Consider the following 138992-nt stretch of genomic DNA (forward strand, 5'->3'; position numbering starts at 1 on the left):
GTGTCATTCCGATTCCACCTCCGGCTAATTTTTTACCAAGGAAGTGACGGGTGCCAGGTGAAGCGCTAGCCCGGCACCGTGACAGCGGCTGCCTCCACACCGCGCTGTTTTTCCTTCTCCCGCAAACCACGTCACGCTGCAAATGACGTTCCCCGTTGAGCACCCATCCTCCGGGATTACCGGGCTCGTGGATTTGGGCACTCCTTCCTTCCTCTGCCCCGCGGGCAGGCGCTGGCCCGGGGCGCTCCGAGCCCGGCAGCGCGGGGCGGCCCCGGGGAGCCGGGGGTCCCGTGTGCCTCGGAGCCCTCCGCGGCCGGCGGCGGAGCTGCCGCCTGTAATTAGCGGCATTAGCGGAAGGAAAGTTGCCTGCTCTGATCTCCCGTCCCGAGGCCACAGGGTCCCGGGGAGTCTCCATCCCTCCCCAGCCCTTCCCTTCCCTTCCCTTTCCTCAATGCTCTATTGCAGGCCAGGGCGGCCAGCCCCTTCTCCCCTTCCCTCCCCGCCAGCCGGGGGAGGCTCCCGCTTGTATTTACCAGCAAATGATTAATTGTTGCTCGGCGCTGGCTGCTAATGCTGCTAATCCGGGCGGCTGCGTGTTCGGCCGCTCGCCCGGTGCCAGGCCCCGCGGGCGGAGGGGCGCAGCGCCGCGGCGGGCGGGGGCCGGGCTGCGCCCCCGCCTGTAATTACTGCCCAGACAAATCTCTGCAAACACAGGAGCGGGGAAATCTCTGCCCATATTGCAAGGGGCTCCGGCCCCCACCCGCGGAATAATTTTGAGACTCAAATCCCAGCAAAGACCTGCTACAAATTGCTGCAAATTAAGCTGATTTTGCCCCGAATGAGGGATTTTCTGCTGCAGATCAGCCCTTCCCGGAGCTGATGAGGTGGGGATTAGAGAAGGGACTGAAATCAAAGGGACAGGATGGTGCGGGAGGGGGGAGCCCGAGAGGGGAGCCCAGCAGTGAAAGTCCTGGAGCATTAACACTTATTGATTTCTACTTTGCTGACATTTTATTCTATTACCAAGTTTACGATTAGCCTAAACTAGGATCCGTGACAGCCAAGGCAGGGTGCGGAGCCCCGAGGGGTGAGGGGCACTCGCTCCTTGGGTTTGCACCCCTCCAGCCCCTCCAGCGTCTGCTCTGAGCAAATGCCACCTTCCAGGGAGGGGCTGCCCGGCTCCTGGCACTGGAAGGGTTGTGAGGTGAACTGAGTTTGCTACCCTAGGCAGGCTGCGCTCTCTTTTTGCTCACCAAGAGGATGCTGGTGATTTTGGGGAGAGGGAGCTTTCTCCAAATTCTATATTCTTATCGACCCCCCACATCTTTCATATTACACGTGATGGGGATGGTCAGCTCAACCCCTTTTCAACATCCGTCTGTCCATCTCTCCGTCCCTTCTTCTCTCCCTCTCCCTTCCCTCTGGATCCTCATTTCCATCTGTTTAAACAGCAACAGCAATGTATGTTGCAGGTATTTCAAATTGCACCATTAAAGATTTTATGTTGTGGATGTTAAAATTAAAAAGATATATGTGCAAATAGTCACTATGAATTTAATCAACTTGATTTAATACTAATAGGAAACAGCAAATGGAATTTATGACTCAAAAAGAAGCAAATTTTTTAAATAAATACAAGTACTTTGTGAAAAACAGAAAAAAAAATCCCAATCTGAAGAGTTTATTAGAGTCTAATCCCCCAACAACAACTGAAACCGGGGCTGCCCACCCAATAATCCTGGCTGCCATTAAAATATTAAAGATAAATCTAATCGTCTCTTTATCCAAAATAAGCGACTTTTATGTGGAGAGAAAATGTCTAACCCTTTGGGAAGAGAATTACTCCTAATGCATCAAATGGAATTCAGTCAGGATGGCAAAACTAGGTTTAAAAGCAAATGAGATGGTAATAGAGATAAAGGCCAGTATAACAAATTAAAAATACTCATTTACACGAATTAAAATCACTCCTAAAAGGGTTCTGAGTAAGGAGGCCACTGGATGGTCTTGGCCCTTCTTGAAATGCACGGGTTGATGCAGCCTCTCAGGACACAGGGGAAGGCAGGACGTGGTGCTGAGTATCTGTGGGGAAGAAGTTCTGTTCCTGACCCAATCTCTCTGAGGTAGCTTTTACCATATCCTGCAGTGGCCCCAAACCTGCACGTAGCAGAACTTACACCAGTCCACAGCCTCCAAACAATTGCTTCTGGCCCCAGCATTCCTTCTCCAGCTGATGTCATATCCCAGGATGTCTCTGTGGATTTCCCCATGCTCCAGGGTTTGTAACACGTTGGGGCAGCTCCCAGTGGCTCTAAGCTCATGCTGGGCAGGACAGGGTGCCCAGCCTGGGACCTGGGTGATGTCTGTCTGTGGGAAGACTCTGCTGAGGATGAAAGTCCCCAGGGAGCTCACCCAGCTAGGGCAAAATCACCTCTGGGACCTAGAAAATGAGCTTGCTTGCACACCAGGAGGAGCTGCACTTGAGTGGTGTTTGAGCACAGGACCTCGTGCAGAAGTCTGGGAGCTGTGAGTTTCCTTTCCTGCCACCTGTGCAGCTTAAAAGCAGTGGGACAAGGCAGAGAGAAAACCTGTTGGCACTGCTGCCTTCACAAGCCCTGTGCCTGGACAGACCCAGCATCCCAGACACAGTGCCCCTTCCCACAGCTTCCTGCAGATGGGAAGCAGTTTCCAGGCACAACCTGTGTTCTGGAGCTGCAGGAGGGTCAGGCCCCCGTGGCATGGGCAGCACCACAGCTGCTGATGGGTGCTGGGGGCTGCTGCAGCATCCCGCCTCCTCACACATCCCCGTGGGCACTGATGAAGTGAAGAAGGTTGTAGCTGGTTCCACTACCTGGTTGAATCACTTTGAGGTTGTCTGTGTCCTAGTTTTGGAAACACAAACCAATCTGTGGGAGCACTGGAGGCAAAATCCAAATGGAATGCATCTTCCAAAATACAGCCCAGGCCTCACTCACAGGCAAGGTGCTATTGCAATGGGTTATAGGCAAGCACGTTTGCCAGAACTGGGAAGACACTGAGTTCCCTCACAGCCAGCTTCATGAAAGACATCTGGTAAATCAGTGGAACACACCTTTACCTGCTCAGACTTCTCCTTCCGAGCATGAAATGCAAACATGGTTCCAAAGAGAGAAAGTGAAACAATGAAACTGGAAATGTCCTCACTAGCAATATGTGGCATGAGTAAAAGCAGTTCTTTATAGCATCAGAGCTTCAGGCTGCTTAGATTCCCTATCATCATTTTTGGTTCACTTTGCAGTTTTGAGACTATTGGTGCAATTTTATAGGCAAAATAATGTTTTCCTTACTTAATGATTAGGATCTGGAAAACAAGATTGCTTCCTTTGGGGAAAAAGCTACTTGTCTTCCCAAATTTGACTGTTAGACTTCGCCTTTAGTAGAAGACTTCTGTCTTCTGAATGGCAGTGGAATCAGTGCTATTCTTGGCATCTTGGCTTCTCATCTGTACAGACAGCAATTTCGGCTCACAAGGACCTTGGCAGGCCCTCTAGACCCAGCTGTAAGTAGGATCCACCATACACAAACAAATCATGTCAAATGTGTGTAAGCTGTCCTTAAACCTACCCAGTGAAGGATAGGCATCCTATCCTAATGCCTGCCCTCAAGAGGATCAGCATCCTCTCCTAACACTTCCCTGACTGTTAAAGAGTTTTTCCTACTGCCTTGCTACAGACAAAGCCATCTGCCGTAATGTTTCCTGTCTATCTGCTATGCCCAGTAGATACAGTGGACAATTTTGGAAGACCACCACTGCTGCATTCTAAAAAATGTATTTGAAGACTTGCTGGCATCTCACTTCAGCCATCTTCTCTGTAGACCAAATAAATGTATGCTTTCTAGATATCCCATTATTTTCTGTACTCCCTCACCAATCAGCCCAGATCTGTCCTGAAGCTCAGGATGCAGAACAGGCAGAGCAGAATGCAACCTGGGCCATGGACTGGCTAGAAAGCTACTTTAGATACTTTATCTTCTGTATTGTCCCCAGGACAGGTACCCACCTATGGGCAGAAACTGAATCTAATAATATTATCCTGTATATTTATTTTCCTTCAAGACTCTATACCTTGTAATAAAACTAGATCTCCCTGGGATTTCCCACCTGACACAAACACATACTTTTCTTAAAAAAAGGCAGCATATTTTATTATATGATGATGGAAAGAACATCAAGTTGATTTCCAAATTTCCTCTTTCTCACAAACCAAGAAAAGGGAACACCTAATTTAGTTAAATGAAAGTGAATCAGACAAACCCCTTTGATATAATGTGTAATTTACCTGAAGTAGTCATGTGCCAAAGCATTATTTAGAAGTGAGCAGGACATTCTCAGAAAAAAAATGATATTATAATTAAATATTATAATAAAATAGCTTATGAAGTGACCAACATTCATGGTGAATCAAGCAAATATTTGTATACATTTATGGCAGCTTCATTTAGGATGTCCAGGATATGTCAAATATCATTACTTTCCTATGCCATACTTCAGCTGACTTTAAAATCATATCTGCTGAACAGACTTTAGTCCACATGGTAAAGCCCATGTCTTGCTGCTCTGTTACTTTCTCATGAATCAACACTTGAAACTCGTTGAACAAAAATAATCTCAGTTGCTCCAGGAGAGTTAAAAGCATGTCTACATATGCGTCTAGCTTGCTATAAAAATAATTTATAGTAAGCTTCTTTAAAAAGGAGATATAAACATTTATCCACTGAATAATATTCTCTTCTGTTTTAGGAGCTGGAAAAGAGTGGCAATAAACCTCTGGTGTTGCCCCATCCAGCACTGCCCAGGGAGAGAAAGTGAACCAGATGTGATGGGACACTGACATGCAGCACCCACTCCAGACTGGCACAAAGGGTTAAATGTTTCTCCTCTGATTTCCAGGCAACTAGAAGTTACTAATATATTCAGCTAACAGAAAGCTTTGATATCCAACCCTTAACTGCTCAGCAGCCCCATGCAGAAAAGGTTTTGTTTCACGCCTTGTCCTAAGTAGAGCAGAGCCACCCAACACCTGAAGCTGAGAGGTGACAGAGGAAAGGTATCCTGAGTTTCTCTGACCTTGCCCCAGGAAACTGCAGGACAGAAGAACTGCCTGTGCAGCATGGTTGAGTCCTAGTAGCTAGATGTGGCATGAATGGAGGTGCTCAGCCAGAGAGAAAATATGAGACATATGGATGCATCTGTGTCAGGAGAGAAAGAGAGGTATAATGGAAAAAAAAAGGAAAATGTCAGAAGTGCTAAGAAAAGTGAAGTCCTAGGTCTGTTAAATGACAGTGACCAAGGTCCTGCTGTCTTCAGTAGGATGAAGATTTTATCCAGGGGTTAAGATGTCCAGCTTAAAACCAGCAGGATGATTCAGAGCAGGTGGAAGCAGAGAGGTCTGCTCAGGGCTGCAGTAACTCAGCCAGCAGCTGCTGGCTGGGAGCATTTGGCCATGGGCATGACAGGTGCAAAATCTCCTGTCATCATGTACTTTGTATCTTTGATTATTTAGAGATCAATAGACTGATGTGTAAAGAAAAAGATATGTTCAATAGGACACTTGACATCAGAAGCTTCTTATATGGGAAGGCTTTTATATAGATAGAACATCCCTGTCAGACACCATGAGCTCCATGGACTGCAAGATTTTAGGGCCTGAAGGGAACATTACAACCGTCTAGCCTGAATTTTGAGATAAAATAGGCTACAAAACCAAATAATTTCTGCATCAGACCAGTATCTTCTGGATGACTTATAGATGATCTCTTAAAAACTTTCAGCCTTGATTTGAAGACTTTATATGATAGACAGAATTTATAACATGTGTAGGCAGGTAGCTCTGACCAGTCTTCCTGTCTCAGCAGTTTTTATTAATACAGCAAGTGTCTTTTCTTGTCATATTAGTATTATCATGTCTTATATCCATCTACAGTGCAACATATGGTGGAAGGATAATGTAAAAATGTCCAATGACTGTGACTTCAAGTTTAAGAACACAGCTAAAATAAGAACATACTAAGAGATACTTTTACTCAAAGTATTTTTCCATATATAAGTTTTGAAAGGAGACAGGCAGGAGCTGCATGCACTTCCACTGCAGAGGAGACCAAAATAACTGATGCAGTGCTGGAAGAACCCAAAAGCCACTGTAGAGGAGATGGAAGGGCACGGGGATGTTAGGTCTGACCTATCTGTTTGAATCATCAGAGAATCATAGAATGTTTTGGATTGAAAGGGACCTTAAAGATCATTTAGTTCCAGCCCCCCTGCCATGAGCAGGGATGTCACCCACTAGATAAGGTTACTTCAAGCCCCATCCAGCCTGGCCTTGGATACTTCCAGGTATGGGACATCCACAACTTCTCTGTACTTCTCTGTAGTGTTCAGTGCCTCACTAACCCCAGAGTAAAGAATTTCTTCCTAGCTAAATCTCTCCTCATTCAATTAAAAACCATTTTCCCTTGTCCTCTCCCTGTCTACCCATGTAAAAAGTTGCCCTCCATCTTTTTGTGGGGCACTTCTATCCACTGAGGCCTGTCTAGACAAAGACAGCTTTGAACCCAGTGCTGACAGAGACAACAAAGAGCATGCTTCTGTAAGTAACACTTCTTTAGAGACTAAGGGGTTAACAACAAACATTGCTTCTACTGGGATTCAAGTTGTCCATGGACACAGGAGAAGGCTGAAGTAAAGCTAAGACCGAAGAAAGAACCAAGTCAGCCCAATACATGAAGGACAGATTTGCAAACATATGGGAGAGGTGGTAAAGTTCAGCCCCAAGGACAAGGCAGATGAACTGTGGAAGAAGAAAAAGGATGAGAATTCAAGGTTTCTAATGTTTCTCTCCCCAGGAAACCGAGTCGTGTAGCTGAGGAAAGCTCAAATAAAGCCAGAATTTCTTCTGGTCAAGAGAGGGTGAAAATATTGCCAGAAATTAGTTAGAGAGGGGTTGGAATACAAGTAAGGACTGATATATAAGAAACTCCAGTATATATCAGCAAAGCCCCTATGTCTATACCTTTCTAACCTGACAGTGGTCAGAGCATTAACTTTGTATGAACTACTTCTATCCCCCAGTCAGGGAGGCTAAAATGATAAAGGTGACACATGTTGTAGAGTAGACCTCATGCTGATTAACTCTGACAGGCTTGTCAAATTGGGCTCTGTCTAGCTTGAGCTAGAACATCCAAATAACCCACACCCCTGTACCTGTCCTTGGGCAGAGATGCAGAGCTGGGTCTGAAGGAAAAAGAGAGAAATTGTGGTGCACAAAAAGCTGTCAGAACATGGGCTCAAGTTGAGAAGCAGCCCCTGTGCATATCCACACCCTGTGTGAGCTCTGGGCAGTTTTTTAGGCAGATCAACGATGTGCACCTCTTCACACTGATGCTGGTACCAACAGAGGTAGTTACAACATTTCAGAGGGCTTTAGACCTGGTGGGTTTAGTTCTACAGCAGACTGCAGCTTGGGACTTTGCACATAGCCCACACAATGTCATTCTGCCTCAGAGATGTTTGGGGAGGAACCGTTTCTGGAGAAATTTGAATCAGTTTACAGAGAACTTGAGAATTAGAGAAAACATAATAAAGTTCTGAATAATTTGTTGGCAAGATGATAGCTTGAATTTTTACCCTAACAGACCCCGGCACAGCTTATGTAACTCCAGGTTGAATGCTGGGGAAGGAAATCGCACACCACACCTGGGGAGCCCCAGTGGGGTGGAAGAGAGGTCAAACCAAGAACTGGCTAATGCAGACAATACACAACCAAAGTTTGAGGTGGTAGGATTGTCTGATAAGTCTCTGATGAGGTGTACAGTCCAACCTCCCCACCCTCTAGGATCAAAGCTGGCTGCTCAAGGTCAGCTCACTGATTCAGGCAATTGTTAGGAAAGACCTGCAGGGACCTTCAGCAGGGGCTCCTCCCTCCTCTGCTTGGCAGCTGCTTTTAAACTGAGGCTCTCATTCCTGTCTGAGCTACGTGCCTGTACCTGGCCATGCACCGACTGATCTGGACCCCCACTCGAGGACTTGACTTTGTGGCCAGAACTTGGAGCTGCCTCATCCCCATCAACTTGTCTGGTGATCTGGACTCAAGGCTGAGTCTGGCTACGGCCCACAGCTGCTCCGCTAGCCTTGCTCAGGTACAGTGAGATGGGGCCAGGGCTGGGGGAAACCTGCTCCAGTGTCTCTCAACACAATTGGCTCCCAGTGTCCTGTCTGTCAGAAAGCAGCTGGCCACCCCAGTGCCCTGGCAGTCTTCATTCTCCTCTTGGAGCCATTTCCATCTCTGGAATGGAAATGGTCTCCGTGGAGACATGGGTTTCTGTAAAACAATGGCTGGGAATATTGACTACCTTGCTGCTCTAACATGAGACAGCCTCAGCAATGCTGCCATCACCGTGGAGGTGCCCTTGGTTTGCTCAGGGAAGGCATAATTTTCAGCACCTGCAGCAGCCCCAATTCTTTAGCTGGCCAAGACTCTTAAACCAGGATTTCCAAAGTATGCAGGACATGCCCTTTGGGCAGTCCAAAACACTTGTGGCCATCCTGGACAGATACCACAGATTTCAGAGGCATTCCCCTGCCCTTGTTTCACCATGCACCTGGCACTGGAGAGCCTTTTCCAGAGACCAGGAGGATGGGTTTTCCCTGGGGACAGGTTGTCCTTCAAGGGAAGACTGGAGCCATTTAGCCCGATGAACCACCCCATAGGCCTGCAAAACCTAAGGAACAGGGAGCTGCTTCTCCTCAAAGCTGAGACAGAGGATGGACTTTTCACTGATCTGGAGCTACAGTCCCAGCTCCAGTGTGGTGTTTTGCTGATTAACTGGCCCCATGAGCAGACTGCAGGAGCCACGCTGAGGACTGCTGACCGCTGTCGCAGTTCATGCTCTGGTGGAGCTCTTGCCCCAGGTTGAGTGAAACAGGGGAAGTCTTAGGCTTTCTCTTAGTTCAATGTCTTTGGCTGGGATAATGCTGGCAGGGTTGAAGTGTGTGGTATCTTGCCCACAGATGATAAAAGGCAAGTTAACAAGGAACTGTGTGGTTCAGAAACCGTGTTTATGGGCATGGGTATCTAGAGAGTCCAAGCAATTGTTTCACATCCTCTGATGGCATAAAGCAGAATGCTTCTCCAACGTGCAAAGCTTCCAGATCGGTATTTTAAAGAAGGCTGCTCAGTTTTAATTCTTAGCTTACATCCAAGGTCCCTAATTTCTCTTCTGACCTCTTACTTATCTCAGAATACAAGATGAGCAAGAAAGCCAGAGAGCCCGTGGTTTCCCTACACGTAAGCCTTGCACATCTCTCCTCCAGGGCCGGTGCCCCACGCCGTGTGTGTTTGTGAAAGCAGGGATGCCTCCATCCCTCCCTCCCTCCCTCCCTTCCTAACCCCACCTCCCCAGCACGGCTGGAGGCGAAGCGGGGCCGGGGCCTGCGGGGCCGGGCCTGCCCTTCTTTGCGCAGGGGCGGGCGGCAGCCCCAGTCCGCTGGCGGGCACCGGCCCCAGCCCGCCGAGCAGCGGCCCCGCCGCCGCCGGTGCCGGCTTTTTGGCATCCCTAATCGCGGCTGGCCCCTGTGATTGGCTGCGCGGCTCTGACCCCGCTCGGGCTCCCGGCTGGGCGGATAAAAGGGGCCTGAGCCGGGGGCTCCCAGGCATTCCCGGAGCGGGCACCAGGGACCGCTGGCCGCAGCATGACGGGCAAAGCGGGCGCGGCGCTGGCCCCCAGCCTGCCCGGCAAGCCCAAGCCCGACGGCGCGGCCGCCGCCCCCGCCGCCCCGCCACTGCCTCCGCCGCCCCCCGCGGCTGGGGTCAAGTCCAACTCTGGGCCCACCCCTCCCCGCTGCACCGGCTTCGGCATCCAGGAGATCCTGGGCTTGAACAAGGAGCCGCCGTCGCACCCTCGGGCCGCCCTGGACTCTCTGCCCGCCGGGCACCTGCTGGCGGCCCGCTCCGTACTCAGTCCCGCCGGGGTGGGCGGCGTGGGCATGGGGCTGCTGGGGGCCAGCGGCATCCCCGGCTTTTACACCCAGCCCACCTTCCTAGAGGTGCTCTCCGACCCCCAGAGCGTCCACCTGCAGCCCCTGGCCCGGGCCCCCGGGCAGCTGGACAGCAGCCAGACGGCCAGCTCAGGTAGGCACGTCCCCGGCCCCCGGGGACCCGCCGCGCCCCGCCAGCGCCGCCGCCCACACCCAGCAGCCGCCCGCAGCCGCTGTCCCGGCGGGAGGCCACCTGCTCGGCGGCGGAAGGGAGATTTCGTTTCGATCCCGAGAATGAGGAGAAGGGCGGGCGGGACCGTATTTTCCACCCGTCCGGGGCTGCGGCCGCGGTCCGATGGTGCGGCCCCGGGCGCCCGGCCTAGGGATGCGCAGAGCCCCGTCGGAGGGGCCCCCGTGACCCCGTGTCGTTGCCGGAGAATTAGGGGTCTTTGGCATCCTTTTCCTAGACGGCAGCAGCCTCCAACAACTCTGCCCGCAGGCCCCGCTCCGCGGCCGCTTCGGGTACCCCAGAGCGGCAGGCAGTAAAGCGCCGGACCTCGGCTCCGGGGACAATCCCCGGCCTCCCTCCGGCAGCGGCGCCCGTCCCGTGGCCCCCGCCCGCAGCACGGGGCCGGGCCCGAGCAGGTGGCGGGGCGCCGCGGGCAGCAGTGGGACCGGAGCTCGCATCGAAATACGGGGTCCCTGCTCCGTCCCCCGGTTGCTCCTTCGGGGCAAAGGCGGCGGCGTCCTGCCCTTAACACCCGCGGGCCGTGGCATCCCTGGGCAGCCGGGGGCCGCGGATGGGCACCAGCTCCAGCTCCCGGGGTATGTTTTTGCTGGTAGCTCCATAAACGTCAATTTCTCCCTCCCCGCTCCGGTGTTTCTGCGGCGCAGCCCGGGATCCCCGGGCTGGGGCAGGCGGTCGCGGCTCCCCGGCCGCGGACTGGGGGCTCCAGCTTTCCCGTTTTCCTACGGCTCGGTGGAGCTCGCCGGGCTCTGCGTTTTAGCAGCGGGGCAACAACAGCCTCAGCAAACGACTCCGGTGGAGAGAGGCGAGAGCTCGAGCCCGGTCCCGGCCCGGAGCCTTCCTTGGCTGGGGCGTATCGCCCCGAGCTGCCCGCAGCGGATCGGGAGCGGCGCTGGGGCCGCGCTGGAGGGAGCGCCCGGCGTCGGGCCCCGTCCGCGGCGCGATCGCAACGAAATCTTCGGCCGGAGGCTGCGGAGGGAGCGGAGCCGGCGGCTCGGGCCCTACCCGGGAGGACTCTGGCGGGGAGCGAGCCCCGGCCCACAGCCGCTGCCTGTCTTTCCGCAGATTCCGAGGATGTCTCCTCCAGCGACCGAAAAATGTCCAAATCCTCCCTAAATCAGAGCAAGAAACGAAAGAAGAGGCGGCACAGGTAAGACTGCGGCGGCCACCCCGGCCTCTTCGCCCCAGTCCCCAGGGAACCGGCCACCGGCGAGCCCCGGCGGGGACGACCCGCTCCGGCCTGGAGCAAAATATTCTTCCCGGCACCGGTCTCCGGAGCGCCCCGGCGCCCGTGCGACTTCTCCAATGGGTCCTTCCCTTTATTCTTTCTCCTCGTCCAAAATAAATCGGATATGGGGACGTACCTATAGGGAGTGGGGAATTCTATCACTGATGTAATTTTATTTAATTTTTTCTGGCTGCGGATCTAGGTATCCCGATTCGCAATCCTGAGCAGCCCATGAGCTGCGGTGGAATGCGGATCGGTGTTTGGAAGGGAAAATTATCAATTGTCAGAAATAATAAAAGCCGTTTCCAGCTCCACGTACAGCAATCTTAATACTTGCTGTCGGCAAGACAAAATTCCTATAAATAATTTAAATATTTTGTTACAAAAAATAAATATTTTGCCAATAGATTAAATAGTTGGGAATCAGAGACAGACTGCAAAGAAGCTGAAGAAGGCTGGGAAACTGTTTAAGGAAAGGAAGATCCACTTTGGGATTTGGTTTCCTACAAGCACGGTCAGGATAATAGACTTTACCTGACTTCTCCCACAGTTAAAATTGAGTTGGTTTGTTTGTGCTTTAAAAACAGAAACGAAAAATCCCGTTCTGGGCTCTGGCATTGCTGTGTCCAGAGCGCCAGGACAAAGGGAGGCCGAACACCATCCACTGAGGGTGATTTAGGAATAATTAAATCAATCCTGCCACGACGCAGGAAAGGTGGATTAAAAGACGCTCCAGTGAAAGCTTAGCAGGATGCCGGGTGGAAGGAGACCGACTATCTCAGGAGACATCCTGCTATGTGTGCAACAGGAGGGTCGGTGAGAAGAGCTCGTTTTCAAACCCGGGCCCCCTCCCAGGCAAATGTTCCCAGTTTGGGTGCTCTGGAGTAAGTACGAGCTAATTTTCTTTACATCCCAGGCAGGGCTGGATGATAATACAACTGGGACTGGTGTACAGGTCCTGATCTGGATGAGAGATAGGAAATGAAATTCAGATTTGTTTTGTTTCCAGTTCTAGACAGAAACAGACCTGCAGCATTTGGCTGTAGTTGTACATTCTGTACTAAACAGTTAAGACCTCTAATTGTACCAAGGAAAGGCTGGAAGATGACTGGCCAATAGCCTGCAAATAGCTGAAGGATAGAAGCACCAAAAGGGGCAGTGGATTGTGAATTGCAAAAGGGACTACCCGTGCATGAGCTAAAAAGGGAAAACTTCAGCTGAATGTCAGCAGAACCCTCCCGCTGGTGTGCCTGGACAGGCTTCGGCGCTCCTGTCGGAGGAAGATGGAGGGGAATGCTTGAAATCTAAACTGGATCAAAATTGGAATAATTTTTCCTGTGGTTCCAGAGAGAGAAAATATGTGATTCGGTGTATCTCTGCTGTCCCTGGAGTTCACAGATTTGTCAGAGTTGAAGAAAAACTGTTTGAAAAGAGAATGGATTTAAGAGTGAATTTAAAGAAGGGTCTGATTGCAGGCAGGTCCCTTGCATTTGCATGCAGCTTTTGTTAGTAATATTATTGATCTGATGGAATCCTTTTCATTCTGTATACCAGAGGATATTTCTGATATTTTCCGTTTGTGCTCTCTGGAACGGAAGGGCTGGATGTATTTTAGAAAAAGACTCTATTTCCTCTTTCCCTCTGGGAGATAAGTGTTTCTTAGATAGATGGTAAATTTATACATTTACTTTGCACAAGGGCTGAAATTTGTTGTTGGGTTGAGGGTTGTTTTATTTTGGTTCATTTTTTTTGGTTGAGGTTTTTTGTTTGCTTTTGCTTTTTTGTTTTGGTTTTTGTTTGGGGTATTTTGTTTGTTTGTTGGTTGGGATTTCTTTTTTTTTTTTTTTTTTGCCACTGCAGTATTGTTAGCTTTTATCAAAAATTGTGCTTTCTGTACTGGAGGAGTTGAAGGGTGGGAGTTTTAACCCTCAGGGAGTGGAAGTGGTCTGGGAGTTCTCATCCATCTGCTAGAGAAGGGTTTTCATCTGTCTCGGCTTTCCAGCTGCTGATTTTTCAATTTGGTTGTCCCAGACTGAGAACTGCCTGTGTGGAGGTGGGTTGGGCTGCTGCCTGCCCAGGGTGGTCCAGGAGGATTTCTAAAGGATAATGGGGTAATGCAGACTGGCAGGGAGCAGCTAGTGGGATATTGGAGTGGAAGCAGGCAGGGCAAAGGCAGACGAAGGGAGTGGGTCCTGACTCTCATGGGGAAGATGAAAACTGGTGATAAGTGGTGGGTTAGGGTGGAGAAAACATTTGGAGAGTTCATCCAAAGACTGAGACTCAAGGTGAAGGATTATTTGATGGAGATTGAAAGGGCTAAGGACTAGCAACTGGGAAGGGGCTCAGCACCTCTCCAGATGGGGTGCTGAGGAGAATCTGCTTCGTCTGAGTGTGATGATCCTCACAAGAGGCAGCAGAGTCCAAGATCAGCTGCCATCACTGCGGGTGCATGCTGCTGGGGAGGCACTGTCTCCAGAGGCAAGTCCCTGAAAGGGAAGGTGATTTGTAACTGTTAAAAATGCTGTCTTCTGGCATTTTCTGGTTCTCCTTTCACCCTGGCACTTGACCTTTTATGCACAGAAACACAGGAGGTGGGGAAAAGCTATGTATTAGCTGGTTATCCAGGTTTCACTGTTTTCAGTGTCCATTTCTCTGACTCTTCATCATCTTTGCTGCTTCTTGTGTTTTGATCAAAGAGTTTTACTCCCCTCAGGACAATCTTCACATCCTATCAACTGGAGGAGCTGGAAAAGGCCTTCAATGAGGCCCACTATCCTGACGTATATGCTAGAGAGATGTTGGCCATGAAAACAGAATTGCCAGAAGACAGGATACAGGTAATCATATCTCTTGGACCCCCTTATTGTGCTGCTCTCAGCCATGTTCATCCCTCTGTGGAGAAAAAGTAGTGGCATGGGAAGGCTGACATTTTTCTGAATAAACTTCCCCAGGCTTTCCACTCTCCTGTTTTTGATGGGTAGGCAGACAGATCAGATATTCTTGGCAGATTTGTATTTGGTGTGTTGTATGTCGACATGTGCTATGTGTGGTGTGTTGTACCGGTGATTTGGGGGGTGTGCAGCAGAGGGAATCCTAAATCAGAGAAGGACAACAGGCGTGCAAAAAAACGATGACAGCATTTCAAGGTTTTGGTAAAAGCAAGAAGAGAGGCTCCCAGAGACCATGTCTGGGTGGGCATTACTGAAGGGAAAGAGCTCATCTCTGGTCCTTTGGCCACAGAAGGATGCACAGGGATGGCGTGGGCAGCTAGTACAGCTGTGGGTAGGATGCAGTGTGAGAATGATGGGTGAGTCCCAGTCAGATGTTTGCACCACGTCTGCATTTTGACTGCATTTGCCTCCTCAAGCGACGTTTCCCTGAAAGTTTCTGGGGACAATATTTTTTTTTGTTAACCTGTTAAATGTTTTAAAGTTATCAGCTTTTAACATTAAGGTTTTAACTGCATGTCAATCTTGTTCTACTGTGGTGCGGTAGAACAAGGTGGTGTGGATATCTCTGCTGTGTGATGAATCCTCCAGCAGGAAGGAGCAGCTTGAGCTGCAGGGCTGGGCCAGGACCAGCCTTTGGCATGCATTTCAGCCAGAAAGCTGGAGAAGACTTAACAGCTGCTGTTTACAGTGTGGGAAGCACACTGGACAGAGTTAACATGATGTTCACAAGGGTGGGCTCCAGCAGATTCTGTTGCCTCACTTTACCCCATGGCTTGCTCCCACCAGGTTTCTACACAAGGCTCAGGATTATAATGGCCAAGCCCTGAGCAGGTGGAGTTCTGGTCTGGCTGGAAGTTAACCTGTCCAGGTTCTCCACACAGTGTCCGTGGCTGGCCTCTGTGAGTGGTGCATAGCAGTTTCCACGAGAGCTGATGTCCTGTGTGCCAGGCAGTGTTGGGAGGGTTTCCCTGGTTCCTTCTCCTGATCATCCCTAATCCAGCACCCACCAAGCTGCATCTTGAGCTTCTGCTCTTTCTTTGCTGAAGAGATAGCCCAGGAGGCTGCTCCCTTGTGGGTTTGGAAAGTAGCTCAGAGGGCACGTATCAGGATAACACTGATGCTGGAAGCTGCTGAGGTATGACCCCGTGCAGGGACAGGAAGATCCTCCAAAACAAGTGTAGCCTTTTTTTCATCTGTCCTGAGCCCTTCTCATCACCATTATTCTTGTGCTCAATCAAAAGCGACATTTTTATAAAAGCAACTCATGCTTCTTATCCCATTGACCTGGCAGGACTCCTGCTGATCTAACAGCTTGTAGATAACCTGTGTGCTAACAGGATTTCCACCAGTCTTCAGAAATAATGGCCCATCATCTGAAATCATATATGATGCATTAGGATTTTGCCCTGAGAAACAAGCCCTGATGCTTTGCCTTTAGAGAGAGTGAAATGGATGGACGGTCACTTCTCCACTTGTGATCCTGTAGGACATCAGGTCAAGAGAGGAGAGACTGCTGGGGGTTTATTGTTGCCTACAGTCACCATTTGGTGCTGGGCTGGAAAGAAGATCCTTTGATTTCCCATAAAGGACCTTTTCAAGGAAGAGGTTCATCTAGTATGTTGAATTCTCTGAATTCTCATTTCTCTGGCCAGAGCTGAAAGCATTCTCTTTGTGTGAGGTGGAGAGCTGACACAGTTTGTATGGCTTCAGCACCTGAAGCACCCTTTTAGTGCTGAATGTTTTAGCTGATTTGGAAATGAAATAGCAGGTAAAGTATCTTAGCTGTCACTGGCTTGTCTGCTCTGTCATTCTGCAGCTGGCTCATGAACAGCTGCCCACTTTTCCTGTATTTCAGCTTTTAAACCTAGGAGGGCTCCTTACTGTGACCCCTCTGTTCTTGAGAGCAGATTAGACTTGGACAGCAGAAGCACCCCAATGTATGGCTGTTCTGAGCATCAGGTGTAATTATAATGGCATGTGTATTCCAGAAAAAAGTGATTGTCAATAACAGTTTTGCTGATCATGAAAGGAGAAATAATAAGGAACAGCAGAATTTCTGTAGCATCTGTTGAGCACCTCACCAGGGTGAGCATCAGGCTCACACAGGAGTCCTGAGCACCACTGTTCTTTCCAACAGGTCAGCAACTGATTGTCCCTTACCACACATTCTATGAAATTTCCCTGTCCCTATTTTTTGTGTGTGACAAGCCATGGCAAAGTGATTACCAACTTTTGATTTGGTAATCAATATTTGATCATATTTCTTGATATTTTACCTCATATTCCTTCTTCAACTTTGGACCTGTTTGTTATGAGCCTAATTCTTTCCCCCTGGTTATAAAGTTCGCACTCTTTAAATAAATCTAAGATATTTCTTCTCCTGGCTGTCACTTTCGTTTTTCATCATTGCTTAAGCAAGTTGCAAAGATCTTTCCTTAAATCATCCTTCAAAAATCACATGCTCATCTCTTAATCATGTGGTTTTTCTTACACAAAGCCCATCCTGTCTGTCAGCCTTCCTGGAGATAAGGGACCACATGCCTACAGCTGCATGCTGGGTGTGCTCACACCAGTTCAGCTGGACTTGTGGTCCCTTGCAGAAACAGCCTTGGATTAGCACTGCTCTGCTTGCTTCCTTATTTATTTCTATCTATCTAATTTGGTCACTCCAAACTTCTTTTAGCCAGATTTTATTTTATGCTCAGGTTTTTCCCTTCAGCGTTCTGGGTTTCATATGGAATTTTGTTAACTTTGGCTAGCAAGCATAATTACAGCCCTACCAGCTCTGACAGTGGCAGGAGGTGGATGCTGCACAGGGCAGCAATCTAGGGACACTGAGTACTTTGTCAGTCTCCTGGGATTTTGAATACATATAAATATCTTAATATCCCGTGGCAAGACCTTCTGCATCAGAATGGCCTGAGTGCAGTAAATCTTGCTTTGAATCTCTTAGCATCATTTAATGCCCCTTGGAAGAGACAGCTTACAATGAATCTTTACTCCCATCTTCATAATATTTATAATTTCACATTGTTGCATTTTTTTCCCTTGCATGAGTTTCCAGCTGCCTGAGGGAGCTCTACAGTTTTGCATTTTCACTGTAGCTTGCAGCTCCTCTCAGCTTTCAGCAATGTTCTCTCCCTCTTGTAGGTCATTAATGAAAGTGTTTTCTAATATTGTTGTGAGCATCACATGTTGTGGACTTCTACAGCATTTCATGTGGTTTCCCATTGGATCCTCACCTAGGACTGATATCTACCCCTTATTTTCATTCATGGATTTATTTCTCAGGAGGTATTAGTCAAAGAGAAAGTAAATCACCTATGAAATCTGATGTGAAAGTGAAATTCAAAGAGGGCAATTGAAAGAATGATATATAGGAACTGTTTGCAGGTAGAGCCTTCAATAGAACACTACAAATAGCCATCAGAGGCCAAGAAAGTTACTGGTTTAAGAGAACATTGAATCCAGGAAAAAAATATTCAAACCCTTCGTTTAAGAAGAAGATGAAAGTGTATTTTTTTTCCAAGGCAGACACACACTGTGTGTGTCTTACTCTCACATTGAGCTGGCTGCTCCTGCAAGGAAAATGAGCATCTTCCCATTGAGCAGCATGGGAAAATAATTTTTTAAAAAGTGAGATACTATGCACAAGGCAGATCAGATGTCACTGTGGCTATTTTGCAAGATAATTGAAAAAGACCACATTAATCAATGTATTTAAAAGAATATTCATAGGAGTTGAAGTGCCAGTACTGGAATAAACCCAGACTGTTCTGTAAAATCTGAGAGAGGTAAGTAGATTCCTGTGGGGAAGTATATCCTTAATAAACATTATGAAGTATTAAAAATGTCCCGAGGCTGACAAATACTGCAAATCACTTAAATCACTGTTTCTCATAACAAATCTCTTAACTGTAATGTGTAGATTTTAGATAAGTTATCCCTATTGAATTTATTAATACATAACAGTTCCAAACTTTAAACTGAGTAGTTACAATATTAAAATTCAGTAACAGTTTGAATTGGGGATTATTGAAATGATTGTGTATGTTTGTCCTTAAAGTATGTCTCCTGCTGATCAAACAAATTGATTAATCAGTATTTCAAAAAAATAAGATCCTGACTGCTATTGTAGGGACATTAGAGTCAGTCACCTTTTAAGGGAAGTAGTCAATTAAAAAAGGTAATAAAGCTCCTAAAAATTGTCAGTTCTTGTTGTTAAAAGATTGTATGGTAATTATTGGATGACAAATTTTGGGACAAATAAAGTTGCTCACATAAGCAAAAGGAATGCCAAGAAGAGGCCAGTGCTGTGTGTGGAGTGGGGATTGTCTGTGCATCCAGCAAGCTTTGTCAGGCAGCTAAGAGGCCAATTTTTGCTAAAAACAAAACAAGGTCAACTAAATCTCTAATTGAAAAAGTATTGGTTTAGCTATCAGATTAACACATTTCAGTATCACTGTGAAGCCCTTTCAGGAGTTGAACAGCGATGGAGGAATCAGGAGGAGTAATCATTTAGAGGAAAGCAAGTACCAAGGGTATTTTGCAAGGACAGAGCCTTCAGCTTTGCAGAAAAGGTTCTCTGTTTAGAGATGAGCATAATTTGACAAGGCCTGAGGAACCTGCACTGAGTGTGAGCTCAGGAGTGAACCCACAGAGTCCCCTCAAGAAACATGATAGAAAGCATGAAGGAAAAATTAGTTTTATACAGCTTTAGCAGCCCTGGCTTCTCCCTTTCCTGCCAGCTTTTCCTGCTTGCTGCAGAGTGCTGAGGTGTAGTCTGAGTCCCACGGTGTAAGTATGGAATGCTGTGATTGCTCCATGCAGCTGGTGACCTTTCCTGAACGTGTGCCTGGAATGGCTGCCAAAGCATTACTTAGTGCTGCAGAAAGTGGTGGTGCTGGATCTCCTAAGCTTATCACTGTTACTCTAAGAAGTGAGGACCTGTCTAGTTAAAATTTTGGGTGACTCTTCCACATAGAACAGAGAAAGAACAGCATGAAGCATGCTACCAGTGGGTTCTTACTGGTATCTCAATACAGCACATTCACGGGGACCATGCAGCTGGAAGGAAATTACCAGAGTGGTTTAGGGTCGGTGGAGGTAGATTATCAAGGTGAAGCACAAGCCAAAAGTGTTGCTGTTGTGTGAGCCAACCATTTCAGAATTTATATTTTTTATTTATTTTATTTATATGTCTTAAGAGAATTTATATTTCAGAATTTATATTTTTTATTTATTTTATTTATATGTTTTAAGAGCCCTGCAAGCAGTTAATCATGAAATAGAATTGGGCAGTTAGTGCTGTCTACCTTTGCCAATAATTCGTGAGCACTGGGGGAAGCCATGACTCTGTGATAAGTGCCATAAACTTCCCCTATGCTTCTAGAAATGTAGGAAGTATACAAATGAGAGTAATAAAACTAATCAAACTTAGTGGCTTACTGAGAATTTTATTATGAGTTTTTCTCATGGCATATGGTGCATCTCTGCCTCCATGTCTTTAATTGGTATGTTAGGAGTTCATCCACTTTTCTGCCTCTTCAATAACATGCTTGTTTAGTTGATCTAAATTCATATTCATTTCCATTTTTCAATTAAGAGTTGTTTAATTTGGCCCTTTCTCTAATGGATTGTTTTCATTACCCTTTATCTATGGCCTGTTTTCAGCCCATGTGCTAGAACTTCGTTTACAAGTTAATTACCAGAGCTGCAAACAGAGGGGCTGGGTGATGGGCAAGAGCAGGGGCCCAGACAAGCCTTTCCAAAGGGAATCCTGTCTGAAAAGTCTTACACTACATGCTTTTGGACAGAGAAAGAAAATGTGGCAGGAGAGAAGAAGGAAAATGCTGGGAATGACACTTCAGTTTACTGAAGTGGGGACTCACCTGCTTGTTGCTAGACCATGAAGATTGCCTCCTTTTACCCTGCTACAGCTGGGGCTGTTAGGTGCAGTTTTAAAAGGTCTTTTTAGTGCAGAGGTGGAGGTAGAGTGTTATGAATATTTTCTTTGCCCATCTATTGCTTTATCCCTCTGTGTTCAGTCCCTGAGTTGCTTTAGCCACTGACCAATTTTCTAAATGGGACAGAAAACCAAATAAAACCAAACTTGCCTGTTCTTGCCTTCTGCTCTGTTCTTTCTGTCCCAGGTTAAGGGACTGTGGAACTGATGTGCTCCTCCACAGTATTTGGAGGGAAACAGGGCTCTTTGCAGTGACTCTGCTTGCTCTCTCCATGGTTTGGAGATGCTATCAGCAGGGATCCAACGCTTTCAAGTGTTGGGTCACACGAGTTCCATGTGAGAGGAAAGACAGGTGGGCAACAAAACATGCTGAAGCCCATTTCTGTGGAGTGCCTTGGCAAAGGCTTTCCCCATCATGCCCAAGAGAATCAGGAATGGCTCTGCAGGTACATGCCAGGCTGTGACAACTCTTCTCTGCATTCATCCCCCCATTTTCTTAAAAACAGTTGTTTAAGGCTAACATTTCTCTGAGTTAGCTTAGGCATTGCAGTTCCTCGATCACTTTAGTTCTTCTGGAAGTACTGTCCCAAATCCCTGTGCTGGGAACACTTGTATTCACTTCTTCACTTAAGGATGAACTTTCTTTTCTCTCTTCTGATATCACTGTGGTTTTTCACAGCTGATTTTTAAAAAATAATTTTTTATCCCAGCAATTTCAGTAGTTAATTCCTTTCCTGGCAGATGATGCCTGGCAGAGGAAACAGCTGATGGTTGCGTTCATGTTTTCCTTTAATGACCTTTTATTACAAAGTTTTCCTCCTTTCCTGACTTTGAATAGAGATTTTTCTAACAGTTCAATAACACAAGCGCTTTAGACACTCAGTTAATTTACTCTCCCCTTTATTTCTTAATGGATCTATTTCTCTCTGTAGTGTTTTTCTTTTACCCTGATAGATCTCAACAAGTTCTTCTGATTCTTCTCTGGAAGCACAAACCTGCTCTCCTTTTCATCCCCTTCTCTGTGGATGTTGTGTGAGCCAGGTTTTGCCCAGGCACTGTAGAGCAGTCCAATCCTCAGCAGACATGCCAAGAACCTCAGTCTCCATGTACATGAGGCTGGCAGCTCCTTCTCTGGGGCAGAAAAGAGGAACTGGACATCAAACTGTTCCTACAGTATCTTACAACTAAGATACCTTCCAGAGGGCACTTCATCAAAGGCTGTGAAAAAGCATTAGGTGCTTTTCTGTCTACCCTGGGTGTTACTGTCCTGGGAGCAGCAGCAAGAGGTGTTCAGTTTAGGACCTGCCTGGTGTGAGAAGCACACTTTACTCCCTACTTTCAGCAGGTAACTGGTAGGCTCCCAAATGTCTGAGCAAAGGCAGAGCTGGAACCCATGGCTGCCACGTTGTTACTGGAGCTTTCAGCTACAGCTTTCTCTTCAAACCTGTAGCAGGGGAATGCAGGCCAAGAATTGCTTGTATCTGGTCACCTTTCTGTGAATTATATAAATGCTCATGCCATGCATGTTGCACATTCATAAACATAGGGGTTATGTCCCTTCCGTGGTCTAGAGGTAACCTAGGGACTGACTCATGCCTGGCTGTTGTAGCTGACCCGCTACAACGTGGATAAGCAGCAGCACCTTGCCAGGCTGGGTTAGCTTGTACCTGTGTTGTTCAGGCAGGCCAGCACAGACAGGCTGCCCACCCACGCCTCTGGGAAGCTCTGCTTCACCTGCCGCTTCAGGATCCACGTGGCAAAATATTTTCTCACTGTGCTACCCTTTCATTTCTAAAGACACTGCTTGGCTCCCCCAGAGGGAGGGCTGAACTGTGAGAGTTGTTGATAAAAAAACTTCTTGGAAAGATCTAGCCATCCCAGTCCTATGAACATGCATGAATAGGTACCTGTGCCAGACAGTGCTCATAGCCAGACATGCCAGTGATGTCCATTCCAAGACAACGTGCTTTATGTCCATCACATCTTTCTGATACCTCTGGGTCCCTTCACTGCCATCCTTCCAACTCAGAGTGCCTCTGGTCCCTTCACTGCCATCCTTCCAACTCAGAGTGCCCCATGACTGTCATTACACCACCTCCCACTCTTTATTTGACTGGACCAACTTCTTCAGCTTATATGATGACCATGAGTGAGATCAAGGCTCAGTGTCTAAGTGACAGCTAAGGGAGGGTCCTGGCCAGAGCTACCTGGGACTGTGCTGGTGAGCTCAGATGTGCTGTCCTGGTGGGAGCAGCATTCCTGGACAGCCTGTGTGTCACCAGTTCTGCAGGTCACACCATCAGCTGGGCTCTGCCCGAGCTGGTGGTGTTTGCTACAGGCATCAGCAGCACAGCAGCAACCAGTGCCTGCAGCACCAGTTTTCTGCAGCTGGAAGATGTCATGTGAAAAACCCTCAGCTGTGAACCAAAGGAGGTTCAGGGTACACAGAGCTGAGGAACAAATAGAGCCAGGAGCAGACATGTGTTAGGAGTAGAGAGCTGAAGGCCCACCCAAGCTGGTGCATGGAAACTGATTACATCTTACAGCATTTTATAAAATTTCATGTTTGTATAGATATCTTGCAGCTAATGCTTTCATGCTTCAAGGGTGCAGTGCATTAGTGAGCATGTGCTGCACCCCCTGGGGACTTTGCAGACTGTCCCCATGCATGCAGGGGCGGGCTTGAGTCTTATCTCAGGGAACAGTGGGCACCAGTAGTACTGCAGACTCCATCTCTTGCTGGTCCACAGCTTCTGGTGCCTATGTTCTTTTTTGGAGAAGGTCAGAGAGCACCTTTGCCCTTTGCTCAATGTCTACTGATGAAGGGCAGGGCACCATGGAGATGATGCTGGCATACAGGGGGCAGGTCCAGAGTGCTCCACAGCCTCAGAGGAATGCTGGCATCCCATGCTCTGATTTCAGGGCCCATTGAAAGGCATTGTGAAGGGGATGTGACAGTTATCCTCTGACTGTCCTGACTCACCCCCTCTAGCATGAAAGTGATAATGCAGTGTGTCCTTGCATGATTACGGAGTGCATTACAGACAGATGTTCTGTGCTAAGGTTTCCTCTGTGCTAGAGGACCTGCAGAGCAGTGTTAGTCGGGGAAAAGAAGGCAAAATGAAATAATTCAGGCAGGATAGCAGCTTGGTTAATGGAGTCAGGTACCGTGATCACCTAAAGGATGGATGTGCACTATCACTATTTGTGACAATGACAAATGTCTCCCTGGGTTTGTGTGGATTAGGATGATGACTGCACTCTTGTCAGCCTTCCAGTGACTATCATGCATCTATGGCCCTGATATTTTTCTTGTTTTTCACTCAGCATGTTAAGAAAAGAGGAATGTGGGTGCTGATCTGCCAGGTCCCAGCATATGGGAGCCAATACTGCAGTGCCAGCTAAGCTTCTGGCCAGTTGGAATCACAGTGTGGCCGTGGTGCAGTTAGTGCCTCAGAGATACATTTGCTGTGCAGATGTGATGCACAGACTGAGTGTGTGCTGAACCACTGATCTCACTATTCTGACCCTGCACATCGTGTGCACACTTGTTTTTCTTTGGGGAAGATGGGATCCCTGCAGCAAATGAAGCTCTTTGCTTTTGAAAGGTTACAAGAAGTAACCTTGTAACAAGAAGGTTACAAGAAGAAAAAAAAAATTGTTGCCACATGAGGTCAGGTGAAAACCCCAGATTTACCAAAGGAGCACAGTTTAAGACATGTTTCCTGGTCAAGTGGGATTTTATAGCTTTTGGTTGCATAAGTCAGATAAATTGCAACAAACAGTTATTCTTGGCCCATGTAGTGCTTTCAAGAGCAGGATTCAGAGACAGGCCTAGCCTGTGGGACTGATGGCATGGTAATATCGTGTACATTTTTGCTGTGTGCCAATTAAGCCCATATTCAAATGGGCGCTCTGTTACGCTTTTAGCTTAGAGGAGACCCAAGCTTGGATGATCATCATGGCTTCACTCAAGAAGGATGAGTGCTGTCTCACAGCTCAGCTTGTATCTCTGGTTGGACCTATTAGCCAAATGGGTCAGACACAACTCCAGCAGTTATCAGGAAGGGCTCTTGCTATGCTGTGTACAGGAATTGCTCTTTCTAAAGTGAGTTCAGCAAGCTCTTTCCCAGTGTTTAGCAAGAAGAGGAATGATGAGTCCTGCGATCAGCCATGCAGCCCATGTGCAACCTTTACTGCTCTCATTTAACTTCATAACCACTTTACACCAGCCATAGAAAGTGATGTCACCATAAACAGTACCAATAACTTTGATGTTACATTTGAAAAGACAGCAATAAACTGTTTCCAGGCTTACACAAGTGGTGCAGTCTCCACCAGTAGTCAGGAAGTTTTTCTGTAGTGATTGCTAAAAGGGAGGGGTTTGAGGAAGCCCCAGGGCACAGTCAGACCTCATGGTCTCATAGCAGTCCCTTATACAGCCCCAGTGATCATGGGTGTGGTGGGGACATGCTCCAAGCAAGATATGAGGCCATCCTTTTCAGTGTTCACTTCTTCAGATTGAACCCAGCCAGGGCCACAGGTCCTGTCTGATATGAGGATGAAGACATCACTGTTTTTTCAGAAGAGGTTTTAAGTTTGACCACTGCCATTGTTAAGTCTTGGGCTGGAGAGGGAGGAGGTAGGAAGGGAGAGGTGTATTTGTCAGGAGGAACTGGGTACTGAGATGGCAACAGGGCCCTGGACACAGAGGGCAGCTGCAGGTGTTGTCTGCTCTGCAGCTCGACCTCCCAGAGTGCTTCAAGTGTGGAAGTGACAGACAAAGAACCTACACACCTGCCTGGCCATGTGCTGGGGAGATGGCCTCAGCGTGGCTCTGGGGGTCTTGCCATTTTGCCCCTTGCTTTAGGTGCTGCTTGGCCAACAGCTGTGTGCAGCTGCTCCCTGCAGCCTGGCAGAGGGCTGGAGTGTCGGTGTGTCCGTGTCGGTGTGTCCGTGTCGGTGTGTCAGTGTCGGTGTGTCAGTGTCGGTGTGTCAGTGTCGGTGTGTCCATGTCGGTGTGTCCGTGTCGGTGTGTCCGCAGGTGTGTCCGTGTCGGTGTGTCCATGTCGGTGTATCCGTGTCAGTGTGTCCGCAGGTGTGTCCGTGTCAGTGTGTCCGCAGGTGTGTCAGTGTCGGTGTGTCCGTGTCGGTGTGTCCGTGTCGGTGTGTCCGTGTCGGTGTGTCCGCATCGGTGTGTCCGTGTCGGTGTGTCCGTGTCGGTGTGTCCGTGTCGGTGTGTCCGCAGGTGTGGATGTGTCGGTGTGTCCGCAGGTGTGTCCGTGTCGGTGTGTCCGCAGGTGTGGATGTGTCGGTGTGTCCGTGTCGGTGTGTCTGTGTCGGTGTGTCCGTGTCGGTGTGTCCGTGTCGGTGTGTCCGCAGGTGTGGATGTGTCGGTGTGTCCGTGTCGGTGTGTCTGTGTCGGTGTGTCCGCAGGTGTGTCCGTGTCGGTGTGTCCGTGTCGGTGTGTCCGCAGGTGTGTCCGTGTCGGTGTGTCCATGTCGGTGTGTCCGCAGGTGTGTCCGTGTCGGTGTGTCCGTGTCGGTGTGTCCATGTCGGTGTGTCTGCAGGTGTGGATGTGTCGGTGTGTCCGTGTCGGTGTGTCCGTGTCGGTGTGTCCATGTCGGTGTGTCCGTGTCGGTGTGTCCGTGTCGGTGTGTCCGCAGGTGTGGACGTGCATCTGTCTGTGGCCATCTAGTGGACACTCAGCTTGTGCTGCTCTGGGCTGGGACTGGCCTGCGCTCCACAAACCTCGCTCCTTGAAATGCCCCTGTTGGAACACCAAAGGCAGGATGAGAGATTTGTTGAAGCAAAATTTCACCATTACCAAGCTTGGAATTTTTCTTTATTAATGAGGAATTATTGGGCAGGAAAAAAATATATATTTTTAATATTAGTAAGAAAAATTTCCAATATCAATTCTCCTGTCTTTGTGTCCTAGCTTGGAAAGTAGTTGCCAGGAAAATGTGTGTTACCTATGGAAACTTTTAGGTTGAAACAAAACAGAAACAATACACAGGAACACCACAGATGTTTTAAAAGATCCCTTTACTAATTCAGATTTCTGAATTATGGCCAACCTCAGGGAGATTTCTCTCTTTAGCAAACAATGTTTCAGGAACTGATTAGGTAAACAAACTAATATGATGAATGTGGGTAACAAGGATGTGTCAAATCTCACATCCCCTTGCAAAATGAGAGATTTCTCCTCCTACAATTTGCTCTTCTGCATCATCAATAATCTGAAGTATCAGTTGTCATTTGTGATTCAGAGGCAGAAGTTGTCGAGATTATCCCTGCCTGTCTTGACTCCAGAACTCCCACTGCAGAACTCCCACTCCAAAACCTTTGCAACTCTGTAGTCAAGTATGGAGTGCCTGAACTTCTATTGCTTTTTTGGCAGTGGGCAATGGAGGTGAGAATTAGGTGATGATTAAGTTAGAAATATTCTCATTTATAAGGCTTTGTAGTACTGCATGACAAACCTGCCCACTTTTTTCCATTGTCCATTTTTGTAGGATAGGCTTCCCAGGTTTCACAAAGGAGGTTTGTGTGAAAATAAAGAGATGTGAAACTTCTTGGGGTGTAACATATTGGTTCAAAAGACACCTCTGCACATAACATCGTGACAGGTTTGCACAAACACGTGACATGCTTCAATCTACAATTAATCAGAAGTTTTCACCACTGCCCATGAGGTGTGGAAGCAGAAACACATTCTTTTCACCATGCTTTGGGCTGTGCAACAGAGAACCAGATGAAAACAAGTGAGAAGGAAGTGCACAGCACAGAGCAATGTAAGTAAAGCATTTCACAAAGCTGAGCAATCCATGGGGTGGGAAGGAGCAAGAGGAAATGTGCACAAACCTAGACATTGTTAGAAGCAGACCAAATCTCACAGAGTCAGAGGAAGCTGTAGAGTAGATATCTCCAACAAGGACAATAAGCAGCCAAAGAATTCAAAAACCACAAGAGATGTGTAAGGTGAGTAAAGTGTAAGGGTGAAACCCTCTCCCAGAAAAGTGGGGTGCCAATAATAAATAACTGCATATTTGGATGTTGTGATTGATGTACCAATTCAGCTGAAAATACCTCTGAATTACTAAAATCATCGTGTAATTCAGCTCAGAATCAAGGCATGTGAAAATTTTGGTAACACATCAATAAATTTGAAGAAATTGCTGAGATCTCATAAATGAAAGTCCCACTGATGGAGCCATCTGAATGAGGGCAAAACCATGAAAACAGGACACAGGGGACAATCCTGCTGATCTGAAATGGCATGAGGGCTGCCAGTGCCATGCTGGAGCTCTTCACCCAGTGTTCCTCAGAATGAGCTTGTGACAGAGGTGCTTGACTGGGATCTGATCCCAACAATACTCAGTATTGAGCACCATTGGTTTCACTTAATTTCATGCCTCAGATGAAGATATGGTTGCTGGTATTAAAGCAAGATGGTCAGTCTTCCTGATTTCTGTCCTGCTAAACATTCTGGGATTTCAAACTTTTATTTTTCCTAATCAAAACCAAGGAGAAATTCCCACCAAATGACAAAAATTTGTTTTGGAAATCTCAGAATGATCTTACTGAGATGTTGATGCAATTTTGATTTTCTCATTTGGCTTTAAAGCATAGGTTTTGCATGTCTTAGGCGGCTGAGATTAAAATACAGCATTCAGAAGAAAGCTATAGATAATTTTGATTATACTTCCACTGGCTGGACACAGTTTTTTCTGTGTGATTGAATCAGCATTTTTTGATTGAAGATTTTCTACCAGCTCTAGTCAAAATTGGACTGCCAGCTGGCAAAGCTTCTGCTGCCTCCAGTATTTGCACAACACTGCCATGAAAAAGGGGATGCTCCAGGGTAGCAGGTTTAGTGGCAGTGGGTAGTGCTGGGGCAGGCTGAGACCCGGCCAGGGCAAATGAAGAGGAGCATGAGGCATGTGGGAATATGATAGGGGTATCAAGGCAGGAGGGAAGAGGAAGGGTAAGTGGTAAAAGCATCAGTAAAGAGGCACCTGCAGCTCTGCACCTTGCACTCTGGGAATGGGAGGAGTGCATGACCTGGAGTGAGACCCTCTGCCAGCATCCTGCTGACTGCACAGCCAAGCAAACCCATCTTGCACACAGGTGTGGAGGAGAGGGCGAAGAGAGGAAGATCTGCATTCCTGAGGGTCTTTGCTTAGACCCTGGAGGATTTGCAACCATCTGCGGTCCAGGGGTTACAGATTGGCAGTATGAAAGTGTAAATCAGATTGTTTATCATGCAGAGGAGGTGGCATGTAGTGAAGCAGCCTACTTCCTTTGCCTGGTAAAATCCTCTCTGACATGCACAGAGTGTCTTCTGCTGGGAGAAGCTGGGATCACAGCCAGTGGGACCACCACCCCACCCATTCCACAGAGCTGTGTGGGGGAGCAGGCTGACTGGGCTCCTGGGAATGGCCAAGGGTGGCTGTCATCAGTGCTAGCAAGCCACCCACCTGCCTACCCTGCAGCTCTGTCCCTGCCACGAGTGCTGGGCAGTTCTCCTCTGCAAAGGTAGAAGAGGTGGTATTGCCTTGCCACCTGAGACCGGGACATCACTCTGTGGCATCAGTCTGATGGTCCCCACAGCAGAGCTGGGTCTGGCACAGACCCCCAGAGCTCCCCCACAGCTACGAGTAGTGGGGACAAGAGAGGGTTAAGCTGTCAGCTCTGTAATGTTAAACAGGTGTCAAAGGCACCTCCATATATCTGCAGATTGAAATCAAATTCTTTGCAGTATAAAAAGATAAATTACCCAGGCGATTCCCGCCTCATCCCACTCATCAGGCCAGCGCCAGACGGCAAGCAATTTTTTTTTTTAATGTGCTAACGACCTAATCAAGCAATCAAGTCGGAGAAGATTGCGGAGTGACCCCGAGCATCCATCTGCCAGCGAGACCCCGACATTCATTTCCATTCTGCCGTGTACTTTCCGGGAAAGGGAGGGAAAAAAATAGAAAAGAAAAAAAATCCTAAACAAATTAACACCCAATTTTCTGTGAGTCTAATTAGTTAAATGAGGAGGTGTTTGGGGTGTCCACGGGGAGGGAGGGACTGCCTCTCGGAGAGGGGCCTGGTAACTCCATGGCATTAATTAGCGCAGGTCAATGGTGTGGTTCCCTGGGGACCAGCTGCTTTAATTTCCCGTGATATTTCAGTGCCTGAGGCCTATCGATTCAAACTGAAATTAACTTATTTTTCAATCAGGCCTGGGCTGCCCCTGGGGCTGACTCTTCCTTTGCCTCCTTCTGAATAGACCTCAAGCAATTTTTCATCTAAAGCTGATGCCTCTGCTCGTGGGGGGGGAAGGGAGGGGAGCCGGGGAGGGAGGAGGGTGAGGGAGACAAGAGGAATGGAAATCGGAGAGAGAGCACTAATAGATTTCTGCGAGTATCACCCCCTCCCTGCCACTGCTGCCCGCCTCTCTGCTCACTGCCCCCCAGGTCACAGCTCAGAGATTATTCTGCCAATTTTCTGAGAAGATGAGGGGTTTTTCAAACTGGGAATTCAGGCCAAAGCGCACAGAGCAGCTTCCCCCTTCTTTTGAGCAGCCAACCCCATCCCAGCCCTCTCTGCAGGCACCGCTGCCTGCAGCCCTGTACTGCTGCTCAGACAGACAGTAAATAATAAAACAAAATCCCAGGCACGAGAGCCAAAAGCCACTAGAAAAAAAGACGTTGCAATGGCAAATTAATTACATCATGTGGAGAGGGATGGGACCTGCTTTCACACTTGTCCCTCACCACTCCTTCAAGGGAGGGAGGGAGATACCCAATGTCTGTTGCATGAGGGAAGAGGTTGTGTTGCCTTTGGAATAAACATGCTTTCATCATGCTGCAGAAGTACATGCATGTTCCCATGTGGGAAGGGGTCTGGCACGCCTTCTCCATGCACAGAAAGGATGTCCCTCCTTGTCGCCTGCTCCAGGTTTGGTTCCAGAACCGCCGGGCCAAATGGCGGAAGAGGGAGAAGTGCTGGGGCAGGAGCAGTGTGATGGCTGAGTACGGGCTCTACGGTGCCATGGTGCGTCACTCCATCCCGCTGCCTGAATCCATCCTCAAGTCTGCCAAGGATGGCATCATGGAGTCCTGTGCCCCTTGGCTCCTGGGTAAGAGACCAGCCAACTTCATGGGGGATGGCAAATGGGTAGAGACAGAGGGATGGAAGGAAGAAATCAGAGTTGTGTTGAAAACAGGTGAAGGGCAGCAGGTCCCCCCATCCTGCCAGACTTGATGCCTCCATCTGCCAATGCCCCTTGTCAATAGGGTTTGACCACTAATCCCAAATTCCTGCTGCACCTTGGATCATGACCTTCAGGCTGGGACACAAATTTTCCCACATGCTCAGGCTGGTGCTAACCTTCACTTCCCATGGCTCAAGCATCCTTCCTGCCCAGCTCTGGAGTAGGTGCTCCAATCCTTGCCCAAGGCAGGAGGTCATCCCAGTCTCACTCCTCCAGCCCTGTGATGCTGGGTGGGGTGCTAGGACTCCCAAATGCTCTGGGTTTGTCCAAGTTTCCCTTGGTTTTATGGGGGAAAGAAACATGGAGGTAGCAGCTACCCTGTCACACTCCTGCTCTTTGCTTCCCTCTTTCTGACCTTCCAGGCTGGATCTGCCCCAAAAGTAGTGTCTGGCATCTTGACAATGGGCTCTCCTGTCCTTCTGTCTGTGTGAAATGGAGAGAGGCAGAAAGGTGGTTGTGATTTGATACAGAAATAGAAATATCCCTCCTAATGAGGGATCTCCCTCCCCAGTCTCAGTGAAGCTCAGGCAACTATGCTGCTGTCTGAGACCCTCATGTCCATGCAGGAACAAGTTAGCTTCAGGTTCACAGAGAGAAATGAAGGGGAGAGTAATTATAGACCTTTGGGACCAGCCACCATCCACAGATGCTGGGCTGCCCCAGAAGGCAGCTGCCTTGCCTGGGCTGCCCTCGCACGGGGGCCAGAGCGAGTGGCTCACCGTGACTGCTGTGTGAAGCAAGGGTTTCTGCTTTTCCTTAATTCTGGCCTCTCTTTATCTTTGCTGTTTTCAGTTCAAGATGGCTTTCCCATGCCCAGGCGCTTTTCTAAACCCGAATACCAACAATTCTTTTTAGGGATGCACAAAAAGTCTCTGGAGGCAGCGGCTGAGGCGGGGAGGAAGACAGAGGTGGAGCGCCAGGCCCTGCCCAAGCTTGACAAAGGTGACAAAGAAGAAAGGGGTCCTGATCCCAAAACCACCATTTCCCAGGAGGAACTGAGAGAAAACAGCATTGCTGCCCTCAGGGCCAAAGCTCAGGAGCACAGCACCAAAGTCCTGGGGACCATTGCCGGGGACACCCCAGCCCCAGGCAGGAAGCCGGAGACAGGGGAGGAGGCAGCAGTGGCAGAGGATGAGAGACAGACGGAGAAGTTGAACTCATCGCAGAAGGAGGAGAAGTTGATCTAGGGGGAAGAGAGGTGGCAGAAGCCAGCCCCGACAGACACTGTGTCCTCTGGGGGCCATGTTCCCCCTTGGACTGCCAGGTGTCCCCGGCCACCCCTGCCAGGGACAGGGGCCCTGGTCTCTGTGTTTGGGGCTGCCTGGCAGGGATGCCCACTGCCTGCTCCCCTAAAGCATACCCCTGCCCCTCGCTCCTCCACCCCACCAGGCCTTCCTCACCCCCCCCCCCCCCCTTCCTTTTGGGGGACCGGGAAATGTCACCTCATCACTGCCACCAATGACACTAAGGCTCTGGTCCCTTCAGCCTCACAACTAGCTCTGGGGCTTTTTCCTTCTGCTGCAGCCCCAAACCCCATTTGCCAACCTAAAGCAAGCCTGTTCCCTGCTGCCATGCCTCTCCTTGGTACACATCTCTGCCCAGTGCTGCCCAGGCCCCTTCCCCTTGCGCCCTGTCCCACCGTGCCCCAGGCAGACATGCCACGTTCTGCTGGCCATCACCTCTGCCTCTGTCCCAGGCTGCAGCAGGACAAGCCCATGGCAGTGCTTGCACAAAACGATGACCATCCGTCTAGGGTGGTTTGCACCTTCCACCCATCTCTCCCTGCCCAGCACTGAGGTCTGCTGGGAAGGGACTGCAGCTTAAGAGCAGTTATATTTTGCCTCTCTTTGGCAGGGAGAGGCAGGTTTGGCCCACAAGCATGATACCCTGGTCCCACCTGGCACCCTGAGCTGACCCCAGCCCATTTCACTGGCTCCTGCAGGGCTGGGCACTTGGGTCTGGACTCTGCCCTAAACACCAAAACCCTACACCCCTGCAGAGGGGATGAATGGTGAATTTATTTATTGAATACATTATTCCAGGTGAGACAACAACATCCACCTAATGTATTTATTGAATTAAATTTGTCCAGCTCACCCTCTGAGTGTTAAAGGGAATGACAGCCATGCACATCCACCCTGACACACCCTGTAACATGTACATACATCCCATAGGAGCACATGCAGACCCACACAGCCAAACTCACTCCATGGTACCATCACCTTCCCATCCCAGTAAAGCACTATTCTCCCTCCAAAAGCTGTAGGACAGTGACTTCCAGGTGACCCTTTCTGTCCTGCTTTCAGCTGTGAGCACCCTATTCCCAGAGCTACTGTTTTTCTTCCATCAAAGGGTTAAGCCCAGTCATCCAACCCCTGTTTGTCTTTGTCGTCCCCCCCCATCGTTTGACGTGTTAGATGATAGCCCATGGAGTGTAAATAATGTATATACAGTGAGAAAATAATTCAGTATTGAGGTGTTTGAGATATGGAGCTGTAACAACTTCTAGTCATCCAGCATCTGTGATTTATGTGCCATTTTCTGTAAAGATATGAAGAAGAATAAAACTAAACAGGAATACTGTGTATGACTCTAGTCACCAATGTTCAAGGAGGGCAAGTTCAGCCAAAGCTGAGAGGGAGTTGGATGTCACACTGTAGCCAGAGAGAGGTAAGAGATCCAAAGTGGCCCAGAGGTCTGCACTTTCCTCCCCACCGAGGCATGGAGGAGATGGGGCTTGGGACTCCCTCTGCAGCGAAATACAAAACAGAAAGCGGTGTGCTTGTACTTGGAGCAGAAGTTACAGCATACAACTGTATGAGAAGAAGTGAGAACAAGTCACTTCAGCACCCAGAGCAGCCCGGTGCTTTGAGTCAACCCATAGCACACATGCCCTGGTGTTAAGAGTTGGACAGACCTCCAGGCAGGCTCAGCCTCTGCCAGGAACAGAGCAGGCTGCAGGGCCCCACTGGCCTGAGGAGCTGAGGCAGCAGCCAGACACTGCAAGTATGGGAGTCTGCAGATCTGCAACCAGGGCAGCTGGTTGACACATAAGGGCACCCATGGGATTTCCAGCAAGGTGAGCTCCAATTCCAGAGCAATGGAAACCTATTCTGGGTTACCAGGTGTAGTGGGTTTAGTGCTGGCTAAATGCCAGTGTACCCACTAGAATTATTTACACATTTCCTGCTGTGAGATATGGATTAGGAGGAGGGCAAAACAGGCTCAAAACTTTCAAGGGTATAGAAAAAAATTTATTAACAGAATTAAAAGAAAAATAATAAGAAAATCAGAATAAACCTTCAAAACACTTCTCCTCCCCCCACGCCTTCTTTCCTTTCCCACTGACAACATAAAGAGACAAAACTTGGGACTTTCAGTCAGTTTACCACCGCTAAAATAGTCTTCAGTTCTCTTAGGGAGAGGAGTCGCTCTTGTCATGCCATGGAGACTTCTCCACAAAAAACAGTTTTCTTGTGGTTTTTCATTTCCATGAATAGCAGCCGCCTGAAAATCTGTAATTGTAAAGTCCTTCCCATCTCTTGCAGCTTTTCCACAGCTGTGTTCGTGGGCCATGTCAACTTACGGGGTACTATTTTAAGGATGAGCGGTTCTAGCATAAAAGCAAAAGTTCTTTTCGTCTGTCTCTGGGAACAGAGATTTTCTTCTTTCTTTTCCTGGGGCAAGGTTTCTCATTTCGCTCTGTTCAAGATTCTCATTGGATCACAGCTGCTGCGACATCTGCTTACTTCAACACTGATGCCTCTGCTCACGGCTGTGGTTAGAATGCTACATCCCCCCAGTGCATTCCATGAATTACAGGGAAAAACCAAAGTCTGATATATTTGATATATCTTCACCATAGCCTTACAAAATAATTTCAGCCCAAGACTAAGGCATCTTCTCAATTCCCTCTCATCTAGAATTTGACTCTTCACTGACCTCAGCATCCCATGTTGTTTTCTCTACATGTCTTCACCCTTTCCTTTCGCTGATTCAGGAGAGAATTGGTGTTCATTTGTTCTCAAGCTTTATGAACTGAAACAGTTTTACAGAGTTCTGCAGTGCTAAAAGGCTGCTCTCATCCAGGCTGTGCATGGGGGGAATCGCTTGCTGTGCCTCTTGCTGCTACTCATGGGGCCTCTGCTGACACCGTGCGAGCTGTGCCGGCTCCACTCAGCATTTTTCTTCATGTCGAGTGCTGGAAACAAGAAAAGCTGCTGCTGTTTTTGTCCTTCTGACCGCAGCATGGCTGGCTAAAAGTGGCTAAACAAACAAAGTTCATTGCGAGCCACGTGCATGCTCCTGGCCCAGAATGGTGGTGGCCACTCCCAGCCCTGGCCACTCCTGGCCTCAAGGTCGCCCCAAGCACCAACTGCAGGGCCACTCCCAGCCCTGGCCACTCCTGGCCTCAAGGTCGCCCCAAGCACCAACTGCAGGGCCACTCCCGGCACTAGCCCTGGCCACATGGTCGCTCCTGGTGTTGGGATGGCCTCCAAGCAGCACCACCAGCAAAAAAAGGACTGGCGGGCTCCATTGGGAAGGGGCCTCAGCCCCACTGGGATGGAGTCTGGCAAGCTTCCCAGAAAGGGTCCAGCGCCACAGCCCGGACCGGCCTGGCCCAATCTGGCCATGCAGAGCCGGGCCGGCCACAGAGCTGTTCAAAGGCCGGAAGCCAGGCTGGCTTTTCCCGGGCTTTGTTCGCTTTTAACGGCTCTTTTCCACGGACGCGGGTTCAGCTCTTTTTAAGTGGCTTAACCGGGTGTCAATCTTCGAAACTAGCCAGCTGATTGGCCCTTTACACTAGCCAGCTGATTGGCCCTTTAAACTAGCCAGCTGATTGGCTCTGCCGGGTCCCCACAGGGCTGCAGCCCGGGGCCTCCCCCTAACTGAAAACCAGACTGTTAAACCAGCACAGCAGGTATAGAGTTACCTGCCCCGCTAAGAGGACCTGGAATAGTCTGGTGGGAAAAACTAGTGTCTTCCAGGGACAGGGAATATGCTGAGGCAGAGCAGGTGTGCGTAGGAAATAAGAGACTTGTGGAACAATGTGGAACAATGAGGCTGTGGAACAATGAGCCTGGCATTGTGGAGGGGCTGTAAGCCCAAAGGACTGTGCTTCCCCAGGGGGACAGTGCCCCTGTATGTTCCCACCAAGCTCGGGGCAGCTTTGACACAAAACAGGTGTGTGGTCTGGGATGAGTGTACCTGATAGGAAATAGTGCCTGTCTCCCACACTGGTGTCCAGCCTGTTTACCAAACGTACCAGCTCCATAGATTTTGAGTGGTGTTGCACTTTGAAGAGAAAAGGGAAATCTCCTAACCCTGTCATCCTTACTGTTGATTCTTTAGGTGTGCCTGGGTGATTCTTTAGGTGTACCCTACTTGCAGGAAGAGCCTTTTTCTGCTCTTCTCCTGTGCCACCTAGGAAGAGAAGGGAATTTGGTCTATGACATTAAGGAATCCCCCAAATTCTGCCTTAAAAAACCTACTCATATAGGCCCTGATGGAAAGGAAGGCATAAAAGTCTGCTGTTTGGAGGCAGGGAGGCAGCTGAGCTCTGCTGCAGTGGGTGGTGGGAGGTCTCAGCGTGAGGAGATGGGCTGCAGTGCTTCATGCCAAACCACCCCCAGCTGCTCCACCATGGCCTCTCTGAGTGCTCCCAGCCCAGCTGGTGGTACAGCCAGTCTGTAGTGCTCGGGAGGAGGCAGAGAGCCCAGCCCAACCTGCCAGAGGGGACAGCTCTGGCAGCCACCCAGCAGTAAGGTAGGATGGGATGCAATATTCTCCTGCAGCTGTCTACCATGTGAGAAAAACCTTCCCTGGCCCACCACAGCCTAGTGGCTCTGCCAGCAATAGGCATTAATTCTGGGAAGGGATAGTCCTGTCACTCATGACTAGCACAGCCATCGTCCTAAGATTTACAGGGACCTGCCCCAAGGTGCCTTTGTGGCCAGCAGAGAACTGTGGGATGCAATGAGAGTGCTGTGGCAAGGGTGGGGATGGTGATAAGTAGACAGAGGTGTGAGGGAGGCAAGTGGGGATGAAACAGAGGGGTCTGGGGATGGAGTGCAGCCCTAGGAAAGAACAAGCATGCTGTTGGAGCCTGGCCCAGGCACCTTGGCCCCTGAGGAGAGCCCAGGCACACGTTTAGCCTGGCTCCTGTTCAAGAACTGCTGTCAGGACTCAGATTAGCATGAAGGTTATTTTCAGTCAAATATTTCTACAGCCCACCCCTTTCCCCTCCCTTACAGTGATTGAATTTCTTTTTTCCCATAGTGCTCTAGAAGAGAGGAGGAGAGGAACAAGGCACGGCAGAGAGGGTGCCTGGGCTCCCTGTGTGAGAGAGCTACTTTGTGTCCAGTCAGCCCAGGACAACGTAGCCCCACCTTCCACAGGGGCCTGAGTCTTGCCTGGGCCAGGTGTCCCAAGCAGCTGTGAGGGCTGCAGGCATCCATCTCCTCAGTGAGAGGCAGGTACCCTGCAGTGATGGCCAGGCTGCTGGCCAGGACCTGCTGCTTCAAAGCTCTTTCTCAGGCTCCCAGATGCCCCTCTGGGTTGGTGGCTGCCAGACCCTGGAGCCACGGGACTCTCACTGCTTACATGCCTGAAGCTGTCGCCTTCCCCAGACCCAAGGACCACCAACATTTGTACAAGGTGTCAGTGGAGCAGAGTGACATCTTCTGGGGAACACTAGGAAGGAGCCGGCTCACCTGGATCACCCCCTTCCACTCTGTCCAGGACTGTGACTTGTGCCAGGGCAGAGTCTCCTGGTTCCTGGGTGGGAAGCTGAATGTGACAGGTAAGCAGGAGATGGACGTGGGATTGTACCAAGTGCCTGCAGGTGCTTCTGTGTGTGTGACTTCAGCCCTGGGAATGTATTAGAAGAGCACAGAGTTAAAGGTCTGGAGAGAGGGGGATCCCCAATAGGTTCAGTTGGTCCTGCAGTAGCTGTAGTGTAAGGTTGTAGCTGGCCCTAAGAAAGCAACTGGGTTTCATTGGAGAGGTTGCAGCTGGATTGGTGTGTGCTGGGGGCTGGGTTGCTCTCCCTCAACCTCTGTGGATCCCACAGCAGTGCAGCACCCTGTCCTGCAAGACCATAGGCAGTAACACTGAACTCTGTGCATTCAGCAGGCAGGGTTGTTCTAGGTCGTTCCTGCTCAGTGAAAGCAAGATGTATCTTTAGAAAGCAAAATACAGGAGAAATGAACCATACTGTCTCTGCTGTAGTGGGAGGCTCTTCTGTGGACTGTGGCAATTGCCTTGGGGGGCTATCAGGGAAAGACACAGAGGCTGGTGACACTGTGTCCTGCTCACAGTGCTGTTGGTCCCTGTCCCATTCAAAATATGAGACAGAGCTCTGAGAAAATCGGATCTTACATAATCTATTTGAGAAAGAGAGCAAGAGTTATTTTCCTTTGTGATTTGCCATCTTACTCTTTCTCCTTTTATATGCATTTCTTTCTCTCCTGGAAAATTACAAATGGTCAGTAGAAAAAAGTTGGTATGCAAACTGGGGCTGCTGCATCATCCCATGACTTTAGCAGGTTTAAGGAAAACAGAGAGTGGAACAAAGCTTCTGAGGAAACTGCAGCTGCCAGCAATGTGGGAAACTTTACATGGAAGAACTGCAGCCAAAGCCTCAGCTTACAATGTCCCTGGAAAGCCAGGGGCTGTGCTCTGTTTATTTACCCTGGCTCTTTTCCATCTTGGACAAATGCACTCTACAGCCTTCCAGTGCAGAGCTTCACTTTGCCCTACATTTGTTATTTAGGAGCACCACCACTAAAAAACTGCCCTAGTTCACCCCAGAGGCAGCTGCAAGGCAGTGCTGGGTGGAGTGATGGCTTAGTTAATGTTTGCCAGCACTCTGAGGGCACTAAGGATGTGACCTCCAAAGGGACTTCAGGTGTTTTCTGCTCTGGACTGTGTGAGGTCACAGTTCAGGAGGAAGCCGATAGTGGGGATTGGCAGGTATTGGAGTGGCGAGGAGCATAACAGACTTGCAGTGGTGCTTGTGATCTCCTGGCTGGTATCCACAAAGGTTGCCCAAGGTTAATGCTGAGAAGACTCACACACAGCCCTGACTTTGACCTGAAAATGGGACTGCCAGTGCTGGCTTTACGAGAGGTAAGAGATACTGAGAGTTGCTCTGTCCATGATCCTGGGTTTTCCTTTCCAGTGAATTGTCTGGACCGTCACGTCCATGTAGCCCCAGACAAAGTGGCCTTAATCTGGGAGAAGGATGAACCTGGAGAGGAGGTACGGGTGACATACAGGTCAGTAATTACCTCTCAGCATATGAGAGGCATATTGTAGCATGCACGAACACTGCACAGGGCCGATCTGCTGTTGTCTGTCATGTGAGGGAATGCAGCATCCCTTCACAAAGATCCAGAGTATGGTAGCTGTTGGCTTGCTTGTGCTAATCTGAAACTTCACCCTAGTCCCTGATTAAATCTTCTGGGCCCTGAGGAGTCTCTGCTCAGCTGGGGAGGTAGATGTAAGTCCCTTGGGGCAGCACGGAAATGCTTGTAGACACACAGGAAAGTCACACATGTGCCTTCCCAGTCAAGTTCCTGTTATTGAAATTTCTGGATAAGTGATCTGTGAGCAAGGCAAATTCACAGCTACAAATGTGTTGAGAAATCTCACGCTCGTCCTCATGTCAGCAGTGCTGCTGGATTTGGCTCTCTGGGGGGCTGCCTGTCCAGCCCTGCTAGGTTGGTCTGGGGCCCCCACCTTCCAGCTTAAATTGCCTGCTTTCTGAGTCACTGCCACAGAATTCACTTAAATCCCTCTGCATGCCAAACAAGTCCCTCCGTCCTCTTTAAATTCAGGCCTCACATGACAAACATGACCAGCGACCCCTGCTAATCCCCATGCATGGAGAGCCCTTCCATGAAATGACTCATAGCCAAGCTACGTTTCTGGAAGGGACACTTCTTGGGAGAGGCATCTTTCTGCTCACTGCTTACCTACAGTTTGTTCTTGTTTGACCTCAGCTTCAGCAAAGCATGGGACTCTGTTTTGTGGAAAGATATCTAACTTCTCACATGTAGCCTCCAGCTGTGCAGGGTAGTGTGTCATACTGGTTGTACAGGTCGGTAGGAAACATGCAGACTGTCATTGAGAAAGTCAGCTGAGGTGTTGTGGGTTTGGTGAGCCAGAGGAATTGCCAGTGGCTGTTGTTGCACAGAAATCATTCTAATGTATGTCTTTTCCAGAAATAGTGGTCAGAAATGTTAGAGACTGTCTTTTTTTCTTCCCACTGATTTTTACAGCTCTCCCATGGTCTTCCAGAGTGAGGAGGGTTAGGGTATGTAGGCATATAAACTGTGTCCTTATGACTCTGAGGCCCCCCATCTTTATGCACGCAGGTAAGATCTGCAAGAGTCTCTAACTGTGTCATTGCTTCTTTGGGCAGGGAACTGCTGGAGCTAACGTGCCGCCTGGGAAATACCTTGAAACGGCAAGGGGTGAAGCAGGGTGACAGGGTGACAATCTACATGCCCCCGTGCCCACTGGCAGTGGCTAGCATGCTGGCCTGTGCCCGCATCGGGGCCGTGCACGCTGTGGTGTTTGCTGGCTTCAGTGCAGATTCTCTTGCTGACAGGATCCGGAATGGTAAGAGGCAGTGGGTAACAGCGACGTATTTCCCTTGGGGGACAGTGCTGAGCTTATTGGTTCAGCAGCTCAGGGGGGATCAGAGTTATGTCGATGGCAAAGGTTTTCTGAGTGAGACTCCCTGGGCTCTCTGAGGGTATCCTGACATTAAGTATAGTCATGGAGCAGGTACTAGCAACCCAATAAATTGCATGAGCTCACTAATGGGATGAACAGGTTTTCTCTTTCATCCATAGGACTGAAGGACTGGGATACAATGTCTCCTGTAGGGGGATGCAACACAGGCAGAAATAGATGGGAAACCAAGATGCAAAGCTGCTGTTTTTGCTAAATGAAGGACATGAGAACTAAGGGCTGGGGGAGAGAGAGAGAGAGGGAGAGGTGAAAGGTCATGGTAGAGCCAAATTGCTCTGTGACTGGTGGAGAGGGGCAGAGTTGCTTATGTCCTCTGTCTTCTGCAGCCCAATCAGAGACGGTGATTACAGTGAACCAGGGGCTAAGAGGTGGCAAGATTATTGAGCTAAAGAAGACAGTGGACCAGGCTGTGAAGCAGTGCCCTGGAGTGAAACGGGTTCTGGTTTCCATGAGGACCACCAGCAAGGTTCCCATGACAGCTCTAGATGTGCCCCTGGAGGAGGTGAGAGGCTGCCCAACAACTTTTCCCTGGGAAAAGTTCTTGTTCTTGATGCAGAGATGCTGGGTGGAGAGGGGATCTTGTATGGCCATGGCAGTTTTGCTGGCATTGACAGAATCTGGGGACATTGTCCCACAGCAGCAGTGGCAGCCAGAGCTGCACACAAGTTCAGGACAGTTCCAGTAGCCACTAGGATGGGCAACTGGTGTGTCTTCCCATATTACCAGCCCTGTACTGTCAGGGGCAGGCAGTGCAAGCCAGAGCACATAGCAGGGTGGACAGGGGCCTAGAAAAACATGAGACATGGGCTGCTACTTTGTGAATCCAGCCTTGGATTGCCACCACACTGTCACACATGGGTCTGCTGGCGGCTGTCATGTGCCTGTTATCCATAGCACACAGGGTGGCTAGGCTGCCAGCATGGAGTACAACTTCTGAACAGGTGAGCCCCTGCTGTGCACTTCTTCTGGAGGATGAGGGGAGCAGGGTGGCACAGGTGCTCAGAGGGGAGGGAGACTTGGGAGAGAGCTGCACAAGCAGTTGTGGGGACAACACAGGGGAGGCTGTGAGACCCTGAGAGAACTGCTGTGCTCTTTCCTGCAGGAGATGATGAAGGAGGAAGCATGCTGTGAGCCTGCTGTCATGGACAGTGAAGACATGTTGTTTCTCCTCTACACATCAGGCAGTACTGGCAAACCCAAGGGCTTGGTTCATTCCCAAGCTGGCTACTTGCTGTTTGCTGCTCTCACACACAAGGTAATGGATCCCAGCCACAAAGTGCTCATGAGCCAGCAGTTCATAGGCAGAGCAGGGAAGACACGTGCTTCTTGTTGCATTATGAGTATTATGCTTTACCCAGTGCAAAGCCTCTGGGAAGCCCTCCAAGCCCCAGCAGACCACATCTAGCTACAGGTAGGGCTCCATAGCAGGGTCTCCCAAATGCATACTGCTCTGAGCTACCTTCTTGTCCTGCACTAGACACAACCATTGGATAGGATGCTCAGCCTTGCAAGAGTAATTTTATATTACTGGCTTAGGAGGAAAAAGCCAATTGGTTCCTAGAAACTGTGGCTTTTCCTAAGTGTAACTACCCCAGCTCAGGTGGGAGATGAAAGGCAGTGCTTCTGGGAGGAACACATCTGACAATATCTGTAAAAGCTGGTGAGTGCTTTTATGACAAAAGGTCTATATCTGAGGAGTGTGGGTCATCTTTGGGAAGGGGAAAGCGTTTAACCATGACACATGCCCAAAGCAAACTTAGAACTTGATAAATGGACATTGAGCTCAGCACAGAGATGCCTCTGGCTGTAGGAGTGGTTGGAAGCAGCATTCCTATAACATAGTATGAGGTTCCATGTAAGAGGGGAGTTCTTACCTGAACAGTCCCTTATCTTTGGATCTGGCTCTTCCTGAGCATGACTGCAGTTCCAATAGTGCCTCAGACCACACACCCAGCTCAGGGCTGGCTGGGTCTTCTCTGTTAGCCATGAGTGCTGAAGGCCATACCTCCTGGGGTGTGTGCCAGAGGTGCGCAAGCCCTCGGCTTTCCTGTGAACTAAGCTGTGCCCAGTGTGATGGGTGACCCTCTCAAGACCATCAGAGTAGGTTTGCAAGAGCCAGGGCTGTCATTCCAGAATGGCAGTGCAGGGAGTGAGCAGCATGTGGCCATGTTAGTTCCCAGAAGCACCGAAAGCCTGGACACAGGGCTGACACACTCAGATCCCTCAGTTGGATGGGACAGACTGCTGCTGCCATAACTCACTGCTCCACTAAAAAGAGACAGAAGAACCAGAAGAAGCTTCCATTATGGCACCTCAGAACACTTGTGGCTGGATCACATCACAGAGTGTGATGAAAGTCAGCAGGGAGCTGCAGGAAGAAATGAGCAGGTCTGAAACCACAGAAATCAGAGGAGGCAATGAGAAGTGATAGGCTAGTGGGAGAGTGGCCCCTAGAAGCTTTCCTAGCACTGAGTAAATGAAATGAAGAGTGCTTTAGGAAGCTGGTTGTGTTGCTGCCAATATGACAGCACTCAACTCTGCCCTGCACAGGGTAGTCATCGTTCCTTCATGTTCCAGCCTTGCAGCCAAAGGTCTCACAAGGAATAAATGGGGCAGTGGGAAGAAGTTGTTTTGCTTTCTGCCTGCAGAAAAGTGCCTACAGCATTGCACTCACCCAGCTGAGATGGACAGATTCCAGCTCTTGTGGGCAGGCTGGGGTTGCTCTGGGCCAAGGCATCACATGGTCCCTCTGCTTCCTGCCTCACTGTTCCTGTGCTGGGCCCCTTGCTGAGGGGTTCTGAGTATTTACTGTCCATCTGGAGTCCAGCAGTGCCTACAGGGGGCTTATGGAGTCCTCTGCCACTTTGCCCTTGCCTACAACTCCTCTCCTTCCACATGGTTATATAAGTACAGAGGCATCTTACTTACCCAGAAGGTTCTGTTGTGATGCTACAGGATACTTGGACCAGCTTTGTCTAGATACCAGCAAAAGGAAAGAAAGGCTGTATCTCTCTCCATTAGAAAAGAGAAAATTTGGATGTAGGTTTGTTTTATGTGTCTGTCTCCTGCATCTTCACAGTTTTGGGGTTTTTTTAACATTAATTTGATTATTTTTTCTGATTTTTTTTTTAAAAACTCTTTGCAGGAAGGTGTCCCTGCAGGAGTGGTAGGAAGACGGAACACAGTAACATTAGGGCTGACAGAGAGTACACTGCTTCCTGTTGTGCCTCCTGCCAGGAGTGCAGGACCAGGTGAAATCCCTCACTGTCTCTCTTTTCTTTTTCAGTACGTGTTTGACTACCAGGACAGGGACATCTTTGGCTGTGTAGCAGACATCGGCTGGATCACGGGACACACCTATGTGGTCTACGGCCCCCTCTGCAATGGTGGTACCACTGTCCTTTTTGAGAGCACTCCTGTCTATCCTAACCCAGGTGAGTGAGGTGACTCATGGGAACTGGGACATTCCACAGCACCCTGAGGTCCACAGCAGGCACAGCAGGAGCTGGTAGCTTGATGCCAGCACATGAGCAGCAAAGGCTCTGTTGCCTCAGCAGTAGTCCATGGGCTGTGCCCAGTAGAGAGCTCTAAGGGGAAGAGTATTTTCCTCTGCGTAGGAAGCCACTGCTGCTTCTCCAGGGGTGGAGCTGTTAATCCCTCTCCCTCCCTCCAGAAGGAACAGTAGCAGAACTGTGAAGAAAAAGGGACTGCTGCTCTGAACTGCTTTCATCCTTCCCACCACACAATTAACTTGGCTGAGGGTCCCGACAGTGCTGGAGAGCCTTTGCTCTCACCTCTTCTTTCTCTGCCTTGGCATTGGGCTGGGAGGACCTGTATGGATGTTTACTGGCCCTGTTTCCACTCCAGGCCGCTACTGGGAAACAGTAGAGAGGTTAAGAATTAACCAGTTCTATGGCGCACCCACTGCTATCCGCCTGCTCCTGAGATACGGCGATGAATGGGTGAAGAAGTATGATCGCTCTTCTCTTAAACTGCTTGGCTCAGGCAAGTGCAGCAACATGGGCAGGGGCAGCAAATCTTTGGACATCTTGTTGTGCCTCTTCCCACAAAGGCCAAGAGTAGCAGCACATGAGAACCCCAGACTGCATTATTTCAACTCTGCTCTCTTGTCTTTCCCCTTGCAGTGGGGGAACCCATTAACAAGGAGGCGTGGGAATGGTACTTCCGTGTGGTCGGTGAGACACGATGCCCAGTAGTGGACACTTGGTGGCAAACTGGTGAGATACATATGATTCCTTGTTCCAGCTTCTGCTCTCCCAGGCTTTAGGAGTGACCTGCTGCTTTGCTGGCCAAGTGACAGCGGTTGTTGCTGACAGTCTTGAATGAGTAAGGCTGTAAGGGCCCATGAGCACCCAAACATAAAAGAGAAAAATGGCCTTTAAAGCTAACCCAGGTAAACATAGAGATTTAAGGGTACATCTCAACAGATCCCTGCTGAACTAAATGAGCACAACCATCCTTCTGTAAAGTTCCTTCCCCAGCTCTCCGGCAAAGCCAGCCCCTGCCTGTGCAGTGTGTAGTAAGGGACAGGGCAAAGACTCTTGGCCAAGCAGTGCTACTTGGCATTCGTCTTGTTCCTGACTTTGATGAGCATTAGTTTTTCTTCAGAAACAGGAGGCATCTGTATCTCACCCCGTCCTTCTAATCCTGGAGCTGAAATCCTTCCAGGCATGGCTATGAGACCCTTTTTTGGGATCAGCCCCTCCCTCTTGGATGACAAGGTATGTTTATAACCTGCAGTCCAGATGCTGGCTCAGTCCCCTTTCCCTCAGGTGTTTGCAGTGTGTACTTGCCAATGGGAGTGGAAGTCTGTAAGCATGTCTTTCCTGCTCATCTCTGCTAGACAGCAACCTCCTTACTGGAAAGGGACAAACAGGGAAGTTGTTCTTCCAGCTAGTGCAGAAGTTGAATTGTTGTCTAGCTTGCACTGTCCTGACAAGAGAGGCTGTGTTTGTGCTCCCTGGCACATCTTTCCAGGAAGGACAGGGCTGGGCAGGGACAGCCAGTTTTCCTGGAGAGGCCTTTGCATCCCACAATGGGAAGCAGTTTGTTGCAGATGTATGCTGGGAGAGACTAAGCCTGTCCTGTCGAAGTCAGAGATGGTTACTAAAATGTAACTGTCTTACAGGGAAATGTTCTTCTGGAAAATGATGTTTCTGGAGCTCTTTGCATCTCACAAGCCTGGCCCGGTATGGCACGAACCATTTACAATGACCACAAGAGATTTCTGGAAACTTACCTGACTCCTTATCCAGGTAAGGAAAACATGTGGCAGGACACTTGCACACATTTGGTTGGGTATGGTTGGGTCTGTTTGCTGGCTTCCTGTATGGAGGCAGGATTCAGGAGAGCTGGTATTGCTCCTTTGTTCTTCCAGAGACCCTCCACAGTCCTGAGGCCCTTCATCTCCCCATGTCTGATGTCACAGGACTGCCCCTCACCAACCTTCCCAGCTGAATCACATATTGTTTTAAGGCAGTGGATTTGTCCTTCTGCCCTCAGTCCCCTTGAGCACAGACCTCTTGCTGCATCTCTTGTAAACCCTGTCAGCCCCTGTAACTCACCCAGAGGCACTAAGCAAGCCCAAGAGTGTGTGTGTCTTGATGTAATGCAAAGAGGAGAAGCAGCAAGACCACAGGCACCTGCACTGGAGCAAAGTGCTCACAGCACATAGTGATGAGACAGCCACAGCATTAGGCAGTACACTGCAGAATGAGGGCAGGAGCCTGATGTGAGAACAGGTACCAGCAGAGGCTGAAGACTAACAAGGAAGGGCAGGCACATTTACCCTGAGCAGTTGAGGAAGAAGCAGAGTACATGGGCCCTGAAGCCAACAGAGAGGAGGAGGGGAAATGTGAGAGTGTGTCCACTGAACAGCTCACATGCTCCCTTCAACAAGTGACTATGGCATGGTTCTGGCTACTGCAGGATTTTACTTCACTGGGGATGGTGCATATCGTACCAGTGAGGGCTACTACCAGCTAACAGGACGGATGGACGACGTCATTAACATCAGTGGACACCGCCTGGGCACTGCCGAGGTGGAGGATGTTGTGGTAAGAGATGTGTGTGGGAGGTAAAACTAAACTGAATCCAAACTAAAGCAGTCAGGGGCAAGAGGAAAAGACCAGTGCTTGCAGACCAACGGAGGCAGGAAGGAAAACAGGCAGAGGCCATGTGAGGCCTTTCCTTATCTCCCTGCATTATTGTGGGCTGCAGCAGCCAAGTCAGGTCAGGGCAGCTCCAGGTGGCAGCCAGCCTGCCAAAAGCATGAAGTCAAACCCCTGCCCTGTTCTCTTCCAGAATCACCATGTGGCAGTGGCAGAGTCTGCTGTCATTGGCTACCCACATGAGATCAAGGGAGAAGGTAAGATGCTTTCTTTCCTGCCCCAAAACATCTCCTGGGGCTATGGCAGTGCAGTGGGAAGTAGCACTGGTAGCAGTGCTGTGTCCACAGCATACAGCATGTTAGTGGGGATTTCAGTGCAGCCATTACATGCATCACAGACCAGCTAGGCTTTGCATAAGGTGGCAGCAGCAGAGCTTCTGTGTAGCCAAAAGCATGCACAGTTTTGGCTACAGAGCATCCCCTGAAGCTACCAGCAGAGAGGGGCTCTCCTGGCACTAGGTCAGCAGGGTCTCAGGGTCTGCACCATGCTCAGTAGCCTGGTGGTCCTTCTGCCAGGAGCCTACGTGTTTGTTGTGCTGAAGAAGGACAGTGGCTACACACAGGAGACTCTTGCTGCTGAGCTCCAGGAGCTCATCTCAAAGAAGATTGCGAAGTATGCAGCTCCAGATTATGTTCAGGTAACACAAGCAAACTGGTCTAACACCCAGACTGGCAGATTAGCAGATCCCTTTCCCTCAGCCTTGACTCTGCTCCTCCCCATCACAGGTCACACACCGGCTGCCCAAGACACGCTCGGGTAAGATTATGCGTCGGGTGCTACGGAAAATTGTGGAGGACAAGGACAGCGAGCTTGGGGACCTAACCACCCTGGATGACCATGAGGCTGTGCACCAGATCATAGAGGGACACAAGCACCTTATGAGGCAGCAGAAGGGCCACTAGTTTGGCTCTGCCACCAGCTACCTCATCCTCCTTCACTGCAAAACCAGGGAAATATCCAGAAAAGCCATTAAGCAAGTGGTGGCCAGTAAGTTTTCAGATCACACTGCCGCTGCAGTCTTGGAGTGGCTTCTCCACGACACAAAAGACCCTCAAAACATGTCTCCATACCCGTGTAGACAGAAGAGAGAACATGACTCATCACAGGCAGAAAAGTAAGGGGAGACAAGCTATTTCATTCCATGAAAGCAGGGGGCAGAAAGCCCTCCTTGAGGTTCCTCGTGCCTTGCAGTAGCTGCAGAGGTAGCAGCAGGCAGGATCTCTAGCTCCAGATAGGGATACTACTCCTACCTCTGCTCTGCTCTTTAGCAATAGTCTTGTCCAGGACCACTGCCAATATACAAGCATCTCCTCCAAAGCAAACCCCAGAAAGAAAACACGCAACAGCCTGGTTAACAAATATTGACTCTTCCATAAAAACAATTTGAAAACAGGCCCCAGATTTTAATACAAAAATGTTCTTTTCACCTGTAGCCGTGTGTTATAAGGAGAGCAGAGACATGCCCCTTCCCTGTGCTAGCATCTCCTTCCCTTGTCTCCTGCTAGAAAATACAATTCTTGACAGAGCCACAAGGTACATAAATCTGTTCTGCAGAACTGTGTATCAAAGACAGAGCTCTCAGCAAGGCACAGAGGGCAGAAAAGGAGGCTGCATTCTAGTCTCATGCCATTGTATCCCAGACAACATGGAAGTTTCTCTGGGTATTGTTTCTACAAGACCCATGAGGCAGCATCTTTTCTCTGGGGACCTAGCAGCTCAGCTCCTTTCTTCTGTGAGAGCCAGGGAGGCTGGGAAAAGGATGGCAGAGTTGTGTCTACTCTTGGCAGAACCATGAGTTCAGACATACTCTGTGTCCATCAGCAAAATCCAGAACTGGTCTTACACTGTTTGACATGGCTGCTGGCTTGGCAGCTCCACATCTGCTACTTGAGAGCTCCTCCACATCTGTGCAGGTTGTGTGGCTGGCCAGACAAGGGCATGTTTTTCAGTGTCCTTCCCCAGAGGGGAGCCGCTTCATCTTCTCACATCGAGTGAGTTCCCATCTTCCCTCCCCATGAAGTTTCAAAATCCAGTTGTGGAACTGCAATTCAATAGCACAACATTGAGGGATGTCTCTACACGGGCATGATCCACGCACAGTGAGGTCCTCCAGCCTTAGTCACTCTCTGCTCATCAGAGACCCCCTCTACCTCACCACCCTGAGGGAGACATGGAGCACTGCCTCCGTGTCTCACCTTTTCCAGGCTGGGTCTGTGTCCCACGCTGATCAGTGTCATGCCCAGCTGAAGGCACATACGGTACAGTTCATGCTCCACGTCTTCTGTCAAGGCACTGGTGGCTTCATCTAACACTGAAAGAAAAGTTATGAGCCCCACAAATCCTATCCCAACCAGACATCTCCTTTAGGCAAGAGCAGCAACTCCCAAGAATGTTTCATGTATTAACTGAAGCTCACCAAGAACATTTGCAGAAGGCAAGTGAGGAGAAACCTAAGGACTCTGGTATTCCTAAGCACAGCTGGTGTCAGACAACTAGGAAAGCTGTCCTTCCCCTCAAGTACTTGAATCCATGCAGACTACACCATTCACCTCATTCCTCTCCCTCAACAGCTGCCAGTCACTGCCTCATCCCCATCAGGGAAAAGGCCAAGGCATGACCTTCTCCAGCAGACCATATGCCAGAGAGCCAGGCTGAACAGCAGCCAGTGTACTACTCTTCCAGCACAGATCCTACATGAAGCATGTAGGATGGCCTGTGGCACCTTCCTGACTATTAAGGGTAAATACTACAGATGTGAAGCAAATAAATTCAAATCATCTCTACAGCTTTTAGTTTGCAATCCACAGGTTCTTTCTGCCCAGACATCACTGAGCTGTGCAACAGGCTTCAGGGGAAAGAGAGGTACTTACATGTAGCTACCTGCTACTGAAACTGGCTCTGTTCACCCACATCCAACCTGGCCCTCATGGCAAGTCCTCCAACAGCTCAAGCCCCCAGCAGAGCCCAAGGAATTTGCCCCATTAGCTAATCACAGATGATTCTATGGTCTCTCAGGACTGATTCTCCCACTGCTCCTTGTCTTCTTCTGCCACACCAGGGCTAAACCTTCCGTATTGCCCCACAACCATACAGATGTTCGTGAGCTTCAGATATGACAGCTATTGCCACACTCCCCAACACATGCACTTCTTCACATAGCAACTGGTGAGAAGGCTGACAAAATTCTTGTGGTGCCATTGGACACAGACCATGAACATTCATCACTAGTTCCCTAAGAAGAAAATGTCTTGTATACAGCCTCCTGACTTACCACCCTCCACACAAATAATGAAATATTTTCACATTTCACAAATGAATCCTCTGTGTGCTATGCTGCTAAAATAATGGCCAAGACAGAGCATGTTCCTAGCACAAAAGGGATTTTACGAGCTATCTCTGCAGCAGCTTCTCTATACACCAAAGGCCTTGTCTTTTTTTCTCCCCTCTTTTGTAGTCAGTCACTCACCTGCGTATTTTGGCTGGAGGTAGAAGAGCCGTGCAAATGAGAGCCTCTGCATCTCCCCGGGGGATAGGATGTCATACCTGCAGTAGGGTTGAGATTCAACACCTTCCTCAAGAAAGAGAGCTCATTTGCTGAAAATCTAATGGCTTCTGATGTTGGAGACCAGCAAACAACTGTCCCTGTGTGTCCCTTGTGCCCCCTCCATGCTGGGACTGGCTCCACAACCCTGTACACAGTCAGCTGCCTGCAGAACACCACAGCTGGTGATTGTTGGCATAGATGCTTGGGGCATGAAGGCTTTGCTCCTGTATAGTCTCCACATCTCACAGAACGCAGATGGACACAGATAGCAATGTGCATCTGCTTAGGAGTGTTCCCCTCTCAGAAATCACCCAAATACACACAGACAGTGAGTTCCCTTACCAGTTCCAGTCCACCTGTTCATCCAGTCCTCCAGCCCTTGCCAGCAAATCAGTCTACAGAGAGCACAGCAGACTTGTGAACACACTCCCCAACCCTGTCAGCCTGAGCATAACCACCCACTTCTTGCCAGTCTCCCTTTCCCCACTTGAGCTGAAGTTGTACCATATCTCTCCTCCTCTTTCAGTCCCACAGACAGTTGTACCCCAGGTACAGATAATGTCCCCACATAATGTGTCCCCACACAATCATGCTGAGCTGCCACAAAAAATCATCCCTTCTTCCCTCACTGGTGGCACCAGGAAAGAAGGCAGCAGTGCTACCAGTGACTCACCAGCCCAGCCAGCTCCAGGAATTGCATAATCCTCTCATCATCTGCAGACCCTAGCAAGAAAGCCATACAGCAAAAGCAGAGTCAGTGTGTACTGAAGCAACTGCTAAATGAAGGAGTTGGTGGGGCAGGAGGGAAGAACTGGAGTATCTCCTGAGGCTCAGTGTAGTTGACCTGACCACTTAGTTATAACAGATCCTGAGCTTTAGCAGAGATAGCCCCAAAGACTGACCTTCCTTAAAAATGTTAACCATGCCTGCAAGCAGCTTATCGAGAGAGCTGGGCTCCACAAATACACCTGAGATTTCCCTCAGTTCATGGCCACAGCCAGAACACAGGGATCCAGGCTTCAACTGCCACGGCCCTACCCAACAGGTACTCTCTTGGAGCTGAGACTGCACACTACAAGTGGTAGAGTCATGGAAACAGGGTTCAGGTAAGAGCTAGGTCCTTTTGGACCCTATGTAGGAAGAGAAATACCTCAAGGGTGAGTCAGCTGTAGAGCAGAACTAACCATACAGCTCAAGCTGGTACAGTCAGCATCTAGGGAAGTTGAGTAGAAGGGCTGTGAATCTGCCATGGACTTCTCTGAAGCTGCTGGAGAGCCACAACAATAGCTGATGGCTGTAGTTACTTTACTCTCAGCAAGATTGTGACTCCCAAGTATTTGAAAGCAGCAGACAACACAGCTGGACATCTCCAAGCTACAGCACACCACATGTGGTCAGGCTTCGAAAGAGGGCAGGGGAGAGCAAGGATATCCATATATCCCATATATTCTGACCACAACAGTGTGCTAAGCCCTGGGGCATCATTTTGAAAAAGTGGAACAGTAAAAGATGAAAGTAGATGGAAAATAAGATGAAGGCAAACATGGCTTGATGAAAATCAGGCTGTACCAAACAAATCAGATGTATCCCAACAGCAACATACATCATGTCTAGCACAGCAGGAAGAGCACAGCCAGTTTGTCCTCATTATCCTAAGAGAGCAAGTTCTTATCAAGTGAGGATGCTCTATCACAAAAGGAGGGGGACACAGAATTGATCTTAACACACACTAATCTTCTAGGGAACACCAGAGCAACAAAAGCAAAATGTATGAGTGTTACTGATAGGTTTCAGCAGGGGAGAAGCTGCACTGGGTACAGGACAGTGAGGCAATACCACAGCATTGGTAAATTGCTCTAATGGATTTCCACAAACCTGAAGGTGGATAGATTTCCTTCAAGGGATAAATCACCTGTTTAACAGAGCAAAAGAAACCATGTTAGAGGGACTGGACACTGTCCATCAGAGATGCAATAGCATGACCTCAGTTACAAGGGAAGGAGCAGCCACAGGCATCCTCCCTCTTGCAGGCTTGTCTGCACCCCACAGGCTTGCAGGACATGATCATAGCAGGGAGCAGAGCTGAGGCCAGAGCAAAGACAGACCCTGGGCTCACCTGCTCACGCAGGCTTCCATCAGTGAAGAAGGGCCGCTGTGGTAGGAACACCACTCCTCGGGGGCCAAAGCAGGTTAGCATCCTGATGCTCCCTGCACAGAGACACTCATCACATCTGCAGTACCAGGCAGCAATTCCCCACTGCCCTGTGTAGTCCCATGAAGTAGCCAACAAGTCCCCACAGAAGTTGTTTGCAACACTGAGTAAAGCAATGAGAGCCAAAGGTTGTGACAGAGATGGGTGGCTGAAATCAGTGTATCAGTGACACATTCACCATCACATAGTGGCACTGGCCTCACAAACTGCCACCTTGCAAACTCAGGGTAGCCTTGGTTGAGAAAGAGAAGGCTGAGACAAGTAGCAGTCCTTACCCCGTGTGCTCTCCCAGAGTCCTCCAAGGACCCTCAGGAGAGAGGTCTTCCCTGTACCAGTGTTTCCCACAATCATCACACTGTTTCCTTGTGAGATCCTGAGGCTCAAGTCCTTGATAAGCAGCTTGCCAGAGGATGGTACTGAGAGTGTCACTCGCTCCAGAAGGAAAGCTGTGTCCCTTGGCACTGGTTCCTCCCCAGAATGGCTGCTGGGCCACCACCAAAACAAAGAATGAGAGATCCGTGGGTAAGTGACCATGCTGAGACTGGCAAAGATCAGGCACCTTAAACCTCCTGTTCCTCTTTGACAGTTGCCCTGTCCCACACGCCCTGGGAATGATAACTGACAGTGAGCACTGCCTGCTCCAACCAAGTGCATGCGACAGACTGTGACACCAAGGGCCACCTCCATTCCATGGCAACCCCACTCTGGGATGTAAGCTACAAGTCAGCCAGTTACTGAGAGGCGACTCACCCATCCAAATCCCAGCTGGTTTTGGCTTCTGAGTAGTTACCATTTTTTTTTCTGCCAAGGCTCAGCAAGGTCTCCTGCAGTTCACCAATCCTAGACACACAAGAGGTTGCATGAAAGCCAGGGACAATTCCAGCAGCCTCCTCACAATATCCAAACTTGCCCATGCTTGCACACGAGCAACTGTTTCATATTTTTGTTGTTGTTGTTGTTTTTGTTTCTGTTTTTAGCACAGAGCTGGGTGGAGTCTTGTCCTGCACTGCCCTTTCCTCCAGAGATGTGCCCACAGATAAGCTCACCTGTGTGTGTAGCCAGCTACATCAGTCACAGTGCTGGAGAGATCTATGAGCTGGCTGAAGCAGCCAATGAGGTAGATGGAAACAAAGGCATTCTGGGGAGAAATCACATGCCAGAGTAAGGGTCAGTGCTGCTGAGCTGGGGCCCTGACCCTTATTCCATGACTAAAAGGAGGCAGCCAAGGAGTCCACACATTTGGCCACATCAGCTGTCTCAGCAAGATGAATGAGGGGTGGTGAAGTCACCACATTCACACCAGAGGGGAGTGAAGATGACCACATTTGAAAGAAGCAGGGCTTCCCTGCTCAGTACAGCAGTTTTTGCCAGGTAGGCACATGTCCTGTCACCCAGGGATGGTGTTTGCAGAGTGCCTGATGGCCTGCCTAGGGCCCAGCATGCTTGTCCAAGTCACACAGCTCCATGCCACCAACCCTGCCTCAGCACCGTATATGGCTCAGAGCAGGCACCAGCCTGCAGTGCCCACTTAGCTATTTTTAGCTCTGAACTCTATCACAAGCCAATTTTGAATATCTGGTAACAAGTCAGGTCAGGAAGATGAATGCAAGCCAGCTCAGCCTCACTGGTGGCCAGGATCACCACAGGCAGTAGTCCAGGGCATAACCCAAACCCACAGCACTGCAACAGATCCCATTCCCACCTGCACTGCTGAAAACCAGAGACTTTTTGACCTCCTGGTTTTTTTTAGACATAGAAGTCTGAGTTAGGAAACACTTACGTAAATGTGTCCTTGACAGTTCTCACTCCCAAGTTAATCACATACCAGCTGGCTACAAGCTCCCATTTCCATGACACCATGGCTTGGGACAGTCTAACCTGAAGATCAGATGCTGTAGGTTATCTAGCCCCAGGGCCACCAGCCCACATGAAACCTCCATCCTCAGTGCCTGCTCACCCTCCACAGTGGGGTCACAGAGATCACCCTTAGCTCACCTTGCTGACAAGGGCACTGAGCTCTGTTGGACTCAGGTCACCGTAGACCCCAGAAAAGATGGGAATGGCAATGACCACGTAGCTGAGGATGCTGCCCAGATAATCAAAGGTGTTGATCCCAACTGGGCACAAGCACATTGAAAGAAAACAATGAGTTAAAATAGAAACCTCTGTTCCAGCCAGGCCCAAGTACTAACCCTAAGCCCAGACAGAGGAAGAGCCATGTTCTTGCCTTGGCCCTTTATGATGAACCAGAGCAGAAAAACTCATTTTTCAAGATAACGCAAGCAGCGGGGTGAAAATCCATTTGCCAAGCAAAGGGCACTTTGGGGCAGGCCCCTGAGCAGAGAATCATCATTCAGACATACAGCTCAGGGACTACTATGGGCCAAAAGCCACTTTGCCTGCTTGTAGCTATGCTTCAGGGACCTGACAGATTCACAATAAACAGGAGTGGAGGGCAAAAGGAAGCTCTGGGGTGAGATGGTTTGCCATGAAGTGTGTCTTGGGAGCACAAAACAGGCAGAAAAGACTTAAGATCCCAAATTCCCACAGACACTTCTGTTCAGGGTTCTCCCTCCATTACACTGTTCAGAAACTCACTGTGCTGCTGAGATCAGAAAGAGCTGCCTTTATAGGGGTCATTTAAAGGAAAAACCTGGACTCAGTGAAAAAGGGAAAAGGAATATTTTTGCGGGACAACTATGCTTAAGGGACAGGCTCTAATGGAAAGAAGTTTCCACAGCTCCCAACCACATGCACAGTCCCCAAAGCTCAAGCCCCTCCCTCTTTTCTTGGCATGTGAACACCTGCCCCACAAAAAGCCAGATTCTGGGTCCTCCACAACTTTGCCTCTTTATGAGGCTTTTATACAACAGGATTCCCATGAAGCACTGCAGGAGGTACCCTCTGTTCACCCTCAGGGCTTTTGCAGACCAGCAAGAGGCAGAAGAAAATAGCAACCTCCCAACTGCTCTACCAGTAGAGTTTCCCAGCGTGTGGACCACCACAATGGAGTTACCACACATCCCACTTCACCCCGCAGTCTGTCCACTCACTGTATAGCCACAGCTCCTTGCCTATCAGCTCCCTCTGGGTCTTCAGCAGGCTCTGCAGCCTCCGGTCTGTGCGCATGTGCTCCACTCGCCCAGCCCTATAAAAATAAGATTGCAACATGCCACAGACATCCTAGGACCATGGGCTTTAAAACTGAAGCTTTGAACAGGCCTGTCACCTTTACCTCCAACTAAAAACTCTTTATTTATCAGGAACTGAACAGTCAGGACTACTTTCCTGAAGGGTATCATCAAAGAACTCCACTAAAGCAAGCAGTCCTACAAATCTCTCCCAGAGCCCATGGCTGCTGCTGGAGGAGGTAAAGCAAGGCCAGACACTGTCAGTGAGGCTCTAGCCTGAAGCAATGTACACCCAAGGTCAAACAAAATTCCCAAATACAGCCTGGTTGGAAAAGAGGGATGGCACTGTTACACAGCTGGACCCAGAAAGGAGAGGGCAGAGGAGAGTCCAGGGGGCGATAATCAGCCCACATGGCCTGCATGGTCAGCAGCCTCAGCCCACCTCTTCCCATTTACCCGCTCCACAGGAATGGGACAGCCAAGTCCTGAGCAGTGCAAGCCCCGGTACGGGTACTCCAGCTCCAGAACTCCACCCTTCCCAGGGCTATCTCCATCAGGTCACACACCACACAAGTTAGTGGTGATGCTCCAGTGGCCAGGCTGAGCCTGGAGCAAGGAGACATCTCCTAAACCACAACCTTCAAGCAAGCGTGACAGCTCCTTCTGCTGCTTTGCAAGGCCTGGGCTGCCCTCAGGTGGCAAAATGCAGAGAGAGCTCCGCATCTCACTTCAGACTGCCACCTGCCATGGCACGTATTGCCCCTGACATCCAACAGAGGCTTCTACCCACTACACAAACCACACTCCCACCATGGTCTATGCACAGGGGAGTCACTAGGGCCCAAGAAAATAAGGCCAGAAGCAGCACAAAAACATCCAAAATAAGATTTTTGAGTTCTCATTTCTAAAGATTCCCAGTTCATAGAAAAATATATTTTCTTTCTCAAAAATGCACCTGGTTAGAATTCAAACCTGCCTTATCTCAGGTAACTACTGAGCTGCAATCTTTGCTTTCTATGTATTAGGAAAGGAGAAAGGCTTGGACACAAGGAGCTAAAGCTGAGAAAGGAATTGGGGACTTTTGTTCTAGAGCTATTTTTCTGTTGCAGATGAGGAGAGATTGCTGTATTGGTTTCCTCTTTTCCTCCCATTCACTTCACTTTTAAAGCAAGTTTACCAAAGGCTTAGTAACAAAAGAAGTAAAAAGGTGGCAGTGCTCTGCTTCTGTTTCTTTACTGAAGAAAGAAAGTCTCAAGAAAGTCTAGGAAGTCTCAAGAGGGCAAGATCACAAACTAAAGGAGATGAACAATCAAAAGCAGCCACTCACCACATGCTCCTCCTCTTGCAGGATTCTAGAAATGCAACCTTTTTAAAAACTCCTTTATTTTCAATTATAATGCATAACATGAAAATACCTGGTTGTGTGCAACTCAGCTAAGTTCTAGTTTCATACAAAATGAAGCTTTTCTACTAGAACACTGTACTGAACCAAGACATTCTGTTTACTGGTATAATAATTAACTTTCCATTTTCTACTTAGTAATAGAATAAAATTCAAAATTATGAATTTTGAGGGAAAGTACTGCATCTTAAATAAGGGCATGCAATTACAGTATCTTTTCCATTACAAAAAAAATTATCATCAACCAGTAAGAATCACAGTACAAAGAAATAACTCAGACTTGCCAGTGCAAACCAAGATTGATCTCGATGACTTAAATCAGTTTCATGCCCGTCAATGTAAGTTGTTATGAAATCAGTGATTTTGAATCAAACCACTGTGGGGACAGCACCACAACAATCGAAATGCCCACTCAATGCAGCATGAAGGAGCCAAATACAGATCACAGGCAGAGATGACCAGAGAGAAAAACACATGCTACAATTCCTGGAAGTGGAATTTTGCAACACAGAGGGCAAAGGCAGACTTGTGACAAGAGAGAAACAACAGCCTCCTGCCACCCCAACACAAGCTACACCAAATTCATGCCTCTTTTCCTGGTGAACCAAGCAGCAGCTCAACAGGCTTCAGTGCATCACTAAATGGTAGAGCTGCTGCTGGGCTCCTAATTGTGTGTGCTCAGCTCTGGGGTGAATGGCACTGAGCAAATTCAGAGCACCAGTACAGCATACAGAGGGCAAGGTACAGACTTACCAAAAGGAGCAAAGCAGAGGTAAGGTGGCCAGGTAGCATCTAGCACACCCACAGAAGACATACTGGCAAGCAGCAGCAGGATGGGGCCAGAAGCAACATGCAACAAGTCCTCAGCAGAAACAGATGCAATAAGACTTTGAGCAATCTTCCAGGTAAGGACCTGGCAAAACATCAGCAATGGTCTCTAAGCCAGCACCAAGTCTGTATCTGCCTCTGAGGATGTTAGAAGGGAGGTAAAGGAAAGATAGTTGTCTCCAATTGCTGTGGATTATTTATGCAGATGATGCACAGAATGCAAAGAACAGAGTGTGTTGGGGGTGACAGAGCGTCAGGGCTGTATGGTGCTGCAGTAAAAGGGATAGAAAGCTGCAGCAACAGAACTTGGGCTCCTTTGGGATATGTGAACACAAGGATGCTCTGAACTGGGACAATCCTTTTGAGGATACAAAGAAATTAACACTACTAACCTGTAGAAAGCAGCTGGTTCTGCATTGACACGAATCTGCATGTGCTTGAACCTGTACAACCAAAAAACATTGTAATTGTGCACAAATGCTCAGTGAATTACGTAGCCAAAGCCATTCCTAGAGAAAACTTATCTTGCATGTTAGAGAAGTGATCTGAGGCATCTCTTGACAGAAATACTCAACAGGCTCAGCAAGGCTCCAGAGATCAAGGCTTAACACGAGGTGCCATCATTCAGGGCCAGCTCAGTGGTGCATTTGTTTGATATCCTGCTCTCTGTGCACATCTTAGCTCTTGGGCTTACTGTTTGCTGCTAGCGCAGCATCTCCACCATACAGAATCACTGCAGGCAACTGCCCTGGGCTGGGCTCCCTGTGCCACAACAGCTTATGCTACTGTCCCTGGATGTCTTGAGCCCCAGGGAAAGCTACAAAGCCCCTACTACACACACAGCCAACCCTGCAAGTAAAGGGGAGGAGGTAAGTTACAGAGCATATGGAAAGACTGGGCTGTTTTAGGAACCCAGTGAAGGCAGTGGTGAAGCAGAAACCTGATTTCAGTTAGTAGATGCAGTTCACTGAACATTTGTCTGCACCCAAGGAAGCTCCATGTGCAGTTTTCTTCAACACATCCCTAGCAGAAGCACCAGCAATGAGCAAGCGAACAGCTTGAAGACTGAGCTGTGAGACTGAGCCAAGGGCATTGCCTGTCATGACACAAGGATGTGAATGGTTGGCAGGGGCTCAGTACACTGACTTTGAGGCACCATTGCACAGGTAACTTTCTCTGAGTGTGGGGAAAGTCACAGACAAAAGAAGTAGGTACATACACAGTACTGAATGGGGACAAAAAAGCTTTCACAGGAGCTGCCAAGGAGCAGTGAAAACACAGCTCTGCTGGGACTCACCTGAAATCTCCCTCCAGTTTTTCCTGCTGCACAAGTTTAGACACAATTGGACTCATCAGCACCTTGTTAATCATTGTCCCAATGATGAAATACCCAAAGATGCTCACCGGGCCTAGCCAGCCTGTGCTACATAGGAGAAAGAGAAGTCAGCTAATAGTCCAAGCAAAAGAACAGTCCTGCACCATTAGGCTCAAGCAATCAGAGCCCTCAACTGTCACCTCTCAGCTTTCACAGAAGTTTGGGGACCAACATTGCACATCCCAGCGTCTCCAAGGCAGAGTTATCTTTGGAGTGTAGAGACCACTCACCCATGTGTACAAGTATCCCTCTGGGGAGTTGTAACGTGGGTGGCAGGCTCCAAAAAAAGAACACAGAAAAGAGGTATGCAAGCAGGCCCAGGATACATCCTTACCTGTGAAAGCACTGGTATGTGTAGTAGGCCAGTGTGAAGGGTGAGATGACGAGCTTGCTGGCCATGGAGCTGAGCTGCCTGCAGAACCTCTCCACATCCTGGCTGATGCGCTGGTCCCTGCTCAACACAAAGAGCCATCTTTTTACAGCCCAAAAGCAAGAGCCAGTAGTAAATCCCTAACAGGGCACAAACCAGGCTGTTTCATTGCATGAACACAGGACAGGCTGCAGGTGAACAACCTTGCCCGGGAAGGACCTGCAGCTCCCTCACAGGAGACCATTTTCATGGCCCAGCAGAATCCACCCAAGAGCCTTCATGGCACCCAGGAAGAACAACTCTTGCCATTGCTTTCATGCTGTTCATTGTATTTATCCCTTGTTCCACTTTCAACAACATAGTTCAACACTTGTACTAAATGTCTCTGCATCATTGTCCCTTACTCCTCTCCTGGAACAACCCCCATACAATGAAAAACCACTGACACTCCCCCTAACCTTCAGTACTGGGCTGAGATACCATCAGAACCACCAGGGCACAGGCCAGTACTTCACCAGCTGTTGGATATTTGCAAACACTTCCATCAAAGCTTCCCTTCCACAAGAGCCAATCCCTTGGCTCTGCATGGAGTACCTCTGGTTCCTTTGCTGCAAAAAACGAAGTGCTTCCATCCACCCCAGCCCTCAAGAGCAGGAAGCAGCACACCAAGCCTTCTCACCTCACTCACTAGCAGCAGGCACTTGGGTAACAGACCCCCAAGTGCCATCTATTCCACTGCTGAGCAGGAGTTGCACTTGGGGTAACTAGGAAAGATTTCAGTATATTTACTCCTCAGCACCTCATCTGTCCAGAGCATGTGGATGAGGGCTTCAGCCTGCTGAGCTAAGCTCCAGTGGAAAGGCCATAACTTACTGCTGGAGTTCAGAATGAAGAGCAAGGATGGATTCCTGGTTAGCCTCAGTGCAGATACAACCACAAGGACATGAATCTTTTAACACTTTTGCAGTTCTGGAGCAGCAATGGATTTAATTCTGGGGCAGCTCTCATCCTGACTGACCTACAGTCATAATTTTTCCCTTTCCTCAGACTGTAATAGTCCCATAAAATTATAACTTAAATTGTGTTATTGTCTCATAGAAGCATATTGCTTTTTACAAGCTATTAAGTAACATGCAATGAAAACACAAGAAACACATGAAAGCATCAACTCAAATTCCCTGCTAGGTGCTGGCAGTGTTTGTATGCCACTCAGAACCCACTCTTCATTCCTTCAAAGTGGACAACTCCATGCATTTAACATCAGTTTGGTTTGCATAATAGGTTTCTGTTGCTCTAGTTTGTCCTCTAAGTACCTGGTGCGGAGAAAAAACTCTCATCAAGGAATTGCAAGATGAAGAGATTTTTTGCAGTGGTACCAAATCCACACTAAACAGACTGAATGCTGGAGCAGAAGCAAGGTGTAATGAAACACGCTCCACAGTAATCCCACACATTTGGTCTGAAAAGGTCAGGAGAACAGACTGACCCAGTTGTCTCCTACATTTCATTGCACAATGTGAACATGTTCCCTAGTTAAAAATAAACCTGAGCAGCATAATCGTGGTGAGGGTCTTCTGTCCTCTGCTTCCCCTCACGCCCCCAAAGAAAAAGACAGCTTCTGGCTTCAATGTGCTGCACTGCCTGGGAAGTTCTGCATGCCCTGGTGACAGACACAGGCTTTTAACCTCTCCATGCAACTGCATGCCACTGCAAAACACTATCAGAAATGAACACTCAATGACAGTGGGAGTAAACCAAACAGCAACCAGGAAGTGCATCAGCTCGATAATGATGACCTACTGTCAGACATGTAGAGCTGTTTGACCCAAGCTGAGACCTCTCTCCTTGCTTGCTACTCCCCCTTAGATTCCCAGCATGTTTTCCTGCAGCAGCCATACAAACCATCCTGCTCTGCAATGAAGGAGCAAGGACAGGCAGCCAACAGCAACAGGCAGCAGAGGTGCAGAAGCTGCTTCAGTTTCATGAAGTTTCCACTATTAGCAAGAATTAGGAGTCCCTGCAAGACAGACTATGACCCTGGGCATGGTCTCCTCTCTTGCCATCAACATGGGAAATGGCACCAATGCAGTGACTAGAGCAGAGGTGCCCACTCTAGCAGAGGAGAGCTTGGAGTCTCAAAGCAACGGTATAACAACACATTATTTGGAAAGCATTCTCCCTTGATTTCTATTTTTTCAGCTAGTATTTAATAACTTTAAATTCTGGAGGGGGAAGAATTAGGGAGATTCTACACTGAGATTAGCTCAGCTGGTTAAAGCATGGCACTAATAATACCACAGGTTCAATCCCTGTGTGGAGTACTCACTTAAAGAGTTGGACTCAATGATCCACATGGGTCCACTCCAGCTAAGAATATTTTGTGATTCTGTGACCTCTCACATGGTGTCTAACATAGGATTTTTAGCTCTTCACAGTGCACAACTCTGACAGCAGTGCCCTGTCTGCGAGGACAGGCTGCAAGGCCAAGGTCCACACACAGCTGTGAGGAAGCGCACTCGACCTTTGCTGCACAGTCCAGGTAGATCAACAGCTCTGCAGTAGGCAGGACAGTGCACAAAGCAAACTGGAGTGGGACCTCTTAGGGGTGAGGGCCGGGATCCACAAGGAGACTGAAGGCTCCTCCTCTTATATTTCAGATCACCACTGACACTTCCTTCCTAGGAACAGGAAAGGGAAATGCAACCCTCATACAGTGCAAAACAAAGCCCTTCCTGGATGTGGCTTCCATGGGTTATCAAACCACTAAAATACAGCTGGACTGTGCTCAGCTGTAGATTCTGGTGTTTGAAGTTCAAACAGAACAGGGACTCTCCTAATACACCAGCTGCATGAAGGAAAGGAGAGACACTGCTGACTCCAGCCAGGCCATTTGTAACATCACACAGTGTCAAGGACTGAGTTTGCAGACTGTGTGTTTTATAGCAGCACTAGATCCTGGTTCCAATGGGCATCCACTTGCCTTGTAACTGAAACATCCTGCCCCTAAAACCATCACAAACATTCACAAGCAGTCACAGGCATTCCCAGCAATAGGTATTGCCTCCCACCAGGGTAGAAGAGAGTGCCTAGATTTGTGCCTAGATGGAAAAAGCTCCTGGGGCTCAAGCCCCTACCCAGAGACAAAGAGAAGTCAGGAAAAGGTGTGCAGCAGCCCAGGAGAAGCCAAGCAAGATACTGAAAGAAGCTGCTGGCAGCCTACGGGTTATCGATGTCCTCACGCAGCACGTGCAGGCTGTAGTAGACCTGGCCTTGGAAGTAGCAGCTGTGGAGGTATTCAGTGAGGGATTTCCTCCAGTTCACATACATCATGTTGCAGATAAACTTGTCGAAACTTTTTAGCTGGAACAAGGGCAAAGAGATGGATGGGGAGATATAAGTGAGAACAAATGTTTTTTTCAAAATTAAATAAAAATTAGCAGGTTGTAACTAGTGATCCAGGGCATGGTCAGACTTGAACCCTTTGTGGTCAGGATCACGCCAGGAGCCATAGGCAGCTTTCCCTTCCTCTCCCAAGACATGTGAGCCTCTGGTCTTACCGTGGAGTTCACAATGATCAGAGTCACGGCAACGGCAGTCAATGTTTTGAATCTGGAGAAGTCCTTGTTCCCTAGGACCTCATAGTAGTGGCTGGGGATGACACCGACCTGGTAAATAACCAGCTGCTCTGGAGGAGAAAGGCAAGCAGGGGAAGGAATTGATGGACTGCGGTGACAAGGCAAAGTGGGGGACCACAGGGAGCAGACGTGCGGTGCAGCCCCCCATCCCCACTACCCAGGCTCACCCAGCAAGGCGACACCGAGCAGCGTCAGGAACATGAGGGTGCCCGGGGAGGGCCACCCAGGAAAGAGCACAGCCAGGAGACGCAGGAACCGCCGCAGGAACAGCCCGTCCAGCCGGGAGCCAGCCCTGCAACAGAGGGAGACGCGGGACCGGCAGTGAGCTCGGGGGTCCCCACCATACCTCCCCTCCGCCACGCCCCGGCCCAGCCTGCTCCATCCTCACCGCCCACCGGCCCCGGCGCCCCCCGCTCTGCCGCTGCCCCCCGCCATCGGCGCCCGCCGGACCGGACCGGACCGGACCTGCCGGGCTCAGCCCCGCCTCCGCGGGCGCTCCACATGAATATTCATCACCTCTCCTCGCCCTGCATCAGCCCCGCCCGGGGACGGCCGCCGCTGCCGCCGCTTCCGCGCGTGGCGTCACCACCGAGATCCCGCCCGCCAGCCCCGCCCCTGCCGCGCCGCCGAGCGCGAGCGCCCCCTGGCGGGACGGCGCCCCGGCCGCGCGCACAGCGCCCCCTGCGCGCGCTCCCCTCACAGCCCGGGCGGGCGGGCGGAAGCGGCGGCGGGCCCGGCGCGGCCCGTGCGCTCGCGTCCCTCACCTCCTCCCCGCCCGCCTGCTCACAGCGGCCGACCGTGCTGCCGGGCAGGGTCCAGGGCTGAGCCACAGGCCGCAGGGCCGGAGAACCCGGGCACTAACTCCTCTCTTGAGGAAGGAGCTGGACAGGCACGAGCTGATCCCTCTGGAGATCCCAGAGGCTGAGGGACAGTCGCCGTGGGCAGCAGGTATTGCCTCCTGTTACAGGGGAGACAAGAAAGAAGTACCAGTGCTAATTCTGCACATGCGTCTTATTTTGGGGTGGGCAGTGAAGTTTCGGGTTGCTTCCAAAGGACACACAACTTGCAGTGGCCATTGCAGGGGATTTCTCAAGCCGTGACGTTGGGATTAGGAAGCGACCTCCAGCGTGAATTATGTTTAATTATGAATAATTAAGATGGTGAATGTGAGCGTGTGCTCCCCATCCTGCTCCAGGAACGGGAACGGACCCGTGCGAAAGCCCAGGCAGAGTGAGGGACTTCAAGAAAGCAGCAATGAGCTGTGTCAGTGAATGGACCCTCTCTGGCTTCTCAGTGACCCCAGTTTTAATACAGAAACCAACAAATTATTTTTTCAGGTTTGGGCTGGAATAATAATTTCATAACCCAAAAGTCCGACTTATGAAATATTTCAGAAAAAGTAAATTTCTGGACAAGCCTTGTGATTAGAGATGAGAGATCCTGTGAGTTGTCATGCCTTCCTTACTCATGTGTCTCTTACCTACCATCCTGTTGATGCCATTTCTTCTGCAGAGCCTTTGGGCTTCTGCGCATACCCTGTGGGTCCCTCTTCCCATGTGCCTAGTAGCGTTGTTCTTCTGCCAGTTCCATGCCTCCCAGCCCTACTTCTCTTCCTTCATCCTCATCTCCTTCATCTTTGCTCTGCTGCTATCTGCTCAGTGGTCCAGATAATTCTTACTTCACACTTCACAAAATCAATGTATATGCTCCCAGGGATGAAAGAAAACACATCAGCGTGTTTCCTCAGCAAATGGCCTTGTCTCTAAGCAGTGCCCCTTTCTCCTTGCCCTCATCTCCCTTCTCTCAGGTCTTTTGGAATTCACAATGCTATCAGTCATACCTAAAGGTTAAGCTTCAGAGGGCAGAGATCAGCCCTGTGAAAAACTGACCTCACTGATGACTAACTTTTATGTTAAAAGAATCATGGGGTTTTTTTCTCAGCTGTTGCATCAGACCTGGGTGATGGTTGCTCCTAGGCAGTCACATCCTCTCATGGGGCAGCTGTGGCAATTGTGTGTGTCACCTTCAGTGGTTACCAGGCTTGAACTAAATCCTTTCCTCCACTGTTGTTTCCTCCAGTGTTGTCCACTTTATGATGAGGGGATATGCCTTCTCTTCCCTCCTCGACTGATGAAAAGGCTTTCCAGCACCAGGGGAATCAGAGGATCTAACACAGAGATGAGATGGCCACAACTGTCTATCCCAAGCCCGCCCTCCTACTTCTTCCTTCTCCCTTCCCTTTGTTCTGTCACTGGCACCCCACGACCTCCAACTGATAAAGCACACGCTGTGAGCTCCCTTTGGCGTATCAGCTTCACGATTTTTCCTGGGAACCCTCCTAAGGCAGCCAAGATCAAGAACAAAAGAGAAGTGCTTTCTCGGTGCCTCTCCATCCCCCCTCTGAGGCTGTGCCCTAGACACTCAGCTGCTGTCAGCACAGAAACATTTACATCTTTTACAGCACTCCAGCTCTACTTCTCACGTTTCTCCCCCAGCAAACACCATGGCCATTTCAGTGTGTGCCTGGGGGCAGGGCTTGGGAAAGGACTGGGGAATCACAACTTGAGTAGTTTTATGGGTCTGTTTGCACTGAAGGGCCATATCTCAGCTCCCTGACTAGCTACAGACCCAAGAGAAACCCCTTTTACATTGCTAACCTGTCACCAAAGTGTATGCCATGAATCCAGGGAAGCGAGAGCTGGGCCTGGCTGGCTGGGTCCTGGGCTCCTTGAGGCAGTGCAAGTTAATTCCTTGTGGTGTTTAACCGCAGCCCCATCTGCTCCTGCTTGCTAGGTGTGAAATATCCCATCCCCCATCCTCCCCTGCCTGCTTCATGCATTTTTGCCCTGCCCTGGACCAGTGAAGGAAGCCAGATCCTTCTGCATCCCGGGCCTCCCAGCCCCTGACTCACATCGTTCCCCACTGCCCCTCTATGTTTCTTTCTACCCTGTGGTCCCTCTCTGCCTGCTGGCCTGTAGCTGGGATGCAAGGAGAAGCCTGACAAACCCATCTTTCACTGCCTTTGTGTAGTAAATGGTCCTGGGTGTTCTCTGAAGTAAGCAGCAGCTTCTGTCATCACAGAAACACAAAACAAGAAACTGCAGCCTTGAATCTGAAGCTTGCTTTCCCTCTTTCCCAGGTCTTAATGCTGCTGGCTTTGTGTGATGTTGCGTAATGAAGCACTGCCAGAAGATTATCCCCTTCCTGGGCTTTCGAAAACTGAATCCACCATTTCCTGCCCATGTTTCCAATTTCTAGTCTCCTCATCGGTACCTGTCCTCACTGGAGCTTGCAGCTTCTTCAGTGTGGGATCACCTACAATCTTTAGCCCTGTGTCTGATCATTAATAAGGAAGGGGTTGTGAAAAATCCCATCTGAATTTCAGCTCTGTCTCTTATTAGGGTGTGAGCTAAACAGCTTATTTTTAGCTGGATCAGCAAGCTGAACTGACTTGAGTCCCTCACACTCCTGTGCCACCCCAAAGCAGAGGGTGGGAATGGGAAACTGAGGGGGAGCAAACAGCATAGGCCAGGCTCAGCATGGCTTAAACTTCCATGGAGCCGCACCATGGGCTCCTGCTGTGATATCTTAATGATTCTTCCTTTTCCTTCTCCACACTGTGTGTCTTAATTAGCCTTTCCCCCTCCTGTGGGCCAAACTGCTCTGCTTTCTTTTCAATCCTCCTTCCTTGTGCTTTGCCTCTAACAGTGTCTTTCTACTGTACACTTCAAAGGCTTTACTTGCTGCATCTCCCCCATGCTGGCATTAGCTGGTAACACCCCCAAAGCAGGCCAGGTCTGCCATGAACTCATAGTCATCAAAATAGTTTTGGGCCCTTTGGATTTGGGTAAGAAGCAGAATTTGGGAGGAGAGGTCAATGATTTTCAGCATTTCACCTATGAGAAGACTTAGTAACATAGGAAAAAAAAAGGGGTTAAAGGGACCCCTCCTCCACTCACCCTCCCTAGAGAAGAGCCAGCTGAGGGCAGACTGCTTTTATGTGCAAGTGGGAGGGAAGGAGAGTGTTAGGGTTTCAGAGGGAAATGCTTTGATCTTGACTTTGAATCTCCTTCAGTTTCCAGCTCTCCCCCACTCTTCCACCTATGGCCAGGACCACAGGATGCTTCCAGGACTCCTAGTCCTTGCTCAGTGCTATGGTACTTCACTTCCTGTTTCACATTTAATTTACTCCTGTGCACCTGGGAGCCTCACAGAAGCCTGGTGGAGCAAGAGCACAGTGCCAACACCAAGTTCAGACTTTCCCTCCCATCTCAAAGAATGGGAAGAAAAAAGGAGCCCAGTTGGACAGAAGCCAGAAGGGAAAAGAGCCCTGAGATTAGTAGAGGTGAATTAGAGATGGGACCTACTTTCAAGGCTCTGGTACACCAGGGCAGGGGGCAGGCAGACCTGGCTCTCCTGTGTGTCCTGGTGCATTAGACTGGTCAGTGCTGAACATGACCCAGAAGATGAACTGGGAAGCAGTAACCATTAGGAGAGGGACAGGGAGTGGCTCTCAGGAGACAGCACTGATGTCCCCTGGTCCCACAAAGAGTTATTTTAAGTTGGAGAGAGAACAGCAATGAGAGCCCTTAGTGTTTTCTGCAGGATGGGAAGAAGGTGGGACACTGATGGGTGCTGGACTATGGGGAACGACCCTGAGTTCTGATTCACTTCAAAGGAAGAGGACAATAGGGTGTGGGAGAGACTTAGGGGCCTCCAGTCTCTTGTCCAAAGTGGGATCTAATGTGTAGGCAAGTTCACCACTTCCCTTGGGCGGAGTCCACTCCTGGCTGGGCCTTGCCCTTAAGCTATCTTAAAGTTCAGGCCAAATACTTCTGCCGTCTGTATTGCCCTTTTTCCTCAGCTGAAGTCACTCCTTTTAACTGCTCTCCCTTGCTGAGGTTGTTGCACTTGAACATCCCTGCCTGGCAGTTCTCACTTCAGCACCACTAAATAGATTTTTCCCTCACATCATCTCTTATTTATAAGTCAATCACTCCAGATCTACTACTCCTGGCTGAAAACTTCCTATAGTTTGTTACTTTCCCTTTCAGTATGATGTGAGCAGACCTGTCTGCCAGTGTCCAGCACTGTCCCAGGCATGCACAGACTGGAGGGTGCCTCACAGGACTTCTCTGCAGAGCCCAATCATTGCTCTCTCTGAGCACCACTTTAAGGGCTTCAGCACAGACATGAGGCAGTGGGTTCAAAGATGGTTTCAGGTCTGGGATGAGAAGTACCAGATAATGTGAATGCCAAAACAGGGCTTCTGTCATTCACAGTAAACCAGTTACTACAGAAATTTCGGTGGACTTCATGTTTTCCAGGTCCCTCTTGGGCAATATCTCACCAGAACCCATTGAACTTCTCCCTAAGACTGGTGGGCATATTGCAGCTGCAGCAACTCCATTTCTGTTGCCAGTTCAGGCTGAAAGCTCTGCTCATTGCTCTTTCTTTGTGGAGCAATGCCAGGCACAGGAGAGAAAGCAGACAAGGTGGTAGACACTTAGGTCCCTCCTAAAAGCTCCCATGCTCTCATTTCCACCAGCCCATCTACAGTCCCATCTCCCCTGACTTCCCAGAGAGATTCTAATTCTGCAATGCTCTGGAGGGAGAAAGGTGGAAAAAACAGAAGCCAGGGCACCAGCAATGGCTTGAAGAGGATAGACATGTCAATTTAGCCCATATATAGATCATAAATGATTATAAAGTAGTGTGGGTCAGTCTTTTCCAGCTCCAGAAGTGGTTTTAGCAACTGGCCCACAGCCTGACCTGCCCCAAATGGCAGTTGGCTGCCCAGGTGTTTCAGCTATATCCTATCTGAATAGTCTCATCCAGTCCACCCTGGACAGCCCTGCAGTAGGTAGAGTGCTCTGACTCCCTCCGCTCCTGGAGGTCCCCTAGGTGGGACTGGGGAACTTTCCTGATAGGGTGGATGGCTGAGTGTTTAAATGTTTACCCCACGTGTGACACTGTCAAGATTGTCACATTCCAGACAGAACCCTGTCTTATTACACAAGAACTCAGTACCAGGTCCTTGAGACATCCTTTCTCCATCCTTCCAACAAGAACTCTATCTGCTGAACAAAGAGGTTGCTCTTGACCTGGGAGAAGTCTCTATGCCCAACCTTGGACCAGTAAAACCTGCCTTACAGCATGTCTGGTAACATGGTGCCCTGGAGACCCCCCACAGCTGGACATCCCAGCACCTTTTCTCTGAGCCTTGTCTGGGAGAGAATGGGCTGCAAGCAGGCAGGTTAAAATGCAACAGACAGAAAAGCTTCTGATAGCCAGAGCTAAACTGCAAAGGTCTTCATGGTTATAATGCTGAAGCATCCTGCACCAAAGTAGGAAGCACTCTGGTCCCCCACTGAACTCCTCCAAGGAACAGAAAAATGCTAACTACTTGTTTGTAAGCTGGAAGCGAGTGTGTGCAGTCATCTGCATAACAGAACTGCCCAAGCTGTCTCTTTGTGTGTTTTCCAGCTCCTATGTTAATCACTGACCCTGCTGACTCCAGCATTTACCAGTGTCTCACTGCCCTGTGAGCACCGCTTTGCATTTGCAACCGAAGAAGTTAAAAGGATGAAGGATGAGAAGGGAAGATCGGCATCTGTGGATATGAACACCAGCCTGCCAGAGGGGAAAAGAGCCAGGATTGGACAGGTTGAGAGAGTGGAGCTGGCTTTGAAAGATTGTCTGAAGGGGATAAAGCTCACCAGGGAATGGTTTAGGTGTCTCTTCCTTGCACTATAGCTTCTCTGTGTCCAGTGAGAGTGACCTCTTTGAGTCCTGAAGGCCATTGTTCAGTGTCACCTGGGCTGATGACTCCTAACTGAGGCTGGGAGGACTCTCAAGCAGCCAGTCCACAGCTTCCAGGGAGCCCTTTCCTCTGGTCAAACTCTCCTTGCCTGGCCTCCCCCTGCATTCCTGGGATCAAATGTGAGACAAGAGAAGTGGAAAAAAATGCTCTGGGATATGTGCTTCTGGGCAGTGAAGGTATGCCTTGATTTGTGTGGCAATGCTTGTCCCTGGACTACAGTGGAAAGGAAGGCAGCAAGAGAGGGAGTTGGGCACATTTACTCTTTGAAATATCTTTGTTGCTTCTTGAATTGCACAGGAATCCTATACATGGTGTCTCTGTGAGCCCTCCTGCCCTCTCATTGCCAAATGCTGCAGCAGAAATGAGTGCCACAGTGAGGTTCCCGAAGGGCAGAGGCATCTGGGGCAGGAAGCCCTTGCTGTCTTTTGCATCAGGTTACTCTGTGCCCCTCACTGGATTTTGGGCAATTGTGGCAGGTTTCAGGCTGGTCCCCAGGGATAGGCTAGGGAGAGGGAGAGGAAAGTAAATGCTACCTGCCACCAGGGCTCCACACACACAGGGGACATAAAGCACTGACGCAGTTAGCAAAGATCACAGCTCTTCCCTCTTGACCAAACTATGACCCCTGTCATTGAAATGGACCCAGGCCTCACACCCAAGACCAGACGAGCTCCTTGGATTCCTGTTTTGCAATAGTGTAGATTGGGATGAGACAGGTTCTGGAGGAAGCTCTAGAGTTCTGGACATGTGAAAAGGCCCTAGGGTGGAGGTGGTGTTGGCAACTTAGTAATGCTGGAGCGAGGTACCTGATGTGCTGGCTGTTTGCACAGCCTCACGTGATGCCCAAGAGACAGGATGAAGCCATTGTGAGAGTAGGAGTTAAGGAGGGGGACCTCGGCCCCGAGATTAGGCTGAGGAGGCAGCAGGGCAGAGATAATGGGGAGAAAGACAACTCCACTGAGGGCCCAGGCACCAGCAGGCAGATGTAAGGCTGTCCAGGAGTCTGCCTAGAGCTGAGGACAGGGAGAAGGTTTCTGTTATTTGGATGCCTCCCACAGACAAATGAGGTTTAGACGGCAGCTTTATTTGTCTTAGGAACCCAGGGTTCCCACCAGCCTCTCCTTGCTGGTGAAAGGGCAGCACTTGGGAAGGAGAAGAGGAAAGGACATCTAGCTAACAGGAGAGAAGGACCGTGGCCTCATCAGGAGCGAGCTGGGAGAAGGAAGCAGACATACAGGCTGTGCCAACCCTTGGGCTGGAGTGACACTCACCTAGGACCTGCCTGCTCCCCGTGGGACACGATGGGTGCCCCGCGCAAGCGCCCAGCTCCCACCCCGTGGCCCCAGGGGGCTGCGCCACTCGCCACGGGTCTGCAAGCCCGGGCGAGGTGTGAGGCAAGAGGATGCTTCGGGGCGCAGGGTGCCCGGGCGCTTCGGGGCGCAGCGGGACAGGGCGGCCCGAGGCGGCGGGCCCTTTAAGTGCGGCGGCGGCGGCACAATGGCCATTATCACTTTAGCTTTGGAAGTGACCCCCGGCCCGCTCCGCTTTCATCTGGGCCGGGGCCGCGGGGATGGCCCGCTTCCTGGCGGGGGAGGGGAGGGCAGGGGCCGGCGGGGAGGGGAGGGGAGGGGCGGCCCGGCCCGGGTCGGCCCGGCCCGGCGCCGCACGCGGCCGCCCGCTCCCGGGGGTCACTGCGGGGCTGGCACCGGGGCGGCCGCGGCTCCGCGCCGCTTCCTGCCGCCGCCCTTAAAGGTGCGGGGCGGCCCAGGGTGCGGGCTGGGCGTGACTTGACCCGCGGAGTCAGGTGAGTGCGGAGCCGTGCTGGGCGCCGTCGGGGCCGCGGCTCCTCGCCATCCCTTCCAAACCCGCGGGCTGTCCCGCTGTGGCGGCACTATCTCCGGCCGGGTGTCCAGTCCCGTTCTGCCCTCGGTCTCCGCTCGGCAGCTGCCCGGGCACCGGCGGCCTCTCCCCCGGCCCGGGGCTGTGTGTCCCTTTGTCTCCTGGCGAGGGGAGCGGCCGCCTGTGCTCCCACCCGGGGTGCGGGGCCGTCCCCGTCGCGGGGCAGCCGCACAGAGCCACCTCCGCCGCCTTCGGGGGAGGCGTGAGCAGCCGCGGGTGCCTGGGGCTGGGGGTGTCTGTCAGGCGCCGCTCGCACCCGAGCGCTCAGTGCCCCCGCCCGAGGGGCGGACGAAGCCGGGTTTGGCTGCAGCGCTTCGGCCTAGGTTAAGGTGGGTCTGAGGCTTTTCCTTCTCCCGGTGAGCGAAGCCCCGTTTGTGAGCTTCGGGGGACGTGTGGATGTTGGCAGATGGAGCGGGCATCCTCCTGCCTTTGCTGCTCACCCCTGGAGCTCCTCCGGTGATATTTCTAGCCTAGACAGTTCCTGGAGACTACCACTTCTGTGCTCCTGCTGTACGGTCCTGGTAGCTCAAATATTCTTCTCTCAAATGAGAGCCATTACTACTGGGGTGGCCTGAACCCGCAGCTGGGGCTGGGAAGTGAGCCACTTAACCCAGGTGGGCCGGAGTGCATGGATAACCCTGCTCCTGTGAGGTACCAGGGTCCTGGGTAGTTGGGGCTGAAGTCTCCTGGATTCCTGCTGGTGGGAGCATTTTTGGGACTGGCTGGGGGAACTTGCACTACTGGATGCCACCAGCCCATCAGTTTAGGTGAGGGAACGTGACCTGCAGCTGTTTCCTTATCTGTTACGATGCAAAAGTGGCCAGGTTAGGTAAAACCTTTATCAGCAGCGAGAAGCTCCCTTGGTTACTTCTTGGTGCTGAGGTAGTTTAGTGAACACTTGTCTGTAGTGTTCAGCATGCTTCCCTGGGGGTGTGCAGGGAAAAGTGTTCCCTTTGCATCAGGTCTTCTATGCTGAGAGCTGCTGGGTTTGATCTGGCCATGCACCAAGCACACCAACTTGTCTGGTTTCTGCTTCTGATTTAGCCAAGCGCCTCTCCACCTGCCCCAGGAGCTCTCTGCTGCTGATTCAGCTGTGGGTTTTGCCTTAAGATTGCTCTGGGCAGCAGGAGCTGACAGTGACATTGAGGCTGTAGATTTATTGCTGAAGAAAAGGATTAATGGCCATTAAGCTGTGCCTCCAGCTCTCCCTCTCTCTATCTCCCCCAGTCTATAAGGGGGTGGGAAATGCCCACTAGGACAGAAATACCAGGGTTGTTGCTGATGCTCTCTAGCCTGTGTCAAGTATATCCTCAACCTCTTCAGGGAGAAAAAAGTCTGTCTTACTTTTCTTGGCTCTTCTGGTAGGACAGTGCTCAGCAAACCTTGGCTGCTGCAAGGGGAGGTGGCTGGACCCTAAAGCATTTGGCAGACCACAGAGAGGGAGGACTTGGGCTCTGTCAGCCCTCTAAGTTGCCCTGAGCTGTGCCTTTGTTTCAGCTTCTCAAGCACATGTCACTCAACATAGGCTTAGTCAAAATTTCTATAAACTACTGTAAATTTCTACAAACTTCTAGGAAAACAACAATGTAGACCTGACCTGAAGTGACAGTTCCATACCTTATCAGACCAGGATTTTAGGACTGGTTTAATCTGCCCTGCTTCACAGCTGTGTGCATTCTCCTGTGTTTGTCTCTAGTAACTGATGCCCTACAGCTGTGGGAGCAGCTGTAAGAATGTTCTGGCCTCTGACATGCAGGAGATTGTGGAGGAGTTTGGAGCAGGGGAAGGGATGCAATTGGTGATTACCTGTGATCTGATTAAAGGCAAGGGGCAGCAGCAGCACGGAGGCTTCTTGTGATGAAGAGCCTGTATGTATCCATGTGATTCTGTGGCACCTCATGTGGTTTGGTCATGGTCAGGGGCCACAGATGTTACAGCACTAATAATCATCTCTGCAGCAAGGCTGCAAATTGTGAGAGTTCAGGCAGGACATCTGCTTTACTGCAAAGCTGCTGCTTTTCCTGCTTCCGCTGTTCCTCATGTACCCCACAGAGCTGTGAGTGCATAGTGATAACTGTGAAGTGTTGAGAGAAGGTGAGTTCTGGCTGGGCTGTGAACTGAGCAGGCTGTAAAGTGATGCTGTACGTATTAGGCAAGATATGAGAATGAAGCTTAGGAAGAAATAGAGGAGATTTGGCTTCTTGAGTGAGGTGTTGTGGTCCCCAGGAGAAAACTGGCCCAAAAGGGAGAGAGTAGGCTAGCTGGGGAGAGGCCTGAGCCTGACAGTGAAAGGATGCTGAAGAGGGCTGCACTGATGAAGCTGAAGCTAAGAGCTGTGTAGCTATCATGAAAGCTTCTGGAGTAGTGGAGAGAGAACCACATAGGAATCCAAAAGCTGGACAAAGAGGGCAGTGCAGGTTTGGCCCTTTGTATTTCATGAGTGGGTATTGGCATGCAGAAGGGGAGGTAGGACAGGACTGGGACCTGCTCAGGCAAGGAGGAGCATTCCATAAAGACTTTGAAATACCCACTCAGTGCTTGCACCCTGTCTGTACTATTGGGTTGCCTCAAAAGTTCATCTGGTAGTTCATCTAGGGGAAGCCCTCCTTTTGTGCCTTCTCCTTAGCTGGTGGTGTGTGTCGGCTGAGCAGCAAGTGACATCTAGTGTCGGCTCAAGCAGCAGTAGCCATGGCTTGGGCTGGCTCTCACTTCCATCCCAGATTCTGTGACAGTTTTTGGTGCGTGAAATGAGTGCAGCTGCAGTGCCCTGCTCTGAGGGAGAGGACACTCTCCTTTCCCCTTCTGTTGAGCTTGAACAGCTTGAGCCAGGTGCATCTATGGCCTCACTCGGGGTGGTTCTGTCACAGGTCCTTTTCTGCAGAGATGAACATTTTCCCTTTGAGGGAAACTCTTCTCTCTGGGTGCTGGTAGGGGAGTAGTAAAACAGAAATGATGGAACTACTACTGGAAGAGGTAGGTGTAGGGGTAATGCCAGACCCAAAGCCAGGTATGCAGTGGCATGAGGTGACCTGGCTTCCCACCCCATGGGTGAGGTCACTCCTTAGTTTTAGACAAGTGGAGGCTGTGTGCCACATGTGCTGCCCACAGGAGGTCACTGGTGAGCAAGCTGAGCCCATGTCTCACTCCCAGGTCTGCCTGATGAGGACCGAGGCTTCCTCCTTAGTCCTTGGAATGTGCATGGTGGCCTTTCCTCTACCTTTTTTCCCCATCCTGTCCTTTGGGCAGGAGCTGGACCTGGAGGCCAGGCCACTGCCAGTCTGGAGGGTGCACTTCATCTCCAGTGACTTCTTTCTTATTTCCATCCTTCAGGATGATCCAGAGGCACCAGCTGGTGCAGTCTGTGCTGCAGGAGCTACAAGAAGCCACCGAATGCTTTGGTTTGGAGGGCCTCACCAGTGCTGCACTGGAGGCAGAGAGGACCTTGTCATCTTTCTCCCTACCTGGCTATTGTGGGAGTCAGTTCCAAGAGGAGCTGGAGGTTGACCGGGTAGCCAGGAGCCTCTATCCTGAGGATGCCCCAAGTAACATGCTGCCTCTCGTTTGCAAAGGTGAGGGAAACCGCCTCTTTGAGGCTGCCAGTGTGCTGCTCTGGGGCAACCCCAGCCTCAGCCTGGAGCTGCAGGTGCGTACTGTGGTGGAGATGCTGCTGCACAAACAATACTACTTGAATGGCATGATTGATTCCAAAGTGATGCTGCAGGCTGCCCGCTATTCCCTCTGCACTGAGGAGACCCCAGAGATGACCAGCCTCCCCATGGCTATCCTGGAAGCCATCTTTGATGCTGATATCAAAGCTACCTGTTTTCCTGGAACCTTTGCCAACATGTGGCATGTCTATGCTCTTGCCTCAGTACTGCAGTGTAACATCTACTCCATCTATCCCATGAGCAACTTGAAGATCCGACCCTATTTTAACCGGCTTATCCGGCCCAGGAAGTGCGGCCCACGAACCTCCACGCTACACATCATGTGGTCCGGGCAGCAGCTTTCCCGGCAAGTCTTTAAAGCGCAGTACTTTGTGGCTGTGGTTGGCCTGGAGGAGCTGGAACCCACAATACCTTCACCAGAGCCTCCTGTCCAGCCCATGAAGACCCTTGAGCTGCTGAACAGTGACCCCCAGTTGACCTACTCCAACCTGCGTGACCGCTACAGCATTACCAAGAGCACCTTCTACCGCTGGAAGCGCCAGTCTCGTGAACACCGGCAGAAAGCGGCTGCCAGGTTTGCAGCTAAACATTTCCTCCAGTCCTGCTTTCAGGAGGGCAATGTAATCCCCCTCCAGCACTTCCGACAAATGTTTCCAGAAATCTCCCGATCCACGTACTATGCCTGGAAGCATGAGATGCAGAGCATGGTCAATGGTGATGCCTCTGCTCTGTCTGAGGCCCACAGGTTGCAGGAACTTCACAGGGTTGTCCCAAAAAAGGCCGATGTGAATGAGCCAGCAAATCCACAGGGGAGCTTAAAATCCTCAAGTCCTTCCCTAGATCCCATTCAAGCAGGAATCTTTATGCAAGGAGCCAAATCCTACCTGGAGAAATGCATTTCCATGAACACTCTGGTGCCTTACAGGTGCTTCAAACGCAGCTTCCCTGGCATCTCCAGGTCCACTTACTATAACTGGCGAAGAAAAGCAATCAAGGAGAACCCCAACTTCAAACACCCCCAATCACCCTTGGATAACCAGAAAACTCTAGCTATAGGAAAGCCATTCCTGCAGTTGAAGCCAAGCAGCGTGCCTGTTAGGAAGAGACGGAATGGAGACCGCTCAGTGTCCAGGAGTCTCCTGCAGCTCCATCCTTCTCTGTGCTGGAGAAAGCAGCTGCGAGATGTGGCCAGGAGGCAGGTCCAGCAATGGCAGCTGCCGTTCTGCAAGTACCGCCTGCGCTATCCATCTCTCTCCTCCACAGCCTACTGGTTTTGGAAGGGCAGTGGCCAAACCATTTGGCAGCATCGTCTGCCGTGGAGCAGCTCCAGCCTGCCATTGAACCATGTGGCTTCCCTGGCACCTCCAAAAGCAGAGCCAGGCCTCAAACCACAGTGCCATTTGGAGGCAGCCACCAAGCACATAGATAAGCCAGTGCCTGCCATGCCGTGCAACACCACCGTTTCGAGCTATGCCATGTCGGAGAGAGCCAACAGCCGGATGTTTGTGATGGATGTGATTGCCACTGCCCAATTCAAGGCACAGGCCAAGCTGTTCCTGCAGCAGCGTTTTGAGTCGAAGACCTTCCCAACCTACAAAGAGTTCAGTGCCCGCTTCCCGCTTACGGCCCGTTCCACCTATTACATGTGGAAGCGTGCTCTGCACGATGGGCTGACATTGGTGGATGCCTGAGCACCAGCTGCCAGCTTTCTTGGCCACAGCTCCTCTGCTGATGTGCCCTTTGGCTCTCTGGTGGGGTGCCCAGGTTGGGGGCCTCGCTAATTTTTGTTCTGGATTGGTTTTGTTTTGTTCCTAGTCTCTGGCGTTCTTTTTTGTGTGGTTCAATCAGATATGGGAGCATCCTCACAGTGCCTATTCCCAGAGGCTGGAGGAGTGGAAGGAAAAGGCATTGAGTATCCCAAGGGAGAGGGGCCAAGTAATTTTCCTCTCTTTGTGCTCAGAGGATGAGCAAGGGAGGTAGTACTGTGCCGTGTCATGGGATGCTGCTGGGCCTCATGAGATGGAGGATGTGAAGGTCTCTCTGTTGTGGCAGTTGCTTGAACGAGTAATGTGGATGTGCAGGATGAGCATGGAGGTGCCATAGCATCTCATCAGTGTGCAGAGCAGTACTGGCTCAGCTGTAGGTGAGGAGAGGTTTGGGGAGTGCTCAGCTTTATGTAAGAAGCTTTGGTCTGGGCTTTTTCCAGCTAAAGACAATAAAAGCTTCATTTGGGGTGAGCAAAGCTCTGGCTTTTAATACCAGTCTGTGGCTGACCTGATCTTTCCTAGATGGAGCAGAGGCTGGTAGATGAGGGTTTTTTTGTGTCCTCATTGTAATCTGTATGCTGAGCATGCTAAGCTATGAGTCAGTGTCTTTTGCAGGCTCTGGAGAAGCTGTCCCTGACCTTCCAGGTCTTGTAGCAATAACTTTTCATACAAACCATTCTCTCAGCTGGCAGCTGCCTTTTCTAGGGTCTCTCTTCCCTGATGTCTAGGAGAATGCAGAGAGACTGCAACTTGTGTTCCCAGTGTCCCTGCATCCCCTGTGCTGTGCTGCAAGCAGCATGGATGCCTATCTCTCACTTGTAAAAAACCAAAGCAATAAATACTCTTCCACTCCTAGTCCTGTGTGGTTTCTCATTCTCACTGCATGATTTCTAGGCAAGGTTTCCCCTCCATCTCTGCTTTCTAAAACTCAAATGGGCACAGAGAGCCTGTGCACACCTCAATCCCTTCTCCTGAGATGATCTTCTTCTGGTTCCTGGTGGGTAGTGTCTGCTGCTTGATGTCTCCTCTCCGGAGGCCTGGCTGGAGCTGTGCTCTCCTTGGTAAGAGCCTAAGGCTTGCCTTCCAGAACAGATGCAAGGCTGGTGATAACCCAGTGTGCAAAGCCCTGTGTGACAGCAGGGATGCAGTGACAATGTCTGAGATGTTGGTGGTGCTGCCCTGAAGTGGTGGTGGTGTACTGGGAGCTGAAACCAGCTGTTTGCACCTCTGCCCCATGAGCATATTGAGGCATAAGGCTGAGGAGGTCTCTGCCTGACTCCAAAAACCCTTGTCCCCTTAGTGTGTGAGTTTTCCTGTGGTGTCTGTCAGCATGGCTGTGCAGGACCAGACTGTAAGATGTCTAGGGCTGGCCAGTACCACTGAGGGTTGTGCTGACAACGGCAGTACCTGTTCTTGCTTCCCAGGAAGCTGTCAGAAGTCAGAGCAACCTACAGATGTGGGGGGAGAGCTTCCCAAACTGCATTTACAAGGTGGGTTCCTGAGTCAGCAGGACTGACTCTTGTCTTACTCTCAGGCCTTTGACAGGGCATTATGAGCTTTGGTGACCATGTTATGGGGAGATGCAATACACAGGTGATGTGTCTGTCCCAAATTCATCCCCCTGCTCTGTCACACCCCCTCTTCCCAAGCTTGCTGGCAAATAACTTGTTTTGCCTTTAGGTGTCTGGAACCTGTCACTGGCTGCTACAGCCCAGTCCTAACGTAGGCTGGCTTCACTCCCTGTGAGCCTCCTAGGCAGAGGGAGCCCTATGCTAGAAAGTTCTACTGAGCTTTCTTCTGCATAAACCTGTAGGAGAAAGGGGTGCTCAGGGTTCCCTTAAGGTGAGGCAGCCATGTTGAACAAGCACCTGGGGCATGTCTTGAGAAACCATTTAGCTCCTTGTCCTTGGCAATGGGAAGATTTCACCACCACCCACCCATGCCAGCATGTCCTCTGTGGTCCCAGAGGAGGGGTTCTGGGGCACTTGCTGCTTTGGGAAGGGAAGCACAGAAGGAGTAATGAGCTGCCAAGCAGTGCTGTGTGCTGCTGCAGAGAGCCCTGGGCTCTGTGTCAGGAAGTAATTGAAGTAATTAGCTGCCAGGGAGGACTCATCCATGAACTCCTCTAAGGGAGTGAGCTGGTAATTACTCCAGAAAGATTACCTATGTCTCCAAACTGCTGGAGGCTGGAGATAGCTGCTTTTAGCAGCAGTGGTTGTAGTAGCAGCTGTGGCAATGGATGGAAGACCCCCAGAATGTTCCCTGCCTTGCCTGAGCCAAGGGAAGCAGCAGGGAGGGTGGGTTTTCTGGCAGTGGGTACAAACATGGGCCCTATTTGGGTGGCTGTGAGGCTGGGGCAGATTGTGCCTGATAGCAGGGCTGGGACATCCATCAGCAGGGCACAGCATGAAGGGTGGTGGTCACTGCTGGGGGCAGTTGGGCACCAGGAGAGCCTGGGGGGTGCTTTGTGGCAGGGCCCAGTGCTCTGCAGGATGAAGGAATGGCTTCTGCTTCACATCAGACAACTCACCCTGAACTGGGAGTGCTGCATGCATCACACCTGGCTAGCTGCAGGATCAATCTCTTCTGAGTTCCCCAACCCTTTGCATGACAATTTTTAGAAGGTCTGGTGAAGAGATCTAGGTGTATTGTTTTTCCTGCCTTAGCTGGATGCCTGCATGGGGCATGGTGGGTGAAATAATATTCACGTCCCTTCCTATGCCTTGCTGGGAGCAGGCCATGCTGGATCGCTGCCAGCTGGCACCACCTAAATGGGTGGTGGTGCTTGCTCATTATTGATGTTGTTTGTGGCTGAGCAGAGCTTAAATGGGGGGGAAATTGTAGCACTTGATTTGTAAATGTCATGCTGCTCTCACACTGAGGTGGTGCTGGGAGATGCCTTTGAGGCAGGCTCTGCTGTTCCACATCACACTGCCCGGTACCAGATGGTGATTCTCTCCCTTTGCACCTGGGCAGTGGGGTTTAGCTCAGGTGTCACCTAAACTCCTTCACAGACAGGGACTTAAAAATATTGACTCCAGAAAAGATAAAAATTAAAAGGTGACTGTAAAGCAGAGGCCAAGGGGCTGCAAAGCACATGGGGACCAGCCTTTTGCTTACCTGTAATTTAGGGTTCTCCTCTGCCATGCCAATAAGGCATCTCATTTTCATCTGTGGGAGGAGTGGGGAAGGTGGGCAGTGTGGTGCAGCAGAGCCTGCCCAGGTGCTGTGGGAACAGTTGATGATGCCTAAGCAAAGCTTTGGAGCACTTTGCTGATACATGTTAGCTCAAGCATGGCTTTGCCTCCAGATTTTGCACAGGCAGCTTGGTGCAAAGAGCAATATCAACCTGGCAAAAGGGTTGCATTTCACAGGATAGCTCCTCGGCTTTGCTGGGATCATCAGAGTGGAGAAGTAGCAGCAGCAGGAAGATACAGAAGCCAGAGCCACCGTTCAAAACTGCTCACGAGCTGACAAGCATAGCAATCAATAATGTCTGTGTGGGGAGGGAAAAAAAGATGAGAAGAAAAAGAGGAAAAAAATGGATCATTTTTATCAGTCCCCTGCATAATTCCCTCCATAGGTCCAGACTACAGGCAACTAGTGCTGTCAATCCACTTCAGTTCAAACAGGATCTTTTTCCTCCTGTGCCCCAGGGATATTTGTAGGGAGCCATCTGCCTCTGTCCCAGCAGGTTACGCCAGCCACTGCCAGGTCCTGTTCCCTGTTCTTCCACCACCTGCTCTGCCTCCTTTCCATTAAAATTCATCTCATGTGCTGTGGCTGAAAATGTCTTCTGGAGTCCAGCTGTGGCCCATCACTGCCCTGCCATTATGCTTCATGAATATTTTTTTGCTGAACCAATTACCCAAACATCAGATCTGCCTTTTTCATGTTGGAGTAATGGCTCAGGCCTTTTCCTGGTTGCTGCCAGCTGAGGACCTCCCTGCCTGCTGCAGCAATTCCTGCTGGCAACACCTCATCACATTTCCCTGCATTTCCTCCCATCTCCACCACTCCTGCCTTCAAGGTAGCCCAGTTTCTCTATTCTTCTGTATTTCAAAACAAAATTTTTGTTGTACTTGAAAATATATTACTGAAAATACAATGTATATTGAAAATTTGGAAACTTTTGTCTGTATTTGAAAACAAAATTTCAGTTTCCTAATTTGTCTCATTAGCAAATGACATTAAGGTACCCCTCTTTCCTATGCCAGCTTGCTAGTGAAAATATGAAAGATCAATCCTCATATAGATCCGTAAAGATCTGGCCCTCCAGCCAAACTGATCTTTGAAAATATAAACAGCTCATTAATATCTGTCTTAGCTTTCTTGGACTAGTCCCCACCTCATAACTCTTGGTGTGGTTCCATCCCAGCAGTTTGGCCAAGTTCCAGATGTGGTGTTTCCAGCCTTTCCTCTTCTAGAAAACAAGTAAACTGATGTGTAAGGCTATTTTAGCACAGTCAACACCTGGAAAATACTGCAGTTTTGGAGAAAGTACTTAGGTATGAAAGCACTCTTGGAAGCAAACTTCCCTTTTTCTAGCCTAATACTGTCAAGAGTTTGGTGCCTATGCCTAGACTTTGATAAACTATTTTGAGGATGGCATTTCAGCAGATATTGCACTTATCTTCGCATTTCATTTCTCCTCCCCTGGCATCTTCCTTTACTGATCTCCCCATCCCTTTTCCATCACTTCAGTAACTGTAGTGCTGAGAAAGGTAGGAGAGCTGTGGCAGGATGGACACACAATCCTGCCAAACTCAGGTGCTTGGAATAAAGTCATATCTTCATGGCACTTCTTTAACTGTGTGAGTCTGGGCAGGGAGCCTGCCTGGGTGGCAGGAAGGACCCCTTGCCCAGTGGGCTGTCCCTCAGCTCTCTGTGCCAGGAGAAGGCAGCGCTCTGTCTGTGCTGATTCCTGTGAGAAACTGGGATTGATCCTGCCTGACATTTTGACTAAGCAACAAGATTCATTTAAAAATGAAGTCAGCGAATACTGAAAGGATTAAAAACTGGTTAAGCATTGTGTCTCCAAAAGTAGAGAGAGCAATTGCAGAGTGGGGGCATTTCTGCTGAGAGGCCTTCAGAGGATGGGAGCAAGTTGAGCCCAGCCCTACAGCCAGAAAAGCTCCTGAGCAGAAATGGGCAGAAGTGGAGCAGGGTGGGGGGAGAAGAGAGGCTTTCCCACCACCCATCCCGTCCCATCCATCCCATCCTCTGGCATAGCTGAAGGGGCAGCACCAGCTTCTCGGCCTGAGGGGAGATCCTGCTGATTTTGGGTGGGGAGACACAGGCCCCGTCTGGCCTAGGAATTCCTAAATTGGGTGCTTCTGACACCAGTTAGGCTTGAGTCTCCAAATCTTTGGAAGTACCATCAGTGATTTAAAGATTTAAATTGCATCTTCAAGTTACACCTACTGAAAGGCATTTGTGGTCCATCTGCAAAGGCCTTCCTTGCTTCTGGGATCTAGCCCAGACATCAACTAGAGCAAAACCAGGGTCAGCTCAGAGGAGCAGCACACCTGCAGCTGTGGTCCCCAAATGTCCCTGTGCCTGGACACCACCAGGACACAGAGTGGAACAGTGGAGAGGGGACTGAATTTGGTACAGTTCCTTAGCACCACGAGGGACACATGAGCAGTGGAGGGTGGTGCCAACACCCTCCTGTGCCACCCTCACTAACCAAGCCCTCCAGAGGCATCACAGCAAGTCCTGCTACTCACCAGTGACCAAGGAGACACCATATGCCTTGTCCTCAGCAAGGTGCTCTGTCCCCTCTTGACAGCACTTGTCATCTTGCCCCATGGGGACAGCTTGCCCCCAGCAGTGTGTTCCGGCACGTGTGGCTACCAGAGTCTGCAACAGTGAGCTGGTGCCTGCGTGTGTGGTGAGAAGAGAGGTAATGAAGCTCCTGATTTCTCAGCAGATGATGCCTGCCTGAGTGATAGCTCTTAATTGGCTTCTCTCTGCAAAAATCCTCCCTGCCTGCCCCAGGAGAGATGGCATTGCCACAGGCTGTGCTTCCCCATGCTCTCTCCACTGCAGGCTGTTTTTGGGGAGCAAAGAGGAGAAGATAAACTGGGTAAAGAGATGCACTGCTACATGAATTTTAAAGGGTTTTTTTTTGACAGAAATAAAAATTTACCCTGTCTCAGATAATTAGCTATTTCCTTACTGGATTACTGTGAAGGGAAAACACTCACTATGCCAAAGGACTCACTCTGTTTTTATTTCCCCGTGTCCCTGTTCTCACCATCCTCCAGATGAGAGATGGGGGTGAAATAAAGGTATTTCTGCTCCACCAGCATGGTTGCAATCCCACCCCACTGATGGGTGCTGGGTGATGGTGGCTTTGCCTCTGCAAGGGGCTTTGTCCACCCAGGGAGTGAGGGTGCTGGGAGTACAGCAGAAAGGACACCCCATATCCTGCTCTTGTAGTTTCCACATCACCCACCTTGGGGCTGACCCCAAGGAGGGGCAGGTTGGCTGGGGGTGTGTGGGAGGACTGGTGTCCTAGTGGATCCCATTGGCTGGGGACAGTGTCCCACAAGGGTTCTGAGTCCCCCACAAACCACACCAGTTTCTTTCCCCTTCGCCATCCTGTCACCTCATCCCTGTGGGAAGATGAGTGAGATCCAGAATGGCCCCATCCCAGCTTGCCCCATCACCACTTCCCAGCTCCTATTTGTAGCCAGTGGGACTGTTGGCATACTGCAGCACTTGCCAAGGGGCGAGCAGTGGCAGTGGAGCAGGCGACAGCTCAGATGCATTGATCGCTCAGATCTGTGCTGAGGTGTTGGTGCTTTTTTCCTCAGCAGCTTTCTTCCTGGCTGCATCCCAGAAGGAGGCCACCCTCGCCCTTGGCACAGCTCCATCCACCCTGTCCTTAGTTGCTTCTGAAGAGAAGGGTCCACAGGAAGTGCTCACCTTGATGCTTGATGCTGGGGAGGTTACAAAAGGAACTCAAGCTGGAAGACAACGTGTTTTCCACTGCTGTGAAAAGAAACCAAATCCCAATATACCTGACGGTGCTGCTCTGAGCTCCTGGCTGAGCAAGGAGCATCTCCAAGGTAGGGGAGGGATAGAGGGGATGTTCAACCAGTCCAGGGAGTGAGGCTGGCTTGGTCCTCACAGCAAGGAGGGCACCTGGTCATGGCACTTCTGGCAACTCAAAGGCCAGAGAGTGTGTGAAATGAGAGAGGGGTGGTTGTGCACAGATTTGGGGAAGGCAGCAGGAAATGGGCTTTCTGCTGACTGTGTGTGTCTGTCTCTCAGTGTCACTGGCTTAGGATGAAGGCTGGTAGTACTGGCGGGGCAGCTGAGCCAGGCCATGGGCATTTGGGGAGCAATGGGCAGGGGGGCGATGGTACAGGGTTGCTGAGGCCAGGGGATTGAAAGACCTGTGCTGAGGTGCCTGTGCTCATAGGGACAGGCACCTGCAGCCATCTGGTGGGAAACTTGGTTACAAACAGATATCTCCTAGGCATGAATGGAGAAGAGGGAGTTGTTCTGCTGTGTCACGGAACTATTCAGTACCAGAGCAGTTATTTTTTAGAAAGCTCTGGGATGCAGAGAAGGACAGCAGGTTGTCGTTATAGGACATCACTGTTTACCAACCCTCCTCCACTAAAAGGAGGCTAAATAAAGGCTATTCCTCCTTCCTCCCAAATTTCTGAGTATCTCCTGTATGATCTGGACCACTACAGAGCTCTGCTGCTGAGCTGAGGGTCCTGGTGGGAGAGAGACCCCTTCTCTGGGAGGACAGGAGGAAGGGGGTGAAGAGTCACTTCTTCCACACCCACTGGTAGAGTTTAGTTTATTTTTTTTTTTTAGCTTAATCAAATTTCTGGAGCTTGAACCTTCCCTGACTGCTGTGTCTTGTTGCCTTTTTGCTTCCTTCCCTTCTGTTTAGGCAGCTACAGCAGATGCTGTGAGTTTGTAATAAGTTATTTAGCAGTGATCATGCTCTTCCTCGGATTTCAATTACCACATGTTTCCCTTCAGGCTGTTTCCGACTAATTTCTCCATTTGCATAATGCCCCCTTAGGGATGCTCTGGCACAGCCCCTTCTCCCCAGCTTTGACAAGTTCATCAGAGATTCAGGCTATTAGCGGAAAAGACTCTAATTCTGTTGGCCCTTTAGCCTGCTCCTTCTCCATGCATCTCCAATTAAAAAAAGACAAAGAAGCAGTTTGGGGTTCAGAGGGATGGAATGGCCATGGGAAGTGGGCTGAAGACTGCTGGACCCCCCACCCTTGGAAGGCCCTGGAGGGAACCAGCTGTAAGAATTACAAATTCAGAAGCAAATGCTGTATCTTATTGTAGATTCTAGCCTGGCGGCCCAAATAATTTTGTTTGGACCAGAATCAGCAGGGACTCCCCTGCTGATTCTGGGGTACTTGAAGGGGAGAGATGAGGAGGGCTTTAGCTGGGGCAGCACTGAGCTGGGGGGTGGTAGGGCCGGTCACCCCAGCTGCAGATACACCCACAGATGTCCCCTCTCCTGAAATATTGCTCTTGCTTGGTTATTTGGAGGAATGGGTGTCCAGGATGGCTGAGCACATGCAGGAGAGGGGAATGAAAACCACCACATGGGTGCTGGGCGAGTCTGCCCCTTATTACTTTTCTCTAAGGCCACCTCATCTCTTTTGGACATGCCAGTCCTTCCCTGCAAATTCTGCCTCTCTGTTCATCATCAGAAGCAAGACCTGCTTATTTCCTCCTGATGTTTGTATTCTTCTGCCCCTCTTCAAGTAGGTTTCATGCTTCTACTACATGAAGATGCTCTGGTCTCTCTCCCTAGTTTTTGTCCAGCTACACAGGGAAAGAAAAGCCTACACCACCATCCTGCTCTCAGGGGTATTTGCCCACTGTGATCTATGCTGAAATACATCTCCCTCCAAGATACCCAGACACCAGCTAGATTATAACTTCCTTTAGGAACAGCATAAACAGTTCCAGGTTTAAGTGAGTGCAGCACTCTTGTGGAACTTGCCTCTTTGATAGCCAGCTCCACGTTATTATAAACAGAGTCTTTTCTCCTGCTTTTTTTATTAGTTCTTCCATGTTAAAAAACATAATAGGAACTTTCAGACCAGCTTCTGTACAGACCTCTGATGCGCTTCTCTTTTGTGGTTCAAGTACAATGGCAATCGCAGACATTAACATGCTTCTTTAGGATGAAATTTACATTTCAATGGCACCCAGCTGGAAGAACATGCTGCATCTCTTGCAAAGCTGGCTGCAGCCTGCCCAGAAACTCTGGGAAGGGTGTGAGAGATGCCCAGAGTCTGCCTGCAGTCTCCTGCACATGGGAAGAGGCAACAGGGGAACCAGAGAGAGGAGGGATGGTCAAAGGCAGATGCTGGAGAGCGGGGGGTGAGGCATGGCTTCTTAATGTCAGCCCTTTGGGGCAACCATTGCCTTCATACCCACCTCTGAAGCATTTAATGTGTTGCTGACAATATACAAATATGCAAAAGTAAGATGTGTGGGGGGGATACTTGGTATTTCCTTGTTACCAGAGGCTTTTGGATGGATGGAGGTTCCTCTCTCCAAGGCATCAGAAGGAGTGTGTTGAGGTCACCCTGTGTCTCAGGCTCCTTCCACATCTCTTCCGTCTCTGGATCTCATCCCCTCATAAACAGCACTCCCACCCCAGATTCTGCAGGTTTTGTCAGCCTTTTCTTTCCATCCCTCTTTGTGTGTAGGGCCCTGACCTAGTAGAAGGAATGGAATCCTTCAGGCCAGCACCTTTCCCAGGACACTTCGTAGGTAGAGATTTCCATTACAAATCTTTTGAGGGCCCAGTACTCTGAGACGGCAACCTTATGAGGGCTCTGACTTGGGATCATCATGGCAGTCACAATTAACACAGAGAAAACCTTGCTGTCTTTACCATCTTGTGCCAACAATGGGAGAGATGCTGTGCAACCACCAGCCTGCCTTCCTCCTTGTTTCTGATTTGGGATAGACCAGCAACTGGGATGTTCTCCCGTGGATCAGGGGTCTGCAGAGGGATGCAGAGAGCACGCCTCTTAGGTTTCTCCGTGCTCTGTCCTCCTACTTCACTGCAGCTGAGGGGTCAGGCTGCCCCACGGCACTGAAGTGAGAATGTTGTCCCCATCACATCACAGGAGTCTGGAGACCCCACCAGGACTCTGGCCTCCCAGAAGAAGCAGCAGTCATTGCCTGGCACCGTGTTCCCTCTTCTCCCTGTGTGTACCCTTCATGGGCCAAGCCTGGGCAAGTGACAGATCTCCCAGCTGCGGGGCTGAGAAGGGAAGCTGTAGCCCCAAATCAGGGTGGTCGCACCAGCCCAGCAGCAGCGTGTGGTTTCTCTCCTGCACATCTTCCACCAGGCAAATGTGCTCCTCCTTGTCCCATCAGCCAGGCTGGTGCTCAATTCCCTGTTGTTAGATGGTTGCACGCCACAGCCTCAGGGAGAACAGGGGTCTACTGTTTGTCTGAAAGAGGAAGAAAACCTGCACAGGACATCCATGCTGGGGCCCTGCTGTGCAAGCAGCCCTTGCAGGCACTGGTGCTCTGTGCTCCGCAGGAAAGCTCAATCCCAGAAGGGTCAGCGGCCAGGGATGGCAGTGACATGCAGGTGGCAGCTACACGTGGCCCCCCTTCGAGAGATAAGCAATCAGTGCCACCACCACCCCGATGTACACTCCTGTGCCAATGGTTATGGAGAGCGCGGCAAGGAAGAGAGCTCGGCGGGAAGCTGAACTGGCCAGATGAAAATCTCCTTTGGAGACAGCCTTGCTGGTCTGGAAGGAGAAGAAATGCTTGTTGCTCACAGCTGTACCAACCTGCCCTTTAACCAGCATGCAGTTGTTTCATTACTGGGTCAGTGCTTTTTTGTCTGGCCACTGCGCCTCAGGGAGGCTGGGGACAGACAGCAAGGTGTCTGTCAGTCTGGGAGGGCTCAGAACAGCAGTGCCACCTGCACACATTTCCCAGTGGATTTTGCCTCCAAGGGAAGCATGGGCTTCAGCTACTTCTGACAGCACCTATGTGGGCACACAGCCAGAGCTGTGAGTGGCTGCACCCTTGTAAGGCCTCAGTGCACAGGGTGACAGCTGTCTGTCAGTCTCGTACTGACCAGGTACCAGTGCACCCTACACAGAGATGTAATGAGAAGTGCCTAGGCTCGGAGCTGACTTCATGGCACAGTCTGTTGGTCCAGCTGTGCTGCCACCTGATTTTTCCTGCATGGTGTTTTCAGCTGAAGTCTATTTGCTATTGAAGGGCTGATGAAACCAGCAGTGGAGACAGAGCCTCATCACTCTGGAAAAGGATGGCAACTTCCAGCTTCTCTGAGTGCTCAGGGCATATTCCAAGCTGCTCTAGTTTTTACCTACTACTTGAGTTCAAGTTGCCAGTGGGCACCAATGCACTCAATGTGAAAAGACACCAAACAAAGATATGGTCCTTGCCTCAGTGAGTGAACAAAGGGGGTAATTATAGAAAATGGAGCTAGATTTAAATTACCCCACCTACATCATCAGGTGGAGAGTGCACTGTGCTATCTTGCACTACGTGGAAAATTGTAAAATCAACTGCTCCTTGGGGTCCTAATCAATTAATGCTTCCCTTGCCTCTCACCAGATCTGTGCCAGGCACTCATGTAATATATTTTTCCACTTCTGTTCCTATCCTCCTGATTTAACTTCTTAATGCCTCTCCCATCTATTCTTGGTACAGCAGCATCTATGCAATTGTGGAGTAAATCCCCTGGCTCTGCATGAATTATTCTGGGTCAACAGCAATGTAAGTGAACCCAGGCTCTGGGCTAAACCCTCAAGGACTCAGCAGCTCCTCTGAGCTGCTGCAGCCTGAGGGCCATTGCCTCTCCAGCCTCTGCCAGCCTGGCATTGGCTCCCACAGGTTAGCCAATATGCATCAGGAACAAGCACAGGAGAGGAGCTGTGGACAATACACTCCCCTTTGTGTCCAGCCCCAGAGCAGCCTGGCTCCTGTGGCATGAGCTGCATCAGTCTGGGTTGTGGTGTAGAACCTTCACATTACTGGAGAATGGGAGGACAGGTAGGAAAATGCCATTTTCCTGAACCTGGATGGAGGGTGAGAAGCTGGGAAAGGGGGCAAGAGGAGCCCCAGTTCCCTAAATAACTTCCAGAAAACCCAAAGGAAAAGCCTGACCTCCAGTAATCCGCACCAGAACTGGAGGGGCTCCAGTCCCATAACAACTGTGGAGACATCCAGGAGCATCCTTTGTCTCAACCCTCAGGGTTATGGCCATGGCACAGAGGTGAGCCTTAGATTCAGAAAGGTGTTGGTCACCTCCATGGGCCACTGTGGCTTTCAGGGCCCTTGCTTTAGCACTTGGCACATGCAGGCAAGCAAATGTATTCCTTACCCCTTGAGAGAAGTAGAAGGCAGCAATCCCCAGGGGCCAGAAGCAACACAGCATGGAGAAAAGGGCCAAGCCCAAGTGGTCCCGGGGGGGGAGCATCAGGAAATGATCCTCGCTTTCACTGTCGCTGGAGGAGTCGCTCTGCAAAACCAGATGGATTCAGCACATGCCCACCTCCCCGTGCCACTCTGCATCTCAGCACCTCGCCTCCCAGCTCCCACTCTCTCCTGATCCCGTCATGTTCTCATACAATTCCCACTGGCAAATTCAAGGAGTAAATTTCAAAAATATTTTAGACTCTTCAGCATGGTTTGATGAGGAACAACGTAGCTCAGCAAATTCAAGAGTGAAATGGATTCTCGGCTTCCTGCCAGAGCAAATGCTGGGGGTCTGGGATTTCCCTGCATTAGAGAGAGTCTTAAACTGAAATATTTTCAGCTTTGGCAGAACTGACTGTTTGTCAGCTTAAACAAACTTAAACAAAGTGACTTATCCCCATTAGAGACTAGTAGATCAATATCCTGCAAGACTAATTTAGGAAGTGAGGGAAAGCATTTGAAGTGGAGTGACATTGCAGGGGCAGCATGCCCTGTCCCCTTTGTGAGTCACTGCTCAGTGGCTGTGCTGAGCCCCTTGCCTTTGGGCACCGCTGGGTGCTCAGACCACCCTGCAAGTGATGTGTCTTGGTGGGGAAGGGACACAGAGGTGGGGACGTCCCTGCTGCCACCTGAGCAGGCTACATCACCAACACCGAAAGAAGCAGAGCTGTGCTGGGTCATCAGGCATCAGCTCCAGTGAGCTCGGGGATCCTCTCCCACCTCTCAAGATCCTGGATGATGTTTCCCAGCCTTGGCACCACTGCTCAAGCCATAGCAGGGAACAACACAGCAACGAGGCTGCTTTGTCAGCTCTCGTTCTTCCTGTGCAGGATTCATCCTGTCTTTATGTATATAAAGCTTTCTCTCAGCTGCTGCCATCATGCATGTGGATTTTGCTGTTATGCACGGATTGCTGTTTCTCTTGTGCCACAGCAGCAGCAGGCTACCCTTGTCAAAGCATTCCCATTTCCCAAGGGTCCTGCAGAGACCAACATCCCTTTTGCTCCCAGCAGCAGGCAGCCAGGCTGCTCTTGGGGAAGCTGACCTCCTGAGGTCAGCAGTGAGGAAAAAGGAGCAGAAATGATAGGAAGAAGAAATACTGGTTGCACAGGAAGGCTGGTGAGGCAGGAGGTGGTAGGATTTTTTGGGGAGTTCTGGGTAAAGAAGGGACAATAAATTATCAAGAATTTGAGCCATTGACCAGAAAGAATGACCAAAGGAGTTTAGTGCTATCCCACCTGTCCAAGCTCACCTCATACTCCTGGAGCTCCTCTTCCTCCACCTCATAGGAAACAGTTTGGATGCGGATGTCACTCTCTACCAGGCAGGACCCTTGTGCCTCATGCCCTTCAGGAGCTTCAGATGGAGACTCTTTGCTTTCTGTAAAAGTGGTCTCGCAGCTTTCCATCTTGCTGTCCTTGGCCTTGAGAGCAGTCTCATCCTTCACGAGGATGAAACTGGGGCCGTACAAAGCTTCGACAGCCAGCTGCAGGGAACTGGCATCCAGCAGCTGGTGAGTCCTGGCACCGCCAGTGTTTTGGAATATGTAGGAATACAGTTTCCCTTGGCAGCGATGACTGGGGTAGTCCTGGCTGTGATGCTGGTGGTAAGAATAGCTGCTGCGAAGGTGGCCATTGGATTTGGCCAAGAGTGGGTTTTGGAGCTCACGCACGCTTTCCATGCTGCCGGCAGTGGTGGTGGTGGGGAGATCCTGCAGGAGCAGAGCAGGTGGGAGGGAATAGGCTGTTATTTCAGCAAGGCAAGGGAGCAGAAAAGCCTTTCACCCATGCAACAGCCAATGTTGAGAGGCTAGTGGGAACAGAAAAATTTGGTGATATTGGAAAGAACAAGACCCCTCCCCACCTCAGCACAGCTTGAATGCTATCTCCCCAGCTGGGAGCAAGATAAGGATGCAGCCCCGCAGTAAGGTGATCTGATTCAGGCTGGATTAACATGAGGGCTTGCTGTATCTATAATGCATCTTAAGCTGGCCCTGTGCAGCCTGACAGGAAAGGACCTACTGCATCATTTCTGCTGGTTCATAATGTGTGCTGTGACAATGACTGACAGCACAGAAGTAGATAAGAGACTGACAGTCTCGAGGAGAGGTAACACTCGAGGAGCCTCCCTGACTTCCCAAAGGAGAGGGTTGCAGGGTGAATTATATCCCTCTGGACAATACGCATACACCTAACCGGCTTTCACGGGAAGTTCTCTAGGACTCATCCAAGGCTGAGCTGGGGCTGGCCCCAGTGAGCCACCAAGGGAAGCCAGGGGGCTGCTGTGAGGACATGGAGGTGGTATTTAGTGTTGGATGCTCAGCCAGCTGTGAAAAGGAAAGGAAAGATGTGGTGATTAAAGGAGAGACTCCATGGGGTTCGGTCCATTTTGAAATGATTATATTTTAAGTAAATGATCCATCACATCAAAGTGCTGTTTAAACCAGCTCCACTCCTGGGTACAGTGGCAACCAGACAGCTTTGGCTGTGGGCCACCAGCTTCAGAAAATGCTGAGTCCAAATGAAATCCTCATCTACAAATGTCAACATGGGTTTCTTCCTCAGGGAAATTCACCTCCCTCTCCCTTCCTCCATTTCAGAGTGCTGAAATCTTGTACTGCTCTCATGTTTTTTTCCCCATGAAAATTTCTCAGAGGAAATACTTCCACCCCTTTCCTTCAGAGGAGTACTTACTATTTTGGCTTCCCAACCCACCTTGGAACAAAGAAAAAGTGCAGTGAAACATCAGCATTCTCAGGAGAGAGAAACAATTACTTTGCCCTCTTCACTACCTGATCCCAGGTTTTGCCATCTCTTTAGCATTTTCCCAGCTCCCAGACCATGCCACTTCATTGCCTTGCAACCTCAAATGTTGCTGTCCTCCTTAGAGACCTCGGTCACTGACTCCTCTGCAGGATGCTGTGTAGCAGGGTCACACTTCCTCCTGCTGTAAGAATCCCTGAGGTGCACTAGGTTTTCTGACAGACAGCACATCACCTTGGCTTAAATCTCAAGAAGGAAGATAGAAATAGTGGAACTGAAGACTTTAGAGAGTGAGAAGCTGAGGTGGTCCTGTTTCCTTGGCCAAACTCTACCACATCATGCAGGTTTGGGAGCCGTGCATGGTTTTAAATGGACCTGTCCAATGGCTTTGTTTCAGGCAGTGGCCATCACATTCTGGAAATCTGCTCAGGAAAATGGAAGTGTTCAGAAGCCCTCTTGTACTGCTAAAACACTGCATTTTGGTGAATGCCCTTCACTTCTCCCTTCCCAAAACCACCCCCTGCCTTGACAGTCTCCCACTTTACTTATAAAACCAGTAATGGCTCGTGCAGCAGATGGCCATTAAGTATTTTCAAAATATTTAAGGGAGATGCATATTTGTAGCAAAGATGGTTTTATTTTCTGCATAGGCACAGAGAAGCTCAAAGCTACATCCCAGTTTTCAGGCAAGGAAACCATGATTCTCTTCTTTGCTTACCTTAACATGCAAATTAGATTTCTAATAAAACAACTTAATTTTTAACAAAACAGTAAGGACAGAGCAGTCACCGAGTGTCATTTGAGAGCAGCAGCGAAAGCAGGAGCCCAGTGCCAGAGAGAGAAAATTGACGGTTTTAGTACAGCACCCAAGCCTTATCTCAAGAAATGATTCTGGCAGCAAGCTAGGGTAGGAAGGAGTGGGATCTTGCTGAGAACTGATGAAGGGAGTCAGTTCCAAATGTGTTGAGAAACACCAGCAGACGGACTGCGGGCAGGCTGCTGGCCACTGGGCAGCAGGTGCTTCCTGTGTGGAAGTTGCTGTGCTTCTCACTTTAGGTCCTCAGCAACAGGCTGGAGAAGGAGCAGAGCCGCACAGAAAAGCCATACATTCACAGTAGCAAGCTCTGGGAAGCAGCGTGGGAGGGAGAAAGAAGGGAAAGGAGCTGGGAGGAATTGGAAACCTAAAAGGCTGATTGGGAGGTGCCAGGGAACCAGTGTGGGAAGAGTGCATCTATGCAGCTGGACTGCTGCTGGACATGGACTCTGTTGAGTCCCAAAGGATGCTAGAAAGGCTGGTGGGAGGTGTCTCACCTACCTGGGCTGTGGGGAAGATGCAGCGAGGGCTTGCAGACAGCAAACATCCTAGGGGGAACGTACCTTGGAAGAGCAACAGTGGAGAGCAAAAGAAATCATGGGAAAAAACTCCTGAAGTATGGGGAAGTCTGTGAATGAGGGCTGGGGTGAGGTTTCATCCCAGGGAACTGGGGTGAGCTCTAACCTCTCTGGTCCCTCAAACTGTCCTGGAGCTGTCCTTAGAGCAGAGCCAGGATCCTGAAGCTGCTGCACAAAGCATGGACAGGGCAGAGCTACAGCTAGAAGAATTTAGCCTGTCCTAGTCCTGTACCCTTTGGAATTATAAAAGATTTACCTGTACTAAAATCTCTTTTCCTGTCTGCCTTCCACTCTTGGGAGTTGGGACTGATGCTCTCCCTGGGAGACTGCAGGGACAAGAAGAAAAGCGCAGAAGAAAATCTCACAGTGATTCTGATAAATAAGCAAAGGAGCCACCAATTGCAGCCTTCATGCCCAGTCCTGGCATTTGTCAGCAGTGGGGAGGGGACAGTGAGGGCCAGTGTCACAACATGTTTACAGCAGTGTGCTCAGCCCTGCTGGAGAGCAGCCAGGCTGAAACCTTCCTCTGCAATAGCAGTGAAGGTGTGAAAGAGTCCCACTACCAGAGGGATTAAGAGATGTTTCCCACTCCTCAGTCACTGAGATCAGCACGTCACATAGAGAACATGTACTGAATGGTCTTGGTTTGCAGAGACAAGGGCCATCAAGCCTCTAGGGATGACATTAGAGAAGGAATGGAAGGTGAGGACCAGCCCTTGCATGCACATGCACAGGGAAGGAGAGAGTCAGACCAGCCCTGCAGTTGTCCCCAAACCCCATTTGGGTTATCTGAATCCTACAGGAAATTTAGCCACGCAGGGACTTAAAAAAGGAAGCCTAGTAATAAAATAAGCCTGGTGATAAAGCAAGCCTGTTAATAACCAAGCTTGAGGAAAGAGGAATGAAGTCAGAAGATGAAAGCAAGAAAGCAGTAAAAGACAAATTGTCACAGATTGACCATTTTCTGTCCTGATTACCAGCAAGACTGGATAGTGTGGATATCCATTAGCCCCATGAGGCTAGCCTGGGCAATACTGGCAGCAGGTAACGGTGCACAGGGAGGCTATGCACACACAAGCACACATGCACACCTTGGGCACAGCTGGGAGGAGGCAGACTGCGGTGCCCTAGTTGAGCTGAACCATTGCTGCAGCTCTGCTGCTGCCTGACAGCTGCTGGCTCCCTAGCGAGCTGCCTCCCCCTGTGCACGGCTGCTCCTGTAACCAGCTGGCTGAGCAGGGCCCCCACACTCCCCAGCCCTGTTGCAGCAGTCCCCAGCAGAGTGGGAAATGCACAGCTGTGTTGTGTACTCTCAGCTTCTTAAAGCGAGTACTGGGTAAAACGAGCCAAAATAAGGCATGAAAATAAAGAGGTAGCAAATTTAGCTTCGTATTTCACAGATCTCACCTCCACACCACATCCCCTGAGGCAGTTCTCAGAGGGACCCTTGGCACAGATGCCGGCTATGATAAGCCAGTTAATGATGAATTAAGTAGCTGTTCCAGGAATCAATCATCATTTAATTGCCCTGTCAAGCAAACACTCTGCCTTGCTCCCCAGGCTCTTTAGCAGGTTGTGGCTGTGCTGCATGTCCCCAGACTCCAGTGTGAGGTTAGCCCACCCTGGCTGAAGGCTTTCCCCTTCAGGACAGCAGCAGGGGAGGTTGGTGCCATCAGGTACTGGTGTCCTGCTGCACTGCCATGCCCTGGCTGCTCTGAGGGCAGGGGACACTGTGAATGCCTGCTTCTGATCCAGCTGATGGTTAAGCACCATGGCCAGGTACAGCAGCCATAGCCCCAGGACAGATGTGGACCCACTCCTGATGGAAGAGGAAAGAAAGCATAGGAGATTTGTTGAGCACTGTCCCTGAGTCCAGATCTTCCTAGAAGCTCTCAGGAGGTGCTTTAGATCTTCTCAGCAGAGGCTCAGGTCCAGGCAGGACACAGTACCTCTGCCTCTGGGCATCCAAGCTTGTGATTCTGCCCAAGAGAAAAGCATCTCAGAAAGGCTGCTGAGAAGCAAAGGCACAACATCACTTGGGCAGTTGTCATTTTGGAGAGGGGGGTGAAGGAAGGGCTGTGAAAGCTCATGGACAATGTGCCTGGCAGGAATGGACCAAAGCCCTCTCTCAGCCATAGGAGCCTGTGCAGCAGTTTGGATACCTGGCATGTCTCAGCCCTGAGCCCTGCAGGGTGAACCACAGCTCAAGGGGAGAAGAAAGTGCTTTCATCAGCCCCACAGACATGACTACAGTAAGCAGTTTTGCTCCAGTCAACACTGAAGAGCTCCCATGGGTGCTCATCTGACACCACTGCTTCTGTCTTGGGCACAGCACCAGCATGCAGATTGAGGGGCTGTTCATCCCTGGGGTGTGACAAAGCCTTCACCACTCCTGGGAAAGGTTGCTGTGGCATGAGCATCAGGTGAGGTGGCCTGGGGGCTGGAAAGGCAGAGGGGTGATGTGGGAGAGGCAGGTCTCAGTGTGGGACAGGAGGGAAGGGTGGAGAGACTTGACAGCCCCAATGAGGCTGGCAAAGCTGGTGCCCAGAGAAACAAAAGAGCAAAGTAGGAACAGCAGTGGAAAGGGAAATAGTGGGCAAGAAGCATGAGGCAGGGAAAGCAAGGTGACATCTGAGGCAGACAGAGAGCTGGACCCTGGCCACTGACATGGAGAAGAAAAGGACCATGAAGCTGCTGGAGGAGAAAGAGCTGGTGAGGACCAGAAGGGAAGGAAGGTGACACAAAGCCTGTGGACTTGGATTAGAGGGAGGATAGCTGAGGCATTTGTGATGTAGCTGCTTTGATAGAGCTGGAAAGGAGTGAATGAAATGCTTGTTCTGATCTCCTGACAGGTGGAAAGCCGGTACCAAAGGGCTGCTGGCTCCAACAGAGACTAAATTGCTCTGAGAATTGGGATGTGATGGGCTTCTTTTAAAGGATCACAAGTCAAATTGGGCAATTTCCAGGTGGAAATCGGGTCTTTATTGTCTCTGATAAAAATGTTTCTTTGTGGCAGTGTTCTGACCCAGCTATGCTCAGAACTAAGGTGTCGCTCTTAATGGTAGGGAGCAGCAAATTCATCCCTGGGGCTGGCAGGGAAGAGCCGGGCTGGTTTTGGAGAAGCCGTTCCAGGAGCTCTACAGGGCTGGGGCTCCCTCCCCTCCCTGTCCCCAGCTGCGGTGCCAGCAATCTGCACATTCTGCCCGTGGGCATCCCGTCAACAGGGGAACAGTGGCAACTCCATCGCCTCCCGGCAGCCGTCCCGGCAGCACCCAGCTTGGCACCGGAGTGCCTGCACACAGCCTGTGCAGCTCCTGGCTGCCGTGTCCCCCGCCTCCGCCGCGTCCGGCGCTCGCCAGGCGGCCACCAGGTGTCCCCGGCGCTCCGCGCAGCGCCCGCCGCGCCGCCCGCACAGCCCCGCACTGCCCGAACCGCCCCGCACTGCCCGAACCGCCCCGCACTGCCCGAACCGCCCCGCACAGCCCCGCACTGCCCGAACCGCCCCGCACAGCCCGAACCGCCCCGCACAGCCCGAACCGCCCCGCACTGCCCGCACTGCCCGAACCGCCCCGCACTGCCCGAACCGCCCCGCACTGCCCGAACCGCCCCGCACAGCCCCGCACTGCCCGAACCGCCCCGCACAGCCCCGCACTGCCCGAACCGCCCCGCACTGCCCGAACCGCCCCGAACCGCCCCGCACTGCCCGAACCGCCCCGCACTGCCCGAACCGCCCCGCACAGCCCCGCACTGCCCGAACCGCCCCGCACAGCCCGTACAGCCCGAACCGCCCCGCACAGCCCGAACCGCCCCGCACTGCCCGCACAGCCCGAACCGCCCCGCACTGCCCGAACCGCCCCGCACAGCCCGAACCGCCCCGCACTGCCCGAACCGCCCCGCACTGACCGAACCGCCCCGCACAGCCCGAACCGCCCCGCACAGCCCCGCACTGCCCGCACAGCCCCGCACTGCCCGAACCGCCCCGCACAGCCCCGCACTGCCCGCACAGCCCCGCACAGCCCGAACCGCCCCGCACAGCCCGAACCGCCCCGCACAGCCCGAACCGCCCCGCACAGCCCCGCACAGCCCGAACCGCCCCGCACAGCCCGAACCGCCCCGCACTGCCCGAACCGCCCCGCACAGCCCCGCACTGCCCGAACCGCCCCGCACTGACCGAACCGCCCCGCACAGCCCGAACCGCCCCGCACAGCCCGAACCGCCCCGCACTGCCCCGCACAGCCCGAACCGCCCCGCACTGCCCGAACCGCCCCGCACAGCCCCGCACTGCCCGAACCGCCCCGCACTGCCCGAACCGCCCCGCACTGCCCGAACCGCCCCGCACTGACCGAACCGCCCCGCACTGCCCGAACCGCCCCGCACAGCCCCGCACTGCCCGAACCGCCCCGCACTGACCGAACCGCCCCGCACAGCCCGAACCGCCCCGCACAGCCCCGCACTGCCCGAACCGCCCCGCACTGCCCGAACCGCCCCGCACTGCCCGAACCGCCCCGAACCGCCCCGCACAGCCCGAACCGCCCCGAACCGCCCCGCACTGCCCGAACCGCCCCGCACTGCCCCGCACAGCCCGAACCGCCCCGCACAGCCCGAACCGCCCCGCACTGCCCGAACCGCCCCGCACTGCCCGAACCGCCCCGCACTGCCCCGGCCGCTCCCCACTCTGCGCATCTCGGGGCCCGGACGCGCCTGCAGGCAAAGCCCGGGCCCGGTGCGTGTGTGTCCAAATGGCTGGGGACGGCGACAGCGCCCCAAGGCCCCATGGCTGGCCTTGGCTCTCCAGCTCTGAGCTCACCGGGCTCGCCGGGACGAACCTCGCCGTGCCCCTCAGGCACGAGAGATACGGGAAGGGCTCATCGAGCAGGCGGTGCGGGAAGAAGGAAGCATGGAGGTGATGGCGATAAAGCACATGGTGGTGTGGGTGGCTAGGTGTATAATTAGCAGGTTTGGACTCTCTCGGCATCCCCTTTTTTAAGCAGGAGACGTAAATAAGGCGCCTGTCGGAAGTTTTGCAGGCTGTTCTGTGTACGTGGGATCAGGGAGGAGAACGGGCAGTGTAGGGGAGCTGCTCCAGCAGCTGGCCCGGAGCTGGAGGGCAGAGAGTGGCCATGGGGTGCCCAGCTGAGGCAGAGCAGAGTGGGTAACCTGGCTGGCAGCACTGGGCCAGGGAAGTGGACCAGGACAGGATCAGGGATGGGCAAGTTCTGAAGGTTCCAACAGCCACACTGGGACAGTCCTCAGCCTCAGAGCACTCCTGATGGATTTGTACCCAAGCAAACCACCAGCCCTGCAGCACCCTCAACAATAAGACCCTGTGAGTGGCTTTAAATGGGCACATGATGCCAAACAAAGCTGATGGAATGCTCTCACCAGAGGCTTCTTCACTTTCCTGTATGGGGACTCAGCAGGGTTGCTGGGAGGCAGTGGAGGTCAGGGCAATGACTCCCAGGTGTGGTCACTGATGGGATTGTCAGCATCTCCAGCCCTTTGAGGAATCAGCCAGTGAAGACAAGTTTGGAGTCTTGTTGGGCTCTCACTTTTCATCTGAGCCAAAAAATACCAGACCAGGGTCAGGGGAGACTAATTCTCCTGCCTGCTACAGCATCTAAATCACTATCCTGGGTCTGGGCTTCAACCTTGTCTTCCTCAGCTCAGGCCCTAAGGAATTACCCTAAGACTGCTCTCTGGAGAGAGGGGCATTGGCATCCTGCCCTCAATCTATAAAACCTACTTGGAAACATCCATGTGTACAGAGCCACTGAAAACCAAACTCACTAGCACTGGGCTCCAATGCTTCCAGCACAGAGGCAGCCCAATCCCTCACCCTAGATCAGGCTCCTTGCTTGGTACCCGAAGGGACAACAAGTATCCCACTGGACTGCTCACAGAGGTCCCTCAAGATGTGTTTACTATCAAGACATTCTCTCTGCTGCTGGAAGAGGCACAGAAACTCTTGCTGGCAGATTGTGATTTTGCTCATGGCTGATTTTTCTCTGCTAATGACTACAGTCCTCGATTTCACATCAGGTTTTCTCTGTCACTATTTATACCCAGTATTGAACTGAACACAGTGATTCTCCTAAATGGCTTCATGCTCTTCTCCAAGCAGGCACTTTTACCCATACCCTTTTCTCCAGTACCATCATCTCTACTTCAAGGCTCTTCTGCTCATGAAGTCCCACAGGCCATTCACAGCTGCTGTTACCATGGGTCCCTGCACCCTATCCTCCCCAGAGACCACTCTGAGAGCATCAGTACCCTGTGCTGGAGCAGACATGTGCCTCATGCTCCCCTCCAGGACCAGCTGCGCTCCCCTTGGCCCTGCAGCCCAGCCTGGGACCATGGGCAGGTCTGTGTTCCAGGGATGATCTCCCTTCAATGTCCTGATACCCAGCACAGAAGTGGTCAAGCAGATGGGACCTGGCTTTTTTCCAGGTAAGAGACTTGTACCATCCAAGACCAAAATGGGAACAGGGACGTAGCACTCAAGGGACCGGCAGCAGTTGTTGGGGGCACAGAAAGATGTCCTCACCTTCACAGCCGTGGCTTGTTGATAGAGAGGCTTAGCCACAGCACCTAACTCCATCCTCACATCTCCCTGAAAATCCCACTTATCAATTGAAGTTGCCAATGTAAAGAGTCTGTTAAGAACTGCTCATTTATCTCTGTTTAGAACATATCCGTACTCAAATGATTCATTAGCACCCTGAAGGCTAGCGCACGCAGCACCCTCCTTTCCCCACTGCCCTGTTTGTTTTATCCATGTCTCCCTGCCTTCAGCTCAGGGCTATTCCCACCTTGCTTCCTGTGTCCTGATTCTCCTGGGGATTCACGAGGCTCCTCTGTAGTTCAGATGTTTAATTCATCTGCCAATGACCTGCTCTGTCTTTAAAAATGAACTTAAGTTGTGGAGACACTTTCTAGCTTACTTTTCCAAAACCAAAGTTTCCAAAATCAATGTGTATTTATCAGCAGTAAGATGATTTCCTGGTCCAGCAAATAAGTGGATTGCTGTGTTCCCATCTGGCAAACATCTGCAGACCCAGACAAACTTCAAGGTGTTAAAATTATTACTTGGGTCAAAAAGTGCAATCCCAACCAGATGTTGAGAGTCTCTGCCATATTCCAAAATTCCATATTGCCAAAGAACACTCAAGTGGAGACGTTCCCTCTGAGTTTGAGAAGGAGCAGTTCACACTGGTTTATTCTACCATCAGGAACATAATGAGAGGAAAGGCAGCAGCTGCCCCCAGCCATCCCACAACCCTTGTCCATCCCACAGTATCAGACTCCAGGATGATGGAGAGAATAGTGCTAAATTTTCTTCCATATGGTATGGAAACAGCTGTTACAAAATAATATCACATTTTCTTTTCCATAACCTCATCGAGTCGCCTTGCTGAGGTGCCCTCTGGACTGCTCCTTTATTTGCTCTATGGATGCTTTCCATTTCTTCCTGGCCCATTTCTCTTCCCACCCTGGGATAGGACTCAGCCTGCTTCTTGCACCCATCCAGAGTCAGTGTGTTGAAAGAGGCAGCTGTGCACTGGGTGAGCTGCACTGTTGGCCCACTGTGGGCTGAGCAAGGACACTCTGCTGGTGTTTCCCTCCCACCATGTTCCTGCTGGGTGGGGACAAGTCTCAGTGTCACCCTCTTGTCCCTCCCTGCCACCATGGAAGCCATGGAGAGCAGGAAGGATTTGCAGAGAAATCTCTGCCCATCTCAGGAGCAGCACCAGTGTGGCTGTCAGACATGGCATTGAATCTCTGATGTGCCTTGGGCCAGTTTTTCACACCAGCTGTTGAGCTTCCAGACATATAGCTTGGGGACAAATCCTGAAACCAACTCTGATTTTCAAAATATGCCTGAAGTGTTTTACTCCAAATGGAAGCTGGTTTAAGTGATGCACCCAAGAAACACTGGGGATCATTGTAGCCTTTCCTTCCAGGCTGAGCAAAGTGTTTGGTTTGCTGCCTTTTTCACTTGACAGTGAAACAGCAACAGAAGGACAATTTGGAGGAAACCCGTAATGGATTTTTTCCTCTCTAATGCTGTTCCTTGGCCCTTCACTCAGAAAAGTCAATCACTTGCCAATCTCCTACATCTACAAATAGAGAAATTCTGTCTGAAGACTTTGCTTGAAATTACCACCCTGAAAGCAGCAATGGACTTACAGCTCCTGCAAGTGGTATCTTCCAGTCTCAGGCTCAGGTCCGGAACTTTAGAAACTGGGCAGGAAAAGGGGGGGCAGAAGGGGCAGAGCTTTGGACTACCTGGTGAAGTCAAAGATGGTCCTGGAAAGATGTGAGTACATGCCAACACAAGCAGAGGGGCTGTGAGGGGGGCAGACAAACCAAAATGGCCTGAAGTGCCCACGCCCATGCCAGGGGCCCAAGGACTGCTCTGCCATAAGGATTGGCCCTTTTGGGGCTTCTTCCAGGGAGCTTGTAGATGGCAGAGAGAAATTTTAATGGGCAATTTTTTTCTGAGTATTTGGTCACTTCTCTGCAAGTGATGGTGATGTCTGCAGGCGGGACTGAGGGCAGGAAGGAGTTGGGTACCATGCAAAAACAGGGATCCGTACAAATTCACCGTGCTAGAGCTGCAGCAAATTACTCATTCTTTAATAATGGTGTTTATTACCTGCCTCTGACAGTGGCTCAGGGAGACAAAGTGAAGTGGATTCAGCTCCCCAAAGCTTTAGCTCTGCCAGCCGTTTTTATGACACAAAAAACTTTTGCCAGAGAAATGCAGTCACTGCATTTTGGGTTGGGTAATTTCTCCTCCTGACAATCTACAAAGTAACCAGCAACTATCCCTCAGAGACCAAAGCTATTTTTTTCCTCGCGTGTGGCAGGCAGGCTCAGACCCCACTTCTCCGGTTTTCTCTGGTGTTTATATAGTGCTACCTTCCTCCTGGGAAAAGGGTTTTTACTGGTGGCAGATCCAAGCTAAATGAAAGGGGATTTTATCTTTTTTCAGAAGCAAAGGAAGCAGCCCAGTAAAATGGATTTGGGAGAGCAGCATGGCTTTTGTAAAACCCGCAGCAGCTTCAGAGAAGGAATTATAAACAGGCACTGGGTAGGGAAGGAAAGTGCCTCCCATTGAAACTCCTGAACGAGTGGCTTTTCCCGCACAGCACAAAAAGACACAAAATGGGAGGTCATCCTCAGGGCTAAAGGGAGATGGTGCCGCTCAGGTCGTTGTCATTGGCACAAGTCACGGCACCGTCAATGGCTGTATCTACCGAGGTCCCCCGCCTGCTCCCCTGCCCAGCCGCATCCCGGCAGTGGCCGGCAGTGCCGTGGCTCCCGCCGGCTGCTGAGGCTTCTCAGAAGAAGGAAAACCACCCCCAAACTTCAGCCGGCGGCTGAACTGCCACCCGGGGAGGGAGTCCCGAAGGCAGGTCGGGTCCAAGGTGCAATTGCAATTGCTCCGACATATCTGGCCTCCAAAACTTTGGTTGAAATCCTTGCATTTTGGCCACCCCAGAGCCTCCGACGAGGTAATTTGTCCCGGTTTTCTCCAGGTCGTAGCCTTTCATCTTTACATTCCCCAACATATTTTCTGACCCCCCCCGGCGCCTACTGGAGCTCGGCGTGAGGCTGCCTTTCCCCGGGGACGTGCTGCCATCCCACCGGAGCAGCCTGGGGACGAGCTCCCGGAGCCCCCGCCAACGCCGGCCGCCCGCGGGGGTGCCCCCACCCGAGAGCCGTACGCGGGTCCTTACCTGCGTGTCGAGGAAGGGCTCACCCGCCAAGTTGGAGCACGGGCGGCAGGAGCGGAGAGGCGGCGGCTGGCATGACGGCGGCCGGCAGCGGCTCGGCGGCCCCGCCGCGGCCTGTGGCCGGGTGGGCGCCCGGCGGCCCTGCGGCGGGCCCGGCCGCGGGGAGCGGCGGCAGCGGCGGAGCCCCGGCCGGTGCCGGAGTGCGGCAGAGCGGGGACACCGCGCGGGGCCGGCGGGGAGCCCCGGCCGCGGCCGGACCGCGCTTCACCTCCGCGGCCGCAGAGCCGCGCTCGCCCGCCGCTGCGATCAGCGGCTCGAGGGCTGGCTGAGGGGAGCCGCGCCGCTGCTCCCGACGTGACTGCCTCTCCTGCTGCTTCCGATAACACGGCACAAACTCTCTCCTTTCTCTTCGGATCGCTGCATTTCCCAGGGCACAGCCCTTCCCACTCCCCCAGCAAAGGAAAGAGCCGGTGCCAGCGAGCAGAGTTTAAAGGAAAAGGATAAAAGCGGTTTCTCGCTGCCCGAGCCGGTGCTGAGGGGACCGGCAGCCCGGCCCGGGGGCTGCACCCCAGGGACAGCCAGCTCGCTTGCTGGCTCAGTCAGGCATTTTTCTGCCCTGCTCCGTAAGGTGGCAGGCTGATTTGCCCCACGCACATCTGGGCATCGCTCCGATCAGCGGAGGTAACCCGGGTTTGCACCGGCACGGCAAGAGTCAACACCACAGCCCCAACAGCCCGTTCTTCCTGAGCCCATTTCCCCCGCACCCCTCCAAATGTCCCGGGGAGCTCGTGATGCTCCCGCAACGCCCCGGCAGCTCCCTGAGCCCTGCACCGATGCCCTGCTATTCCTAAACTTCCTGGATGTCCCCCTAACAGGTTTCCCCACCTCAGGACCAGCCAGCACCGAGACGACTCTTGGCGGATACACACGCGGCTGGAGCCTGGTCCAGCCACAGCGACCTGCTTGAGCGGCAGAGAGCCGCCTGCTTTCACCCTTCCTCAGTGCTGCTTTGCCAGGAGCAGTCCGTGGCAGGCAGACCCAGGCGCGACCCACCCGTGTCCACCAACACTACCAGCCAGCTGTCACCCTCTGCAGCTTGTCTCTAACACCTCCCAGCTTCTTCCAGGAGCTGAACTGACAGCTGATGGGCTATGAACCAGGGCAGCTGGGTCTCAAGAGGGGCTTTATTCATTAGCAGAGGGGCTGGGGCAGTGGCTAGGGATGGAGATAGGCAGGGCAGCCTCCCCTCTGCTCCAGCTCTCAGATAGCTGCACATCTTTCCAGTAGCAGCAGAGACACCCTTTTGCAAAGCTAAAAGGGCTGAATTACGTGGGCTAAAACCAGGACTGGAGTTCATGTGTTCCCCAAAGAAGCGGTGACAGGTGGCCAGCTTTCCCTCCCTGGGGTTAATATCTGTGTCCCACTGTTGGCAATCCCCAGCAGGTCTGGGAAGGATTTGAGCCCAGAATGCAAGTCCCAGGCTGGGGGCCTCAGCAAGGAAGCTGACTTTGAGGATGTCAGCAAGAGCACAAAGGCTGCTGCTGTGAACAGAGTGATGTTCAGGGAAAACAGGTCCCTGTGGCCAGACACAGCCAGCACAACTTGAAGGGAATCTAAGAAGGAAATAGTTGTCTCCATGTCCCTAGGGAGTGGGACAGACAGGAAAGGACTAGGGCTGCAGTAAGGGAAGTTATGCATATCTGCCATCTTAGGTCTGTGAATCCAGATTAAAAGAATTCTTTGGAAGTGGCCTCAGGATGTGACTTGGGACACAGGGACAGAGTGGATGACTTGTAGGAGTTCCTTTGGCCCTGATGACTCCACCTGCAGCAGCACTCCAGCAGGTGTGAAGTAAAGCTGGCTGTGCCCACCTCAAGATATAGTGTGGGTGTGGGGTGAGCTGCAGCCCTGTGAGGAAGCAGGGGAGTCAGTGGGACTTCGCATGGGTGGGAACAGAGGTTTGGTGGCAATCACCTTTCCCGAGTCAAAGTCCCCATAAGGGTCCTGCTCACATCATTGGGAGCTCATGGAGATGTGGCCACCACTGACTGCCTCCTTCCCAGTCCTGCTGTTTGCCTCAGTTACGAGATCCCATGCAGCCCTGTCCAGCCAGCGTGGGGTAATTAAAGGCAAAGAGGCCTCATTCCTCAAGGACAGCCTCTTGGCAAGGATGGAGGAGCTGTGAAGTCATAGGGAAGCAAAACCCCATCTCTCCCTGTCCTGGGGGACTGCAAAAGAAAAACTCAGTTTCTGGATGAAGCATCTTCATCCTTGGCTTGCTGAGGTCCGGCGAGCTTCCTTGCCTTTTCCACATGCAGAAGGATGGGAGCATGGAGGATAGCTCACAGAGGCAGCACTACCACAATGGTGTGTGTGGTCACCTCCACCACAGCTGTCCCTGCATGGTTCTGGCCAGCTCCTTCCATCAGCTGAGGATGGTTGCTCCATCCTCCACCAGAGCCACACAAATCCCTGGACTAATATGCAGGTGCAGCAGTTGCTTGGCTGGGCAGAGGATTAGCCCTCACCAACTTTTACAGATATGCTGCTTAGCAGCAGAGCTGCAGCACTGTTTCTTCTGCTTTAACAATGAGAAGGTGACATTAGCATCCCAAATCGAAGCCTCTCCAACCTCGAGCGGCTCTAAGGGAAATGCACGCATACGTAGATATGTACATGTTTGTGGAGGTATGGCAAAAATCAGCCTGAGTGATGTGGTTTGGGGCTTTGCTTTTATAACCACAGCCATTCAGTCCAGATTAGAGATGGGCAGTGTCCCTGGGAGGTGACATGAGGCAAAAGGCTCTGTGACCTAGAAGAGTCAGCCAGAGATAAAACACTTCTGGGGCACTGAGGATAAGCTGCCAGTTGGAAACTTTCCTGCCCAGAAAAAGAAAAGGGACAGACTCTGAAGGGAATGTAGCAAAATGCACAGAGCCTCCTACTCCACTGAAAATTCTTGTTGTATTTATGCATCCACTGGGATGAATGAAATGAAAATAGATATCAAAATGGCCCTTTGCTCTCAGCTGCAAGGGGGACTCTGTTGAGAACCCATCCAGCAGAAGGAAATGAGATCTCATTACTTTAAATATTAGCTGATGCACTATCCCATTGGACTTGTTATACAATCCAAATGATGCACCTCTTCAAAAAATAATTAGAAAAAATGTTGCTGGAGACATAAAATACAAGAGGAAAAGGCTATACTTGTGTTTCAGGCCTGCCTGGCATGGAAAGGTGGGGTTTTGTTTTTGATGATGTTTTCTCAAACATTAAAATCTGCCTGCCAATACGTTCTGAGCTTCACATGCCTCATTTAACTACAGACATAGCAACAGATAAATATGCCATGACGAATTTGGTAACATTACTTTATTGACGGCCAAAAAAAACCCCCCAGATCACTCAAGACTAAAAGCCTGAACTCCTGCCAAACAATCACAAGCGAGTGCTGGGATGAAAGATTTCGCGCCAGAAATGGACAGACTCCACTAAATAACTCCCAATAACTGGAAGGTCTCTGCAAAGGTGAGGGCTCAGCTGCAGAGCATCCTCAAAGAAACAGAAACAGAGAGTGAGAACACAATGAAAGGGAAACAAACCACATGGTCATTGCTGCTCAGGTGACTGCATCAGCAGGACAAGGGAATGTCAGAGGCACTCAGTGCACCTTGGTATGTGGGGGGATTTGAGGTACTTATTTATGATGGCTGAGGGGAGGACCAAGCAGATTAAAGTTATATTTGCAGCTATTAAAAATGATCAGATTAGTGAAATCTAGAGACGAGAGAGAAGCTTCAGAGGGATGACCCAAAGCTAATTAATTTGGCAGCATGATGGGAGAAGAAATTAAGCGTGGACAGGGGGAAAGTAAAACATATTGGAAGGAACAACTTCAATGCTTCATAATCACTAGTGGTTTCTAAATTAACTGGAAGCATGAAGGCAAAAAAAATTATGTGGGTGTATCTGTGGACAATAGAGCGAAAACCATCTGGTTAATGTACAGTGGTGAGGAAAAAAACCCTGAACATGCTGTCAGATTGCTTTCATAGAGGGATACAGAAAATAATAAAAATATTACAGTACTGTGTTGGTAATGACTCAGCTGTTATGGATAAGTTGAGGTTTTTCAATTAGAAGACAGATTCAGATCATTTAATGTGAAAAATACAGTTAAAAACCCCAAGTCTTCTCTAAAAGTGAAGCATTAAGCCCTGGAGGGCAGAATGAAGTTTTAAAAGTGTTTATGAGGAAGTCTGGCCATTTAGGAGGCAGCAGAAAACAACACATAAGATGCAGTTCCCTTACAAGACCTGGCACCCAGCATCAGATCTTGTCTGGACTCTGATATGATGTGAATAGCATCTGAAAACACAGATAACTCCAAGCTCACATGTTGTGAAAGCTCCTGAGAAGCCTGTGTTTGCAATATGTATGAATAACATCCTTCTGGAATTAGTGTCATTTTCCTCCTTCTTAGCAAACGTTGTCTTCTGAGGAGGCTGGAGATTAAAATGCTTCAGTGCAGTAAATTTCACGGGGAATTCCTTCCTATCCCTCCCTTGCTCCCCATCACCCACAGCCCTGAGTGTCTCATGTAGCCATGTCAAAGAGGGGCCTCTTACCCCGTGTGAGTGGTGCTGAAGCAGTATTCAGGTGTCAGGCACTGTTCTTCGGCACACAGTGGTTGGAGGTAGGTGGTACTTTTGGAAAGCACCTGAATTCTGCAGTAATTAAGCTCCCAGTTGACATGCTGTGAATAGATATTCATTGTGACCTTTTCCTTGCTCCAATGATGAAATCTTGCTGGATGCCTAAAGTATGTGGCAGAATCTCCAGCTCCTCACAGCGTAAGAAACTCCCATTCTCCTGGACAGTCGCCTTAGGAGGACAGGACATGGAAGCCATTATGGAAAAGGGCAAGTGCTTATGAGGACAAGAGACCTCCATGAATTCCAAATGCCCCCATCAGAGCTGATGCTCCTGGACCAGAGCCAGGTGTGGTGTAGGCTGGGAGAGCTGGGGAGCAGAGTGGGATTTTCGAGGATATGAAGGGGGCAAGGCAGGAGAAGGAGGTGGTGTGTATGGATGCAGTCGCGTCGTGTAGGGGATGTGTTCAGGGAAATTGCAGACATCTGGAGGACGAGTGGGATATGGAAGGGAACCCTGTGTGCTGTCTAGCTGCTTTGCATTGCTCTGGAAAAGCAAAGCAGCTCTAAACCCAGAATAGCTGCTCCATATGCTTTGGCTGTTTTCGCCCGCAGCCAGAACTTTGTGGTAAATCTGGCCGTGAAAGATAACAGTCTCTTAAAAATGCTGAGCTGGTGGGACAACTTGTCCACCATGGATGACCCCAGAACAGTCCTTCTGGCCTGATTCACTGTGATTCTGCAACTGTTGAAGGTAGTTAAAACTCTGAGTTACAAAGAAAATCAAGGGGGAAAACCACACAACCTCAAATTTGTACTCCCACGTAACCTGAAACAAAAAAAGCTCAGTGAGCTTCAGCTGTAAAAATGTAGATGTGCTCGGGACAGGGCAGAGTGTTTGAGGCCTGTCTGTGCACTTCTGCATCCTGTTGTGTTGAATTTAAGTCATAAACCAAAGATTTCACTTTGACATAACTCTTCCCAAGAATAGAAGTCTGTGACATGTGGTTGCCTGGCAAATCTTGTCCATCTCTGATTGTGAGAGAAATGAGGTCAATGGCTGACAGATGTGATCCAGCCTTCCTGTTATCAGGGCTGGTTCTGCTGCTGGTACAGACTGCAGACACTAGTCCCTAGGGCCCTGGAAGGCTTGGAGCAAGTAGCAGGATTCAGCCATGTTTTCAGAGGAGATGACAAAGAGAAAACTCCTAATATCCCACTGATGGCTTTCAGCCAACAGGGTTCAATCCTGTTCTCTCAAAACGGCCTGGACTGTGGTGCTTCACTTCATTAAAAATTCTTCTACTTACTGTTTCTTTTACTGTTCCCTCTCATTTTTCAGTGTTGTCTTGCTCTGCCCCAAAAACCCCTATGCTGAATGAGGTTTTGTTCCAGCCTATGCATGTGGGGACATGGACAGCCACAGCAGCTGGGGGTCCTCAGACTGTCCACATGTTGTGATGTAGTGGCAGAGGGTTTAAATTCAACCCCAGGAAATACAGCTATTACCTGAGGTGGCCATCACTTGCATGATATCAGGTCTCCCACTGACTGATTGCTGAATAAACTCTCTTTAGAGGCTGGCAGAGTGATCCCTGGGGACCTCCTTATGCTGCTATTAGCAGGAGGCAATGCCTCTGGAAATGAAGCTTCACCAGGCTGCTGAAGCCACAGATGAAAGGCAGGCAGCAGGGCTAGGATAGAAATATCAGTGAGCAGCTGTGTGAGCACCACAGGGACCTTCCCCACTTGTGCTCAGTCCCTTGCTGGCTCAGAGGAGAAGTGATGGGCTGCAACCCTGTCTTTGGGATCCTGTAGTCTCCTGCAGACCCTTTAGCATCCCTCTGCTCTCCCCTGGGGGTTTGTGCTTGACTCATGAGCAGTTGAGGGCACCCTCCACTTCATGGCTGTAGTGGGGAGTGGACCTTGCACCAGAGCAGCCTCCTGATGCAGCCCCCTGCACACAGACCTGCAAATCTCTTGATTTCTCCTGGCTTCCTCATTTCTGGTATCAAATCTCTGAGAAACTGACTGTGACCATATTAAGGAAATTCAACCTGTCAAACAGGAACAGAAGGACTTTGCCCCTCAAACCCTTAAAAAATATTGAAATTCACTCGAATAAGCAAAAAAATGACTGAGCTGTCACACATGAGGCACATGAATCATCTTCAGGGAGGAAAGCAATTCTGGGGATGTCTGGGCTTGAAGTTAACTGTAGTTAACATTATAATGACTCATACCACATATGCGTCATATCGTTTTTCATTAAGAGCAGCATTCTGATGTCCTGTGACTAACTGGAAGCTGGAATTGTGCTCCCAAAGCTTTGGGATGGGAACTTGTCTTGCTCATAAGTTCTTTCTTAGTGTCAAAGGCATTATCAGCCTTCAAATATTAAAATAATAATAACAATTATTCTCAGATCAAACACTTCATTCAAGTGACAAATTGAGATGGGCTTTGGAGCTGTCATCCCTAGAAGTGCCATGATTTTAGTAGGGAGAAAATGGATAAATTGAGGGCAGGCACCTCCAGAGAGGCCATTCTTCTGTTCTCAGCTCATTAATGTCAAACCAGGCTCTTCAGCCCATTTCTGATCCTCAGACAAGGTCAAAATTTCCATTTCTGTCTCTCCACAGAAAGACCTTGGATTCCTTTTCTATAACCCTATGACTCCCTCAGCATCCCCCCAGAAAATTTTTTGATGTGCAAATCCATGCTAGTCAGGCATGGACATCAGCTCCAGCAGCCCAAGCCACTCAGCCAACATTGCCCGGACCAGCCCATGTGTCACCGAGCCTCTTTTTGTCTGTACTTGCCAAGGACCAGAGCTAGCACTGACCCTTCACCCTGAGAAACAGGGTTCTGGAGGCTGGCAGAGTTTGGGGTGTCAGAGGTGAAGGGGTAATGTTGCACAAGAGATGCAATACAAAGATGGATAAATTTGGGGCAACAAATACAAGGGATTAAGGGAATGAACTAATGGCAACCCATTGAAGACAACCTCAATTTTTCGAGGGCAGAAGCTGCAGCTTTTGTGGGCTCAGCCCATTACACTTGGCCAGGGGAAGTGTCACAGCTCTGGGATGATGTCAGCTCCTCTGGTCAGACCAGCCCTCTCCAGTATTTCAGCCTTGCTCTTGCCCTGTGAGGTCAGCCAGGCTGTTTTGGGGGCTGTCTGCAGTCTGTTGGGGTAGGTCTGGAGGACAGTGGGCACACTCAAGGCAATGCCAACGGACCACGCCTCTCTCCCAATGCCAAAGTACTCAAACTATATCAACATTCGATGAATGGTGGGAGAAAATTACCAGGAAATGGGAGGTAAAGGTGAGGAGATCCTCGGGAACAACCTGTCACAGGGAAAAATTGGAGAGATGTAGCTCTGGGATATGAGCCAAGGATGCACTGAGCTGCCAGGGGAACATTTTTGGGTGCCTACGCCGCAGCTGTGTTTTGATGGTAGCATAACTCCACTTTCCAGAGGGCTGCCACGGGCTTTGAAGGACAACTGCTGTCACTTGTTGGCCATGGTTGCCTTGGTTTTGTGGTGGTAGAGCTACAACACCATTCAGGGATGGAGTCCTCTGTGGGGGATTACAATGAGCAGTCCTGAAGTTCCTTCTGCTGGAGCTTGCAGAGGATGACTGGCTGGATACCATAAGAGGTTGTTCAGAAACCTCTGTGTAGTTGGGAAGCACCCTTCCATCTCAGACCTGTCCGGGGATAAGGCTTTGCAGAGATGGGTGAGAAACCCTGGTACAGAGCAGCAGCAGATGTGCTGTAGCAAGATGGACTTCCTGTGGCTGCCTTTGGGGTCTCGTGTTCTCAGGACAAGGGCTCCTCCAGGCTCTGGGCCGAACTAAATCTTGTGCTGTCAGCTTAAAACCACTTTTCATAAACAAATTGTCCACCAGCATAATGACAGCATCGAATCTGGGTGGGAGTAGAGTAGCTAAGGGCTATGCTGGAGTTACTGTATCAAACTGCAGGAAGAGAAAAAACACAATCTGGAAGATACCTGCGGTGTTAAACACACGCTACCCTGCTATCTGAAAAAAAACAGATCAGCCAAAAATATTATTATCAAACTTTACAAAATATACCACCTATGGGCTGGAGGAGGCAAAAGAAAGTACATCTCAAAGGGAAATATTTATAGAAGAAGTGATGAACTACAAAAACAAGTTGCTTACATTTGAAGCTCCCTCTCAATCATTGCAGCAGGACAAGGTCAGTACTCTCTCTGCTGAAGAGCAAGCGCTGTCATGGGTGGCACTGATGCACCATCTGAAATCCATAGCAGGCCAATAATAATTCATATCAGCTGCTGAAATACCTTGTAGAGGCTAGATTGGCAGGAGGAAGAGTCTTACAAACCTTGGGAGGTGAGATTGCCTGGAGATAGGGACAAAAACACAATAGCAGTGGGGTCCAGAGGGAAACAGCAGTCATGAAAATTGCCCATTGAACTTTGCCTCCCTAACCCCAGGACATCCATCCCCCAAGCTGGACCTGTGACAAGGCTGCAGCATCCGCAGCCATTTGGGTACCACAGAGTCAGACAAGCTCCAAAGTACATTCAGAAGCAGACAGGCCATGGTAGGAAGCTTGAATCTAAGGAGAAGTGTTATATAACTTATATAAAACAATATATTTGTTTTCTTGTGGGTGCTTGGTTGTAAAAACAAACTGTGCACAAAGTCCATATAGCTACTTGTTTTTTATTTGGATCCCTTCTCAGGGTTATAGATTTGGCTATATCATTAACTGCCTCAACCTCAGACTAGAGATCATTTATAAACAGGAAAGTATTTCAAGTATTTCATTCACATTCACATTTGAATGTGCCAGGCTATGATATAAATGGTTATAGTTTGGAGGGACTGTGCTATAATCAATTGACTCAGGATACTGTTTTCTGTGAGACACAGATGCAATCTCATAAAAACATTTCTAAAAGGTGAGAATAAAAAATAAAAATATTTTAAAAGCCTCTCTCTCATCAATGCATTTCTAATACAGCCTTTCTAATACAGCATGTCAAATCCATCAGCACAAATGGCATCATTGCTGCCCCAAAGGCCTGCCTGCCCTTTTCCTTCACCTCCCTGCACTGGCTGGTGAGACCCACATGTGAGACCCTGTGTGCTTGGGGCCACAGCTCAGGGCCTAAGCAGGCACAGCCTGAGCACCAGAATGATTGTGTAGCTTCTGATTCAGGTGTCCCACACAGGGTCATCTCATAGCAGCATGTCCAGGACATGTGGCTGGACATAATTCCCTATTGCAGTGTCTCTCAGTGGTCCAAAGGTCCCATGTTTTTTAAAAATAAGCCTCTGCTCCAGATTGCCGTGCCAACTTCGCAAAGTTGCTCGGATTTGACTTTTCACAACTGAGTATCATTGCCCAGCACTGCACCCCATACCAGTGTGATTTCAAAGCTTCAGGGTCCTGCAGCACCTCTGCTGGCTCTGGAAACAGGGAAGGTAGGGGACCAAAGTGCATTCTTTGTTTTCAGCCAATAGTGCAATTTGCACAGGCTGTACCCTGATTTACTGCACCCCCTGATGACCATGCAAGAGCAGTAAACACCTACATGGCCATTTGGCTCAATTATTGTAATTCCCTCTCCACAGGGCTTCTCCACGGTGCCTTGCAGGTTGTTCTGGAAGTAGCAGCACACTGGCTCACTGGCTGGAGCTTCATTATCATATCATCTTCACTTCTGCCACCTGTAAAGCAGTGGATTGATTGACTTGGTCTCACTAGTCCCTAAAGCCTTCATCAATGTTTATTGTGGATGTCTTAAGATCCCATTTTCCATCCACACAGGAACTGCCTGTCAAATCTTGTCAAACCCCTGTCCTCACCTTAGCTCTCTCTGCTTTTTCAGCAGTGCTGCTATAGAGCAGGAAGGGCGGGTCCCTGAAGACACTGCACGATTCATATTATTCTTGTTTCTCACCCAGCTGCAATGTAATTTGTAATGGTAATTACTGAAGTAATTACCATTTTCTAACACCCAGAGATGTCAGTGACAGGCAGTATGCTGGCAGCAGGTATTGCATGGACATGAAAAAGGGAAATGTAGAGGGCATATCTGGGATGCTGCACATAATAGCACAAAGCCAGAAGTGCACACAGAAGAGCACTTGGCAGAAGTGCCTTTGAGAGAGCTCAGAGATAGAGTGGTCAGGAGACCAGGAAGAATGATCAGAAGCTAAACAGAAAAGAGAGGAAGGATAGAGTTAGGGAGGATGAGAAGTTCAAACCTGATTCAAGAAGAAGCCAATAGAGAGAAAACAATTGATATCAAATCCTGGAGACAGAAGCAGGTACTACTGAGCATGGGCTGAAGAAAGCAGAGATAAAAGAGCATGGTTGGGAGCTGCAAAGTAGATGCTATCAAAGCATTATTTTGACCAGCACCTGATTAGATCTAGAGTTGTTCATGCACTGGAGCAAGCCAGACCCTAGAAAGGCCAGGCAGAACTTGGCACAACTTGGACATGAGCTGGGTGTGCAAGGAGAGGGATGGAGGATGGATGAAGGTGCTCAGTCCAAGCTTTGGTCACAGTGTGAGGAGCATCACCAGGAGAACATCACCCTGCTGGTATGGTAGCTTTTTAGCATTCTCCTTGCCATCCTCTTTTTCCCTCCTGTTCTGCACCAACTTCCTTTAATTTGCTCATTAAAGGGAGCTGGGTTATTACAACAAATTGTGGCATTTTCTCTTTAAGTCTGTGGAACAGCCAGAGCCCTGAAGTTGCCCTGAACTCTAATGGGTACAATCCTGGCTCAAATAAATTATTGGCAAGCTTCTCATTGTCTATTGCAGAGTCAAGATTTCACCTCAGATGGACCCTATCTTTCAATTAAAGGTATTGCTCTTAATATTCATTAAAATTCTATCTAATCCTAGCCTTAAAAGGGGCAAACTCTGAAAATCATTAAGAGTTGTATAAAAAGCAGAAAGAACCAGTCAGGAAAAGTGCCTTATTTGAGAGGCTAAGGAATGCCACCTTAAATTGACCTTAAATTGGCGAGGTCTGAGAAGTGGGACAACTTGGTGCTGGAGCTCGCTGGGAACATGACCTCCCTGGCTGTGAGTGGCTATGGAGCTGGTGGGAACTCCTCCAGCTCCCCATGGTTTTGCTCTTGTAGCTCCTTGCCTTTCCCAAGGGTCCCAGTGCTGAGGCAGAAGAGGGCAGGTGAAGGAGGCAGCACAGAGCTACAGAGGCTAGGAAGTGGCCAGCTAATGCCTTTGCTTCACCTTCTCTTCTTCCTTAAACCTCCTTCAGGTATCCATGCACACAGACATGCTCTTGCTCATGGTGCTTCCCCCAGCTGCCATCCCCAGCAGCTCAGCCCACAGCCATACTGTGGTCACAGGGCAGTCTGTTCTCTCTGACCTTGCACGTCTCACCTGTGGCACACCTTGTTATCCTGTGTTGTGTCCATCTACCGTCCCCCGAAGCCTCTCCCAGGAAAACCTTGAAAGAGTGCAGCCATCAGTGGGGAGGGGCTGCTGCCTGTTCTGCCAACAGTTCTTCTCATCCAGGGGTCTGGTGGTGATCATCCACCCTTCATCACTCTTTGAGACTAGGGTTGCAAAAGGCACTCTGTGCTCCTGAGGGACAGCCCAGAGCCCAGCTCCTTACCACATGTGGGGCTGCCACAGCTGACCTTTCCAAGGACCTCAGCTGCATTCCCAACGCTGGGATAGCACAGCATTTACATGCTGTGCTGGTTCTCAGCTCCCCAAGACTTCTCCGGGCTGGAAGCATGCCAGACACTGGCTGCAGCTCACAGACTGCCAGCAGACTTCAATGCCTGTGTGAAAGAAGGATAAGGGTGACAAGCAAACACGGGAACCCTCTTGGCTGGCTGATGCCCACCCTCCTCCAGCACGGTGTCTGCTGTTGGCTAAGCAGCCATGTGCAACTCCTTCCCCTTCATGGCCTCTGCTTGCAGATTAGGAGGTCACCCAAAAAGTGGCAAGAAATCCACCATATTCCTGACAAAAAACAGCCCTGGTTTTGCACTTCACTCAATGTGTCATCCCCACCACAGCCTGCACTTCACTGCACACTTGTGCAAAGCCCCACAGGCTGCTTGTGACTCACTGCTGGCATCTGATGGTGTTCCAGCCTTCAAATCCAGCACTCACCAGGCCATCGAGAGAACGTCCCAAGAAGTTGCCCAAGGATTTGCTGTTATGTGCCTGGAGAAGCAGCCCCTTCTGGCAGCGAGGAGGCAGCTGGCAGGGAGAGCCAGTGCAGACAGCCTTGACGTTAGCTCTGGAATAAAAAAAACTACCAAAAGGAAAAAAAAAATATCTTGGAGACAGGAAGAGGGAGAAATGAAATGGAAGAAACTGTCCAGGTGAACTCTGCATGGGTGTTTCTCCAGACTAAAGGCTGGGATCAAGTCACAAGATTAGAGACATTTGGCCGAAAAACTAGTGAGTTGCCTCAGTCAGGAGCTGAATTCCTGATACCATAGTGTTTTCTGGCCCTCAGATGTGAACCAAATGCCTTGGGTCTGTCCTTCGGTCACTTTATTTCAGTGTAGGCACCCTAGATCCTCTGCTTGTGTTTGCAGGTGCTGTAATTTCGTATGCATTTTCATGAGGCTCATATAAATAAAAAATATTTCTTCATCAAATAAGTATTAGTGCATTATTCACAGGCTGCAGCTGTAGGTGGTTGCTTGACCTCTGTGAAAAGCCTTGGTTTGGTACATTAGACAAACAATTTTTCACTGTCTCTTGTGTTTCTCTGCATCTGTTAATTCCTTTATTTTTATTTCTAAAACTGTCCCATCAGACTGAATGACTCCTAAATCCCTGTTCTCTCTCTCTCTCTGCATTCTGAATTTCAGATTTAACCCTAGGAATGCTACTATTGTCTGAAGCCAGAAGGAAGGCTGCCAACAGTCCCCACGTTCTCTTCTCCCAAACATCACCTGCTTTTTGCAGATATGAAATACACTGGATGAAACTCATTAGGTTCCCATAATCATATCCATAAGATAATCCATCAGTACTCCTGAAACATAAGGGAAGCAGCCATCTTCTGCTTCTTCCAGTTAATTCCCTGAGAACTGTTCTCCTGTCTCCCCTGTTGCCTTGCTAGATTCTGTTTCTATCACTCCCTTGTCCCTCTCTTGCTTCCACAGCCTGGCACTGTTGCTCCTTGTGCTCCTTTCCTTAAACTGTGTCCATAATTCTCTCATTTCTTACTCTTTACCTCTTCTTGCTTTCTTCTCCTGGCCTCTCCAGTCTGCTTTCTCCTTACTTCTATCTCTTAATAAATTGTATACTGTCATTTACAACTATAACGATGATGAAAGACCTGAGATGTGAAAATAGCTGGCATCGGCTTCCTACCTGTCCCTTCCCTCCTCCCCTCCCACCCCAGGCATATTTCATTTTTCCAGGTCTCCTACAGCCAGAGCAGCAGAGATTCAGCCTAGCTGGGGAGCATCCACGTTGTGCCAGCAGATGCAAAAGTGACGAAGGCTGTCAGGAAGGGCCAGCTCCCCTGGCTGAGCTCCTTTGGGAAGCTGTGATATCGCAGCTGGGGAAAGGTGTGGGCTGGCTTTGGAATACTTTCCACCCAGCCATCGCCAAGTGCTCTGCAGTGATAGGCAAATTGCTTTATCTCTGTGACACAGATGGAGAAGTTGAAACAAATCATTGGGCTCGGTAATGAGTGAGAGGGACGCAGGCAGAGTGCTTTCCCTTTATGCTGTGATGGAAATATCACTCAAGGGGCCTGGCCCCAGGGACAGCCATAGTTGAGCTTGACTCTCCCAGTGGCAGCAGTAGCAAACTTTTCACGGCAAATCTGGAATCTGCAATGTGAAATTCAGCCTAAACTTTGACACTCTTCTGCCTCTAGCTTGCTGAGGTGGCAGAGGGCTGACACTGGGAGCCCATGCCAAGGCTGGACCTCAGCACACTGCCTGCTGGAGAAAGCTGAGGGGAGCAGCCCTTTAGCAGGGAACCTGACAGAGCAAATCAACCCAGCAGTGGATATAACCCTGGTATGGAAAATACAGGCAGACACAGCTCACATAGCCTCACACAAACTCTCACCTTCTCATTACCCAGACCCCAGGGAACAGATAGATCTATTAGAAGTTGATCCAAGCAGTCCCTGGACAAACCCAGCCCATCATCTCACTTTGGCCATAACTACAGGCCAGGCCCACAGAGCCACAGCCACAGCTCTGAAATTAGCAGTTTTCCTTGCTTTAAATTAGGGGATTTTAGTTACCTCTCCTCTTCAAGTGTTTTTGGCTGTCCCTCCTCTTGAAATACCTGCACCTGTTCTTATATTGCTTGTGTCATTCTTGATGATCTCAGTAAATCAAGCAAGTAACCAACTGTTGGCTGAACATTAGCCATGCTGGAGATGCTTTTCCAGTAGTATAAGCTGTTTCGATAAGATAATGAGAAATTAGTCAAGCATTCATGAACAGATGCTCTTCCTTCTGAAGAACACAGGGCTCACTTCATTGTTTGAACAAATCTTTCTACTAAGCCACTTCTAGCTGCTAAGGTGCTGATTTGATGTGACATGTACCATTTCTCTTCATAACAGTTTCCAAGTTGAGTGCTACAAACTGAAGCCTGCCGACACTCATGGGCTGTTTTGGCTGAGTCAGACACACTTTGCAGCAAGTGCCTTCAGTAGATGGAAAGAAAACCTTGTGATGTGGCCACATTGAAAGTGGTGGCATCCTCTTTCCGGTGTCTCCCCACCACTCCTCTTGCAGGGCCACTAGGGGTGAGATCCACAAAGCCAGTGGTTGTTCTTGTGTTGGTTCTGAGGAGCACATAGACCAGTCCTCTGTTTTCTTTCCTCTGTGGAAAGCATGCACAGCTCTCCATGAGGGCACAGTGTGACACGAGGATGGAGGGTTATCTTTACTGCAGGTCATCTTCATGGTCATGCAATGGTGTGGATACTGATCAGGGACAGACACCTGGATCCAATATTTTTGTCCATTTGCAATAATGAGTGAGAAATTTAATCTCTTCTCAAGAGGGCCAACTCAAAAAAGCAGGTCAGTGCTGGTTCAACCACATGATATAAAGTCATGCTATCTTTACCCGATATTTGTTGGGAGAAATTAAAAAGTGGAAAATAGATTTTCTTTTGTGCATCAGGAATCCCTGTGGGGAAAAAAAAAAGAAACGACTTGTATCCAACTTGCATTTCTGGAATGAAAGCAAACACTGGAGTTTGGAGCCTCAGTGGCTTCATTCACATAGATCAAATTCTCGATAAGAAGTTGATAAATTGATACCTCTGCTTGTGAATCCAAAAGCTACAGCTCTTCACATGAGGTCTGGATGATCCCAGGCTCTCAGGACCTTTATTTAATATCTGTCAGGCTCTAGTCATTTACTCTTGTCCAGAGTCTCAAAGCTTTAAACATCAAGCACAGACCCATGCTGCTCACTCCCTGGGGTCTTGTTTCTAGGCTTAGCACAGCTTTGTGCTGCTGAAATCCTGGCCACTTGCACCAAAATCCATAAAAAAGAGGTAATTTTTCTGAATGTATGGATCTCTCCCTTGTTCTTACAGCTCTTAGGCTATCTTGTATTGCAGTCCTTTTATTTGGTACAAGACTGTAGAGCATATGAAGCTATAACCCAGCCCATTCTTTTCCTTCAAGGCTGCACACCCAAAGCTCCAGTTTTTTAGCCCATTTCTCTCCCTGGGATGCTACATTTATTCCTTGTTGTCTGATGTGAACTCAGTCATGGACATCATGGGGCACAGGAATCAACTATAAAGAGCAGAAATAGCCTCCACACACAGTGGGAACAGCTCTCTAATTCAGAGTCCTTATTATAGATCAGAGGCCATAAAATTCAAAGTCTGTATAGACCATAAGAGACTGTGGTCTCTGGATTTCCTCTGAAGCATGCTATATCAGGTAGAAAAAGACATGTCTGTCATGTAAGAAAAGAATTATTTAACCCTTGCCAGCCTGGGGTGGACCAGTGTGGTGGAAAGATGGGTGTATGAAGGTGGGGCCAGGTTAAGGCAGGACACATTAGCCCAGATACTTTTACATCTGGGTCCTGCAGCAGCAACAGATGACTTGATTAGTATTGGTGCTGGATCTCCAGGGCTGGTTAGAATAATTGTCTCTCTTGCCCTGAAAATGCACTCTCATCTCTCAGAAAATTATTTCCTGTGTCCATGGGCATCTTCTCACTCACTGATTTACCTTCTACTTTAGTGGAAGTATTAACAGGCAAAGGGGCTCATCAGGTAGGTCTGAGAGACGTTTCTGATCAAAGCCATTGCCTCTCCAAAGCAGAATTATCCTGAATCCTTGGGAAGTCCCCAGTGTTGTGAAAATGTACCTGACCAGGTTGTATTTTATGTCACTGTTTCCCCTGTGGCTCTATGGTGCAGGTGGCGGAGCAGGGACTTCTTCACCTGCTTTCCTGTTTCTATCTCTGCTCCCGGTGCCAGATCCATCCTTTCCTGACACCACTTCCTCAGGATGTGCAGAACCATTACCTGGATCTGCTTTCCAAAGATGTTTCCACCAGACTCAGTGCTTCCTGATCATGGCACCTGAAGAAGCAGCCCCTCCTTGGTGCTCCCAGCTGAGGACACTGACATTTGTTGTTTCCTCTCCCCTTTCTGCTGTCAGAGGTTTGCACAGCTCACTGCCCCAGCCCAACAGCTCATCAATGCCACGGTATGTGTGCGAGGCCCGTCAAACCTGGGGATTAGGGCCTTCACAAGACACCAGCTTTCGGCTGAATGTGCCCCCAACTCCACTGACAAATCTGCAGCAGCAATGACCCAATTTCGTCTCTCTCCACCACTCAACCTTAGACAAGAGTGTGGGATTTATTATGCTGGGACTTGTGTTCCTAAGCGTGAGGATGTTGCTATTATCAGCAGTCGACAGGCCATCAAGAAAACGTTGCTGTCAAAGTGACAAGCCAGTGGTTAGCATTTCCCAAAACCCCCATTTGCTGGCAAACAGCCAGAGGAGTACAGCTCCTGCCCATGAACACAGGTTCCTGGAGACCTGGGGGGATCATTCCCCTGAGCAGGATGGGATGTGGGTCCCAGCTCTCCAGCATCACTGCTGGAGGATGAACCATTTCTGAGCTGGCTGCTGTGCCCTGCTGCTGGCAGGAGGAAGCCCTGGCTGCCTTGCCAAAGACTTTTTTGGTTGGTGAGAGATAATGACATTCAGTGTGCTGGGGCTGTCCACCATATCAGCATCCTATTTTTTGGAAGAATGTGTGTTAGGCTTGAATAACCTCTAAGCACAGCAGGATAGATCTCAGCATGGAGCACTAGGCCCATGGGCTTCCTAATCTGAGAATTACCTAGGAATGGCTACTAGCCAGAGGTCACATCCTTTTTTTTTTTTCTTTTTTCTTTTTTTTTTTTTTAAATATTAAAACAAATTCTTTCTTGTTAAGCCTCCTTTTCAAAAATTATGACCACTGTTCCCAGCATGCCATTTTCCCAGATGATGAAGACACTCTTACACTGTGTCCTCAGTTCTTTCAGAGGAGGATGCCCTTCCAGAAGCATCAAAGGGCCATCACACACACAGCATTGCCAGGCTGGCAAAGAGGAGGTCACCTGCACATGCATTATTTAATGCAAATCCCAGACTGAGTCTTCCCTTGAGTGCTTGAGGTGGGCTTCTCTATAATGCAATTGTTTGAAATGTCATGTCAGAAGGACCTTTACCAGCAACTGCTGAAAAAGAGAGATTTTGGAAGGGTGCATGTGTTTTAGATCTTTTTAGGGGTTGGTGTCTCAGGGGAAGGGGCTGTTTCCATCACTTTGTGTCTATTTTCTCTGGGTCAAGGCAGTTCACAGCTGTTTGATTACTTTTCATAACGAATACGGGGTTTCTGTCTGAAATAAAGCTAGTGCACAGGATGTAAGCACTTCTCCACAAGGGAAACTAGCCTAAGGTTTCAAGGTATTGAATTTCTCCCTTGTGTACATGGGTGTTTTTGCTTTAAAAATGTGTCACAAAGTAATGGGAAAAAAAAAAAAAAAAAAAAAGAGAGGAAAAAAGTGATTAAGTCCATTTGTGACTCAAACAGCCATGTCCAGATATTAAAGACAGATTTTAGCACTTACATCCTCCTTACAGAAAATCCTTCATCTCTGTGAGGTGCTTTAGTGAAGTGCCCAGAGGTATTAAAAGATTGGGGATGATGCACGACCCTGGCTCTGAATGAGCACCCTTGGCTGAAGTTTCATCACAGAAAATCAGGAGCCACCTATTCCCTAAAATTAGATTTTCTGCAGCCTGTTCTTTTCATCCAGGCAATGTCTGAAGCATTAGGTGGGACACAGAGTAAAAGCTCAGCTCTGCTATTGATGGGCAGGGGATGAGCGGGAGCTGTCGTCTTTAATGGGAAGGAAACCAAATTAATCTGGTTCAGACTCAAAGCCTACCATCAGAGGAAGGCTGAGAGTCAGTGGAGAACTGCTCTACATAGCCACATTTTTGTTGTATTTATTTCCCTGTTGCTCAGTCAGAGGATTCAAGAGCAAATCCACTTTGCAACTAACATGTAATAGAGAAAATGTTTTAGAAAATGGTGGTAACCAGAATCACCATGGTGAAAGTCTGCATCACTCAGCTTTTCTTTTCTCAGGAACAAGGCTGCCTCTCCAGGGTGGTCTGCTGGTGCTTGTTCTCATGGTCCTTGAGAGCAACAGATATTAAATAGGGGTTTCTCTAAACTCAGTGTTGAGCATTACACTGGAGCTACTCATCTGGGGCAGATTTCCTACCCTTTTGCCTTATTTTAGAGAGCAAAGATTTTTCTCCCAAAACCTTTCCCAAAATCTCAGTTGGAAAGGAAAGATTCCTTGTTCCACTCAAAGTCAGAAATTCAGAAGAAATTGTCAATTGCTATTTTTATCAGTTAGATAGAGATCAACTTTCTCTGCCTTGAATGAGCTTCTCTTTCTTCTTTTGCTAATGCAAAAGCTTGCAAAACAATTTCCCAATTAATAGGGGATGGTATGCATGTTAACTACTGAACTGCATTAAATTATTGTGCACTTTATGTTGTCATTATTGGAAAATTGGGATAAAATTCAGCTGTCATCTCATGAAACTGCAGCTTGACTTCTACTTCCCCAGTGTTTTGGCTGCTCATCATCTCAGGCAACTGCATGGACCTGGTGAAGCAGCACAGTCTGATGGCTTGGGTAGGGCAGCACAGCTACTGGGAACTGTTTCCCCTATTCTATTTGAACATCCTCTTTCTGCTGCTGGTGTGGAGGTCTGTCTGGAAAGGTGCTTGCCCTACTGTTGCGGGGGATTTTCAGGGTTTCCAACCCCCTGAAGCTTCCATCTTCACTCTGTTAGGAAATATAGAGTTCACCTGCAAAAGCTGAGGCTGGTGCCTGCTACCCCCTCCCCAACAGAGGGGCTTTGGTTACTGTTTGAATTATTTGGGTCCATCAAGTTCTGTGAGGGATCCGTAAGACTGCAGAGAGGACTGATCCCATAAGGGCTAGAGGAGCTGGGGACCAGACCTGCCCATCAGCGAGACTGCAAGAAGGACAATGCAGGGAGGACTCTTCTGTGATAATTCCATTTGTCTCATTTTTATCTCTCTTTTTCTACACTGTCCTGTCTTCTCCTAGAAGACTTTTTTCTCTGGTTCATCTCCCTTTTTTTCTTACAGCAGCACTCCTGTGTCCCTTCTCTCACCTTCTGGTTGGCCCCATTTTTTTTCCTCCTTTTCTGACACTTCCCTTTCTCTGTGCCCCCACCCCTGTCTGGAGTTTCCAGATACCCACACATCAACGCTACATGTGACAAGGTCATCTTTTCTAATGCTCCTTCCCACCTATCCACACTATTGCTGACTTTCAAGAGGCAAGAAAGAAAAGATGGATAGTTGCCTTCCTGGGAATGCAGAAATGCTTGAGCTGGGTGACTCAGGCATTGGATGCTGTTGTAAAGTTCTGATCCAGGATGGGAAAGCTGCTTCATTGCCATCAACTTTTACTGTCTCTGTTGGGTTGGCCTCTATGGTCTCAGCTGAGTTGTTGCTAGAGGTGATCTTCAGGCTCTGGGGCTGAGCACAGACATCCCCTTGGAGGTGGGTGGATGTCTTCTGGGCAGGTCTTCAATGACAATTTTGCTGGCCTTGAAGACAGACCGATATTTGACAGAGAATCTGTTATCTCTGCTTTACAAGTGCCAAGCAGAGTGCCCACAACCTGCAGTGCCCACACTCCAGGCCAGAAGGAGAGATACCATGGTGGCCACATGGCAGGGGGGATTCCTGGAAATCACTTTGGTGGGCAACAAGCTTCAAAGGACCTGCCTGCCAGCCTGCCCCCACAGCACCCCACCCCAGGCCCTTTCCTGGTCACACAACCCAGGAGAACATGTGTGTTGGGATGTTTTCAGCTGATCCTGTGTGGGCTGCTCTGGGTTGAAGTGCCTGCCAGGGCAGGGTCCCTTCATGGCCAGCACACTGCTGACAGTACAAGTTCCCACAGCTGGCCCCGCCAGCGCCCTCACTCACACTTATTGGAAAAAATAATTGGATGGATTGAAGTGCAGCACCGTTTTACTTAACAGATAAGAAATTTCATATCTGCTCTGATTAAGGGCCAGGAGATACAAGCTCGCTCCAGAGCCAGCAGCAGAGGCAATTTCATTTCACTTCTGCTGACAGAGAAAGAAATTTGAGGGGCTGAGCACTGCTGCAGTTTGCTGCATTAATGTCACCACAGGAGGGACCTCCCTGCTCCCAGCAGTCATGGGGATACTGAGGAGCTCAGGGATGCTAAGGAGCTCAGTCAGGAAGGTGTTGTGCCAGCTGGCTGTCATCTGGCAGTGAACACAACATGAGGGCAGTGTAAGATGCTCATCCTCCTGCTTGGCACTTGGAGGGCAGGGGGCTCCTGAGCCCTCACTGCCTGTGCTGGTTGTACCTGGCACCTCACCGCCTCTGCTCTTTCATCGTAAGTGCAAAACACCCAGACTGGTAAAGAAAATCTAAGTCAGGCAGAAGCCATCTTAGCACATAGGTGTGCCTAAGGTTGGTGTTACCCTGTGTCAGATGTGTAGCACTTTTGTGATGTCTTTCACACCTCAGACTGACAAAATGTCTTTACTAGCAGTATTGCCTAATTCTCCTGGAACTGAAGTCCCTACTGCTTCCTGGCTGTCTTGCTGCCATAGACCATGTGAAATGGGCTATGTCACAGCACAGAGAGCTCTGCAGATGGGTCAGAACACAAATGCACATCATGGCAGGGGCACATGTCCTTGAGCATCCCTGTCCTCAGCAGTGGCCCAAGGTACGCAGCAAGTCCATGTACCCACCAAGGTAGGTTGGATATCCTTCATGACCCAGAGAAGCCAGCTGGCCAGGAGCAAACTGGTCTCAGTAGTCCTGGCATCCAACAGGGCAAAGCTCAAGTGGAGAAAATTTGGGCAGCTCTCCAACTCTGCAACCAAAGCTGGAGTAGGTGAGTGTGCAGGTATGAATGAGAGGCATGAAGAAAAGGACCTTTTACTGTTCTTAGAGTGCAACCAGTGAAGTTCTTTATTTCCATTAGCATGATGAGCCAGAGCAGGATGATACACTGAGCTGGGGGAAATGGCATCTGAGGTTGAGGCAGCTAAGTCATGAGAAGATATAAATGACAGCAGCTGTGAAGTTGCTCCTTGAACACAGGGTCCTCTGAGTGCAAAAAGTCAAGGGACAGAGGAGGAGGATACATAAGGAGCACTGCGGACCAGGCCACTTGTTCCCTGATAGCACAAACACTTGTCAACCAGACAGTGCTGTCAATCTTCACAACATTCCTAAGATCATGGAGTTTGACACCCCTCCTTTGGGGCCAGTGACTACAGGCATATTTCTGTGAGTTGCAAATAAAATTTTTTAGATATTTTAATATTTTTTTATATTTTAAAAATATAAATAATTTCTAGCCTGCCACAATGTATTCTGGACTATGCAACTAGGAAACATTGGCAGTGTTGCATCCTGCATTATGGGCAATCCTTGTGAAGGAAATAATAGTGGTTTGGCAAAAGTGGCATGTCCTTGGGATCCAGGAGCATCTAAAATGCTCCCAGCACCAGGCAACAAAGAGCAGCAATACACCAATCCCTAGATGATCCATAAAATGGAAGAGATCGAGCACCCTTTATATACTGAGAGGCTTCTGGGGAGTTGGGTGCTCCATCACACGAGCCTGCACAATGCACAGGGCAGAGATGAAACAGGGACAGAGAGCGGTGTGATAAATGTACTCCTGCTGTCAGACAGGGCCAGGCACTGGTGTTCACAGGTGGAAACCAGGAAGGTTTCAACTCTTTTACAAAACTGATGTTGAGTTTTAAAATCAATAGCTTCACCTTCTAAACTGTTCCAGAAGAACCTGTAACGATTTTTAATCTATTCTAAATGTCAGAACAACCAGAGTTCTCTTCTGAAAAGCTTGCAGGCACTGGTGCTGGGAGTCAGGTGGGCAGGGAGTGCAGCTTCATCTGTCTGCTCTGGACTACACAGCTGCCACAGGGGCCATCTTGTACCTATCCATGGTCCTCAGCTGCTGCAAGGAGCCTTGGCCTTGGCTGCAGGCAGGAAACAGTTTTATTTCTTGAGCTATTTTGTATTAAAGCAGGAATATATACAGAGAAGACCTGTGCCCCAAGACGAATCTTTATTACCTGTTGCTGCTATGTATGGCCTGATTTGGAGGAACCAGGCTCCAGGGAATGTTTTCAGCCCCTCAAAGGGGAAGGATGTTAACCCTGAAACCTGCTTTGGCTTAAGGTAAGTGTCTCTGGCAGCTGTCAGGGCTGAGAGGTCCTCAGGGTTCTGGTCTGGGAGTGCTGGTGTCAAGCCTGTTGCAGTGACACAAGGCATTCTCAGCAGCAAGCTGCTTCAGTGGAGATGTTTTCAGCAGTCCTCCAATCCCTCTAGGGATTTGCAGGCAGCTCGAGTCACAACTGCTACTTGCTTTTTTCTCTCTTACCTTTGCAGATGTATTTTCCTCACACTTCCTCTGCCAAGCCTCTCTTTCCCTCCTCCAGGCTGCAGGAGAAGAAGTGCTGAAGACAGGAAAATGCCGAATTCATGGAAATAGGTCAGAGACTCTCAGGTCTCACGGTGAGCCAGAAAAGGTTATTGTGACAGGCAAGCTTTAAGCTATGTAAGCCAAGAAATGAGGCAGAGGGCTCTTCCTGGCACCTGCTTTGGTCACCTTCCCAACTCAAGGACATATCTTCTAAAGGTCTGTGTTCTTCAAGCTCAAAACAAGCCCCAGACAGCCCAGCCCTGTCTGGCAGGGGCAATTGTGAAATCCCCTCCCAGACTTGTGCCCTTAGCCTCTCTAACCTGCTGAGACATGGAATGGGAATTGGTGAGAGGTGTGTAGGAGCTCAAAGCTGTACTGCAGCCTGTGCCCAGCACAGAGGTGCTGTGTGAGACCAGAGGTCTCAGAGTGCAGGGGGTACACTGTGCTGCAAATGGTAATCTCCTCTTGACATCTAATCTTGCTGCTGAAAAGCACATAAATCTCTCAATAGGCTACAAAGGACACAGCATTCAGTGTCTGTGCCTGCTCCCCTCTCTCCAATCTATAAATCTTGCATTCAAGCTCTCCAAGAGTCCCCTTGATTATGAACATGATTATGCCAGAAACCTCTGTGTTTCCTTCCCCAGTGCTGCATGAACAATTGAAGGATGGTTCTAGCTTATTTATAGTTCCTTTCCCCACTATCATACTCTAAATATAATCAGGGCCCCAGATTTCACCCCTACAGCAGAGCTGAGGCTTGAGCCAAAGGCAGCAACAGGCACATCATCCTGTGGGTATCCGTGCCACGCTCCCTGCTGCAGGCAGAGAAGTGCTGGTGGGAGTTGGGTCAGGGGGAAACCAAAAGGCAGCCACATGGAGCTGCCCTGGGCACAAATGGGACCTGCCCAAATTGTGTCAAGCAGCTCTGCTTCCTGGACAGCTCTCCAGGGGTTGCCCAGCACTGCTGTGCTTCAGATGCCTGGATTTAGCCCAGGAACATGTGAAACATGCTTGGCACATGTGAAGCTTGCCTCAAATTGCAGTTTTCAGGATGCCAAACTTTTCAGACATATTTGTAGCAAGATTTATCTGAAAATGTATGGAACAATTTTTTTCCTGAAAATGTCAAAACATTATGTTTGGACACTTTACAAATGAAGTAGTTTGGCTTTCTTTCAACATGACAGTTCCATTTCAAAACTAACCTATCTTTTAAATTTTTTTTATAAGCTAAGTAGCATGAAATATTTGGGGTTCAAATTGGCATTTTCATTTTATTTTTTGCAGGTAGCCCCTCAAGTTTTCCATTTGGTTTGAATGAGCAGGTCTCCCCCTTCCTCCTACCTGTGTATGGAGGAATAAGGATGGGTTAGCAGATGATAAAATTTAGTCTCCCCATGAAGCCAAGAGTACAGAGAGCTTATGCAGGATCCTCCTTCTCTTTGTGCTGGAGCACTCTCTTGAATACCTGTATTCCCCTCCCTCTTCTCCCTCCCTGAGGTTTTACTCCACTGCCCTGTTGCCCCATCCTGGAAATAAAAATGCTGCTGCCAAGGTTCCCTGTGCCTCTCCACTGTCCCTGCCTCCCTCCAAAGTGTTTTCCATTAAAGCAAAAGATTAATTTCTTACCTCACTGACTGACAATGTGCCAAGGGGGAAACAATTGTGCAGGCTGAGGAGTGAAAGACATGGAGGCTATGGAAGAAGACAAAAAATCAGCAGTGGCATTAGTTCAGTATCAGTAGTTTTCTAGCAGGGCAGGGTGTTTGGGGATGGCTCTGGGGTGCATGCAGGTCCCCAAAACCTGCTCTGCAGAGCCCTGGGATCTATGCATTCCCATCACATTCTTGTGCCTGGCCTGGCTTGGGGTGAACTGGGGCAGCCTGAGTGGTGCTACCTTCATCAGTAGCATCAGGATGGTCCTGTTCTCCCAGCCTTCATCTGGCCCAGGACAGGAAGAAACCCTCATTTCCCTCCATTGACTTCCCCGCACAGCTGCCACCACCGATTGCTATGGAAACCCGGCAGGATGCGAAGCAGGGGAAAGCTGCCTGGCTGGGAGGCTCCTGCAGTGGGAAGGGGTCCTGCAGGAGGAGGCATGATGAGATGAGGCTGGGTGATTCTGCTGGGGTGAGCCCAGGGCCAAGGCCCTGCAGGAAGGCAGAGGATGAGCGCTGGCTCTGCCTCCCCATCCCACCAACACCAGGGGGTGGGGGTTGAGGTGCTACTTATTGCCTACAGAGGATTCTGTGCTTTTCCTCTCTGTCTCTGCATCAGTCATGACAGGAGCTTGCAGCAGAAAAGCACCAAAGCACCTCCCTCACCAGCTGGGAACTGTTGCCAGATTTCAGCTTCACCAGCCTTTCTTCCCCTACCAATATACAGAGGTTTTCTTATGTGCAGCTCAAACGCTCTTCTGTTTCACTTTCTTGTGAGGACTATCAAAGTGCTCACAGAATTCTTTTCTTTCTTATTTTTTAATGTTTAGCAGCTTTTAAGAGGGGTCTCAGCACAGGCAAGAGGCTCTCATCAGGCATGGGTTCTGCCTTCCCCTTTGAGCAGCAGAAAGGCAGCAGAGAGAGAATGCCTCTCAATTAGTGAGCCAGTGCCTCCCTTTCTTTCTCTCCCTATCCAAGCCCCAGCAAAAGTCCATGAACATCCATCTGGGGCACCAATATCAGCTTCTGATGATAGTGCCCTTGGTTAGGCACATGTGTCCTGGCAGCCCTGTGAAACTCTGTGGAAAACATGTAACAACTTTCTTTGTCAAAGACACCAAACCAGTTTTATCTACCCTAGGTATGTTCCCAGTTCTTTCCTTTTAGTATCTCTTAGCTGTTAATGCAGACAGACTCCTGCTGATACTCTTATCTCAGCATTACAGATCATGAGGTGACATGAGCAAAGGTCACGTTGGCCAAGTTAAGACAAGCTATCTGTGTAGGCAGTCTGAATAGCATGGCCTGTACTGGGATCATCAGCCAAAAACATATCAGAGAGGTACACACATAGGAAGTATTAGGCTTTTAAGGATGCCCAGCTTACATCTCCTCCCTCTCTTCCCCTGGGGTAAAGTCATACAGGGAAAATCCTTTCCAGTGCTTCTGGCTCTGCCAGAGATGCACACATGGACCCAGATACCCAGCTCTACAGTGACTCTGCTAATAAAATGTACTCTTGGGAAACCTGCTGTCCCAAGGATCAGGCCTGCCTGCACAGAACTGAGCTGGGGAGAGAAAGCAGGTGTTTAGATCAGACCTCAGAGAATTTAGTAAGGTAGCAGCTGAATCACCATGCTGCCTGAGGTAGGGAAGAAGCATGAGCAAGCCCAAGGGACAGACAAATGCTATCTGCAACCCTTGCTGAGGAGTGATGCAGTGCCCCTCACACCAGCTTGTGAGAAGAGGGAGCCAGAAAGAGAGCTGGTCCCTGGCACTCAGCATCCCTTTTTTATGTAAAAAGGTGGGTGTTGTTTTCAGTCGTTCCTGAATCCTGACTTTGATGTGACAACTTGTGCAGGAAGGTACAAAAGAAAGCAGGGAGATCTAGAAAATGCTTCTTGCCTGAGCTGAGGTTTAGTTAGACTCCTATAATTAACGACTGCGGCTCTCCTAAGAAAGATCCCAGCTGCTTTCCTCTGCAGCTTGCTCTATAAATTTTTCTCTCACGCAACTGACACGCACCAAAACTCATTCCTGTGAGGAAGGGAACGAGCACGTATAAATCAAATGTATCTGAAAAACATGAACAAGAAGAGAGGGTGCAAAAGGAGCACAGACTCCAAAAGAAGTTATATAAATCACCTTCCCTGGAAGGATGTGATCAGGTCCCTCTGGGCAAGAGGTAGCTTGCAGGGTCATGTGTAGCAAGCCCTTCACATCTGATCATTAAGTGAGGAGCTCAGGCAGTAAGTGAGACCTCTCTCTTCCCAGCATCAAACATGCTGTGCAAAGTGTGCCCTCCTTTTGTCTTGGAATAAACAACTCTCTCAAATAAGTTGTTCTGAACTACTTGGTGTTTGGAGCAACTCCAGGGGAGCAAGGACCTCCCTGTCCATCCCCAAGGCTCAATCTTCAGGAAGTCTCCCAAACTTAGTCTCATCTGCCCTGTAAAATTATCTCATCCAGCACAGATCAAAAGGACAGCAACCCAAAAATCCCAGGATACTGTAGAATAGTCATTCTCAAGTAGCATAAGCCTGTTCCTCAAATTCTTACAACTGGAGCCTGTACTGCTCTGGAGAACTAGCTCTTGCTCCTAAGCATATAAAACAATCACCAAGGCTCTGTGCACCCTTGCTTTCAGATCTGCTGCCTTTTCTCGAGGCCAGTGGGGCCCAGTTCTTGAAAAGCAGTTAATGTTCCAGTTTTCAGCAGGTTTTCACCCCTGAGACTTTGGCAGTTTCAGTTTGCTGATGGTCCTTGTGCACAGACTGTTGCCATTCAAAGCTTGGCCAATGCAGAGAAGAGCAGGTAAGTGACTTCATGGATCTGGCACCCCCAACAGCTGTATCTTGGGGTGACAGGTGCCCAGCAGACATGGGCACATGCTCTCCCCAGGCCATTCATTCCCTTGGTCTATCTGCCTCCTCTTTGTTCTGCCATCCCCTTAATTTTTGTCTACATGAACTATATACCAATCCTTCACCACTTCTTGTCTTCTCAGTCTCCCATGTCTCACCAGGCTCTTTTGCCTCTTACAATATCTGGACAGCTCTAAGTGTCCTCCCACTTTCTGAGAACTTCATCCACCCACCAAACTCTGCTTCTATAGCAGAGCTGGGAGAGGCTCAGCATATACCTCCTGTTGCCTTCCACCCCTAAGCATCTCTCTAGGCTATTCTCCCTTCTCCCAAACCATCCTGTTTTGCCTTTGCTCTCTCACAATGCTTTGAGCTCTATTTGATTTGCAGACACAATTTTCTTTCATGCAATTCAGCTCTGTCCTGTGAAACGGCTCTTCACTGATACATTTTTGCTTAGCCTGAAGAGGATTAAGCAAATTCTTTCACCATGGCAGTCCTATTTCTGGCCTGTGCCTGTTATCAGGAAACATAGGACAGTGGCAGCAGGGGGAAGCATTTTATTAAGAGGCCAAGGTATCTGCCATACAGTCCTACTGCTTTCCTGCTCCCCACTAAGCTTTTGCAGACATTGGTAGATAAAGTTCTGCTAACAATAGCATTGCCCCATTACTTCTGCCTTTGTCACCAAAGGCAGCTACTGAATTTTCTTTTCCAAATGCTATTAGCTCTTCCCTCTAAAGTTTCTATATTTAATACAAATCTTCCATATCTGAAGTTTGTGGCAATCATGCATGGACAGGCAGGGAGGTGAAGGGAAGCCTGCCACGCAGCCTGCCCAACACGCTCACCTGGATGCAGCACAGGATGCCAAGGAGAAGCTGAACAGGAGGCCCTGCCACTCCCAGTCAGTGCCTGCTCAGCTGCTGTTGAGAGGAGGGGAAGCACCTAAAGCCACCCTGGCTGCAGCTCTGAGCCACTGCTGCGGGGCTAGGACTGAGCCAGCTTGGAAACCTCCTGTAGGTCCTAACCCACAGCACAAACTCACCAGCCCACAGCAGCCCTCAGCAGGAAGAGGCTGTTTCTGCTCTCAGGCTGTTGTACAGCAGGTTAGCTCCCTAGAGCAGACAGAGGGCAGCCACTGCTTTGCAGACAAAGCACGTACAGCAAACCTTTCTCTGTACCCTCTACCTTGGCACCTCATGGAGCCAAGCCAGCCTGGTCCAGCACCAGCAGCACATCCTCCAGCAACCTTCTGTCCATGCAAACTACAGAGTTTGGCCCAGTGCTCAGCACTGAAGGAGGGCCCCACATCTCAGAGAACATTTTCAGTGTCTTTCAAGCAATAGCTCCCAGCCAAACCCTGACAATGTGTCCAGACAGTAGTCTTTCCAGGGTGGAATCCTGCAAGTTCAGCAATGTAGAGGACTCACTGGTCTTTGTTCTTCCCTTGATGAAACAACACAAACCCAGGCTGACTGTGGCAGCTCTTTGTAACGTATAATCGACTACAGCAAGGAAAACCACTGTGCTTATGCAGCATGTGCCTTACCTGGCTGACCTGTTGTGAAGATCACCTGTCTCCATGCTGACATCTGAATGGACAGAGCTTTATCATCCTCTGCTTCAGCATGTGGTAAAGACTACTGGGGCATATGTAGAAGGAGAGCTCTACCACATTCTCTCCCTGGATAACTATTGCATCAGGCTAGAACTGTGCAAGGCACAAGCTTTTCCCTCAGTAACCAAGATTAGACCATGAATAAAATGAATTAGCTAAAGGTCAAGCCAGCTAGAACAAGAATAATGAAAATGGGCTTAAGAAACAGCTGTGTGCAATTGCTCAAAGTACAGCAGATTTTGTCCTTTTCCTGACTCAGTGGCTGGGGTAGGCAGAAATTTTAGCAGTGGCCAAAAGCACTTCTGGCTGGTGGACTACTAGATGCATCATAAGCACACACCTGTTTTCTCTGCCCTATATCTCCTGAGTCACACACAAAACAGGTTTGCATCGACTTTCATCCCTAACTCTGTGATGGGCGCTGCCTCCTTCAATAGTCAAAGCTGCCCCCCTTGCAAGAACATCCCTCACTCCCAAGGTTAATGTGATGTGCCCTGGTGCCTCCAGTCACAGCAGAAAAAAGCTTCTTCTCCTTGGAGTCTTAGACCCTGTAATTAACCCTTGGCCCTTTGGACCAAAGAAGCTGACACTTTGACCTTTGCAACCTTTTGGAAAGTTCAGTTAACTTCAATAGCCTTTGCTAGGAACATTAGTTGAGGAAACAAAAAATTCAGAGAAGTGCTGGAACGTTGTCATCAAATTGTTCTGAATGTATCTATTTTTAGAGGCTGAAGAAGAGAAGGAGCTGAAGAGAATACCTTGGAGCCTTGGTACATGGCATGGTGGCAGTAGTTACAGGCCTCTCTCAGCCCCAAGCCTGAGCTAGAGGAGGAAAGAGGGTAGTGTTGATAGTGTTGGTAGCATCTTTTTTATTTTTTAAATTTTATTTTTTAAGAGATGAAGTTTCATTTTCACCACCCCACCCCCATGGTCAGAAAATGAGACCCACAGATAGAGCTGAAGATAATGGCAGGTTGCCATGGAAATGTGCATTTAGTCTCACTGTTTCCATGGCAACTGAAAGACATACCATTCCGTTCCTCTGAAGGATGCCAAAGGTAAATGAGCACTGATTAAAACAGGGGCACAAACTTGGGTTCTAATCAACAACAAAGACTAGGACCATAAACTCTTATTGCTCAAGAAGGAGATATTAAGAGCCATACAAGTTCTGGGAAGGCCAGCAGCAGGAAGCACTGTACACAAACTGCTCCCCACGGGTTGTGGAATCACAGCCTTGGTGTAATGGCCCATCTCACTGTCATGAACAGCTTCAGCTGACTCACACAATATTTCTGTCCACAGCTGGATACTAAACCAACCCAAAGTTCATGATCTACTGAGCTGTTTCCTGGGCAGGTATCTGCACAGATCAAAGCCAATTGCAGCCTAATCCTGGAAACCATGCAGAGCAAACATATTCCTTAGAACCCAGCAGGATCTGAACTGCATCATTAATCCTCTACATAGCCCCTAATGGCATTTGGTTCGAGGATTCATCCTCTTAAGAAAAAAGAAGAAAAAAAACCAAGAAAAAACCTAAAAAAATAAAAAAAAAAAAAAAGAAGAAAAAGGAAAGAGAAAAAGAAGGAAAAAAAAAAAAGAATCCAACAAAAAGCTTCCCAAACAGAAGTTTGATACAATACAGGTGGCTATAATTTATTCTTGCCAATGCTCTATGCCCTTCAACTGTGGTTCTTTATCCAGGCTGACTGACAGTTGTATCAAACACACCATTACACAAGGCTATCCCTTCCCCTACTGCCAGTCTCTCTGGCAGCTGCGGCCCATTCCAGAGCAGCATGCTGAGAGCTTTGGCTGGTGTGCATGAAAACAGGCAAAGAAAAGGGAGCATCAGAACACTGCACATGCTGCCACACTCTCTGATAATGAATTTGATGATGGTGTTTGCTAGTGGAGACAATTTTTTGGTTCAGTCCTTAAGTATGTGTTGTAGCAGCTCATCAGGAAATATAGCACACTTGCTCTGAACTTTTCTCTGAACTCCCAAGAGCAGCCCCATGGGAAGGGACCAGGGGGTCCTGGTTGATGGCAAGCTGAATCTGAGCCAGCAGTGCCCTGGCAGCCAGGAGGGCCAACCTGTCCTGGGGGGCATCAGGCACAGCATGGCCAGCCAGGCAAGGGAGGGGATTGTCCTGTGCTCTCTGCACTGGGGCAGCCTCAGCTCGAGTGTTGGGGGAGTTTTGGGTGCTACGATATAAGGATATAAAGCTATTGGAGAATGTCCAGAGGAGAGCAGTGAAGATGGTGAAGGAGCTGGAGGGGAAGCCGTATGAGGAGTGGCTGAGCTCACTCAGTTATGTTCAGCCTGGAGGAGACTGAGGGGAGACCTCACTGCAGTCACAACTTCCTTGTGAGGAGGAGTGGTGGACACTGATCTCTGTGGTGGTCAGTGACAGGACCCAAGGAAATGGCATAAAGTTGTGTCAGGGGAGGTTTAGGTTAGATATTAGGAAGAGATTCTTCACCTAGAGGGTGACTGGAACTGGATTAGGCTCCATGGGGAAATGATTACAGGACCAAGCCTGCCAGAGTTCGAGAAGCATTTGGACAATGCTCCCAGGTACATGTGACTCTTGGGGCTATCCTGTGTGGGCCAGAAGTAAGACTCAATGATCCTTGTGGGTCCCTTCCAACTCAGGGAATTATAATTCCTTAATACAATAAACTCCACTAACCAGTCCTGGCTTACGGTGTAAACTGTTCACAGTGTAAAAACTCAATTTTAAAAACTTTGGTTTTTTACTTGCAGCTGCCACCAGATGTTTGAAATGTTTGTAAGATTGAAAACAGTCTTGGTACAAGGCATGTGCCTTCATAGCGTGGGACACAGACAAGAGAAGCCTTCTTTCATGCACTTCTGCCTTCCCATTATTGCCTCCTCCACTGTTCAGTGATTCCTCCCCCAGGTGCTGGATTCAGACAAGCCCTTAAAGTGGCAAGAAATTACACTACTGTGTGGGAAAAGCAGAGGTCCCAGTGGGTGTCATCCAGAGGGTATTGGTTCCTCAACCTTTGTTATCTTCCTGACTCACCCAACAGCTCTGTACAGATGTATAATGACACAAGAGAAAGGTCTGAGATTAGTGAAATTTTGCAGATGAAAATCTGTGGGTGAGATGGACAGCTATTCCCCTAACATTTACCTTAGGTTGGCCACTGGTCCTATTGTAGCCACTTACCTCAAAATGCCCCTCGTAGTAAATGATACCACCCAGGGGCCCACCAACACAAGCATAGCACTCATGCATATCTCTAAACCATGAAAAAGAGGGGATAAAAAAGATCTCCTATTTCCCTACCACTGCCTGGCTTGAGGCCTTGAAATGGGGACTCCCAGTTCAATTCAGACTCTGAATCTAAAGAACAGAGCCAGTCACAGGCTGAGGATATGCTGGTCATCTACCAACAAGTCTCTACAGAGCTCCCAGAAACTGTAACCAAAGGGAGAATTTCTATTCCATCTTCTTCTACCTTCTTGTCAGTGACACTGATTGTGCCCTTTTCCCTTGAAGTTTCATCTTAAGGTTTCCATAAATATCTTTCTTGATCATTCATTCCTTGTCAGGTGGGTGAACTGAGAGAATCCTCCTTCTTTATGTGGGAGCAGAGAAAGATTTTCCACTGCAGTTTCTCATTTGGCATGAAGTGAAGACAGCACCTCCAGCTCCTTCAGCTTCTTATCAGTGGTTCACTACAAGGGCTCCCAACTATTCCCACACTGCAGACCTCCTGCAGATATGCCTTGGCAGCCCCTCATGTGCCAAGCAGCATCAAATCCCCTGTCTCATCTTCTGTGTTCTTCTCTTGGCACCACAAGTCTTGCCCCACAGGCTACAGTGTGATACCATCTTTGTCACCTATTCAGTGCACAAAACTTGACAGGTTAGGCTTTTTCAGTAGGAACCAATATCTAGCCTTTTCTGCTTACACAGCCAAAATAAACCAAGATCACCTTTGTACCCCTCTGTCAACAAGAGCCCCTTTGCTGACTTCCTAATATTGACAGAAGTTCTGATGTACTGACAGATTCTAAAGAACCAGGACAACTCAGGAGGTGACAGACAGCCCTTTGCACCCATTCCCTAATGGGAACTGGAAAACCAGTAGGTTTTGCCAATAGGTTACACCTTCTCCTGAGAAGCAGGACTAGGAAACCAAGACAACATGGTGGATGGGCTGGAACCTCTCCAGCTCCTAGCAGTTCCTCTGATCTAAAGACCACACTACAACAATACCATCCTGCCTTCAAAACAGACAGTTGCAAAGAAACTTTTGCTTTTGCTCAGGTCCTGCATGGAGCAAATCCAACCTCACCCCAGAATACCTGTGTATGTCCAGTGCAGTGAGTCCTGAGGAGTAAGGGGTCCACCTAGTGCAGTCAGAGCAGTACTGCCAGAACTGCAGGCAGAGCACATCACACCTGCGGGCTTCAGAGCAACGCTGCAAGTGACACTGGTGAGCACCAAAGCCTTATCCTCTGCATAGTCCCTTGGAGAGAGAGGCAGACCCTCTGGGAGGGGCAGCACTCCATGGGGACAGCACTTGCTCCATCTACTGCATCGGTACAGAGCAAGTGTAGGCAAGCGGAACCTGGCTAGGTTGAACAGACATGAGACACATTTAGCAAGAAGAGTAATCCAAAATGCAGCCTGCACGTTTACAGGGCCTGAGGGCTGGCTTTAGTCCAAGGTAGATGCCTGTTTGTTACCTCTCCAGCACTACCGCTGCACTTTTATTTCCCATAAAAGATCTCAAAAGAGACTTCCCATAAAAGACCTCAAAAGAGGGTCAGTCTGTGTGAAACGCATCAAGAATGGATCTTCCTGGTTCAGAAAGCAACTCCTCTGGCCTACTTATAGCTATTCCAGCTGAAAGAAATTGAGTTTATCTAATGTATTCTACCTACACAAGCTTTAAGTCTTACACTTTTCAAAGGCACTTCTGTCTGACATCATCTTCAAGATCTGGGAGCACAAAGGTAGGGTTAAAACACCCTGAAAGGGTTTAGACAAATCTTTCAACCACACTCTTTTAGTCTCTCTTACAAAATGTGACAGCTCTCTGATAGCAACATACCTAGGTAGATGTTGACTACAGGAAATAGAAAGGGCTAAACCGAAAGAGCCACTGCTCCACACCCTATCGATATGCATCCCTATGTGACAAAGAGCAGATCACCTACTAGGTCCTCTAACATCTGCTGATGAAACTGAAACTAGCTGGCTATCAGCTCTGAACACTAAATAGCCAAAACAGTGGTGAACACATGCACTACTAAATAATTTTAAAAGGTGTTTGGGAAGTTAACAAAAAATGCCTGTGGTCCTGAAAAGTTTGCCATAGGCAGATTCCCTTGAGACCAAAGTCATGCAGTGCTCCCACACTCACGTGAAACACTCAAGTCTTAAACAATT

General features: G+C 49.8%; 5 protein-coding genes and 1 long non-coding RNA gene across 37 annotated transcripts; 3 read left to right on the plus strand and 3 right to left on the minus strand.

Moving 5' to 3' along the window:
* The first annotated feature begins 9727 nt into the window (after positions 1-9727).
* Positions 9728-33251, plus strand: VSX2 (visual system homeobox 2). Of its 2 annotated transcripts, none has more exons than XM_086895311.1 (5): positions 9728-10166; positions 11325-11409; positions 14201-14324; positions 30358-30538; positions 31529-33251. In XM_086895311.1, the coding sequence occupies exons 1-5, from the start codon at positions 9728-9730 to the stop codon at positions 31858-31860; spliced, it is 1161 nt and encodes a 386-aa protein (XP_086751437.1). In that variant the 3' UTR covers positions 31861-33251. The 2 variants fall into 2 exon arrangements, with proteins under 2 accessions (XP_086751437.1, XP_086751436.1); XM_086895310.1 differs by having other exon boundaries at positions 31466-31893.
* A 654-nt stretch (positions 33252-33905) lies between these two features.
* LOC147652646 (uncharacterized) lies at positions 33906-40295 on the minus strand. The gene is made up of 2 exons (XR_015288607.1): positions 35077-40295; positions 33906-35020 (listed from the first exon to the last, which is right to left on the minus strand). It is a non-coding gene; the product is annotated as an uncharacterized LOC147652646 (long non-coding RNA).
* On the plus strand, positions 35487-49411 carry LOC111929981 (acetyl-coenzyme A synthetase 2-like, mitochondrial). Of its 21 annotated transcripts, none has more exons than XM_086895293.1 (17): positions 35487-35594; positions 36953-37145; positions 37303-37475; positions 38856-38952; positions 39958-39992; positions 40101-40300; positions 40762-40937; positions 41538-41690; positions 43722-43869; positions 44303-44440; positions 44581-44673; positions 45065-45177; positions 45585-45711; positions 46385-46512; positions 46760-46823; positions 47142-47263; positions 47352-49411. In XM_086895293.1, exons 6-17 carry the CDS (start codon positions 40183-40185, stop codon positions 47526-47528), a joined length of 1557 nt encoding a protein of 518 aa, XP_086751419.1. In that variant the 5' UTR covers positions 35487-35594; positions 36953-37145; positions 37303-37475; positions 38856-38952; positions 39958-39992; positions 40101-40182; the 3' UTR covers positions 47529-49411. The 21 variants fall into 21 exon arrangements, with proteins under 21 accessions (XP_086751419.1, XP_086751414.1, XP_086751421.1 ...); XM_086895288.1 differs by having other exon boundaries at positions 35499-36439; XM_086895295.1 differs by having other exon boundaries at positions 35499-36439; positions 38856-38935.
* ABCD4 (ATP binding cassette subfamily D member 4) lies at positions 47978-63739 on the minus strand. 4 transcript variants are annotated; one of them, XM_086895309.1, is made up of 19 exons: positions 63640-63739; positions 63291-63415; positions 63046-63173; positions 62709-62848; positions 59453-59569; positions 59041-59166; positions 58136-58186; positions 55436-55530; positions 54378-54499; positions 53429-53520; positions 53133-53222; positions 52658-52863; positions 52287-52378; positions 52046-52082; positions 50844-50893; positions 50513-50565; positions 50093-50169; positions 48822-48937; positions 47978-48667 (listed from the first exon to the last, which is right to left on the minus strand). In XM_086895309.1, the coding sequence occupies exons 1-19, from the start codon at positions 63654-63656 to the stop codon at positions 48572-48574; spliced, it is 1830 nt and encodes a 609-aa protein (XP_086751435.1). In that variant the 5' UTR covers positions 63657-63739; the 3' UTR covers positions 47978-48571. The 4 variants fall into 4 exon arrangements, with proteins under 4 accessions (XP_086751435.1, XP_086751434.1, XP_086751432.1 ...); XM_086895308.1 differs by having other exon boundaries at positions 52658-52866; positions 63640-63736; XM_086895306.1 differs by lacking the exon at positions 63640-63739 and adding an exon at positions 63512-63574.
* Positions 63740-63743: 4 nt separating this feature from the next.
* On the plus strand, positions 63744-78134 carry VRTN (vertebrae development associated). Of its 7 annotated transcripts, none has more exons than XM_086895303.1 (3): positions 63772-64071; positions 69610-69789; positions 75176-78134. In XM_086895303.1, exon 3 carries the CDS (start codon positions 75177-75179, stop codon positions 77202-77204), a length of 2028 nt encoding a protein of 675 aa, XP_086751429.1. In that variant the 5' UTR covers positions 63772-64071; positions 69610-69789; position 75176; the 3' UTR covers positions 77205-78134. The 7 variants fall into 7 exon arrangements, with proteins under 7 accessions (XP_086751426.1, XP_086751429.1, XP_086751428.1 ...); XM_086895302.1 differs by having other exon boundaries at positions 63780-64071; positions 69610-70122; XM_023948668.2 differs by lacking the exons at positions 63772-64071; positions 69610-69789 and adding exons at positions 73601-73713; positions 73804-73939.
* Positions 78135-86317: 8183 nt separating this feature from the next.
* On the minus strand, positions 86318-103763 carry SYNDIG1L (synapse differentiation inducing 1 like). 2 transcript variants are annotated; one of them, XM_086895313.1, is made up of 4 exons: positions 103663-103763; positions 91018-91476; positions 89671-89808; positions 86318-88060 (listed from the first exon to the last, which is right to left on the minus strand). In XM_086895313.1, the coding sequence occupies exons 2-4, from the start codon at positions 91444-91446 to the stop codon at positions 87902-87904; spliced, it is 726 nt and encodes a 241-aa protein (XP_086751439.1). In that variant the 5' UTR covers positions 91447-91476; positions 103663-103763; the 3' UTR covers positions 86318-87901. The 2 variants fall into 2 exon arrangements, with proteins under 2 accessions (XP_086751439.1, XP_086751438.1); XM_086895312.1 differs by lacking the exon at positions 103663-103763 and adding an exon at positions 98727-98953.
* Positions 103764-138992: the final 35229 nt, after the last annotated feature.

The sequence above is a fragment of the Cyanistes caeruleus genome, chromosome 6, assembly GCF_971803275.1.
Source record: "Cyanistes caeruleus chromosome 6, bCyaCae1.hap1.1, whole genome shotgun sequence".
In the NCBI taxonomy this organism is placed as follows: Eukaryota; Metazoa; Chordata; class Aves; order Passeriformes; family Paridae; genus Cyanistes; species Cyanistes caeruleus.

Excerpts from the sequence above, each read along its gene's own strand:
- SYNDIG1L (XM_086895312.1), bottom strand. The coding sequence starts at position 98,894 with ATGCCGAGAGAGTCCAAACCTGCTAATTATACACCTAGCCACCCACAC. Across the intron at positions 91,477-98,726 it reads GGTTCGTCCCGGCGAGCCCG|GATCTCCCCACCACCACCAC; the intron begins GTGAGCTCAGAG and ends CTGCTCCTGCAG. Across the intron at positions 89,809-91,017 it reads AGGAGCTCCAGGAGTATGAG|AGCGACTCCTCCAGCGACAG; the intron begins GTGAGCTTGGAC and ends CTGGTTTTGCAG.
- LOC111929981 (XM_086895277.1), top strand. The coding sequence starts at position 37,163 with ATGGCCAGGCTGCTGGCCAGGACCTGCTGCTTCAAAGCTCTTTCTCAG. Across the intron at positions 43,870-44,302 it reads TCCTGTCTATCCTAACCCAG|GCCGCTACTGGGAAACAGTA; the intron begins GTGAGTGAGGTG and ends TTTCCACTCCAG. Across the intron at positions 44,441-44,580 it reads TCTTAAACTGCTTGGCTCAG|TGGGGGAACCCATTAACAAG; the intron begins GCAAGTGCAGCA and ends TTCCCCTTGCAG.
- VSX2 (XM_086895310.1), top strand. The coding sequence starts at position 9,728 with ATGACGGGCAAAGCGGGCGCGGCGCTGGCCCCCAGCCTGCCCGGCAAG. Across the intron at positions 10,167-11,324 it reads CAGCCAGACGGCCAGCTCAG|ATTCCGAGGATGTCTCCTCC; the intron begins GTAGGCACGTCC and ends GTCTTTCCGCAG. Across the intron at positions 30,539-31,465 it reads CTGTGCCCCTTGGCTCCTGG|TTCAAGATGGCTTTCCCATG; the intron begins GTAAGAGACCAG and ends TGCTGTTTTCAG.
- ABCD4 (XM_086895305.1), bottom strand. The coding sequence starts at position 63,558 with ATGGCGGGGGGCAGCGGCAGAGCGGGGGGCGCCGGGGCCGGTGGGCG. Across the intron at positions 62,849-63,045 it reads TGATCATTGTGAACTCCACG|CTAAAAAGTTTCGACAAGTT; the intron begins GTAAGACCAGAG and ends CCCTTGTTCCAG. Across the intron at positions 48,938-50,092 it reads CCTCCAGCCAAAATACGCAG|TGTTAGATGAAGCCACCAGT; the intron begins GTGAGTGACTGA and ends CTTTTCTTTCAG.